The sequence below is a fragment of the Budorcas taxicolor genome, chromosome 18 (assembly GCF_023091745.1).
Source record: "Budorcas taxicolor isolate Tak-1 chromosome 18, Takin1.1, whole genome shotgun sequence".
NCBI lineage: Eukaryota > Metazoa > Chordata > Mammalia > Artiodactyla > Bovidae > Budorcas > Budorcas taxicolor.
Genome location: NC_068927.1, coordinates 14,905,789 through 15,046,879, shown reverse-complemented (window position 1 = coordinate 15,046,879; position 141,091 = coordinate 14,905,789). Strand labels below are relative to the sequence as shown.

Here is a 141,091-nt window from a genome sequence, read left to right as displayed (position 1 = left end):
GGTGCAGAGGGCAAGGGGAGACCCCAGTGACCACGGGAGAATCTCCCCAGATGCCCTCTGTCAGGGAGGGGGCAGGTCCCCAGGAGGGACAGAAGCCCTGCTTCAGCAGCACCGGGGACTCTGGGAGGGACTCCAAGGCCCTGGGCTCAGCGAGGCTTCTGAGATGTGGGAGCAGGGTGGCTGCAGAGCCAGGGCGCCTTTGCCTAGCTGTGCCCAGGGTGGGGGCGCTGACCACACGAATGTCCTGGTGCCATGGTTGCCTGTATGAAGAGCATGTGGCAATGGCAGGGGTTCCTGACCCCCACATGATCTTGGGGGTCTAAGGGGGGCATCCTGTGCACTGTAGGCTGTCGAGTAGCATGTGGTCTCCACCTCCCAGGTGCCACAGCACTGCCCCCAACAGGTGTTGATAGTCAAAACTGCCACCTGCCGTTGCCCTGCATCCTGAGGGTGCCTGCCAGGACACCCCTAGCTCTCCTCCCCTGCTCTGCCCAGCGGCCCTCCTGTCCAGTCCTGCCTGGTCTGGTCCTGCAGCTCTGGCGTCCAGTGCCACACCCACATTGCCCCAGCCCTCGGGCTTCTCCGCTGTGGCCTCTTTGGAGGCTGGCTGCCCTCGGCCTGGGCTCTGCCGCCCTCCTTGAGGTTGGGCTGCAGGGAAGGGGCTCCCCAGGAGTGGAAACTACTCCCCACCACCACCCGACGTGAATACATATTCCTGGGCCAGGTGAGCTCATATGGGTCCTCTTGGAGGTCTCCCGAGGGGCTCCCAGGAGCTGTTCTGGTGTCCCGAGCACAGAAGTCTCCCTCTCAGTAGTCAGAGTTTCCCAGGAAGGTGGGGAGAGAGGCTGCTGCCTCCAGCTCGAGGAGCCAGGGACCCTGACTCCCTTCCTTCCCTCCAAAGTGAACCACGGGCGGTCGTCAAGGAAAGCATGACTCATCACACGTGCTAAGGTTGTGGGGGGTGCCCCTCCAGACAGTGGGTGTAGGGAGGGATTTGCAGGAGGGAGAGAGAATGGGCTAAGCCTGGAAAACAGCATCAGGAAGGGAGGGTCACAACTGAGGGCCAGGTGGGGTCACTGGGTGGAAAAGTCACAGGAGGGGACAAGGGGGAGGGGAGGAGACTCTGGCCAATGGGCAGAGGCAGCCCAGGGGGTCAGAGACCTCCTCCGGGAAGGGGAGGGAGGAGGACTCAGTTGGGTTGTATATTGAGGGGGTCAGATACCAAGGTGGGGGAAGCTGGCTGAGCTGACTAAGCAGACTTCTTGCTGTAATCAGCCCCTGAGCGCATGCCCAAGGATGAGGCCTTGTTGAAAATGTGCTCGGAGGAACTTGCCTAGGGTCTGGTCAGGGGACAGCCTCTGTCTCCGAGTGGTGGGCATTCGTTACACTCTGCTGTCGTCACTACACGGGAGGATGTGAGACTCTGGGGAGGCCGGGTCACCTGCCCCAGGTCCCCATCGCCGGAGCAGGCAGGTGGATGAGGCCAGCAAGGCCACGCGGGGCCCCAATGTGAACCATGAGGCGTCGGCGTCCGGTGAGGAGGGACGAGGGGGCAGGTTTCTCTTTCTGCCCTGCAACCCCCATCAGGCCCAAGGATGTGGAATACAGAGGACAACTCCTGGTGGAGGCCCCTTACTCCACATCTCCTGGGGCTTTTCTGGAGTCAGAGTGGGGATGAGGCTTTTCTCACCTGTGGCTGAAGCTGCTGTTCTCCCTTCAGTTCCCCACAGGCAGGGGCTTGCTAGAGCAGGCAGTGCCCATGGAGGGTGGCCTAGGGGTCACCCTCCAAGATGAGGGCCAGCAAGGGCAGGAGCCAGGACCGCCCAAGGCAAGGGCACCCTGGGATGTCTGCAGAGGGTGGGGGAGTGGGAGCGGGGTCTGGAGGGGCAGAGAGAGGCACCAGCACCCATATTCTCAGGCCCAGACAACAGACTGGATTGCGACACCAGGGGCCAGGGAGGCCAGGAAGAGGGCCGCAGGAGGCACACTCCCCCGCAGGAGAGGGTGCAGGGTGGGGGAGTCCTGCTGGGTTCTGGATCGGGCTCCTGTTAATAGTCCCCAGCAACAGACTTCAAAAGGACTCACCTTGGGCTAAGACAAGGCCGGGACAAGCAGAGACTGCAGACCTGTGCCCGAGAGGAGGGGTCAAGTCCTGGCCCACAGGCCCCAGGGCCTTGCTGGCACCTTCCCTACACCTCCTCTGCCCTCTCCTGGCACCCAGGCCTGCCTCTGCTGGCATCTTCCCCTGGCTCCTTGTTTGGCTAAGCTCCCTGGCGGCCAAAACAGGCCAGGATGAGGGAGGGGCCCTGTGATGAATGAGTGATGGACACAGTGGAGGAGTGGTGGCGACACTGGTGGAGACATTTCCCACTTCCTTCTGTGGGTGGTGAGGCCTCCACTTGGGGCTGCCATGTACAGCGCCACAGTTCGTGCACTGCACAAAGGCACCCTGGCCTGCACTTCGTGCGCCCTGGCCTGCACAAAGGCACCCTGGCCTGCACAAAGGCACCCTGGCCAGCAGAGGACGGGGTATCCATCAGAGAGGCCATCCATGAGCCAAGTGTCCCTGTGGTGTTGTCCCTGCCCTAAGCATTTCCCCGGTGGGGAAGACTTCATGTTCTCACCAAGCCACTTATTTGCTCTAGCTATCGGCGTGGAGCAAATTGTTCACACAAATTCCTGTGCCCGACGTATGCTGAGGCCAAACCTACTGAAACGTTGGAGTTTAAAGCAGAGAAAGGTTTATGGCGGAGCCAAGCAAAGAGACAGGTGGCTTGGACCTTAAAAAGCCCCAGATTCTCTGAAGGGTTTTTGGCAAAGCATTTTTCAAAGCCAGGAGGCAGGTTGCAGGGTCTGTGGTCAGCTTGTGCACAATTCTCTGATTGGCTGGTGGTGAGGTAATTAGGGTAGTATCACAGAAGTTAACATTATCAGTCCTTAGGCTCCAGGAGTGCTCATGGTCATCAGGTAGTTACATCTTTGTAACCGTTTGGTGGGGGGTTTTCATGTCTGCAAAACAACTCTGGAAATGTGCATCAGATATTGTTATCTATTCAACAGGTACTTCAGAGAGGAGCTAAAGCAGAGGATAAAGGGGAAGGCCTCTCCCCGGAGGGCCCCTGCTTGGTTACAAAATCAGCCCTAAGGTTAACAGCTTAAAACAATTTGTTATGAGGGCTCCTGGCTCCCGGCAGTTGGGCTCAGCAGGCGCTTCTTGCCTAGGCTCTCACATAGCTGCAATCGCGGCCAGGTAGACCTGGAGTCTAGAATCATCTCCTGCTTCTTGGTCCTGGGCTGGTGTGGCTGGAGTTTCGGGGGCTGGGCGGACATCTTTCTCTCCATGCAGCATTTCCATGGGGCTTCCCAGACCCTGAGGGTCTCCCTGTGGTCAGAAGACTTACAGGGAAATTCTGGGGTCCAGGAGTGACTGTCCCAGGACAGGAAATGGAAGCTACCAACCTCCTATGGTCTGGTCACCACAGGCACCAAATCACTTCCTCCAGGTTCCCTGGAAAACTTGTTGTCCCAGTTCCAAGGCCACTGAGCAGGAAGAACTCTCTCTTACTCAGAAGAGGTTGGCCTTTTTGTCCTATTCAGGCCTTTGACAGATTAGATGAGGCCTACCCACACTACAGAAGGCAATCTGCATACTCAGTCCACAAATTTACATGTTACTTTCATCCAAAGACATCCTTAGAGAAATACTTAGAATTGTGTTGGAACACAAAGCTGTGGCCCAGTCAAGCTGACATAAATAAGATTAATCCTCGAACTTTTGCTGCTTCTTCCAGCTTCACCCTGGTGGGCTTAGATGGTAAAGAATCTGTCTGCAATGCAGGACACCCAGGTTCGATCCCTGGGTTGGGAAGATCCCCTTGAGAAGGGCATGGCAACCCACTCCAGTATTCTTGCCTGGAGAATCCCAGGGACAGAGGAGCTTGGCAGGCTACAGTCCACGGGGCTACGAAGAGTCAGGCACAGTTGAGCAACTAACACTTGCAGTTTCTTCAAGCTCCTGGGGCTCCTGGTGTTTCCTGGCTTATGCTGTATCACTCCAACACCTGCTTCTGCGCTCACATGGTCCCTGGAAGAGTCAGCATCTGTGCGTCTCAAATCTGCCTCTTTTGCCTCTTTAAGGATACAAATTAATTAGATCTGCAAAGACCCTGTTTTCCAATAAGGTCACATTCCCAGGTCTCCGGGGTCAGGACTTGGACATTTTTTTTGGGGGGGGGACACTTATCTGCCTCATGCTGGGTGAGGGTGGGCCCTAAAGCCAGTGACTGGCGACTCTGTGTGAAGACATGGAGACACAGAGAGGAGAAAGCCACGTGAGGCTGGACAGAGGTTGGAAAGGTGCAGTTAGAAGCCCAGACGCCAAGGCCTGCTGGCCACCAGAAGCTGGAGGGTTAAGAAAGGCCCCTCTCCTCGAGGGGAGGCCCCATGTCTGACCTCTGCTTCCGTTGTCGCCTCTCCTCCTCTGACCCTGACCTCCCATCTCCCTGATAAAGATCCACGTGATGAGATCGGGACCCTCAGATGATCCGGGGCCGTGTCTCACCTCAAGGGCCTCACTTTATCCCACCTGCAGAGCTTCTTTTGCCACGTGAGGCCGCACATCCACAGGTCCCCCTGGGGCAGGTCGTGGTCACCCTACCCACCTCCCCAGACTCCTGCTGCTCCGCAGTGGCCAGAGTGCCCTTTCTCTAGGTGCCAGGCCCCTTTGTGTCACAGCCCGGCATACTGCCCTGGTGCTTAGAACAGAGTCCAAACCCCTCCTCATGTCCACTGCCCTGTGGGAAGCTGCCCTGCCTCTCCCCCAGCCCCCTCTCAGGGCACAGTGTGTCTGACACCAGGTCACCCCAGCAGGGCCCCTCCGGCCTCTGCCCCTCAGGAGACCCCATCCTGCCTACCGGGCTGGCCTGTTTACTTCATTCACACACTTCTCATTGCCCCAGGTTACCTGTGGGTCCGTGCACCTGTTCCTGTCCGTCCCCCTCTGAGGACCAGCTGTGAGTTCTGTGAACACCTCGGCCTCTGAGTGCCCGGAGCCCGCGGACCACGCTCGCCAAATGTTGTAAAGTGTCGAGGGATTCCAGCAGAGGCCGCCCAGCTCAAGCCGGCCCGTCGCCGGTCTTGGCACAATGTGCCGTCCGGTCCTTGGCCAGTTATTCAGACATACAAAGGGCTCTTGGCCTCGGCTGGGGACAACAGAAGGGGCAGTGTTGGCGCCGGGGCCCCAGGTCTCAGCCCCTGGAGTTTCATTCTGCCGCTTCAGCAGAAGCCATTCCCGCCAACTCTCACCAACGACCCAGGGAGGGAGGCGCCTGCTTCTCCCTTGTCCCCCCCGAACCCTGTGCCATCTGGGAATCTTGCTCCTCTGACCTCCACTCCCAGATCCCAACTTGGCCTTGGCTACCGGCAGCGGACGATAGTATTTATTGGTGGAGTGCCACGGCCTGGCTCAGCTCTGTGACTGTGAGACAAATAACACCCACGTCTTGGCAGCAGAGTGTGGCCCGTTCCTCCTGGGTGGGAGAGCCCTGGGGAGCCAGAGGGTGTGATGCTTGCAGACCAGTGGCAGCCAAGCCCAGGGAGCAGCCACGGCCAGGTCCCAGCACATTCGCTGTGCCTGCCCCGAGGCCCAGGGCCCTTCACACAGTCTGGCGCGCTTGTTAATTACAGCGAGGTAAAAGATTATCTCTGGAGAAAGCACTGTTGCAGGATTTTTGCTTACGGCTGAAGAGATGCGCTCACCAGCCAACAGATGGAAGGCCAGTGAGGCGAGTCTTCTCTAGGTTCTGCAGAGAAATGGAAAACAACGTGGAGATCTGGAGACCCCAAGGTGCCCAGCAAAGGGGCCAAGAGCAAGCCTCCACGGGAGAGGGTCCAAGGTGCCTGTAACGATCACATGTAGCCTCTGAGAGGCTGGGGGCTGCTGTGGGGGTCTGCCATCAGAAGCCCCTCACCCACACTCCCCACTCACAGTGAGCAAGTGACATGTTTCACACAGTGTATTTCTGCCTCCTCATTAAGCCTCCTTTATGGCGCAAGGTGGACATTTGAAACTGACCCGTGACTGCCTCGTTCCACCAGGGACCACGGCCTCGGATGCTCGGGGCATGACCCGCTCCCCTCTCCTGGCCTCGTTTGTTGAAACTTGCAGGATCCTATGTGCTAATTCCCAAAGAATGGAACAGCCAGAGGGACCCAAGAATGCTGGGCTCTCGTTCCAGTGGATTAACGGCCCATTCAACCCGACCGGACAAGTCTGAGAGGCTGCTTCTTTCCAGCTTCACGCCCCTGCTGGTCTTGGTTCCTCTTGCCTCCCAGGCCTGAGTCCCAGGTTGGAATCAAGGAAAGTGCCGAATGCAAACATGTGGGCCGTGCAGGACAGGAGGAGAGAGCGCGAGCAGCGCCTGACACCGCACTCTGGTCCACAGATCCATTCGGCTTTTAGAAATGAAGCTGAGGAACCATAGCTCCTCAGGGCTGATGGAGACAAGTGAGGGGGAGGGGAGGGTGTGGATGAGAGGGGGTTGTTCCACTTACCGTGTGTGTGTGTGTGTGTGTGTGTGTGTGTGTGTTTCGTGTTACAAGCACATGAGGCCAACAGCAAGAGGGCGTCTGTGAAACAGGATAAGCCTTTGTACCAGGCCTCCTGCTAAAAGCTCATGAACATGAAATTCACATAAGAAGCAACAGAAAAGTGTCAAGGTCAAATTCCATACACAAGTTACTGCAAGAAAAACAAGAACAGACAGCAGAGTGACACTCCTTACAGAGGAGGAACGAGAAGACTCAGAAGGAGGCATCTGTAAGGAGATAAACCCGAAACTCGCCGTCTCAAGATGAGCTATAAAGTTTCACACAATGATACGAGGCCTGAGAAAAACACCATTGTAAGTCAGTTTTTACAACTCACAAATGAGAGACTCAAGAAAAGAATTTAAAACAGGAAAGAAACTTCCTTGACAGGCAGTACAGTGGACAGGACTCCTTGCTTCCGAGGCAGGGGCCAAGGTTCTACCCCTGGTTGGAAAATGAAGATGCTGCATGGCCAAAAGAAAAAAGAAAATAAAAAATCATTTCCTACGTGAGGACTAAGTTACAAGGAATCCAAGAGTAAATAAACACAATAAATAATGCTCTAAGAGAAGTGGAAGGTAAAGAGAAGTTTTTTAAAACTGAAAAGGAAACAAAGATTGTGGGACAAATTAATTAAGGGACATTCTAAATTTGTCATCCCAGGGGTCCTTGAGACCCCTAGTGAGCTCCTGGAGGAAATGAGGTCGCTCAAGCCGCAGAGGCTGGCTTTTTAGAATATACATATATTTTCCAGATTCTTTGCCCTTGTATGTTATTACCGAATACTGAGTACAAAACTCCCCGTGCTATAGAGCAGGTCCCTGTTAGTTGTCTATTCTAGCTATGGTAGTGTGTTCACTTTTGCTCTGCATTCCCAGTGCAGGGGGCCTGGAGTTGATCCCTGAGCAGAGAACTAAGATCCCACGTGCTGCAAATGCAGCCAAAGAAAAGAAGGCTAGCCTCCATTTTTTAAGCAGTTAGAGGTTCCCGGAGGCCCCATTCAGCCTGCCCCCGGGGAACTCTGGGCCCCACAGCCCTGCACCTATCACCATCAGGAGCCCACACGGGCGTGTCACTGCCACCCAGGCCATTTACCACCAGGTTTGGGGGTAATTTCTGCTTCACTGCCATGTGGTAGGAGAGGGTTTGTTGGGTCTCACTGTCCTGAGTAGATGAAGTGAGAGTGGGGTAACCACAGGAAACCGGGAGAAGGGACGGTGCCTGAGCCAGGGGACAGCTGAGCAGGAGCTGGCAGCTGCCACAGGTGTCACTGTGCCCCCGACCTCTGCCGGGTTCGAAATCTTCCCCGGGTGAAGACCCTGCAGCCTGGGGCTTGGGACCCCAGGTCCTGGCTGCAGACTCAGCAGCTGTTTGTGCTGTGTCCGGAGGTTCCCGGATTTACAAAGTAAAGCCAGGGGTATTCTTCGGGGCCAGCATGGGGGAAGGGAAATGGAAAGATGACTGCGGGGGCAGCTGTGCGGAATGAACTGTCTGGGGCCTGGGGAGGAGCAGGGAGGAGAGGGACAGCCGTGGGCACGGAGCTCACGGGTGGAGCCTCTGCCCCCAGGTGGGCACAGGACACAGCCCCTCAGCCTCATCACCTCCCCAAGCCCCACCCTCCCAGGTGTGCAGGGGCCTCTCTCGGCTTTCCCACCCCAATACTGGTCAGAGGGCACCGCAGAAAGACTGGGAAGGAGACAGTCCAGTCTGTCCAAGTTTGAGCCACCCAAGAGGCTCCGAGCCAGGGACTCAGCGACGCGGCCCCGCGAGTCATTGTGGCTTCCACCGCGGTCACTGATTCAGAAAAGCAGCGCTCCTGTCATCCCTGGCTTTGGCCTCGTTTCACAATCACAATGAAGTCGGGATTGAATGGATACCGTCGCTAACATTCTGGTGCCCTGCGGCTGGTGGCCCCCGAGTGAGCGGGGGAGACAAGTCACTTTGGTGCCTGGTGGAGATGTTTTGATTACTGCATCCCTTACCCCGGGGGTTGTTCTGATACCCTGGCCAAGGCATCGAGGTTACCCAGAGACTCAGCCTGAGCAAAACTTACAGATTCCCTCCCGTTTTCTAGAGTACAGACCTGTCTTGCTGCATGCAAGTGAGTCTCAAATGACGCCCTGTGTCAGCGCTCCAGCTGTGGGATTCAGGGGAGACTCTGCAGGGGTGGGCAGGGTAGAAAGGGTCAGAGTCACAGGAGTGACCTCCAAGCATCAGGACTCTCAGAAAAGCTTTAATCCCTAATGCCACCCAAGACTCGAGACTATTCCCGTTCTGGAAAACTCTGCATCTTTGCATCTCTGGGAGCTGAGAGGAGGCCAAGGGGACCCCAGAGGGATGGATGGAGGAAGGCCAGTGTGGGGACTGCTGGGAGCAGGCAAAGCAAGGTCCAGCTCTCTATCTGGAGCCCTGAGGCATTTCAGAGACAACCTGGACTTTCACTCAAGGGCGTGTTTTCTCCCCAGAGCAGCAGTGGTGGGATCTGGCGGTGGGGGGGCAGGGGGCAGGGGTGTGTGCGGTGCACACCTGATGGGCGCGGGGTGCTTTACAGACCACATCCTGAGATGCGAGTGGCCTCTAAATGCAGCATCACGACCTGCGTGAGATCCTGAGCGGGACCAGGCATTCACGGGGAAGCCAGCTGGATCCAAACAGCGTCTGTAGTTGAGTTGACGGTCACGTATCTGTGTCCCCGTGTTGGTTTCTCCATTTCTACCGATTTACCGATGTCCTGGAAGATGAACATACAAAAACTCAGAACTATCTTTGCAACAATTTTGTAAATCTAAAAGTATTTCAAAAGAAAAAAAAAGTGTATCTGATTAAAAAAAAAAAGGAGGCCAAAGGTGAAAGCAATAGGTGTGGGAGGGGAGAGCACAGGTGCAGGGCGGAGGGCAGGAGGGCAGGAGGCAGGGCCGGGAGCCCATTTTAGACCTCGTGGGTAGAGCTGCATGGGTTTGAGCCCCAGACGCAGAGAGGCGTGTCAGCTCTTGTTCTCCACACTTTAATGGCGGAGATGAAGGTTAACATTTTAAGAAGGAGCAGTTGGCCTCCATCCAGCCCCGGCTGGGCTCTCCTCACCTGGTGGGCAGCAGGGAGGACTGTCCTGGTGCCTATCTGTCTTCAGAACAGTTGAGCAAACAATCATTTACAGGTTTCCATGGACGCCTGAGGACACTGGGCAGCTGACGCTAGGGATCACAAACAATTCTTTCCACCATCTTTCCACTCCCCTGGGGCCCCAGGGCTCGGGCCGGGCCTTCCCCTGTGTCCTATATGTGTGAAGGCCGGCAGGCCCTTCTGACCTCAGTTCACCCTGTAAAATGACCCCAAAGCCGGCATGGAAGTCCCTCTTAAAAACACATCTTCTGGGAATTCCAGGCAGTCCAATGGTTAGGACCCTGAGCTGCCAAAGCTGATGCTGGGGCCTAGGTTTGACCCCTGGTCCAGGAACTAAGATCCCACAAGTCACACAGTGCAGTCAAAAAAACCTACATTTCTCCTAACACATCGGGGAGGTGAAAGTGAGTTCTGAAAAGACACTTTTCCCAGCCACCTCCAGTCCAGCCCCTCCTGTCTGATCCCTCTTGGCAGTCTGCCTGGGGACCGGCCACCTTCAGTGTGACAGCCACGGGGACACAGTTCCAGCCACGGAAGGCTGCGGGTGCTTCTGTTTCTGATGCCAGGAGATTTCCAGCAGGCTCTTCCCTGATGCCATGCGGGGATCATGCAAGGCCATTGTCACGTGGCCGGAGGCCGTCAGTGGGGAAGGGCTGACCTCTGGTGGCAGATTCCAGTATTGCATTACTTCATGGCTAATAGAAGGGGAAACAACAGAAACAGTGACAGGCTTTATTTTTCTTGGGCTCCAAAATCACTGCAGTTGGTGACTGCAGCCATGAAATTAAAAGACGCTTGCTCCTTGGAAAAAAAGTTATGGCCAACCTAGACAGCATATTAAAAAGCAGAGACATTACTTTGCCAACAAAGGTCCATCTAGTCAAAGCTATGGTTTTTCCAGTATTCACGTATGGATGTGAGAGTTGGACTATAAAGAAAGCTGAGCACCGAAGAATTGTTGCTTTAACATTGAGTTGGTGTTGGAGAAGACTCTTGAGAGTCCCTTGGACTTCAAGGAGATCCAACCAGTCCATCCTAAAGGAGATCAGTCCTGAATATTCAACGGAAGGACTGATGCTGAAGCTCCAATACTTTGGCCGTCTGATGCGAAGAACTGACTCATTGGAAAAGACCCTGATGCTGGGAAAGATTGAACGTGGGAGGAGAAGGGGGCGACAGAGGATGAGATGGTTGGATGGCATCACTGACTTGCTGGACATGAGTTTGAGTGAACTCCGGGAGTTGGTGATGGACAGGGAAGTCTGGCGTGCTGCAGTCCACAGGGTCGCAGAGTTGGACACGACTGAGAGACTGAACTGAACTGAACTGAACTGAATGCTCCTCCCAGCTTCTATGCTGTCTGTGTGCCCCACGGGAGCCGCAGGCCCTTCCTATCCCCGGGCGCCTTTGCAGGCTGAGGGTGTATGCTGAGGGGTGAGCTCACCCCTCAGGCCCCTTTCACCTGTGGGGACTGTGTCCACAGCACATGTCCAGGGCCTGGCTCCCGGCCCTGGAAGCTGGTGACCCACTGGGACCACGGGGCTGCTCCTCAACCCTAAGGGGGCCCCGTCTGCTCTCACTGGGCCCAGCTCTCTCAGTCTTTGCCCACCTCCTGTCCTTTATCCCCCGGCCCAGGAGGAGGTCTGGTTGTCTCTGGGTCTGTGACGGCCAGGAGGTGCCCAGCCTTGGACCAAAGTGGTCTGGAGCTCAGACAAAACGAGACACCCCTTCTGCTTTCAAGAATATCGTCACCAAGTCGTTATTATTATCCCCAAGAAATGCTGACAGCAGACACTTCGATGCCTCCTCTTGTCAAGGGTCAGAAGTAAGGAGGAGTTGGCCATGGAGAGGATGCCTGCTTCACATCGTACCTGGTAATTTTTTTTTTTTTTCCCCCACACTATGAGGCATGCGAGATCTTAGTTCCCTGACCAGGGATTGAACCTATGTCCCGTGCAGTGGACCGCCAGTGCCTGGTAATTTTTAACGTGGCAAGCCTGGTGACCAGGTTTTCTCTCTTTTTCGCTTGTTCTCTTATTACTATTACTGAACATATACCAATGTGAACACTTCCCTGAGTGCTGTGGGTGGAGCTGACTTCCTTGTGGCGTGCCTGTGGTCCCTGCTCACCGGTGCAGGCTGGGAGAGAAGTTTCCATGTCTTTATCAGGGAACCTCAGAGATACCCCAGGAAGACGAGGTCTCCTGCCAGCCAGGAAGCAGCTGTTATCGAATCGAATGCACAGCAGTTGGTTGGCAAGTGGGTTATAGTGGCACCATGAGCCTTAGTGCCACAGGCTCAAGAGTGCAGGTTCAAGTCTGTGTCCCAGAGACAGTATCCTAAGCCTACCTTCTGGGAGGAGGGCACTGGCTCGCGAGAGCCCACCCACTGTACCCTGGCTTCTTCACAGCATCGCTCCTACAGGTTTGCTTCTCTTTGTGGATGAATGGATTGTACCATTAAATACACTGGGCCCCTTGGTCGCTCAGATGGTAAAGAATCCGCCTGAAAAGCAGGATATGCAGGTTTGATCCCTGGGTTGAGAGGATCCCCTGGAGAAGGAAATGGCAACCCACTCCAGTATTCCTGCCTGGAGAATCCTATGGACCGAGGAGCCTGGCGGGATACAGTCCACAGGGTCCCACGGAGTCAGGCACAACTGAGCGACTTTCGCTTTCTTTTTATGTATTTTCTTTTAAATACATTACTGTAGGGGAACAAAATTTGTCACCCAAAATGTCTCTGGCCTGCAAATCACTTCAAATTGAAGACAATCAAGGCCCTAAAAGCCTCAGGAAGAAACTTTGACCTTTCTCCAACTGCTCAAAGGATTTAGATAGAGGGCTTGTTCCCAGAATAGGACTGTCAGTAAAGATGTCTACGAGAGTATGGTTGGGTGGGGCGGTGGACTTGGCGGGGCTTGCCATCAGAGCCCACTCCATGTCCCACCGTCTCTGCTGGCCCAGCAAACAGTCCAGGTGAATGATCTTCTGCCCCTTCGACGTCCCAAACCACTCCACTCATCATCCTGTTCCGTCTGTAGCTGAAGGTGGTATTTAAGATGAGGGTTTTAGCCATTTTGGTGAGTTGTGCAGTTTTTCTGGATCTCTCCTATGTACACATGTTATTAAACTTTGATTTTTCTCCATTAATCTGATTCATAGACCAGCCAGAAGGAACTGGAAGTTGTGGAGGAAAATGTCTTCCCCAACATTACTTATGTAAAAATATGCAACACCTCCTCACCAGCCTTGGGTGTTAGTGTCCTGGGTCTGGGGCATTCTGATCGGTGTGTGGGGTGTCTCCCAGCTGCTGTAACCTGTGTTTCCCTGATGACATGTGATGCAAAGAATCTGCATTATTTATCAAACCATTAGTTGATGGTGTCATCCTGGGGAGAGGCTATTTGAGAGGCTGGGATGGCAGACATTTCAGTGGGATTCAAGGGCTTAGAGTGGAGTCCCGCTTCGGAGGGAGGGTCCAGGTGGCAGGAACACAGGGGCCTTGCACAGCTTCACAGCAATGCCACTGGCATTCGCTTTGATCAGCCTCCACCTGAAACCATGTTCCTCAGGTTGGGACTTGAACCCATGGGGCTGGGACTCGAACTGTTGCAGGAAGGGGGACCCCTTCTGGAGCTGAAGAGCAGGCCCTTGTCTAACACTGGGAAATGAATTGTCCGAGGAGACCCATGAGCTGACAAAGCAAGAGATTGTTGGGAAGAACGCCCCGGCAGGAAGTAGCAGGGTAAGGGAACCCAGGAGAACTGCTCTGCCACGTGGCTCACAGTCTCAGGTTTTACGGTGATAGGAGTAGTTTCTGGGTTTTCTTTGGCCAATCACTCTGACTCAGGGTCCTTCCTGGTGGTGCACGCATTGCTCAGCCAAGATGGACGCCAGCAAGAAGGATTCTGGGAGATGGCTGGACACATGGCATCTCCTTTTGACTTTTCCTGAACTCTTTTGGTTGGTGGTGGCTAGTAGTCCCTTGGACTGCAAAGAGATCCAACCAGTCCATCCTGAAGGAGATCAGCCCTGGGATTTCTTTGGAAGGAATGATGCTAAAGCTGAAACTCCAATACTTTGGCTACCTCATGCAAAGAGTGGACTCATTGGAAAAGACTCTGATGCTGGGAGGGATTGGGGGCAGGAGGAGAAGGGGACGACAGAGGATGAGATGGCTGGATGGCATCACCGACTCGATGGACATGAGTTTTTTTTTTGGACGTGAGTTTGAGTGAACTCCAGGAGTTGGTGATGGACAGGGAGGCCTGGCATGCTGCAGTTCATGGGGTCGCAAAGAGTCGGGCACGACTGAGTGACTGACTGAACTGAACTGAATTAGTTCTATGTTCCTTACCAGGACCTCTTGTCATAAAATGACTCATGCAAATGGTTATTATGGTGCCTGTCAGGGTGGGAAGTTTCAGTCAGTGTCTCCCCCTAACAGAACCTGGCCAAATCCCACTGTCTTCCGAGATCATTCACCTGGTTTTAAGACTTAATGGCGCTCAGGTTCTTGATGTCTCCTCGGAGAAAGAATTCAGTGAGAGACGAAGTCTTAGGTAAGGAGTGGATTTATTTAGAAAGAAACACATTCCAAGACAAGAGTGTGAGCCATTGTAGACCGGCCTCCAAATATGGTGGTGTTAACTTTTATAAATAGTTTCATAGGCCAGTGAGTGGGAGGATTATTCCAACTATTTTGGAGAAGAGGCAGAGATTCCCATGAATTGGGCCACCACCCACTTTTTGGTCTTTGACAGTCAGCTTTGGAACTGTCACAGGGCCTGTGGGTGTGTCATTTACTGGTGTGTTACAATGAGCATATAATGAGGCTCAAGATCCAGTGGAAGTCAGCTTGTCCACCATCTCGGACCCATTTGGTTCTAATCAGTTTATGTTGTGTCCTCAGACTCAACATTCTTTCATTCTTTCAAAGGTTGCACCTTGCCCCTGCCTTCCTGCTTTACACTCATTTCCCTGAATAATCTACTTGTTTTGTTTTCACACAGCCACAGGGGCTTCTCAGGTGGCTCAGTGGTAAAGAATCCACATGCCAGTTGCAGGAGATGCAGCTTCAATCCGTGGGTCAGGAAGATTCCCTGGAGGAGGTCATGGCAACCCACTCCAGTATTCCTGCTTGGAGAATCCTATGGACAGAGAAGCCTGACAGGCTACGGCCCACAGGGTCTCAAAGAGTCGGACGTGACTGAAGCAACTTGGCACACACACGTATTTTCACTCTCAGCATCAGCAGTGCTTGCAGGGCCCATCGAGGTGGAATTTCCCTCTGCCCACCCCAGGCCTTCCTTCTCAGGCCAGAGCAAAAAGTACTAAGGAAGGAAGGGGGCTGGAGAAAGAAAGGGAAAGAGAGAAGAAAGGGAGGAAAGGAGAGTAAAGGAAAAACAGTCTCCTGCCACTCCAGTTCCGTGGGGATCAAGGTTTTGGCAGTCGCCCACCAGCAGAGCTGGGTGGGGGGCGGCGGGAATCAGGTGGAGAAAAACAGGAAGTGCTCTGTGATGTGGATGCAGGCCTCCCAGACAGCTCAGTTAAATATCTAAGGAAAACCTTCAATGACCCTAGATGCTCACATCTTGTCCTACATAGAAAAGCGCAGTAAAACCATTAACTTGAGGCAGCTGTCCTCTGTGATTAGCCGCAGTCTTTGTGTGCTTGATTACACGTTTTTCCAGTAAAAAAGTTCTTATATGTCTTGGCCCTTCCCTCACCTCTTTGGAGCAGTTCTTCAGAGCCCTGTGAGAGAGAGAGGGGTGTAGTCCTCAGGAAGGTCTCCGAAAAAAGCTTTCTTTTTATTTTTTAAATTATGAAAGTATGATAACACATTTACAGGAGACTTGGGAACTACAGAACAAAGTCATGTGTAGTTCCACTATATATTACAGTTATTTTTTTAAGTAGGTGAATTAAGATTTTTAGTTGGAGTTTGAATATCAAACTCTCAAAATTGATAGAATGAACACACAGAAAAGTAGGATATAGGAGACCTTAAAAGCACTACGAACCAATTCAACAAAATTAAGATTGATGCAATTTTCACAGAACAGCAAGATACAAATTCTATTCAAGTTCCTATAAACTATAGACCAGGAGACACTGGAACATGTCCAGGGACATAAAGCAAGGTGCAAAAATTTCATGGTCTAAAGGTGTTGAAATCATACAGAGCCTTTCTATTATCACTGTGGAATTATGTTAGAAATCAATATCAAAAAATAAGTGAAAATGTTAGGGGAAGCACACTGATTAAACCACCCACCCTGGCCAGGCACCATAGTAACCATTTGCATGAGTTGTCTTATGAGAGGAGATCCTGATGAGGGATACGGAACTAATAAGCCACCACTAACCAGAAGAGTTCAGTAAGGTGAAGTCACTCAGTCGTGTCCGACTCTTTGCGACCCCGTGGACTGTAACCTACTAGGCTTCTTCGTCCATGGGATTCTCCAGGCAAGAATACTGGAGTGGGTTGCCATTTCCTTCTCCAGGGGATCTTCCCGACCCAGGGATCGAACCTGGGTCTCCCGCATTGGAGGCAGATGCTTTAACCTCTGAACCACCAGGGAAGTCTCATGGAAGAGTTCGGGGAAGGTCTAAAGGAGACACTGCATGTCTGTCCACTTCCCAGAATCCCTCTCGCTAGCATCCATCTTGGCTGAGCGATGCGTGCGCCACCAGGAAAGACTCTGAATTAGAATGATTGGCCAAAGACCACCCGGAAACTAATCCTATCACCATAAAACCTGAGATTGCAAGCCACACGGCAGAGCAGTTCTCCTGGGTTCCCTTACCCTACTGCTCTCCACCCGGGTGCCCTTTCCCAATAAAATCTCTTGCTTTGTCAGCACATGTGTCTCCTCGGACAATTCATTTCCGAGTGTTGGACAAGAGCCCAGTTTCTGGACCTGGAAGGGGTCCCCCTTCCTGCAACAAAAATAACTCACATATTTTCAAATGCAATGTGACATTTACCAAGAAATTTTGGATTTAGTTGTTGAAAACCTCAATAAAGTTAAAAGACTAAAAACACAGAGGGTGATTGCAAAGAAGAAAGCATTTATATGAGAAATGATGTCAAGGGTACTTTAAAAACTTCGTTTTTGGCAATAAAACTTAACTGACAACTTTTATGTTGTGTCTTTTACTTTCAGTCAACAGAAGTGAGGAAGAAAAACACACCAAGCATGCAGATGACACCACCTTATGGCAGAGAGTGAAGAAGAACTAGAGCCTCTTGATGAAAGTGAAAGAGGAGAGCGAAAAAGTTGACCTAAAACTCAACATTCAGAAAACTAAGATCATGGTATCCAGTCCCATTACTTCATGGCAAATAGATGGGGAAACATGGAAACAGTGAGAGACTATTTCTTGGGCTCCAAAATCACTGCAGATGGTAACTGCAGCCATGAAATTAAAAGACGCTTGCTCTTGGAAGAAAAGCTATGATCAACCTGGACAGCGTATTAAAAAAGCAGAGACATTACTTTGCCAACAAAGGTCCATCTAGTCAAAGCTATGGTTTTTCCAGTAGTCATGTATGGATGTGAGAGTTGGACTGTAAAGAAAGCTGAGCGCTGAAGAATTGTTGCTTTAACATTGAGTTGGTGTTGGAGAAGACTCTTGAGAGTCCCTTGGACTGCAAGGAGATCCAACCAGTCCATCCTAAAGGAAATCAGTCTTGAATAGTCATTGGAAGGACAGATGCTGAAGCTGAAACTCCAATACTTTGGCCATCTGATGCAAAGAGCCAACCCATTAGAAAAGACCCTGATTCTGGGAAAGAAGGACATGAGTTCGATTAAGCTGTGAGTTGGCGATGGACAGGGAAGCTTGGTGTGCTGCAGTGCATGGGGTTGGAAAGAGTTGGACATGACTGAGCGACTGAACTGAACTGAACCGATGAGATATGAATTGGGGTGAGAGCTCACCCTGGATCCCTTAGAGGGGATGTTAAGGAGCAGAGTTAAAAGTTTGCAATGCGAGGATCAAGCTTGCCATCAAAGCTGCTTCACAAGGTAGGTAGGACGGGCATCTTATTCAAAGGGCCCTACGTCCCATTTACTCACTGGCCCCACATTCCTCTCTAATAGATCTTTCTTGATCTTCATTTTTTTTTCTCTCCCTTGAGTTTTCATTTCAAATGTGTGTGGTTCTTCATCTTTGGGAACGAATGGTCTATATACAGGTCATTACTCTGAAATATTTAACCAACTGAAACATACCCTCACTCTGACCGTGCTGGACAAACGTTCTCTGCATTAAGTTGTACTGTCATTTGGGGAGTTTTCCTCATTCACTGTTTATTCATAATTTATTAACGTTTAACACAGAGAGCAACATTTTTGTCCTGGGGATACAAAGAGGAGTAAGACACAGCCTGAGGAGACTGACATCTAGTGGACGAAAAAGACAGTACACAGATGACTGATGCAATAAGCTCTTAAGTATGCTCATACAGTTCGAGGAAATGCGTTAATGGAAAATCTTTTCTCGGAAATCAGATAACATGAATATTACTCCTGGCACACCTTTGAAATACCAGGCAATATATAATCAATTCTCCTATCCAGTTTCTAAATGCCTCTAACAACATTCCAGCCCTCAGGTAGGTGTTGATGTAGAAGTTGTCTTTGTTGCATTTTACGTATTTTCTGTTAATTGCATCATTCACGAATGTGGCCCCAGATGGGAGGATGCGCCTGCAACTTGGGTTTTTGAGCTTTGTTTCCGCGAAGGGTTTTAGAAAGTGGCCTCCTCCCAGATGGAGAAGGTACTCAGAACAGTTCTTCTGGAGAATTAGGAGGGTTAGTGAATGCCATCTGTTTTCAAAACCTGGCAGCTGAAACTTAAGGGGCTATAGCTATGAACCCTGAGCATAAGTTGTTGACTGTGAGATGGTCAAGCTTGAAAGCTGAGCTGGTTCCTGGGTCAGGGAGGATTAAAGGGCCAGAGACTCAGAATTGTTGTGAGGGTGATATTGTTGTTGCTGACACTAAGTGGTGTCCGACTTTTTGTGACCCCATGGACTGTAGTCCGCCAGGCTCCTTCTGTCCATGGGAATTCCCAGGCAAGAATACTGGAGTGGGTTGGCATTTCCTTCCCCAGGGACTCAGGGATTGAACCCACATCTCCTGCATTGGCAGTGGGATTCTTTACCACTGAACCACCTGGGAAGACCATGTGATGTTATAGGGATTTAAAAACTCAAAACCCACCAATATCGCTATTTGGTCAAGGAGTTTTACCTTTTTAAAAACAAATTTAACCTTAGGAACAGATGTGCAGTTTCACAGACCGCATGTCCTCTAGGCTGGTGCCTCTGAACCCCATGTGGGGGGGAGCTGGCTTCGGGCTGCATCTGGGTAGTTTAGGGGATACAGTGGCTGGTAAACAGATGCACGGCTGCAGGCTCACAGGGCAGCGTGCAAAATCCTCAGCTTCCTCACACCCTGCTTGCTCCCAGACTCGCTGTGACGCTGCAGTTAGCACAGCCACAGGGCTTTGTCTCCTGTTCCACTTCCTGCACTATTGCCTGGCAAAAGCAAGGATGAAGCAGGCCCTGCACTTGAGAGCCAAGCAGCTGAGTGAAACTACAACACGGAGCTTTGCTTTTCTAAATTAATTCATTATTTATGTTTGGCTGTGCTGGATGCTGGGTTTTCATTGCTGCATGCGGGCTCTCTCTAGTTGCAGTGATCAGGGGCTGCCCTCTAGTTGCATCTGTGCAGGCTTCTCATTGTGCTGGTTTCTCTTGCTGCAGAGCATGGGCTCTAGAGTGAGGGCTCAGTAGCCGTGACACACGGGCTTATTGTCCCACAGCATGTAATCTTCCCAGACCAGGGATTGAACCTGTGTCCCCTGCATTGGCAGATGGATTCTTCACTGCTGGACCACCAGGGGAATCCCAGATCTTTGCTTAGTATCAGTCAGCAGGGAATTTCCTCCATGCTAAGCATGCTTGTGAGTGGAAGGAAGACTGTGGGTGACTTTGGGGTTTCCTTCATCATACATGCCTGCATTTTCCAAATTTTAAACTTCAGTGTATATTAATGACACACTGAAAAATACCATTTAAAGGCTGAGCAGTGCTATAGTATGGCAGACTAGGTTATTTGGACCAATCCTCCTATTCAAACTAGAAAATGAGGGATTAACGATGGAAGACTCATCTTCTTAATGGCACTGGAAAGCTAACGAGGAGTCAAGTATCACCAGATGGGAACCTAACCAGGAGTACATATGAAAACATTGGGGTAGAGGCTGGGCTCAGGGATGGGTCTCTTCTGGGCACGAGCAGGCAGTGCCACACTTTACTTCAGTTCAACAAGCTTGAAGTGCAAGGAGTGCTGTTAGTCGCTCAGTGGTTCCGACTCTGCAATCCCAGGGACTGTAGCCCGCCAGGCTCCTCTGTCCATGGAGATTCTCCAGGCAAGAATACTGGAGTGTGTTGCTCTCCTCCAGGGGATCTTCCCAACCCAGGGATCAAACCCAGGTCTCCCACATTGCAGGCAGATTCTTTACCATCTGAACCACCAGGGAAGTTCTGAAGTGCAAGGAGAGCTCAGCAAATCCTCGGGGACAGGGGGGTGGATCTCAGAGAGATACCCTGCAGATGAACAGAGATTCCCTGAGGATCCTGACACAGCAGACAGAAGTAAGCTAGCTCCCCAGAACCCTGGCAACTGGGGATATTACCCCAGTGCCAAGCAAGGTGGGAAGGCAAGGTCCCTGAGACACTGTGACCACATCCCAGCCCTTCCTTGGATTTTCAGCCTCAATTTGCATCACCTGGATTGTCCAAAAGACAATCTGGACTGGATGTCACGAGCTGGCAGTGCCCATGGCTGTCTGGCAGCAGCAAAAGCAATTCCCCTTGGGAGAAAGATGCTCTGGCTGAAGTCTTTCAAAGGTTATTCACAAGCAGTTCTTCAAGACAGAAGCAGCGTCACTGCAGCACAAACCGATTGATATACTTCCTCTAAGGATGAGACACGCTCAAAAATGTCTGCAGGGAACTGAAAGCTGCAAAAGTGATCCAGCAGATTTGAGAAAAATGGAACCTTTGAAAATTACTAATCATAATCAAAACTTATATGGACAAATTAGACAGATTTGATGGGGTTCAGCAAACAATTCATGAACCAGTAGGAGGAATTTTCCAGAAGGACAGATTATCCAGAAGTCCAGCACAGAGGGACAAACAGGGAAAATGGGGGAAATGAAGAGAGGTTAAGAAAGCCAAAGGAAAGGAGAAGGGAGCCCCAGAAGAGAAAGGAGCAACAGCATCTCCTGAAGGGAGGGTGACAGAGAAATCCTGCCACGCGTGGCTTCATAGGGACTGGTCATTTCCAAGCAAGGTGAATAAAAAGAAATAAACAAGCATATCTTAGTGAAACGGCAGGATAATAGAGAGGAAGGTACAATAAAAAGGGTTAGAGAAAAAGAAAATTACTTTCCAGAAGGATCTTTAGAACATCTCCAAATATCTGGAAACAAACTAACACACTTCTAAGCAACCCAAGGGCCAAAGAAGAAATCAAAAAGGGAATTAGGAAGTATCTCGAGCGGAATGAAAATCAAAGCACAAATATTAAATTTTGTAGGATGCAGCTGAAACAGAATTAAAGGGAAATGAAGAGCTCTCAAATCAATGAATTGATTTGCCAATAAATAACAAAGAGATCTCCAAATGTTTGGAAATTAAACACTTGAATCCTAGAAAGGAGAAAATTTTGCTATCACCCATGATGAAGCAGAGAGTCTGGATTTACCCTTTCCCCTCAAATGTCTAGAAAACCAGACAAAACATATGAAACAAAGGTTTTGAAGCCACTCCTTCCCTTCCCTTCTCTCTTCCCCTTCTCCCCCATCCCCTCCTTCTGTCCTTATTCCCAGCTTAATTTCACAAAGCATTTGAGGAATGCCATCAAGCTTGTCTCATTAGAACAAAATCTCCTCGAAGCTGGTGGCTGGGTCTTGTTTTGTATCTCATGTGTCCAGGTACAACGTCGCCAAGTTGTAGTAACCAGTGAATGTTGTTAAATGAAATGATCATCTGTCAGTCCACAACCATTGTGACCCCACTCTGAAGCACACAGAATCTCTTAAATTTTCCTTTTTATTACTCTAAGTTTTTGAAAAATTGTATTTCATTTGATTCAGGAGTTCTGTGCAGTAGGTGGGCAGGTTTAAGATGATCACTTTCCAGGTGGTTAAGTACAGAGATCCACTTCATCTGTAGCACACTTGGAACATCTCTCCTGTTATGCTGATTGTTCCTGGTAAGGATGATTAGAAGTTAGACGCCTTGCTCATCTTTTTTTCTCTTCTGGATTTCAACTTGAAGACAGCAGAGGGCGCCTGACTACATGAAAGGTACGCTCTAAATTTAAGCTTATTCATTAAAGTTTCAAAAATGGGAACTTCACTAAAATAGGACTTTGTATTTCATCTTTCTATTTTTGGATTCTGATCTCATTTTAAATGTTCTCTTCTCCTTCTTTTTTGGTAATGACAGTTTCAACCTCACGTAAATCACCAAGACACTATTAATTCCAAGAACCTTCCAATTTAGCTTCAAGATTCTTTCAGATAATCTAAGTATTAAATCCTGCATCTACCAGATCCTTCAAAATCTTCAGTAGGGAATAGGATCCCCCTTTGGTAGCTCTTAAGAGGTGACCACTATAATGTGTTGCAAACAGATGTGCTGTGACTGAAGGGCCATCTTGCTTCAAGTGCATTGCCCCCAGATTACCCAATTCTCGGAAAAGGATACAAGGATTAGGTATGTTCTTAGACATATTGCACGAGAGGGACTGGAACAATTTCCGAGAGGCAGTATTGAGGCTTTGACCCCGTGTTGCTCACCGTTGAGGGTAATTATGTCTGCAGGCTCAGGGGCCAGGTTCCTGTGAAATTCTGCATTCCCTTCTGACTGACTTCTAGCTGGTTCTTTTCTCTGGCATCTGGAATGTCCTCCCATTCTCCTACCATCAGTGCTGGAGACAGCAGCAGCCTGAATCCTAGTCTACCCCGCCCTCATAGTTCCCCAGTTATATTTTCCTTCCTGAAGACTAGGTTTATGGACAAGGCTTGGAACTGGCTGAAAAAGCATTTCTCCCTGGCTGCTCACTGATTAAATTGATTGGATCTAAGTTGATTTTGCTACCTATCAGGATTCTAGGACTTCTTTGGCAACCCACTCCAGTATTCTTGCCTGGATAATCTCACAAACATCAGAGGTTGGTGGGCAGAGTTGGACACAACTGAAATGACTTAGCACAGCACTCATAATCAACAGAAATTGATAAGAGGCCAGAGAAGAAGGTTTCCTTGCTTGCTCCCAGACAGGGGATGGGCCAGGTGAGCTGGTTTTATACAAGTGAGGGTAGGGTTGATCCAGGAGTGGGAGGGTGGTGGCTTGCTCACTCCCTTAGTGGTGCTAGGATCATGTACAGTAACCATGCTTTTGTTTCTGACTTCTCAGAAGTGGCAGTTGGGGTTTTTGTCTTTTTGTATCTTGCTCATAATTTGCCCCAACTGTGCATGCGTGCATGCAGTTATTTTTAATCCCTTGTAGTTTCTTTGCATTTTGTTTATGGAAGAGGCATTTGTCCAGGTGCGAGCACTGAGGAAAGGGTTCCAGGTCCCAGCTGGTCTTAATTTCTTTAAGGTTGAGTCTTGTGGTTCACTCACAAAGCAGGAAAGATTATTTCCTTGTTTATGCTTTCCCTTTGCTGCGGGTTTACTTGTCCTTATCCTTAATTTGTTCTATTTCCTGATTCAGAGCATGAAATTATGCCTTCTAAGCAATGAGAGGCATTTTCACTCTGCTTTGTCCAAACCTTAGCAGTCCACGTACTATACGTGTTTTTTTCGCATTTATTACGTTTAGTCAAAAGCTAGCGGGCAGTTTTGGTTTTCCAGACTTGGAAACTGACTGCTGTTGGAGAGGGGTCATTAGCCCTGCGCCATGATGGAGAAAACAAGTCCCCTCACACAGTACACTTGAGGGCAGTCACCTAGAAGGCGGATGGGCAGGACTGTTTTTCTTGCTGAGCACAGTATCCTCAGCCCCTAACAGTATCTAGGCGCGTTTTACACCTTCGCTCGGGGCCTGCGAATCCTTTAAGTGCATGACCGTCTCTCCGGGACAGGAAGCCACAACAACCATTTAATTTGCACAAGGGTTCGTGCTACCAAGTAAGCCAACTAAGTCACTGTGCACGGGGCTCAGCATTGTTGAACAAACACGGCGGAGCGACAGGCGCCGCGTACCTGGTACAGCTGAAGGGGGAAGGGAAAGGAGCGCGGCCTCGCTGCTTCTAGGCGGACACCACCCCGAGCCGGAGGTCCCCAGGCCGGTTTGTATAGGCGGACCATGAAGGACGACGGAAGCAGCCATCCCCAGGCGCAGGCCCCACCACCCGCCCAGAAAGGCGCGCGAGGCGAACCGGAAGTGACGCGCTCTCTGCGCGCCCCATACGTATTTCCTGCGCGCCGCGAGCCGCGCGCCGCTAGAATCCCACAGGCGGTTCAGAAGCCTCCCTGGACCCGGCGCGATGGGCAAAAAGGGCAAGAAAGAGAAGAAGGGCCGCGGGGCGGAGAAGACGGCCGCTAAGATGGAGAAGAAAGTGTCCAAGCGCTCGCGGAAGGAGGAGGTGAGCGGGCAAGCTTCTTTCGTCCGGGGTCGCGGGCGTATCCGGGCCCCCACTGTGAGGGGTGCTGGCAGCGGCCGGGCTGAGCCGGAGCACCTCTGCAAGCCTCAGTCCTCGGCTTTAAACGGGGCACGTGACCCTCAGGGCAGCCCTGAGCAGTGAGCATCGGTGGAGTGAGTGGGACTGTGGGTAATTCCATAACGGTTGATGGCGACCAGGGGTCTTTCTCTGTGTCTGTCCCTGTCTCCTTCTGTCTCTCCCTTCCTCTCGCTCCCTCCCTCTTTCTTCTCTTACCCTCTTTGTCTTTCCACATCTTTAGCAGGGTTTGCAGATGGGTCAGTGCTAAACTTAGAGGCGAGCGCTCTGTTCCTAATTCACTGTTGCTCAGGGACTCCCTCGGAGAAGGCAATGGCACCCCACTCCAGTACTCCTGCCTGGAAAATCCCATGGACGGAGGAGCCTGGAAGGCTGCAGTCCATGGGGTCGCTGAGGGTCGGACATGACTGAGCGACTTCACTTTCGCTTTTCACTTTCATGCATTGGAAAAGAAAATGGCAACCCACTCCAGTGTTCTTGCCTGGAGAATCCCAGGGACAGGGGATCCTGGTGGGCTGCCGAATATGGGGTCGGACACGACTGAAGTGACTTAGCAGCAGCAGCAGCAGCAGGAGCAGGGACTCCCTAACCCCGGACAGTTTATAATGGTTAACGAGTGTTTGCTGTCTCCAGGCTTTGTGCTCTCTGGGCTTTCTCACAGCCAGTTGAGTTAGGTAGCTTTGGCATCTCCACCTGACAGTCAGGAAATCAGAAGCTAACAGGTTACGCAGGTCAGCTGTGAGGTGGCTGGGAGCTGAAATTTGACCAGACATCTCACATCCAGAGCTCTTGACCACATACCCTTGTCCCTTTTCTTCCTAAGGCATTCGTGTGTCCATTTCGTCATCTATCAAATAATGAGGTTGGGCTCTTTTCTCTTCTCCATCTCCCGTCATTTTTAAGCTAGGGTGGGGGCAGGTGGCTAAGCCAGTGGTCTTTAGGGACAACTTAAGAGTTCTGCTCTGCACAGAACTCATGTCTCAGATACCTGGTGACATCTGCACACAGGCGGCAGTCACACAGATTGATTCCTTCCCTTCTTCATGGTCCTGCTGAAGCCCCATTTCTTCACCCTGCCTGGGCACCCTGCATCTCCTGGGCTCTGCCTCCTCAGCAGCTCACTCCCCAAAGCCTTGCAGGGAAGGTTTTTAAAGACAGGGTGAGGGAAGGGGCTGTCACAGCATCAGCTCGTGGACATTCTTCTGGTTGGTTGATGGTGAAGTAGTTGGAAATCAACGTCCTTAACCTTCTGATTCCAGCTGGTCTGGAGTCTCCATCCTTGTGGGCAGCATGCGGTTAACTTCTTCCACCTGGTAGGGGTTTCAGTATCTGCAAAACAGCTCAACGGACATAGCTCAGAATATTATCTGTAGGCCTTGGAGAGGAACTAAAAGTCCTGACTTTAAGGCTAAGTTACTTTTATTTTGTCTTGCTTGACTCTTTTCTGCAATTTCCCACTCTTCTGATTAAATTTATTCTTTGGAACTCGAGAAGGCCTGGGACGCTAAAGTTTTTACAGACAAGAGGTAGGCGGGGGACATGGCGGGGGTGTGCGCTGGGGTGGGATGGGGTGGTTCTGTCCCAGGAAGACCCCAAAGACCCCAAAGTCTTGGTTAGAAGACGGCAGGGCCTGTGCTTCTAACGAAGGGGGCGACCAGGCCTGCTCCCAACCAGAGACATCAGGGTCGCTCCTGCTCTCGAGTGACAGGGTGTTCAGTGCTTCCTGCTGATCTCGCCCGGTGTGCATCAGTGCCATGACTGATACTCGCCCCATGACTGACACAGCAGCTCTCCCTCCAGGCCTGCTTGTTGCAACCACGCCTCCCTCCCACCTTGATCCCGTCTTCCCTTCCGCCTTAAGGAAGGTAATGACACTGGACTGGAACCTGAGTTCATCAAGGTTCCAGTAGTCCCTCGTTTACCTGTCCCTTCCTGGAAAGAGCCAGTGGTTCAGTAACTTGTCTTTAGTACCTAAAGGAGTGTCTTTTGCACTTGGGACTTGGAGTCAGCAGGTCAGCTGTTACACAGAAGTAATAGGATGACAGGTGTTTCTGTGGACTCTTGTGAGGGTGCAAATTAGTAGAGTCAGTTGGGTCTTAAATTATCAGTACATTCAAGAATGGCAGATAAAACATAGCAGTTGCACACATAAAGATTTAGCTTGGAAAAATTACCCCCAGCTCTGCAAAGACAGGTCCTCCAGCAGCCATGGTAGTAGTGCTTATAAAGTTTTGGAGTTGAGTCAGATGTTCAGCAGCAGCGGAATGGGTGGAGAAGCCGTGTGGCGCTGCCACCGTGACAGCAAACAGACTTGGGACATCAGGCTGCTCTTTCAGCAGGGTAAAGCAAAGAACCAAGTCGCAAGGGAATATTCAGTGTGATGACATTTACATGGAATTGGAAAACTTGAGACAGTAATGTACAGAGCTTAGGGATACATTAATGGGTAGTGAAAGTATCTAGAGAGATGCCTGAGAGTCAGGAGCCCCCAGTTCCAGACAGCGGCTGCTTCTGGGAGGTGAAGGGGGTACTGTGGGGGAGGGGGGTTGCCGGTGGCTGTTCAAGCCCAGGGCAAGTGATGTTCGGCTGAAAGAAGCCAAGAGGGAGCCTGGGCATCTGGTGAGTGAGGAGGTGGGGTGAGACATGAGGTGGGCGAAGGAGGAAGAATGGCCTGGAAGTATAGGTAGGTGCAGGAAGGATGCCTCACCGACTTTGAGGCCCTGCAGAGTGTGGAAGCTGAGGGAGAGCTGGTGTGAGGTGAAATGGGGAGGAACGATGGGGGACAGATGCCAGGTGTCAGCATGAGCCAGGGGCTAGGATGAGCATTGATGGGCAGGTGGGAGACTTTCCCATGACAGGCGGGTCAGCATCCCTGTGGGCTGGGGGACACTAGTGTAAATGCAGGGACTGGGGGTGGGAAGTCTGAGTTCCAGCACTGCCCAGGCGTGCACAGAAATAGGCACCTTAACCTCTAAGTCTGTAGTTGTAACAGTGGAGATGTTCTTACACAGGTTGGTTGCAGCTGGTAGTTGATGAGCCCCCCGCAGTGTGCAGGCACATGTCAGTAAGCAGACTGACATGTCTGGGTCACTTGGAACTTACATTTTGTTATGTTGGTAGAAGATGGAAACTAAATAAATGAACTTAGAAATGTCAGACCCTGCTCTGTGGACAACAGAGCAGGCTGGTGTGGTGGCCCGGGCCTCGGTTTCAGCGGTGATTGAAGGTGTTGGTGTGAAATTGGGTGGGCTTGTCTGAGAAGCAGGCCTTTGGTGGGTGTGGGGAGTGAGGGTTTGGACTGAGATGGCACGTGCCGTGTGCCGGAAGCTCAGGTGCTGAGTGTTTGTGCCTGTGTCAGGTTCTGTGGCTTTTAAGTGGAAGGAACAAGGCCTAATCCGGTCAGGTCAGGGAGAGCGGACCCAGGCGTTTGGCCATGTGTAACTGCTTGTCTGTCTGCAGGAGGACCTGGAAGCCCTCATAGCCCACTTCCAGACTCTCGATGCCAGAAAGACTCAGGTCGTGGAAACACCCTGCTCGCCGCCTTCCCCACGGTAAGCAAGCTACAGGGTAGCTTCTGATAGTTTTCTGGTAGAAACTGGAAAGCTGCTTGAAACAGGCACCATGTTTTCATAAGTAAGTGGGCACTTGGGCATTTCCATCATTAGAAGCTACTAGGTGAGCTCCTACAAGACAAGACGCTTTTTTCACCTCTGCCTCTGATGAGTGGGAGGGAGGCAGTCCAGCTCTGTTGTCACATTGAAACACGGAGAAGAGGCCCGCCCGCCCTGCTGCTCATCAGGGAGGTTATGTGGGTTTGAAACTCCACCTGGTGACAGTCTGTGTTTGAGGGTTTTTTTTTAAACAATGTTTTATTAGTTTCTGCCACACAGCAAAGTGCCTCAGTTGTACATACATACATTTATGTTGTTGTTTAGTTGCTAAGTCATGTCCAACCCTTTGTGACCCCAGGGACTGTAGCCTGCCAGGCTCCTCTGTTCATGGGATTTCCCAGGCCAGAGCAAGAGTACTAGAGTGGGTTGCCGTTTCCTTCTCCATGTGTCTGAAGTTTTTAAAGGCTCCTCAGACGTACAGAAGTTAAAAAATCACGATGCTTTTCACTGTGCTCATTCATAGCGCTTCTGTGTTCTCATTTGGAAAGCATGACCATCAAACATAAAACTGTAAGCCATTTCAGGTGGGTTTGTAGTTTATGTGAGGAGCTCCAGTGTCTTTTGTAGGATTTCAGACCCAGTGGAAGGAGGAGGAAGGAGCAGGCTGTGGTCTTTCCCTGGCTCCTGATCCCTTCGTTCTTGCCTCCTCAGCTCTTGAATGCCCGCAGTCCTCTGGTTGGATGCAGGACCCAGGGCTCTGTCATTCTCATCCCTGCTCCGGGCAGAGCATGGCCAGGACACAGAGCACCTCGAGCTAGGAGCCTGGGAGGCCAAGTGACCCTGGCGAGGAGATGCATGCCCTTCAGAGATGGGGAAATGCCTAACCTCCCGAGCATCCAGGGCTGCCTTGTTAAGCTGAGAAATGATTTGCTTTATTTCCTTCAGGCCTGAGTGGAGGCCTTTGCCCAGCACATCAGGGAGGTGGTGGAGTGTCCCCTCTGCCTCAGTGGGGTGCAGGGCACGGCCTGAACCCCGTGACCTTGCCCTGCATGTGGTCTTTACCTTTCAGGGTCAGGAGCAGTGTGCTCACTCCTGAGCGGACACCAGGGGCTTTCCCTAGGCTCCCAGAGGTTCCTCCTGTCCTTCAGTTCATAAATTCCCCTGGGAGTCACGCTTTATTTTCATTTTATTTGTCATGTTATCTTTGGGTCAAGCCTAAGGGTCACATGTGGTAGGTGGACATGTTCATCTGAATTGTTGAAGCAGATAAATCCATGAGATCGTGAAGGCTTTACCTGTGCAGAACCCCTGAGAGAGCTCACTTTGAATGTGGGTTGATTTGGTTGGATTTTTTTTGGATGACATTTGCCTTAAAGTATGTTGCCCTAAAAGTCAGGTGTAATGTTCCAGTATAATTTGAAACCTTGGCAGTGCCCTAGGTCACCAGGTCACTGGGCAGCCTCCTGAAGGAAAAGGACAGGTGTTAGAGCTGAGATCTGCTGGGACACAGACCTTTCAGGGGTCACCTCAGTACCGTCTCACTTCCTACCACTCCCTCGAATTACAGGAAAAATCCATGAAAATCACCAAGTTTAAGTGTGTATATCCCGACGTCTTTGCTCAGAGATAATTTAATGGGAGTGTGAGGGTGAGGTGCTCGGTTGTATTGGAGACCAGGGTGCACTATTGTGACTTGAGGGTTTGACTACAGAGTTTCTCAGCCTATAGAATGTCTCTGTGTATAATAAATCCCCAGTTAACAACAACAACAAAAAAACAGTTTTCCCTTTCCCTTTGAGAAGCATCATTTGGCATTGATATGGTAGAGGACACCTCGGGAACACTGCCTCAGAGGCTTATGCACAGAGAATGTTTTCCCTCCCTGTGGCCATACCCTTCAGTGCTTCCTGCTGAGATGTCAGGGTGCACTTAAAATTCCTGCAGAGCTGTTACTCGTCCTCACGTGTGAAATTAAGCAGAAAGGTGTTTGTGTTTTCCACATGGAAGCAGTCTGGGATGTATACTGAAACGCTTGAACAGTGGACCCCTGAAGACAGTTCGATTGTGATGTAGGAGGACGGCTCTGGGAAGAGTGACACAGGAGTAGGCCCGCCGACCCCACCCCTCCTGATGATTTGTAGCCAGATGCTGTGTGAGAGGCCCTGGCCCCTCCTGGGAGGCTAGCCTGGGTGTCAGTGTCCTGAGGGTGAGGCTGCCATTAAGGGCGGTGGCTCAGCGTCCGTCCTCGGCCCGGGCTCCTCTTTCCCAGAAGTTCAGGACAGGCTGGTCCCCGGCGGTGCAGCCTGTGGAGGGAGGGAGATAGGCCCTCAGTTTGGGCGTCACGTGGTTTGATTATTGTGTTGAGCTGCTGCTTGTGTCTCTTGCAGGTTAAATGCCTCCTTCTCTACTCATCCTGACAAAGATGAATTAATCCTTTTCGGAGGTGAATATTTCAATGGCCAAAAAGTAAAGTATATATTTTATTCTTTCCCTTCAAATTTTCATGAGTCTCATTTAGAGGAAAATTCCTTTTAGGCAGTGATGTCAAATACCCATTGGTCCTTTAACTCCCCCTCATGTGTCCTACCTCCACACGGCAGGACAGGCCTGGGGTGTGGTCCTTGACAAGCCACCAGGGTCCTTGCGGGCCCTTGAGGGTCACGGCTCTCCCTGCCTGCATGAGGTGGGCCACGCCCTGCTGTCCTTCCTCACGATAAGTTTCCAGAGGTGTTTGAATAGGCAAAGTGCTGATACATGGTAGAGCAATTGATAACATCATAAAAACTATAAGTTTTATTTTTGAGCAGACAAGATAGCCCTGTGTTTCAGAGCTACAGATGAAATAGTTCCAGAGTCCTGAGTTCAGCTTCCCTGCGGGGCGGTCCAGAGGTGGTCTTTGTCTTTGTGTCACCATCCTGGAGGGTCCAGGGACTGGCCTTAGGAAGCACACTGCCCGGGGAGAGCTAGCGATTGAGCTCTACCTTCTGCTTGCCTTTGCTTGTGTGGAAGCATTGTTCGCGATGTTCCTCTTCCTTCCTGCAGACTTTTCTATATAACGAACTCTATGTCTACAACATCAGGAAGGACAGCTGGACCAAAGTGGAGATTCCCAACCCACCTCCGAGGCGCTGTGCTCACCAGGTACGTGTCTGTGTGATCGTCGGCCTCCTCTCTTCTCACGCTGGGGTCCTGATGCAGGATTCCATGATGGACTTTCGAGCTGGCGACCTCCTCACTCTGCTGTCTCCGCCTGGAACGTGTTTTTCCTATTTTTCGGCTGTGCTGGGTCTTCGTTACTGCGTGTGCTTTTCTCTAGTTGAGAAGAGCAAGGGCTGCTCTCTAGTTGCGGTGCGTTGTTGTTGCGGCGGCCTTTCTCATCACAGAGCAGAGTCCCTAGGGCATGCGGGCTCATTAGTTGTGGCGCACAGCCTCAGTTGCTCCGCGTCACGTGAAGTCTTCCCGGACCAGGAATAGAACCCATGTTCCTTGCATTGGCAGGCGGACTCCCACCCACTGGACCACCAGAGGAGTCCTCTCGTTCATTCTTATAACTATTTGAAACAGTGTTGGGGCTCAAAAGGTAGTTTGAAAGAGTGAAACCTCTCCAGTGTCAGCCTCCCAGGCCATGACTGAAACATTCCTCCACACTGTGGTTCTTCTGATTCAGTGCTCAGAGGTAGCCTCCTGATTTGAAATTGGGTCCGCAAGGGGGACCTGCCTGTCTGAACTGCATCGACATCTCATGCACAGCAAGGCTTGCAGCCATTTGGACTGGTTCATATTTTGGAAGAGAAGCGTGCACTGCTTTTTGATTTAGAACCTAGATCTTAGTAAGCCTGGGTTTTAATTAGTAAATGGCTCTTGATAAGTTCGAGTCCATTCGCCTGAGCCTACTCCAGCTCTGAGAACGTGTTCACCCAGGCCTCCAGGCTAAGCACCGAGTCCTGTCCTGGTCCAGCAAGGAGTACTCTTAAGTGCCCCCGCCCGATGCCCAGCCAGTTCCCAGGCCCCAGGCATGCAGGCTGAGGGGCTTCTTTGGTGTTGTTTTCTTATCTGTTTCAATTAGTTATTAACTGTCCTTGAAGAACGTATCATAAGAGTCTTTGAGATTTTATTTCAGTCATTTGGGCAGGCTCTGATTCATATGCATATCTTGTGAGTACTTTTTGAGTCTGGGACTTAATATTATCCCTGTAGGTAAGGTTGGCTTGCTATTTACTCTGTGAATTTTCCAACAAATCAGGGCTATGGGAAACAGAAAATTGGGGGTGAAGTCTTCTGCCTAGAGGTCATTACAGTTAAAATTCCACTGCATTATATTTTGAGATGTAAAAATTTCCTCATTTTGGACTAGTTTAATGAATGTGATAACAGAAGCCACGTTCTTTATCTTCTCTTTAATCAATCAGGGGCAGAAGGAGTAGAAAGAGAAAGCTTATATGTGCACCCATCATTCTGTCATTTCTCTGAGATCTTAGATTTTTGGGGGGGTGAAGTTTATTTTAGCATGTAATTTGAAAATTTAATGCCATTTTCTAAAATTAATACAGCTGGTGAGAGAAAGGAAAGGGCCACAAGGCCCCTGAAGGTGTGCCCAGCAGCCTCATGGACCTCACTGGTCAGGTCTTGCCTGGTGCTCCCCTCCTGGGACCCTCCCTGGGTAGAATATTCAGATGCTCCTGTTGGGGTGGACTGAGCAGGACTGTTGAGAGTTGAAGGGTGGGGGAGGAGGGGTTTGGGCGCAGCTGAAGTTCTCCTCTTCTTATTCATCTGATGGTTTGTTTTTCCCGAAGCAATAACTCACTTGAAACAAAATGCGTTCTTGCAAACAGTAGAACAAACAGTTCCCTATGGTTTTAAAAAAGTCACCTCTGTTCTCGTCAGCCTTTGTGTGTGCGTGAGCAGTTAAGTAGTCAGTGTTTACAGAATGCCTACTCCTGGGTGATTGGCATTGTGCCCACAGTGCCCAGGGGAGCTGCAGAAGGCATTTCCTTGCAGCTCAGTCACAGCTCTGTCTCGTTCCACCTGAGCAGCAGGGGAGGCTTGTTCACTGGGAACTGAGCATCTTTCACACGAGAGGTGCGCTTCCAGGACTGAGACGCACCAACGAGAAGGGCCCGTTTGCCACTTCTTCTTATGTCCCCTGGGCTCTGCTTTCTTTGGTCCTGGTGGCCTGGCAGGTTGTTAGGACTCGGCTTTCACAAAGCGGGTGCATGTGGCTGACATCACAGTCCAGTCACCGAGTCTGTATGTTGCTTTGGACTCCATTGTGCCTTTTTTTTTTTGGCCTTTGGAGGGAGAGTTGTGACCTTAAGGTTTTCTGGACATGACTTTATTCCATTGAAGACAACAACACAGAAACCCAAATGCCTGGGAAGCGTACAGCCTCAAGTGACACGTAGGAAAGTAGACACTGGTGGGGGAAGCCCCGCCTTGGCCTGGGAGCAGAGCTTTCCTGCTTTGGCCACTGGATGGTGTTTGACCTTTGTTAGGTCCAGGGAACGTTGGCCGTCAGTCCATCTAAACCATTACTTCAAAACCACTGTGAGTATGTATATGTGTGTGTGAATATATGTATGGAAAGGAGTTTATTTTTATTGCTTTATTTTCAAATACATAAATTAATCACTCCAAAGTGGGCCAGGGGGCTCAGTGGTAAAAAATCTGCCTGCAGTGCAGGAAACAAGAGATGTGGGTTCCATCCGTCATCGGGATGAGGAGGAGGAGATGGCAGCCCACTCCTGTATTCTTGCCTGGAGAATCCCATGGACGGAGGAGCCCAGCAGGCTACAGTCGATGGGGTTGCAAAGAGTTGGACACAACTGAGCGCATGCGTGTGGGTGTGTATTTTCTTTGCACTGTTCTTTCCAGTTGATGCATTATTTGTAATGCTATCCCAGGCATTAAATAGCTTCTATAATAAGATATTTCAGGACCACATTGTATCGCATAGCATGACTATACCACCCAAACTTCTTTAAACTCAGAAAAATGTGTTAAGTTTGGGCCTAAGCTAATTTTCATGTCTGGTTTGAAGATTTGAAATAGTTCCTTACAATCATGGTTTTAGAATCACAGGAAGCTGATGTGTCTTCTGATAGGTCAGTGCTGAGAGGATGCACAGAGCTGAGTGGAGATGGCGTGGGGGGCCACATCACCCTGCGTGTGCCACAGGACCCTCCAGTTGGTCCAGGGCAGGGGCAGCATGGTGATGGAGCCACAGTTTTCCAGCATTAAGCTGAGTTAAGCGACTGCCTGTGCTGCGGCAAAAGCCTGGGGTGCTCCGACGGTGCCGAGAGGCGGCGTCCTGGGAACCACTGTCTGACCGCCCAGCGTGTGCTTGTCCATGGAGGTTTGCCAGGGCAGGAGGCATTCACCCAGAATGCTCGGTAGTGCCTGGCATCCAGCTGCCCCAGCCCACTTCTGCCGGGCCACGCTGTGCCTGCTGCCTTGGACACTGCTTCTGAGCCCCCGGCCAGGAGCTACTCAGCCACTTGGTGTGAAGATGTGTCCTGTGGCCTGCTTTGCTGCCAGAGCCCTGGGACTGGTGACACCGAGGCAGGCTGGCTTGCCGTCTGCCCCCTACAGGCCTTCACTGACTAGGCAGCACCCCCACATTTTTGGGGTGCTGGCAGAAGTGATTTCTGTGAAGTCTGTCCCCTCACATGATTCACATAAAAGCAGCCAAGTTGAGACTGTCTCCGCAGCCGTGCCCTCCCTGGGTGGGGGGCGCTCCAGGGAGGAGTTCTCCAGGGAGGGGCTCCATTGGCCACTGGCTTCCAATGACTTTGTAGTTCTGTCGGCCCAGGCAGTCCTGCATGGTCCTGTGTGAGTCCTGGGCCTTCAGAACCAGAGAGGCAGGCCTTTGAGGCTAGGGTGTGGGCATGGAACCGAGTGACCAGGGACAGGTCTCCAGTTAGACTGAAAGCTGTCTGGCTGTGCCCTGACCCATCACCGTTCTCTCAACAGGCTGTGGTGGTGCCCCAGGGTGGTGGGCAGCTGTGGATCTTCGGTGGGGAGTTTGCCTCTCCTGATGGAGAGCAGTTTTACCACTACAAGGACCTCTGGGTGCTGCATTTGGCCACCAAGACCTGGGAGCAAGTCAGGTGAGTGCTGGGTGATGAGCCCAGCCCCTGGGCCCACTCCTGTCTCCTGCCAGCATTTGGAGTTTGTGGCACGTGGCTCTGGGAAGGTACATTTGTGCAGGCCTGATGGTGGTGGTGGCGGCACGTGGTGGGGTGTCCCACAGTGATCTGCCAGGCTGTGTGACGTGTACTGTCTCGTGGCCTTCAGACTTTCCAGGTCTGTGACAGGTGTTAGTTCCAAGGAAACAGGGAGGCACTGGGGATGTACAGTCACTGCCCTTTGCAGGGCTGCCCGTGGCCACAGACTCCAGTCCCAGCTGAGTGTCCCACTCGAGCTGTGTTCTGCTGCTGTTAGCTCAGTGACGCTTGCAAAGCATTTGAAGCCTCCGTCCTGAGTCAGAGGTTGTTCCTGCTAAGCAGGTCTTTACTTCATTGTTGATTGTTACTGAAGGCAGAGAATTCTGTAAGAAACGTGGAGGCTGCACCATGCTAATACAGAGGTGCAGAGACAGCTCGGCCTCTCTGTTCCAGCCTGGGTAGAGTGGTGTGGCAGGGAAGGTGGTAGGTGCTTTATTTTTTGTCTTTTTGTCTGATGGATTTTTTCCCAGGCCTGCCTTCTGGGCCATGGTCTCTGGTTCTCAGTGAGGAGATGAGCAGAGGGGCAGAGCTGTGCTGAGCTCTAGGAAGAGCTCAGTGGCAGGGCGCAGCTATGCGACTGACCAGAGCCCTGGTCCCTGCGGGGTGGACGTCAGGGCATGGAGGCTGTCTCCCTGGCTTCGCGTCTTCCTCTGTCTGCCTCTGCTCCCCTTGTTATGGCGCTGGGCTGCAGCCCCCGCGCCGCCCAGCCCGGCGTGGTCCGTAAGACGGCCAGGACAGCGTGCCTCGTGTGGCCTCTTCTCTTGCTGTTACAGGGTCTGTGAACACCATGGGTGGAGGGGGCAGGTGTCTCGGGGAGGGGTCCTCCTTGAGCCACACTCCAGAAGCCACAGGAGAGGGACTGCCCGAGCATGGCAAGTAGGAAGCCTTCTCGGGGGGGATGACGCCGCCAGGATAGTGGGGAGTCATGGCAGCTGTACAGCGGAGAGTGAGCTTGTGTCCAGAATAGAGACTTTCTGTCGAGCGGTCAGTAGCAAGCTCCTGGATGTGGGACAGCAGGCTCGAGGGCTCCCAGAGCAGGTTGGGGCAGTCCGGTGGGGTGGGCGGAGCAAGCAAGGTCATGCTGGCCAGAGCGTCGGCAACTTCCTGTTGCACGCCTGCCATCGACCCCGTTCACCGTTAGGAACAGACCCTAAAGAAATACTGCTTTTCATTTCATACAGGAAAGCATATACGGAAATAAAGTATATGCAGGAAAAACCAAGATGCAGAGCAACCCGTGCCTGAGTGTATGTGCACACAGGTGCCTGCAGAGGGGGCCAGAGAGAGGTGCAGGCCCATATGTGTGCACACAGACACGCACACACGAGTACCTTTGTATACACACGGTCCAGAAGGGTCTGGATGTTTCCAAGTTTTCTTCTGACTCCTAGATCTTCTGTTTGCACCTGTTCTAGTATCACGCTCCATTTTAATTGCTATATGGTTTTATAGCCAGAAGGTTTTTCTCATTTACTTAAAACATTTTTTTGCCGTGCACTCATTTTCATAAGAGCTTTAAGATCATTTTTCAGGTTCTGTCCTTAACCATTCTAATGGGATTTCGATTGGATTGCAGTTTGTAGATTGCACCTAGGGAGAATTAACACCTTTCTAATCCTCAGGGCCCCCCTCCCATGCCACACCCCAGGAACGTTTCACATACCCACCCTTAGCAGTCTTAGGTGACTGCTGGCAGCTTCTCTGTTATTTTTTCTTACTGACCAAGAAGCAAAGGGAAGGAGCTTCAGCCAGAATGAAGGCTGGTTTTGCTGTTCTTGGGGAATATCGCTGAGCCTGGGGGAATCCACACGGTGTGGGCTCCAGTCCTGGGAAAAGCACAGTAGGAGTTCACTGTGAACTGAGTTTCTCCAGACTCCAGGATTTGGCCCCGCTCTGTAGAAAAGCATTAGAACTCCTAGAAAAGTTTCATTTTCTAGGAAACGTTTTTTACTCTTGTGGGTGTAGTTTGAGGGAAAGAGAGAGTGAGAAAAGTCTACCCAACAGTGAAGGCGCAGAGGCGGGGTTATATCAGCACTGGGGTCTGTAGAACCTTTCTCAGCTTGTGAATTAGGGTTTATGAAGCCGTGCCTTAGTACTGGCGTAGGGGCTGATCCACGGTGCTCTTACTGTATGAAACCTGGACATTTCTCCCAGTTTTTCTTGAGCAATGACACCAGGAAGTTGACAGCTAAGTGGATATTGTGCCCGAGCTCCTCATCTGTCATCTCCACGGGGCCAGCAGCCACTGCCAGACCCAGCACCATCTCCATCTGGAGCTTGATCCTGGACTTCTCTTCATCCACTTTGGCCTCCGTGTCCTCATTGTGGGTCCGCAAGGAAGGGAACCTGCCAGCCTTCTTCAGGCCTGGGCCCCACATTTGTGGGATCTACTTGATCAGGCTCTGAAGGCAAAACCACATCGTACTTCTTGGCCAGCTTCTTATTCCTGTTGAATTCCTTCAGTGCATGGATGTCCATGTGGGGGATACCCACAGCCTTGGCCTTATCACAGTGCTGCTGGTCCCCAGAGCATTTATGGAGAATAGGGGCGGAGAGTGGGCTTAAGCCTGATGGTCCTGAGAAGCATTTGAGGGTCATGGTTCTTTTTGTTGTTGTTTGGGCCACACCACATAGTGTGGGGTCTTAGTTCCCTGACCAGTGTTTGAACCCATGCCCCTGTGTTGGGAGTGCATAGTCTTAATCACTGGACCACCTGGGAAGTCCCTTGGCTTTTAAGCAGGCTTTTCTGCTGGGAGGCAGGGTGATTCCCAGATGTCCGTTTTGTCCTTCCTGTTTGCCCTACCCATGTTTCTGTAGCATGTTTACGAGTAGCCCCTTTGGAGACTTTGCTGTCTCTTCCTTTATGCATGCTATCCATTCTAACAACATTTAATAGACGTCATGACAGTTTGAAAACAAGAGGAAAAGTCCTGGTGTTACTAATGTCAAGGAGACCAGAGCTTAAATGTCAGCACGGCCTCCCGATTTTCGTTGGGCAAGCGTGACCAGCTTTACCAGATGTTTTGAGAGTCCCTGCAGTCTCTGCCATCGGTGGTAGGTGCCTGCACAACTGACCTGATTTTAAGATTCTGTCTACTAATCCTGTTCTTACTTTCATAGCATACAGCCTCTCTCCCTATCCTCAGCTGCATTTCCTCCAGAAAGTAGGGGAGAAGAGTGGGCTGTGTTCTGTGGATGTGCAAAGGCAGGAGTCGACATTGACCCGCCTGCCCTGTCTCCTGTCTTTCCTGGAGGAAGAAATGGCAATCTGCTCCAGTATTCTTGCCTGAGACATTCCATGGACAGCGCTACCTGGCAGGCTATAGCCCATGGGGTCGCAAAGAGTAGGACACTGCTGAGCTGCTGAGCACCTGTCTCTCACAGCACAGACTTCTCTGTGGCAGTTTCTTATTATACGAACACCCCACAAATGGGGGTTTTAGTATTGATCATAATAGTTAAAAGAAGGACACAGCTCTGATAGGCTGCCTGGATTCTAGAAACTGCTGCTAATTATTCTGTGCAACATGATTAAATACTTACTAACTCCCCAAATCTGTGTTTCGAGTGGCGCTTGGAAAAAAGGGGCCAGATTCTGAAGGTACCTGTTTGGTTATGGGGGAGATGCTCTTGCCTGCGGTTTGAGTCTGGCTTCTGGCCATGTCAGAACCAGTCTTGCAGGAAGGTCCCTTCTTTTTCAAAGGATGGGCCGCTAGATCAAGTTACCCATCAGCTCAGCCTGTGTGGCCTTGAATCTCTGGGGTTATGAGAGAAATTTTTCCTCTGCTCGGTAAGTGTCTCAGGAACAGCGTGGTACTATGGCATATCTTTTGTAAAGTGTAAACTTTAAAATAACTCGGGGACGCATTTGCATACTGAGTGCCTAACGCTCTGTTTGTATCCGAAGCCCATGGAGTTACTTGATGTGTGTGCATTTTCTGTAAATGTCACTGCAGCGGCGGCTTGGAAAGGGCCTGGGTGATGCTGAGTGGCAGCGTGCCCTGCCAGAGCGCCGCACCACATGTAACTCGGATGTGCTGAAAGCTCTCCCTCCCACGGCAGGACACATGTATTTTTGTGCCGCTTATAGATCTGGCTGAGTAGGACATGTGAATTTTTGAAGACTCCGTATTTAGGAGTGACGGCAGTTGAAAAGTGCCTGTTGAAGATTGAAATATAAACAGGTTTTTTTGGGTGAGTTTATTTTTCTGATGGGGTATATAGAGCCTTTTTATAGAAGAAAAATTCCCATTTTGGTTACAAAACACAGCGATACTTGGCTACTGCCAGGAAAGTTAATTGAGTCCTCCGTGCCTGGCCCACGGAAGGATGACACTCCCTTCAGATTCTTGGGCGGGAGGCCCTGACCTGGCCACCCTGGGGGTCATCTTGAGGCGGCTTGGCTTGCTGGCACTGTTTCCGTAGGTCACTGGGCCTCTGCAGTCACAGTTACTAGAGCAACACTGGGAGCGTTTGGGCTCTCCTGTGTACCTTTTCTTGAAGTAGAATTGGAAGCGAACATACTAGCTTTTGAATGAAAACCTGTTCCCTAGGTTGTATATTTGTAAAGTGCTATAACAGAAAGTTTCTCAGAAAGGGAGTCTGCTGTGCACCCAGCAAGGTGGTGTTCCTCTCATTCACCTTCTCTGTTGTGCAGGTGACTGTGTGTTGGGGCTCATCACCGTGGCACCCGGCATGGGGGCATGGGGTGGTGGTGCAGCCGCTTGCACCTGTGGCCTGCTCCGAGGACAGTGCTGCTTCCTCTTTGCAGAGAGCACACGCGTGGACCTGTGGTGTCTCGGCCTGGCACAGCTCCTCCTTCTGAACCTTGTCCCGCTGGTGTTTTTATCACAAATTTACATGAGAAAACATGCTTACTCGATTCGTGGGTGATAAAAAGCTAGGAGGGAAAGCAGATAAGTTGGTTGGCAAATGCAGCTTCCAAAATCATCTTTGTGGACCAAATCAAGCAGGATGAAATTGAAGTGGGGCTGAATTTTCCTTGTAGGTTGCATTTGGAAGAACTACCCTTGCTAGAAGGGAAGAAGGATTTAGTAAGTTGAAATCCTTGTCGTCGTCTGCATATGGTGACGCTACCCCAAGGCTGATGCTTAAAGATTGGATTAGCAGGATATAGTTGACAGGGACAGATAGCTTTTGGTTGACTTTCCATGGCTGAGTACATTGGTCAGTTTGAATGACATGTTAAAAGGGATGTTAGTAAACTGGGCGTTAGGAGAGAGAGACTGGGATGCTCAGGCGTTTGAGGAAAGGTGAGAGAAAGGGATTTGTTCTAGATTGGAATAAGGAAGGACCCTGGGGGTCCTCATGGCCACATGTGATGAGTCATTCATCTGAGATTTGCTGGTGGGGAGATGCTGGGTTGGGCAGCTCGAGCTTCTGGTTCATTTTGAGAGTCTCTGCTGTATTTTTTAGGGCCCGTGGTTTGGGGGAAAGCTTTGTAGGAAAAAGTGGAAATTGTAGAGAAGAGCTGGACTGGGGGGCTCAGGTTGTAACCATCCTTTGAAGCCTGGACTTAGTGGTTGGATTGTGTAGGTGGGAGAGCTGGATGGAGACAGCACCAGCGCAGAACAGGGTGAGCAGAGGTAGCCTGGCAGATGGGCCTGGCTTGACCATGCCAGTGCTCTTTAAATGGGGTCACTTGTTTCCTTACTCTTGAGTTTTAAGTGTTGTTTGTGTATCTTGGATAACAGTCCTTTATCAGGTGTGTTTTTTGCAAATATTTTCTTCCAGACTCTGACTTCTAATTCTCTTGATACATCTTTTGCAGAGCACAAGTTTTAAATCTTAATACGGTCCGGCTTGCATGCATGCTCTGTCGTGTCCGACTCTCTGCGACCCCACAGACCATAGTGCACCAGGCTCCTCTGTCCATGGGGTTCTCCAGGCAGTGATACGGAGTGGATTGCCATTTCTTCCTCCGGGGGATCTTCCTTACCCAGGGATTGAACCCATGTCTCCTGCATCTCCTGCACTGGCAGGTGAATTCTTTACTGCTGAGCACCTTGGGAAGCCAGCTTATCTGTCAGTTATTTTACATGTAGGCCTGTGATCCATTTTGAGTATTTTTTGCAAAAGGTTTGCAAAAGGACACGTAAGGCTTGTGTCCAGGTTCATTCTTTTGCATTTAGACGTCCTGTTGATCCAGCACCATTTGTTGAAGAGATCGTCTTTGCTCCATTGTATTGCCTTTGCTCTTTTGTCAAAGATCAGTTGACTGTACTTTTTAAAAGTTGATTAATTAGTTTTTGGCTGTGCTGAGTTCTTTGCCGCACGCAGGCTTTCTCTCATTGCATCGAGCGGGGACCAATTTTCATTGCGTTGCACAGGCTTCTCATTGCAGTGGCTTGTTGCGGGGCACGGGCTCCAGGGCGAGTGCGCTTCAGCAGTTGCTACGCACGGGCTCAGTAGGTGTGGCTCATGGGTTTAGTTGTCGCCCCATGGCATGGTCTTCCCTGAAACCATAGCAGGCTGACTCAGCCACTGGAGCACAGGGAAGTCCTGGTTGACTGTACTTAGGAAATTTATTTCTGGGCTGTCTTTTCTGTTCCCTGACCTACTTGTTCATTCTTTCACCAATACCCAACTGCTTTGCTTACTGTAGCTTTGTAGTGTAGTCTGATGTCAGGAAGTCTGGTTCCTCCAGCTCCGTTTTTCTTTCTTGGGATTGTTTGGGCTATTTGAGGTCTTGTGTGTTTTCATACAATTATAAAAATTTTAGTTCTTTGAAAAATGCCATTGATAATTTGATAGGGATTGCACTGAATCTGTAGATTGCCTTGGATAGTATCCTTTTGTTGACAACATTGATTCTTCCAAAGAACATGGTATATCTTTCCATCTGTTTATGTCGGTTTCAATTCCTCCCCTCCCCCACATCTTCAGTTTCTTTAATCTCTGTCTTATATTCTGAGTACAGATCTCTTGTCTCCTTAGGTAAATTTATTCCTAGGTTATTTTTTTAATTTATTTTTTGATGTAACAAATGAGATTTCTTCATTAATTTCTCTTTCTAATCTTTCACTATAGTATATAGAAATGCAGCAGGTTTCTGTGTATTAATTTTGTATCCTACAGCCTTACCGAATTCACTGATGAGCTCTAGTAGTCTTTTTCTTTTTTTTTTTCATAGTTTTCTGTTAGCATGTTTAGGATTGTCTGTATATAGCTGCATGTCATCTGCAAACAATGACAGATAATTACTTCTTTTCCAATTTGGATTCCTTTTAATTTCTTTTTCTTCTCTGATTACCATGGCTAGGACTTCCAAAACTGTGTTGAATAAAAGTGGCAAGAGTGGACATTCTTATTCTGTACCTGATTTTAGAGGAAAAGCTTTTAGCTTTTCACCATTGAGAATGATGTTAGCTGTGAGCTTGTCATATATGGCCTTTATTATGTTAGGTTCCCTCTGTGCCCACTTTCTGAAGACTTTTAGTCATAAATGGGTGTTTTGTTAAAAGCTTTTTCTGTGTCTATTGAGACGATTATATGGTTTTTATTCATCAGTTTGTTAATGTGGTGTATCACACTGGTTGATTTGCAAATGTTGAAGAATCCTTGCATTCTTGGGATAAATCCCACTTGATTATGGTGTGCGATCCTTTTAATATGTTGTTGTATTTAGTTTGCTAGTATTTTGTTGAGAATTTTTGTGTCTATGTTCATCAGTGATATTGGCCTGTAATTTTCTTCTATTGTATCTTTGTCTAATTTTGGTATTAGAGTGATGGTGGCCCCATAGAATGAGTTTGGAGTGTTTCTTCCTCTGCAGTTTTTTGGAATAGTTTCAGAAGGGTAGGTGTTAACTCTTCTCTAAGTGTTTGGTAAAATTTGTTTGTGAAGCCATCTGGTCCTAGACTGTTGTTTGTTGGAAGATTTTAAGTCGCAGTTCCAATTTCAGTACTTATGATTGGTCCATTCGTATTTTCTGCTTCTTCCTGGTTCAGTCTTGAAAAGTTAGAACCTTTCTAAGAACCTGTCCATTTCTTCTAGGTTGTCTTATTTTATTGGCATGTAGTTGCTTGTAGTAGTCTCTTGTGATTCTTTATATTTTGTGATGTCAGTTGTAACTTCTTTTTCGTTTCTAATTTTATTGGTTTGACCCCTCTCCCGTTTTTTGTTTTTGTTTTTGTTTGGTGAGTCTGGCTAAAGGCTTATCGATTTTGTTTATCTTTTCAAAGAATCAGCTTTTAGTTTCATTAATCTTTTCTGCTGTTTTCCCTTTTATTACATTTGTTTCTGCTCTGTTCTTTGTGATTTTTTTTCCCCTTTTGCTAACTTTGGGTTTTGCTTCTACTTCTTTCTCTAGTTGCTTTCAGTGTAAGGTTAGGTTTATTTGTTCAAGACTTTTCTTGTTTCCTGAGATAAGATTGTATTGCTGTAAACTTCCCTCTTAGAACTGCTTTTGCCATGTCCCATCAGTTTTGGATTGCCATGTTTTTGTTGTCATTTGTTTCTAAGTTTTTTTTTTTTTAAATTTACTCTTTGATTTCTTCAGTGATACATTGGTTGTTTAATAACATTGTTTAGCCTCCACACGTTTGTGCTATTTAAAGTTCTTATGATTGATTTTTGTCTCATAGTGTTATGGTCTGAAAAGATGCTTGATATGATTTCAGGTTTTCTTAAAATTACTGCAACTTGCTTTGTGACCCAGCTTGCGATCTGTCCTGTAGAATGTTCTGTGTGCACTTGAGAGGAATGTGTATTCTGCTGCCCTCAGGTGGGATGTTGTACACATATCACTTAAGCCCATCTACTCTAATGTGTCGTTTAACGCACTGGGGGATTTCCGCAGAAGCTGACCCCTGTGGCTGGCAGTTTGCTCCATTAGTGAGTTTTGTAGGCAGTTGTTTGTTCATTTGGCTGGCTTGGGTCTTAGATGTGGCATGTGACTCTCCCGCTGCGGTGCATGGGCTCAGCAGTTGTGGCACACGGGCTCCAGAGTGCATAGGCCTCGGTAGTTGTGGCACCTGGGCTTAGTTGCTCTGTGGCACGTGGGATCTTCCCAGACCAGGGATCGAACCTGTGTCCCTGCATTGGCAGGTGGATTCCTGTCCACCGGGCCACCAAGGAGTCTCCCTTGTGAGGCTTTGATAAAGCAGTCTGTGTCTATATATTTGCAAGATTGTTTCACGTTGCTGGTGTCTTAATTTCAAGTGCACTTCCAATATCCTACATTTATATTCTCATGATTGCTGAGTTTGGTGTCATATTTGTGTGTGGGTTATTTCCTACCTTTACTGTGTGTTTGCCTTTACTGATGAGCTTTTCTGTTCATAATTTTCTTGTTTCTAGTTAACGGCCTTTTCTGCTTAGAGAAGTTCTTTTAACATTTGTCGTAAAGCTGGTTTGGTGGTGCCAAATCACCTTACCTTAGCTTTTGGATGGCATCTCTGACTCGATGGACATGAGTTTGAGTAAGCTCTGGGAGTTGATGATGGACAGGGAGGCCTGGCGTGCTGCAGTCCATGGGGTCACAAAGAGCTGGATATGGCTGAGCAACTGAACAGAACTTGCTTGTCTGTAAAACTCTTAAAAAAATGTTTGTTTATTGGGCCGCACCAGGTCTTTGTTGCGACATGCGGGTTTGGATGCTTGCTGCCCCTTTCCTCGTGTGTGCTGCCTGTTATTCCCTGGATACGGGGTGTGCGGGTGTTGTGGCCCCTGCACACTCCTGGTATGGGGGGTCAGTGGTCAGTGCCTGCTTGTGGGTCCCCACAGTGGTGGCGGCCACTGGGCCCATGGGACAGTAGAGACAGTAGGGACGGTGCTTGGTGCCTGCTCCCGAGTCTCTCAGCGCTGGCGGCCTGTGAGCTCCTGAGATGGCAGGGACAGTGATTGGCGCCCAGTGCTGCCCACGTGCACTCCCCAGATTGGGGGGCAGCACTTGTCACATGCTCGCGGGTCTCTTGGCGGTGGTAGGGGACTGTGTCCTCCTCGTACAGTGGGGGCAGCGCCTGGTGCCTGCTGATGGATCTTGTGGCGGGGGCAGCCCTTGGGGCCTGCTCGTGGGCGTCTTAGCTGTTGTGATGCCCATGCATGCCTTTGGAGTTCATGTAGGTGTGACCTGTTCCCTGAGAGTATGTGTGCAAGGAAGGAAGCTCTGTGGTGGTCCTGCCCCTCCTTTGTGTGCCCGCAGCAATGGTACCTTGCGTGTGGCGGGCCCAGGCTTCTTCCCAGTGCACCCTCAGTGGCCATAGTCCAGCCTATTCAGGCTGTTTCTGTGCAGCTAAGCCCGATCCTCCCCCTGGATCTGACCTCTGATGCCCAGGCGTCAAGTATGAGGCCCCTGCGCACACCTGTGGACAAGTGTCTGAGGCTGGGGAGCGCAGAGTGGCGGTCCCCACTGTCCGTGCAGGTCACGCTGTTGTGCCTTCTGCTCACTGGGTCCTGTGGTCTTCTCTGAGGCTCCAAAGCCCCTCCTACGTCCAGGTCAGCCTCCCTGCCGGTGAGGGGCCTGCCCCGGGTGCGGAGCCTCTCCCCCTCCTCAGCTCCTTCGTGGGTGTGGGCCCCCTTTCACATCTGTTCAGTTTGCTCGCTTTTTTCTTTTCTCCTGCCTGGTGACGTGGAGGTTTTTTTGCGCTTGTGGGAGTCTGAGGTCTTCTGCCTGGTATTTAGTAGATGTTCTGTTTGAGTCGTTCCACTCGTAGACGTGCTTTGATGTCTTTGTGGGAGCTCACGAGCTCCACGTCCTCCTCCTCTGCTTGCCAAGTGCCTATTTTTTGTGTGTTTTCAATTTTAGATCACCAGGTGGTCCTTCAGGCCGGAGTGGACATCGGATGGTGGCCTGGAAGAGACAGTTAATCCTTTTTGGTGGCTTCCATGAGAGTACAAGGTCAGTACCAACAGGAAGGTCCTCTTTCCTGGTGCAGTAAGGAGGGGGCTCTCTGGGAAGAGCCGCTTAGAACGCACGTGCGGGACACTGCCCATCCCTTCAAACAAGGGCTGACGGCATGGGCACGTTGCTTGGGCAGTCGCGCAGGAGGGCCCTGAGCTTGGTTTACTGCTCTGCTGTCCCTCTTGTGGAATTCTTCATCATTGTTAAAATGACTGTTTATGAAGTGTTTCAAGAGTACAGAAGAAATTTAAAGTTTTCAGAGAGATAATCTGTGTGGTCACCATTTGTATCAAACAAGTCCGTTTGACCTTGAGAACGCAATTACAGTTTTTATTTATCCCACGTGCAGAACAGTTTTTTTGCTAGATATCTGCCATGTGAAATCTGAGAAAACAGTGGAATGTGATGAAGTCTTCTAAGAACTGAGCCCCCGGCTTCCTTAGTTCGCCTCCTGAAAGCCTTGCTCCCACAGAAGGGTGCATTTGTGTGGTGGGCGCAGGTCAGAGAGCTCACATGTGCTCCGGTCTCGTTCCCAGTGCCTTGCTGTGGGTGGGGCTCCCGGGGCCACAGTGGCCTGCATGTGGGCGCAGGGCCCCAGACCAGGGCGACCCGAGTGCAGTAGGGGCGACAGGAACCGTGTCCCACGGGTGGAGCTGCTTGCTCCTTCCACGTGTCTGTGTGTCCTTCCTGCGGAAGTAGGCCCAGCTCTCATCATGTGACTCTGACCCGAGCCCCTTGCCCATGGCTGCCTGTGACCTGCCTTCAGGGCACCATTCCCCCTGTGTGTGACTTGGGCAGACCCCCCCATTCCCCATTCGTCTCCCTTCTCAAGGCCCCATCTGTGTTTTGCGTGCTTTGCCCCTGAAGTCCCAGGAGCGTGGTGTGAGCAGGGCCACCGTGCCTTTCGGAATGCCTCAGAAAGCACGTGTGTAGGAAAGGTACCTTTAAGTGAAGTTCACGTGTCCATGTTGCCGCCTCTTTGTTTTTGTTCGTGTGTTGCAACAGAGATTACATCTATTACAATGATGTGTATGCCTTCAGCCTGGACACTTTCACATGGAGCAGGCTGTCCCCATCCGGGACTGGGCCCACACCCCGGTCGGGCTGTCAGATGACCGTCACCCCTCAGGGCAGCGTCATCATCTATGGGGGCTACTCAAAGCAGGTAAGACGTGTGGGACGCAGGGGGCTTCTGTCTGCTGTGCTTTCAGTCTTGCCAGCGGTAAGAACCTCAAATAAGACTGCACCTTAGTTTAATGTGAAAGTCTTTTCTGTTGTTTAGATGAGATGTGGACAGGGGTGTGTGCTCTGCTCCTCTGAACACACTGAGGTTCTGTACAGCCTTGCTGCGATCTCATCCATGTGCCACGAGGTGCCCTGCTCTCCTCCTCCCGCTCTGCCCCACCCCTACTAAGCCAGTGGTCAGCCCTCGCTCTGGAAAGGAAAACAGACAGTTCTCTGTAGTTGTGACCTGCCTGGGTCTCATCTAGACGTGAGAGACGTGGGCTGTGGCCAGGGCTGCCTGTTAATCACAGCAGATGCTCCACAGAGCCAAACAGGATGACGAACAGTAAGCCGCATTAGGCTGACCCCACTTTAATCAAGACAGGGTCTCATTCCCCACCGCTGCTCTTCTACAGCTGCACAGACAGCCAGGGGGCGGTCCTAGCACCACGATTCAGAGCCCACTGATGCCAGGCCTTGGCACTGGATGGAATGAGAAGCTGGTCTGTTTGCTTTCATGGGGGTTTACCAGAATTGAGGAAAGATGCAGGTGTGATGGTGTGGTTCGTCTGGCTGGGGACACAGGAGCAGCGCACGGCTCCTCCTGCCTGGGTTACCACCAGCTCTGGGTGTCTGGTTGAGCTGGGCAGCATCCAGGGAGGCAGCCTTTACCAGCAAGCCCTTAACTCATGGAGATCGACCTCTTGGTGGCTTCTGTGTTCCACAAACAGTCCATCTGGGGACCTTAGCCATCATCACCCCCAGTTCTGAAAAATTCCTGCCGTTGTCGGTCCAGCAGAACCAGTGTGAAGTGGTGCTAAAGACTGACCTCTTGTTGCCAAGGTGCTGAGGGCGGCCTCTGGCCAGCGGTTATGCTGGCAGGCGAAGGAAGGCCCCATGTGTCTCACTCTTCTGGACACAGAGCCAAGAGGCAGTCCTGGCAGGTTTATAGCAGTGCGTCCTGGCCTGTCCAGACGGCACCTCCAGCGCACACAATAGGGTTGTTTGTCCACCTGTTGCGAGGCGGCCCAGCGTGCCCTTGACCTCCCTGGTGTCCCCTGTGCTGACCGGGCCTCCTGCTCTGCTGTCAGGCTGCCACTGTGTCTGAGTGCTCAGGCCAGGAGTGGTGTGGGGGCCCTTGGCCCCTCCCCGGCAGCTCTGTCTCCCTCAGCTTGGTGCCCCCGTGCCCCCGCTCCAGTCCTCCCCCAGCGCTGCTGGGAGCCCTTTCTCAGAGTGGCCGGGAGCCCGGTCCGCTGCAGTGCCGCCCTTGGAGTGCCGGAGCGTGCCCCCTGCTGGGACAGGCTCACCGAAGTTGGGAGCCTGGCCAGGGCTGTCTCCTGCTGACAGTTGAAGGGCCTGGCTCTGAGTGTGAGGCTGGGGCAGCAGGAGACTCAGGACACGTGTCCAGAGCTCATGGTCCAGGCAGGAGGCCGTGGGGGTGCGTGCACAGGCTGTCCTGGGCTCTGGAGTCACTGACGGTTGTGCTGTGACAGCTTAGCGCTGTCACACTTGGCACACATCTCTCAGATGTCCGTGTGAGCAGAGGAAGGAATCGTGTGTGAAGTGCACGCCCGAGTCACCACTCTGTGGAGTTAGCATCCGCTCACCCTTGAGAACAGCCGAGACCCCAGGTGGACGCGCCACAGCCCCGGGAGTCATGCCCAGCCCGTGTCCTCCAGTGGGAGGGCTGAGTGTTGTGCCAGCATGCTGCGCGTCACCGGGAAGGACAGCATAGGCCACCACGAGAGAGACCAGCGCCCGGTGACCTCCAGTCACCCCCGTGAGGATCGGGGGTGGAATGGGGGCGTTGCAGACTTCAGGAGGAGCCCTGATGGCTGCGGCATCCTTGCTCCCCAGCCGCTCTGTGGAAGCCATTGACCCGGCGGGCAGAACGCCTGCTTAGGAGGGGCTCTGGCTCACAGGCCACAGGGGCCGTATTTACACGTGATGGTGAGGAAGACCCGCTCCGCTCATTGGTCTAGGAAAGATGGTTGCTGTCAGTGGAGCAATACCATGGATACCCCAGGTGTGGGGGGACGAGGGGAAGGGCTGCGCCGGCTGTGACTGGTTTCTAGTAACCCGCCTGCGGTGCTGACTTCCCCTATGTGCCTCCGTGGGTGAGGCCTCGGTGTGGGCTTAGCTCCCGTGAGTGGGGGGCGTTGGCCTGGAGGGTGGGCCTGGGAGTGGCAGCCACTTCCTGGTCAACCTGCAGGACGGGAGGACTGTCTGTCTTGGGGACTGTGGCACACAGAGGCTGACCGCCTGACTGTGAGGGTCCCCGCGTCGTCCTTGGTGCTAGGACGCTCAGGCCACAGTCCAGTCAGGGAAGGTGGATTGTTTTGTTTTCCAAAAGGAAAGTAACTTTCCCCTTTACAGTAAACACAACATGTACTCATTAGTAAACAAGGCAAGATGAATCGTGCGCTTCGGCTGAGAGAACAAGACCATACTGCCCCGTGACAAGGCCTCGCACCCAGACCTGGGATTCTAGGACTGTCCAGTGAAGTCACAGGGCTCTGTGGGGAAGCGGCCGATTCCAGAACTGGGGCAGGGAGTGTGTGAATGGTGCCAGAGCCCAGGAAACCCAAGAAATCTGCGCCAGTGGGACACATCAGGGGCCTGGGGCCCGTCCTAGAGGGTCCCCAGGGGCAGAGCTGGAGGCGTGTGAGCAGCGGACATCAGGTGGTGTCAGACTAGTCCAGAGGAGACGTGATGGTGCACGGGCGCATGTGATGCCAAGCCAGTGACTGAATGAATTCGTACACGGGGAGGAGAGGCTGGTGCACGGGCGCATGTGACGCCAAGCCTGTGACTGAATGAGTTTGTACACGGGGAGGAGAGGCGGACGCCCTGCACACTGTCCCACCCCAAGGAAGACCTGCCACCCTCCAGGAGGTGGAGCACGACCCCCGGCCCCTGTTAGAGGGGCTACACAGGGGACACTTTTCCCACGAGGACAGCCTGGAAAGTTGGGGTGGGGCAGTGACTGGACCACGGAGAAACCTGGTGAACACCTCAGCCAGGTGGCCCAGGTCCACGTCTGCGATGGCAGTCATGGTGACAGCACGTACCCCTGGTAGGGTGGGATGGAAGGGCGCTTGACCTCTGAGACCCCACCTGGAACCCACAGCCTGTCCAGTCATGAGAACAGTGTCAGCCGGGTCCCAGCGGAGGGCACTCTACAGGACACACAACCAGCACTCCTCAATGTCAGGGTCACCAGAAACAAGCCAGTCTGAGCAGTCTTCATGGCCCAGAAGGCCCAAGGACCCACGACAGCCTGGTGGGCTCTGGGATGGGAGAAGGACGTTGGTGAGAACAGGAGTGTGAGTGAGCCATGGGCTCAAGTGTGGCTCGTTGATGGTGCCACACGCACCACGAAGTCAGGGGATCAACAGGAAGGGGAACAGTGCAGGGCACATGGGAACTCTCTGTGCCAGCTTGCACGGTTTTCTGTACATGTAGAAGTACAGCTCAGGTTTTCTGTAAACGTAGAAATACTCCGAAGTTAAGAGTCTATTAAAAATCGGGAGTTTGAAGGATAAAGACCTGGCAGCGAAAGCTGGTACCCCCAGCAGCTGGAGCCACCAGGAGAGCCAGTCTGCTAGGTCGCCGTCCTGACGCCTGTGCCCTGCGGGGAGGTGCAGTGTGCACACTGGGTGTGCTCTAGAGAGCCAGGTGTCTGACTGGGCCGTGAGCCTGGTGTGAGGCAGGCGGTGCTGCTGAGAGCTCAGCGAAGCTTTCGAGCGGCCGTGCCGGCGTCTGCAGAGTTTCATCCGGTCCTTGGACCACAGCTTGAGTCCTGATATTCGGAGGTGACGGGGATGGAGGGCACGTGGGCTGGAGGTGGAGGGTGGCCGTGTGACGACAGGAGAGGTCCCCGTGCCAGCCTGTCCACCCTGAGCAGAGGGCTCTGTGCGGATGGGCTTGGAGGGAGCCTGTCGTGTTTCAGATTTTGAAGCTGATCTGAGTGAAGGCTCCCGAGTCGCCTCCACAGGACCTGGGACCGCGAGCTTGAGGGGCCGTGCATGGCGTGGTGTGGCACGTGTTCTTCTCATGGCTTCCTGTTCCTTTTGCAGAGAGTCAGGAAAGATGTGGACAGAGGCACCCAGCACTCTGACATGTTCCTGCTGAAGGCTGAGGAGGGGAGAGAAGGTGTGTGCACTGTGCCAGGACAAGCCACGTGGGCGGCTGTGTGTCGGCGGGAGGCGGGCAGAGGGTTTGGGGCTGGTGGGGAGCCCCTGCACGTGCCCCCTCAGGAGGCCAGCGGACACCTCGCGAACGGCTCCCACATGCCCTCTGGGGCACCGAGGATGCAGAGTTAAAACCCTGGTGGTGTCGGTTGGTCCACCGTGCCTGTCGTCTCTCTCTCCTTCCTGCTCAGTGGTAGGACGGAGACTCCCGGAGGCTTATGGTGGGATTGAAGTCACCACTGTTCTTTTTTGTTAGTTGAAGTATAGTTAACATCCAGTGCTGTGTTAGTTTCAGGTACTCAGCAGAGTGATGCAGTTATATCTAAGCATACACGTTGCTTTTCAGACGGTTTTCCTTATAGGCCATAAAATGCTGAACGAGCTCTTGTGTGCCACAGTAGGTCTTTGTTGATTTTACACGCAGTGACGTGTTTCTGTCAATCCCGTACTCCTAATTTCCCCCCACACCTCCCCTTTGGTAACCCTAACTTTGCTCCTGTGTCTGTGGGTCTGCTTCTGTTTTGTGAGTGCACTTGTATCCTTCTTCTTAGGTCCCACACATGGATGGGATCGTGTGGCATTTACCTCACCGAGTGTGATCACCTCTGGGTCCGTGCATGTTGCTGCAGACAGCATTATTGCATTCTTTCTAATGACCGAGCCATATTCCGTTGTGAATATGTATCGCGTCTTCTTCATCCATTTCTTCTGTCAGTAGTCATGTAGGTGTCCTCCCGTTGGTCATTTTTTAAAGCTCAAAAGCTAGTGATTGGTGAGAGAAATCACTGCCTCCTCCCTCACCCTCCTGCCATCCCCTGCACTACATATGAGTCTAAGTTTTATTACTGTTGTAATAGCGCTTTATACTGGCTTTTCTCAAAAAAAAAGAAGGGGGTTGTTGTGGGGGAGGTGGTTGGCTTGCGTGGTGCCAGTGGTGGGCGAGAGGCCTAAGGGGATGGGGCCTGTCTGGCCCTGGGCTGCTCCCTGCCCTGGGAGGGGTGTCTCTGTGGGGCCAGAGGCCTGCTGGGTAGGGCCTGTCCTCCTCCTTGCTGTGACGCTCTTTCCATACAAGGTGTTTCTCGGATGCAGAGGTGATGGGGACCTGGAGCCAAAGAGTAGAGCCCCTTTCACCCGTCAGTGCACCTGCACTTGAAAGGGCTGTGTTCTCGGCAGTGGAGCCCTAGCCCTTTCATAGTTGGGCGAGCACACCCCGCCACCCTCACCCCATGCGAGGCACGCTGACAGCCTTCTCTTATTTAAACACTGAGACGCTGGCTGTCATGAGTGACCTTCTGGCCCGCTGGTGCATGCAGCTGGGGTCGCGCCTCCAGGGGGTGCTTGCTGTGGGTCACTTCATTACAGAAGACATCCCTGTCCTTCTCTAAATGTGCTGGGGAGACTCCCTCACGCACCACGCCCAACCCCCTCTTGAGGGTTATTGGCAGACCCAGTGCCCACCCAGAGGGCAGGACTGCAGTGCTGGCCCGCCCCAGGGCGTGGTGTGCGGGTCCCAGAGCCAGTGGGCCGGCCTCCTCTTCACCCCTGACTTCATAGCTCCGCTGCCCAGTGCCCTAGGCGAGTGTTGGGAGGCTGTGTGGACGGGTGGCTTCTGTGTAGACCAGCCCTTGAGGACGCACAGCCTCCAGGGCGGCTGGTCCAGGAGCCACAGACCACGGCCGCGCCCTCCTGCGGGTCCATGGGTCCCTGCCTCTTCTCCTTGGCAGGCAAGTGGTCGTGGACACGGATTAACCCTTCTGGAGCTAAGCCCACGCCGAGGTCTGGATTCTCGGTGGCTGTGGCCCCAAACCACCAGACGCTGCTCTTCGGAGGGGTGTGTGACGAGGAGGAGGAGGAGAGCCTGGAGGGGGACTTCCTCAACGACCTGCACTTCTACGACCCCGTCAGGAACCGCTGGTTTGCAGGGCAACTGAAGGTAGTGTGGGCCCCCGGCCTGCAACACCTCCCTCACCTCAGGGCCTCCCCTGTCTCTGGGTCTGCTGAGCTCTGTGGAGCCATCGTCACCGTCTTCCCCATCACTGAAGGTGGGGACCAGGTCGCCCCTGCCCTTGCTGCCAGCACAGGCTGGGAGCGCGGCTCGGGCTGCTGTCCCGGGGCTCGGCTCCCTGGGGCTGCGTCAGGTCAGGGGCCTCAGAAACAGGGCCCTAGGGCCAAAAAGGGGGACGGTCCACCCCGTGGGGAAGACTGGCTCCAGACGAAGTGCCCTGGCACCTCTGACGGGGGTCGGACGGCGGGAGCACTGTGCTCTGGCTCGTTCCTCCGAGAGGTCACCCCGGCGAGGGGGTGGCCCGGGGCAAGCCCGGCGGGGGTGGGGTCCTCTAACTCTTGGGCACTTGCCACATCATGCTGCCTGTTCTCCATCCGCAGGGGCCCAAGGCGGAGAAGAGGAGGCACAGGCGGGGCAGAAAGGCAGAGCCCGGGGGTGCCGACAAGCAGGCGGTGAAGGGGCCCGGTGCCCAGGAGCCCCTGGAGGTGGTCAGGGAGGTGGTCTCAGAGGACGGGACCGTGGTCACCATCAAACAGGTGCTCGCCGCCCCAGGAGCAGCGGGACAGCTGGAGTCGGATGACGACGACGGCCCCGAGGAGGCAGCTGTGGCCCCGGTGGAGCCCAGCCCCCGCTCCAATGCCATGCTGGCCGTGAAGCATGGGCGCCTCTACCTCTACGGCGGCATGTTTGAGGCCGGCGACCGCCAGGTGACCCTCAGCGACCTCTACTGCCTGGACCTCCATAAGATGGAGGAGTGGACGGTCTTGGTAGAGATGGACCCAGGTGAGGGGGAGTGCCGTCCACCCCGTGCCCACAGAGAGTGCCTGCAGGCCCGGGGAGGGCGCAGGCTCACCCCAGCACCACTCATGAGCCCCGGACCAGCCCCAGGCAGCATGGACTGGAGGCCTGTTTTCCGCAAGGGGCCCTGTGTGCCCTGAGTGGACCCTCCTCCCCACTGCCCAGTCACACCACAGGCAGGCTGCGTGGACGTGGTCACTGCTCCGTCCTGAGCTGAGGCTGAAGTACCTTCAGATCCACATGTCTGGGGAGAGGCTCGGAGTGGCTGTGAGACCCTCCTGTCTCGGAACACAGCCTCCCCACCCAGCCCTGCTGTGAGATGCAGGGATGAGGTGTTGACCTGGAGCCCCAGACATGCTGGGTGGGCCCCGCGCTCACGTCCCGGTATTTAGACAGAGGGTGGCATCCTCAAGGCAGCCACACTGACACTGGTTCCTCCCTTTGCTTAAAGAATCTCAGGAGTGGCTGGAGGAGACTGACTCGGATGAGGACAGCGAGGAGGCCGAGGGTGCTGAGGGCGGTGGCGAGGAGGACGAGGACGAGGAGGAGGAGGAGGAGAGCGGCGGCGAGGAGGGCGGGGGTGAGTGCCGGGGGGTGAGGGGCACTGGGAGGAGGGGGAGGGGAGCAGTGGGGGCCCTGGGGTGGGGCCAGCTCCCTCTGAGCTCACAGCTCCCCTCCTTTTTTTTTTTTTTGGTAACAAGATTTTAAAGTTTACTAAGTTTTTGTTAAGGCTTACTTTGCTGTGTGGCTTAGATGGTAAAGAATCTGCCTGCAATGCAGGAGACCCGGGTCTGATCGCTGGGTCGGGAAGATTCCCTGGAGAAGGAAATGGCAACCCACCCCAGTATTCTTGCCTGGAGACTCCCATGGACAGAGGAACCTGGTGGGCTACAGTCCACGGGGTCACACAGAGTCGGACACGACCGAGCAACTAATACTTTCTTTCACTTCTTTCACTTTGCTGTGTAGATGTGCCCCCGAGGCAGGCAGCTTGTGTGTGTGTTTCTCACTGTGTGGAGGGTGTGTGAGCACTTGCTGTGAGTGGGGCCTGTGCTCTTTCCTTGTGCAGTCCTCTGTGGACGTGGGGTGCTCACATGCTCACTCGGCAGGACGTAGGCCCCTTCCTCACTGAACACGTTTCTCTCTCCTTCCCCACCAAAGAGGAGCACCCCTCGGTGGCACCTGGCGAGCTGTTTGCAGACTACCTGCCCAGGACGGAGCAGCACTGGCTGAGGTGTGCACGGGACGACATCGGGCCCGGTGCCCCGGAGAGGAGGGTGCTGAGGGCCGCGCAGGCCCTGGCCCAGGCCTTCTACGACAACTCGGCCGGAAGATGGACCGAGGGAGGCGCGGTGCCCTGCGGCTTAAAATAAACTGACCTGGCCCGAGGCTGCTGTCCCTCTTCTGTGCCACACGTCTGGCTGGGCCTCTGGCAGGTTGGGGCCGGACTGAGGGCGAGGGTGAGCCGCGCCCACGGTGCAGCGCCTGGTGGGACGTGGGGCTCACGGCTCAGGAGCAGGAGCAGGAGTCCAGCTCTGCCTGACTGCATGGTCAGCCGTCTCATTCGTGTCTAAAAAGTGCGGCAGCTTTTGACCACTTGCTGTGCAGTTTTCTTGGTTCTTTGGAAAATAAAGTGCCTGTTGGTGGGTGGCCTGATTGCTGTGCTGTCGGGCCTGGCCTGGGGTCTCCTGGTGTGTCTGCCGTGTCAGGCTTGCCTGGGCCCTCCATGGGCCTCCTGCCTGCTCCATGCTGTGCTGACTGGCTGGTGAGCCCACCTCGCCTCCCCACCTTCGGATGGGCTCCACCCCTTTCTCTCACGGGCTCCCCAGGACGGAGAGGGGGCTCCCCAGGGTGAAGGGGGGCTCCGCAGGACAGAGTGCAGGCTCCCCAGGGTGGAGAGGGGGTTCCCCAGGATGGAGTGGGGGCTCCCCAGGGTGGAGAGGGGGTTCCCCAGGGTGGAGAGGGGGTTCCCCAGGGTGGAGTGGGGGCTCCCCTGGGTGGAGGGGGGCTCCCCACGGTGGAGAGGGGGCTCCCCAGGACAGAATGTGGGTGCCCCAGGACAGAGGGGGCACCCCAGGGTGGAGAAGGGGCACCCCAGGGTGGAGAGGGGATCCCCTGGATTGAGCTGCTGCTCTCCTGGATGACATGGGCACTCCTCCTTTGGAAGGAGAGAGGATTCCCCTGGAAGGAGTTGGGGGCTCCCCTGGACAGAACAGGGGCTTCCCTTCAGGGGGCAGGGTCAGTGCACTGTCCTGCTTCCATCGCCCTCGTGGGGTCCTCCTGTTCTGGTCTCCTCTGCCTGGCCTGGCTGGCTGTCCAGCTGCTCCCTTGGGTGGCCAGCACCCTAGTGTGTCAGTGCCCACGCCTGCACACCCCCACTGCGGGGGCACAGTCTGTGTCCCAGAGGCCGTGTTCCCAGGCTCACGCGCATGTGGCATAAGTACAGCTTCGTCTCTGGTTTTACAGAGACAAAGGCAGCTGCGCTTGCTTCCTTTCAGGCTGAGTCAGAGACATGGTTGGTAACGGGCCTGTGGTTTCTCGGTCTTGCTTCTTGCCGAGTTCCTGATGTGGGCAGCTCTGGGCAGAGCAAGACCGACCAGCCTGAGCCTGGCTGCCCGTCACTCCGCCCTTGTCTGGGCTCCTCCTCTTACCAAACTACCTGGTAGAAAACCCGCGTTCCCCCATGAGGCTCGTGACGCTAGGACAGTACGAGCTGGGTGTTGTGAGCTGACCATGTGTGGCCGTGGGCAGAGGGGTCGTGATGTGTGGGAGGCACTGTTGTGTCAGGTTTCCGAGACAAAAGCAGGAAGAGCTGGAGGCGAGCCCTTGGGTGAGCTGAGCGTCACCCAAAGATGGCCTCTGCCCAGGGGGCTGGGGGGACCCGCAGGGTGGGTCCTGCTGCTGGGTCAGGAAAACCCAAACTAAGAAAGGGCGAAAGACAGAAACAGCTCGTTTCACTCTCCCCAGCATTCGTCTGCCTCAACAAGTCTGTCACGTCCCGGGCTTGTTACCTGGTCCTCTCCTCGGGGCTCTCGGGAATGTCCTCTTGGGTTTTTAAGTGGGGTGGCCATATGACTTACTGTCCAAAGTGGGGCTCTAGAAACAAGGGAGCCGTTTGATGAGCAGGCCGGTGCGCTTTGCACACTTTCCGGGGGAGTCGTGGGCTTCATGAAGGTAGGAAAGTGGAGAGTGCCCTTATGCTCCCACAGAGCCCTCACGGAGGGCGTCCAGCAGGGAAGCGGGCCCACGGTTGCGTTCCTGCAGCCACGCTGAGCTATTCTGCGCAGACCCCATCTTCCCCGTCGGTTGTTTGGGTGCAGGTGCGGCTCCCAGCCTGAGGGCAGCCCCGCCCCGCTCTCCACAGCCCAGCCGAGCAGCCCAGGTCTCTTGGTTTCTCTGCCCTGGTTTTCACATCTCGAGCTCGGAAGCAGCTGTCAGGGGACAAGACGCCTCTCGCGAGGCTGCTCTGGGGTTAATTAAAGCCTGCCAGCACTCCTCACCATCGGGGACGCCACTGCACCCGTTCTTCCCTGGCCCATGTATCCACCAGGGACATGCCCGGCAGTGGCGGGCCAGCCAGCCTGGCCCGGAGGGAGCCTGTGGATGTGCTTGTTGGGAAACCCGGGGTGCCAACAGAAGGCCGGCCGGCCAGCCTGCGGGGCAGTCCAGTCTTTGACCACCGTCTGGAAACCGGTTAAAAACTAGCTTGTGGAGCCCATCAGCCCCAGGGTATGATGGTCTTGGCGGAACCCACCTGGGATTCCCCAGGTGCAGGGAGATGGCAGCCGTCGAGGCGGGCGCTGCTCCGCTTTTTAGGGGTGCTGCCGGCAGCTGGACGCGGGATGGGATGCCAGCCTGCCCCCGGTGAGACCCCTGCCTCGAATGATGGGCGTTTGTGCTGCCGCTGTTTTGCACGTGGCTCAGGGTGTTTGCATGTGAATGAATATGTGCCCTGCCTGTGCGGGTACCATCTGTGTCCTGCAGTGCCCAGAATGTAACAGAGGTATCGGACCTTTACCAAGTGTTGCGGACGGAATCACAGGACACACACCCAGCACGGACGACGCGTGGAGCTGCAAGGAGCAGGCATGTTTATTTGGTTCTCTCCAGGGCTGCGGCAACCACGCGGTAGTAAAAAAAAAAAAAAACAAAGATGTACAAAAACATGGAACATCCCTTCAGAAAGTAACAGCAGCAAAAATGTATCTTTTGCAGATCCTCCCTCCCTCTCCTGTGTCCCCCACTCCCCCGAAGAAGACCCCCAAACTCAACCCAGCTGGGAAAAGGATCAGGGGGTGAGTCTGTAACAGGAAAAAAAAAAAAAGAACTGAATTTAACTGGAACATGCTCTAATCTTTAGTTTATTTCTGGTTAAAAATATAGCAATCCAGTGCAGTGTAGTAAAGAAATCTGCTCGAAACGTAGCAGAGAGACAGCTGAACAGAAGCAGAGCAAGCAGAGCCCACGGGCGCCAAGCCCCGGGCCTTCCCAGGCTGAGCGCGGGCCCCACACGCACCCGTGCGCACAGCCCGCCAGGCGGGCACCCAGACGGTCTGGGCCCTTGGTGTTTAGTTTGGACGGTGGACAGCGCTGGCGGCAGACACACCAGAACCTGGTCTTGAGGGGCTGAAACAAGTATGTTGCATATTCTGGAGGTGGATATGTCATGACTGCTTAGGAGCTGTCAAGCCCCCCTGGGTTGCGACCACATTCCTGTCCTGGGACCCGACCAGCCCCCAAGTGTGCGTGAGGCATCTAGGAGGAAAACGCGTGTGCCGGGGCAGTGGAGGCAGGCACAGGACGAGAATGTGGAGACTGCGGCCTCAGAGACGGCCAGAGAGGACCACGTGGCGTGGGGGCCAACCGGGCTGTGGACCTCGGCAGGAGCCTGGACAGGCATCTTGCGCCCGCAGTGCATGAATGCCACGTGCTGGGGCCTGGGCCCAGCGGCAGGCTGTCCCCGCGAGGTCTCACCCTCGTCCCCAACCACAGTGCTACCCCTCTCCTGCCCCCAGGGCCAGTCCCCTGGACACCCACTGCGCAGCAGCCCTGGGGGCCTGGGTCGGTGGGGGAGGGAGAGACGGTGAGAAAAATAAGAACTTGGCTGTAAGACTCGGTGTGGGAAGGTGGCCTCGTGAGGAGGGCCGTGGGGCAGTGCCAGGGGCCGGGGTGTGATGGCTTCACGGGCAGTAGAGAGGGCAGATGCCTGCCCTCGCTCTTGGTGTGCAGCAGAGGTCTGAGACAGAACAAGGCCCAGGGGGATGCCCACGCCTGTCACCTGCTCGTCCAGAACAGGAACGCAGGGTTACTGGACTCCGTGTGTGCGGCCCGTCCCCAGCCGCTGGCCCCCGCCCCTGCCCCCCAAGGCTGGACCACCCGATCCTCCACCCAGGCTGCCCCCTCCACGTCCCAGATGGAGTGTGATGACGACGACGATTTTTTTTTTTTTTTTGCCGCGGACTTGCCGGGATCCCTTTTCTTTCCATGTCAAGCTGGAGGGTCGGCGTGCTGGCCTCCTTCTGCCATGCCACACAGCAAAGTGTTATACAAGCAAGGAACTGTGGCTAAAATCCAAAAAACATTACCCAGAAAAAAAGGCAAACTGTGAGTAATACCCAATCGTGTGGTTCTGTGAAAAGACTCGGAAGTTGTCATTGGGTGTCCAAGCGACGAGCCTTCCCTTTTGTTGTTTGCTTTGAAACGTCTCCTGTTTGTACCCCAACTGTTTTTTCCGAACGTGACAATCTCCTCAGATGAAAAAGTTAATAAACAAAATGGCGACTCCGATGTTTAGCAAGATCACCATGGCAACCAGGATCGGCGCAGAGCCCTGGAACAGAATGAGAAAAGGTGAGGTGAGCCTATGGCCGCTCCCCTACTCCTGAGCCAAACTAGGGGTTCCCAGGGGACTGGGGTGGGGGGACGGACATGGATCGCTGAGGAACCAGTCAGAGGCTCCCACGAGCGTCCAAGTCTGGACTCTGAAGCCCTTCAGGCCTGCACCTCTCCTGCCCCGGGTCTCTGAACACAGTCGCCCCCTGGCCTACGGCGTCGCTGCCTCCAGCTCTGCACAACCAGGCTTCAGAAGCGGCCCCTCCACCCAGGCGTGGCCCCAACCCAGGGAGGGGGGAGCTCTCCCAGTCCTCTCCACTGGCTTGCGGTGTGCAGCCGCCAGGAGCCCCCTGTGCAATCCTGGGACATGAAGCCCACCAGGGCACGCAGACCCCAGCCCTTCCCTCCCTGGACCCTCCATCCTCAACCCTCCGCAGGCCCCCGGGCTGTACAGGGACAAACGGCTGCCCCAGCCACCCCAGGTCTCTGCAGGAAGCCCTTCCATGGAAGGGTTTGGCAGTGGTGGTGCTCCCGTAAGTAGCTTTGTCTTAAAGCACCCAAGATGTGCTTTAAGAGGTTTTAAAGCAGGAGCACGGTTCAGGGGACTCAGTATAAAGCCCTTCCTGCATCTCCCACCCTGCCCATTGCTCGGCTTTCTAAACTAACTGCGTGCATGTGCACACACCACGCGCATTTCTGGAAGAGAGCTGGGCGCTCGGTCTGCGAGGACGGCCTGGGTTCAGAGAGGGCGGGCATGTCTCAGGACAGCCCTCCACCCGGACACAGGCTCACACTGGCTGCTGGGGGCTGAGCACACTGCGAGGGTCCCTGAGGGCGGGTCACACGGGGCGTCTGTCAGCCACTGGGCCGTGGTTGGAGAAGTTTCATGGGTCCTGCCTGCCGCCATGCAGTGGAGGAAGCAGGGAGTGTCTGCCTCCAGGTGGGAGCCAGGGGTGGGGGGAACAAGGGACCTGGGGAGGTCCCTCCGGGGTGCAAGAGCCCCAGCGTTCAGTCTTGCCCAGGCCTCTGTCCTCTCCTCCAAACCGCCGGCCCTCCGCGGGGGGCGTGCAGGAGACAACGTGGACCTCACAGCTGAGCAGGAAGCGCCCCACCCCCCCACAGGGCCTGAGGAACCTGGGTCACACCCCGCCCGCATATCTGACCCCAGGGGCCTGAGGCACTGTGTCCATCTCACCCACGTGGGAGCGGACATGCCTGTGTCTCGCCTGCTCTGTCTGGCCTCTGGGTTTCTCTCCAGGACACAGAACTTTCCTTAAAGGACAGCAGGGGGAAAGGTCCGAGAGAGCTGGAGGAAGGTTTGGGGTGGGGAGGCGTTCCAGGCTGCCCATTTCTTTTGGGGGAGCTTTCAGAACCACCCAGGCGCTTTTGCTGGAAAGATGCCCCAGGGGAGTAACCCTCGCGTGGACCTGTCAGAGGCAGTTTGGGAATTCCCGTAGGTGGGCTTTCAGCGGGGGAGGGTCCTGAGAGCTGGATGGGCGGGGTCGGGCTCTCGCCGCCCACCCTCCATCCCCGACCCCACCCCGGTCGGCTGGTGCCCACTCACCGTGCTGGCCTTGAGCTCGTCCCCGTTCTCATCGTCAGACTCCAGCGCCACGGGCGAGGACCTCTGGGGCGGGGAGAAGGTCAAGTCCCAGCGCAGCAGCCGCGGCTCTGCGCGGTCCCCCAGCCTCAGGCTCTCCAGCCTCTGCACTGCGGGCTCCGCGCAGGGGGCTGGCCTGGCGTGCTCCTTGTTCTGGGACTTGGACCGCAGTCTCTGGGCCCCGAAGGCCCGGTCCTCCGGGCGGTGGTCCTCCCCGGGGCCCCGGCAGGCGCCCCCCTTGCTGTAGCGTCTTTTCGGAGGGTGCACGTCTTGTGTGTACGAGTCCATCCTCAGCAGGGGCTTCATCTCCATCTCGTAGTTGCTCAGTTTCTCCTCGTCCAGCTCCAGCAGCTTGGGGCCCCCGGGGCCGGGGTTGCCGGCCCGGTGGTGGGAAGTCCAGGAGAAAGTGGTGGGGGACTCCGTCCGCCGCTCCCGGGGCTTGGGGTTGCCGGACTGCTTGTGGCCCGCGCCCCGGGTGCGGAAGTCATCCGCCGGCTGGCCGCTGCGGAGGACGCCGCTGCGGACGCCGCGGGAGGCCCCGGCCTTCTCCTCGGCCCAGCTGTTGCGGGTGTAGTCCCCTCCCCTGCCCTCCAGCAGCATCTGGATGTCCCCGCCCCGCTCCTCGTCCACCGAGACCTGCCGGGAGAAGTGGGCCACCTTGTTCCTCGCGGCGGGGGCCGGGGGTGGGGTGGCCGTGGGGCTGGCGGGGAAGCTCTGCAGGGGGCTGTCGTCGGGGGTCAGGTCCGAGGGGGTGGTGCCCTTGCGGTACAGCTCGGGGCTCTCCTGCTGCGGGGGCGTCCCCGTGGAGGTCACCTCGATGTCGTCGCTCGAAAGCTGATGCTTCGGCCGCTGGTACTCGAGCCCTGCGACGGGTTGGAGACAGATGTGGGTGGGCAGGTTACTTGGGGGTTCTGTGCTCAGGCCCAGGGGGGGACCAGGATTGGGCCAGGCGGCATTCACTGCCTGCCAGTGGGTGAGGGGCAGAGAAAGTGGGAGGACAGTGTTCTCAAAGTCCCGAGGAGACCCCCATCCCCATCTGTGGCCACTATTGAGGGTGACCGGATCAGGATGATGGGGTGGCCCCCAGCTGCAGAGGTGACCCGAGGCCCGATGTGTTCCTGCTGAGGACAGAACGTCTTGTGCTGGGTGACCTTCCACAAGGCAGGACGTGGAGCTTAAGTGACAGTCCCACTGCCCCTGCCCCCATCCTGGGTCCTGGGGTTCTCCAGGCCGCTGCAAAGGCAGGGCTGAGAGCAGAGCTCCAGAGGGTGGTCCCGGGACGGATCCAACCCCAGCACCTCAAGAGCCTTCCAGTCGCTCTGGGAAGCGTGCATCCAGAGGCATGATCCTGAGCTGCGTGAGGAGGGTGGGGGCTGGGCTGCCAGGACCTCGGCCTTGGCAGACCCTCGGACCAGTCACCCCCTGCTCTCGAGGAGGGAGGAGGGTCTTGGGTCTGGCTGACTCAAGGGGCTTCTAACTCCTTTCATCCGTTCCCCGCTCCAAGAGCACAGGTGGGCACCCCCTGAGTGTCTCTGAGCTTCAATGCCCAGCTCGGACACCAGCTCGGTCATGTGTGGCTGCTGATGTTTAAATGTGGACTAAAGAGCAGGCCAGGGGCTGCAGTGGCCACAGTTCCTGCGTGGAGGGCAGCCACCTGGTTGGGCAGAGCAGGGACAGAGTTTTAGAACAGCCCTGGGGGGCGTGGAGCACACCGGAGTCTTAGGGGTGAAGCAGGCAGGAGGGATGCAATGGGCTGGCGGGGGGCTCTGGGTCACAGCCCGTGGGAGGCATCCAGGGACCCTGGCTGAGCAGACTCACCGTTTTCCCGGTGCTGGAAGGAAGGGGAGAACTCTTTGGCAGTGATCCGGGCGATGCGCGCCTCCTCCTGGGCCTTCTGGGCCGCGGTGAGGGCTGCCTCCGCCTTGGCCCGGGAGTGAGAAGTCCTGGGCGGGGGAGATGGGAGGGCGGTGAGGGCCCGGGATGGGTCAGGACAGGGTGCCCGACACCTCGCTCACCCACACGGTCCCACCAGGGCCTCGGTGCCCTTCAGCCGCTGCAGGCACGGGGCAGGCCACACTCGAGAGTGGAACCTGGCCAGGGACAGGCCCAGTCCTGCCTGAGGAGTGTCCCTCCTCCCCGGGTCCTGGCCACAGACTAGACCCCTGGCTGACTCATCTCAGCCTCCAGGGGTGGGCCGGTGCTCAGTGTGGCCCTGACTAGAGACGGGGGTTCTGGGGGTGGCTATTCCCTGATGGACAGGGAAGCCTGGCGTGCTGCACTCCACAGGGTCGCAAAGAGCCGGACATGACTGAGCGACTGAACTGAACGGATGCCACTGCCACCAGTGCGCAGAGTGGGCTGTGCTCCAGGTGGCCGGCCTGGAGCAGGAAGGGGTGGGGCCCGCCAGCCTGGCACAGAGAGGGTGCCAGGGCCCAAGGAGTGTGGCCTGCCTGCACACCAGCTCTGACCTACCCCAGGCGACCGCTTAGCCTCCGTCCCACCCTGTGTGAAGGGCCCTTGTTCAACCCAGCTGAGCCAAGGGCTGCGCGGCTCCTGTTCCCAGGACACAGGCCAGGATGGGTGTGTTGGCCCCTGGCCCCCAGCCCAGCATTTCTTCCCCCAGACCCTATCCCGGCCACCACAGTGCCTCCACAGGCTGGTGCCTCCAACCCTGTGGATGTGGAGGAGACACATCCGGGGGGTCTGAGAAAACCTCCCCAAGTGGGTGGGAGCCATGGTCTCCAGGCGCTGAGAGAAGGCGAAGCCCGACTCCCCTTAGCACTCAGGGTGATGGTTCTCTGCAGTCACTCGGATTTGGTGATGGCACCGCCCTTGTGTGAGGGCACAGGCCCAGCGTGGGGACCTCACACCCCAGGGTGGACACGGGAGCCACGACTCCAAACGAGCTTGATGTACGGCCCAGAAACTTCCAGCAGGACAGCCTCCAGCCCAACGCTCAGACCTGTCCCTCCCCAGCTGAGTCCAGCTGAGACACGCAGGGGGCAGGGCTGGGTCACCCAGATGGAGGGTCTCACCTGCCTCTGGGTTCCACTTGTTCCTGCCTCCTGTCCTGGCTCCAGGGGCCTGCTTCCCAACCGCCAGTCCCCCGAGATGATTGCAGTCTGACCCCCCCAGGGGCCTCCTCCCTTCCCTGGAGCGCTCTAAACAGCCTGGCCATACACCCCTCAGCGCCCATGGGACCCGCTCCATGGGCTCCACCAGGAGACCCCTCACTCCTTGCAAGCCACAGGTTTCTGCTTTTTTTTTTAAGAATGCCCCTGTGCTAACCAGGACAACTTTACAAGAAGAGAACAGGGTGTGATGTACCCAGAGAGTGTGTATGTCATCGCATGAGCAGGAGTGCAGGACCCAGAGCCGCCGCCTCCAGGCCCCTCACCCACCAGCCTGCTGCCTCACCTGGGAGTGGCCACTAAGGCGGAACTAACCGTAGAAGCGCAGTGCCAAGGAAATTCTTCCCTTCACACGGTTTCTGAACAACGGGGAAAGACAGCGCCTCTCAGTGTGGCAGCTGCCCGGGCCCCTCGGCGTGGAAGCAGAGAAGCAGCGCCCCACGGATGATCCCTCGGGGAACCCGTGCTTGTCATCATGACAGACGAGGGGCAGGAAGCCCGGGGGGGCGGCAAGCCAGTAACGCAGCACCAGTTACGAACACGGAGCTCATCGGTTGTCATCAGTTGATAAGCCGTGGCTGCAGCCCAAGGGCTCCCACGGGGCGTCCCCCACCTGCACCCCTGAAGGCACAGGGCGTGTCTGCAGCCCTCGGGGGCTGTGCCATCCGCGCTGATGGGGGCACGGCTGGCTGAGGCCCGTGTTCACTTTCAGAACCGGCAGGGTCACGTCAGACCCAGCGAGGGTCACTGTGAGGCCCTGGCCGCCCAGGCCCATCTCGGGCCAGGGCCCTGGGAACAGAGCAGGAAGAACCGAGGCAGGGTTTCCGGCTGCGGGGGTCCCGCCTCCCCGTCCTTCTCTGTCTGTCTGCTGCATGGGACCCGGTGAGCGACTCCTACACGGACACCCTGACCTGGAGACCCGGGCACTCTGAAATCGTGTTCGAAGTGCCCCACCTGCTTCTTCCTTACCCCCAGCAGGGGCCCACGGTTTTTGTCTCACCCTGTGAGGCCCCACAGCCCCACACGCGCTGGACTGGACACGGCCCTTCCCGGGCCAACGGTGTGATCTGGTTCCTGCAAGGCGGCTCCCGCAGCTGAGAGGGTTGTGGTCGGGGCAGGACACCAGCTCCCTTGGAACCTGCCCGCGGGCCGGGGCTCGGCTTAGCTGATGCTGTGGCTTCTCCAGAATGTGCCAGGGGCTTTTCTAGTAACACTTTATTGAGCTATAACTCAGAGTGTGTATATATATTATATATATAATAATGTATATATATAAAGTGAAGTCGCTCAGTCGTGTCCGACTCTTTGTGACCCCAGGGACTGTAGCCTACCAGGCTCCTCCCTCCATGGGATTCTCCAGGCAAGAGTACTGAAGTGGGTTGCCATTTCCTTCTCCAGGGGATCTTCCCGACCCAGGGATCGAACCCGGGTCTCCAGCATTCCAGGCAGACGCTTTAACCTCTGAGTCACCAGGGAAGTCCAAATAATAGTGTGTATATACATAAAACAGTGTGTGAATATATTTATCAGTGTGTATTCATATATAATAGCATGTGTGTGTGTGTATATATAATAAGTAGTGCAGTGGTAAAGAGTCTGCCTGCCAATGCAGGAGACGCAAGAGATGAGGTTCAGTCCCTGGGTTGAGAAGACCCCCTAGAGGAGGAAATGCAACCCACTGCAGTATTCTTGTCTGGAGACTCCCATGGACGGAGGAGCTGGTGGGCTGCAGTCCATGGGGTCACAAAGAGTCAGACACAACTAAGCACACATCCACACACACGTGTATATAATAATGTGTCTATATATAGTGTGTGTCTATATAATCACTGCAGAAGGCGATGGCACCCCACTCCAGTACTCTTGCCTGGAAAATCCCATGGACGGAGGAGCCTGGTGGGCTGCAGTCCATGGGGTCATGAAGAGTCAGACAGGACTGAGCAACTTCCCTTTCACTTTTCACTTTCATTCACTGGAGACAGAAATGGCAACCCACTCCAGTGTTCTTGCCTGGAGAATCCCAGGGACAGGGGAGCCTGGTGGGCTGCCATCTACGGCGTCACACTGAGTCGGACACGACTGAAGTGACTTAGCAGCAGTGTATACACATTAGTGTGTGTATATTATATGTTAGTGTATTATTTAATAGTGTGTGTATATATATAATTGTGTCTAAAAACTAGCATGTGTATCTGTAATAGAGTGTCTATAATAATGTGTGAATATGAATGATTGTGTGTTTGTCTATAATAGTGTGTGTGTGTATAAATATAATAGTATATGTATATATATATAAGGGCTTCCCTGGTGGCTCAGTGGTAAAGGATCCGCCTGCCAATGCAGGAGACGTGGGTTCAGTCTCTCTGGTGGTAAAAGCCCCTGGAGAAGGAAATGCAACCTACTCCAGTATTCTTGCCTGGAAACTCCCATGCTTAGCGGAGCCTGGCTGGCTACAACCCTTGGGGTCACAAAAGAGTCGGACATGACTTAGTGACTAAACAACAGTATGTATATAACAGTGTGTGTCTGTATAATATATGCACGTGTGTATGTATGTGTGTATCTGTATGTGTCTGTAACAGTGTGTGTGTATATATAATACTGTGTATCTATAATCCCATGTATATGTATACACACACACACACACAATGGTGTATAAAAATGTGTGTATATATGAAATAGGGCGCATATGTAATTGTATAGAATAGTGTGTCTCTATAATAGTTTGTGTATATATGTGTTTATAATAGTGTGCATGTCTATAATACTGTGCCTATATAATAGTGTGTCTATAAAATTGTATCTATATAATAATGTCAGTATATATAAGAGTTATCCATATAATAGTGTTTGTATCTATATAATAGCATGTGTATATATAATAGTGTGTATACCTTATCTAAAATAGATAGCCAATGGGAATTTGCTGTATGGCTCAGGAAACTAAAACAGGGGCTCTGTATCAACCCAGAGGGGTGGGATGGGGAGGAAGATGGGAGGGAGGTTCAAGAGGGAGGGGATATACATATACCTATGGCTGATTGATGCTGAGGTTTGACAGAAAACAATAAAAATCTGTAAGGCAATTATCCTTCAATTAAAAAATAAATTTAAAAAATAGTGTATATATGTGTGTATATATACGTGGATATATATTATATACACAACTATTATATACACACACACTATTATATATAAAATACTGTGTATCTGTGTAATAGTGTGTTGTATATAATCTGTATGTAACAGTGTGCGTGTATAATAGTGACTGTATATACATAATACACACAGAGATAACTCGCCCGTCCGAGGAGTGCAATTCGGTGGTTTATATAACATATATGTAACAGTGTGTGTGTATAATAGTGACTGTACATACATAATACACACAGGGATAACTCGCCCGCCCGAGGAGTGCAATTCGGTGGTTTATATAACATATATGTAACAGTGTGTGTGTATAATAGTGACTGTACATACATAATACACACAGAGATAACTCGCCCGTCCGAGGAGTGCAATTCGGTGGCTTTAGCCCATCTATGGAGCTGCAGTACCACCACTGCAGTCAGTCTTAGAATCTTCTACTCACCCCCAAAGACCCCGCTCCCTCCATCAGTCAGCCCCGTCTCCCCCAGAGCCTCCCACCAGCCCTCGGTGGTCAGCAGGGTTGCCCGCTGTGGACACTTCATGCATGCTTGAGTTGACCGAGGGAGATGCACGTCACAACGGGCGCCACCTGGGAAGTCGCGGGGCAGGGCCGTCCAGCATGTCCACAGGCCACGCAGCCACCACCCCTGTCCAGTGCCGGGACCTTCGCACCACCCCCAAACAGCCCCCTCCCCAGGGCAGTCACTCCCACCTGCACCCCAGCCCAGCACCAGGGGTCTGAGCCTCAGTTCAGCCCCTCCCATCGCTGCGTGGAGACGGGGACCCCCTCCCGGGTGGAGTGGCGGGGCGAGTCCCGGGGCTGCTCCTGGGGTCTGAGGGGAGCGCACCGCCACCCTGTGCTGTCCCTACTCCCGGGGACCCGGGGTCGTCACCTGGCTAACCAATGTCCCCCAAGCTGGTGACGTCCACCCTGAGCCTCCTGAAGGCCCTCAGACGTGACGTCGGGACAGGCCTGGCCCCCAGCATGAGCGTGCTCCTGTCACAGACAATGGAACCCTGAGAAGGAAATGTGTGCGGGTCATGAGCCGAGCGGGGGACGCGCCTCAAGCAAGGAGGCTGCAGGACAGGAGGTCCAGGAGGCTGAGGGTGGGGACAGGGCTCGAGTGTCTCCAGGTGCGCCTGTCATCGGAGCGGGTGACCCGAAGCCCTAAGAGTGCCAGGGACAAGGTAGGTGATTGAATTGTTAATCCCACTGGGGGTTGGAAGCAAAGAAAAAAGTGTGGGAGACCCTGTATGTTCACGTGACTCCAGAAAGCAGGTTTGCTTAACCCCAAAACCATGCAATAGGAGGAGACACACCCCAAAACAGTGGCAGCACCGTTGTACTACAACCACTGCAGTCAGTCTTAGAATCTCCTACCCACCCCTGAAGACCCCGCTCCCTCTATCAGTCACCCCCATCTCTCCCAGAGCCTCCCCACCAGCCTGCAGTGGTCAGCAGGGTTGCCCGGGGCAACGGTGGCGGCACGAGCTCTGCACCCTGCCCTGGGGGTTCAGGCAGTTACTGCTTCCTAGGACGTGTTCATTACAAACAAAGGTATAGGAAAAGGTAACATGGTGCTGAAATCTGGGATGATTTCCCATTTTTAGCCTATGTTACCACCTTTCCGCTCATTTCCAATGCCCCACAACAGTCCTGGATTGATCATGCAGGGACAAGAAGACTCCCCTGCCCAACCTGGAGGAGAAGTTGATGATGGAAGCCTGACGTCTACTCAAGAATGAGGAAGAAGGTGGTCTTTTTCTCCTCCCCACTTTTCCTTTGATTATAGAATTGCAGCCTACCTTCTCCCCCACCCACCTGTAAGCCTCCTATTCTAATAAGTCGCTTCTTATCTATGGCGTTGTATGCCTCTGCGCATGTGCCAAGTTGCTTCAGTCGTGGCTGATCCTTTGTGAGCCCATGGACGGTAGCCCACCAGGCTCCTCTGTCCATGGGGATTCTCCAGGCAAGAACCCTGGAGTGGGTTGCCAGGCCCTCCTCCAGGGGATCTTCTTGATCCAGGGATGGAACCTGAATCTCCTATGTCTCCTGCATTGTCAGAGGGGTTCTTTACCACTAGTGCCCCCTGGGAAGCCCTATCTATGAATTTCAGTTCAGTTCAGTCGCTCAGTCGTGTCCGACTCTTTGTGACCCCATGAATCGCAGCATGCCAGGCCTCCCTGTCCATCACCAACTCCCGGAGTTCACTCAGATTCACGTCCATCGAGTCAATGATGCCATCCAGCCATCTCATCCTCAGTCGTCCCCTTCTCCTCCTGCCCCCAATCCCTCCCAGCATCACAGTCTTTTTCAATGAGTCAAATCTTTGCATGAGGTGGCCAAAGTACTGGAGTTTCAGCTTTAGCATCATTCCTTCCAAAGACATCCCAGGGCTGATCTCCTTCAGAATGGACTGGTTGGATCTCCTTGCAGTCTAAGGGACTCTCAAGAGTCTTCTCCAACATCACAGTTCAAAAGCATCAATTCTTTGGCACTCAGCCTTCTTCACAGTCCAACTCTCACATCCATACATGACCACAGGAAAAACCATAGCCTTGATTAGATGGACCTTTGTTGGCAAAGTAATGTCTCTGCTTTTGAATATGCTATCTAGGTTGGTCATAACTTTTCTTCCAATGAGTAAGTGTCTTTTAATTTCATGGCTGCAGTCACCATCTGCAGTGATTTTGGAGCCCCAAAAAATTAAGTCTGACACTGTTTCCACTGTTTCCCCATCTATTTCCCATGAAGTGATGGGACCAGATGCCATGATCTTCGTTTTCTGAATGTTGAGCTTTAAGCCAACTTTTTCACTCTCCTCTTTCACTTTCATCAAGAGGCTTTTTAGTTCCTCTTCACTTTCTGCCATAAGGGTGGTGTCATCTGCAAATCTGAGGTTACTGAGATTTCTCCCAGCAATCTTGATTCCAGCTTGTGTTTCTTCCAGTCCAGCGTTTCTCATGATGTACTCTGCATAGAAGTTAAATAAGCAGGGTGACAATATACAGCCATGACGTACTCCTTTTCCTATTTGGAACCAGTCTGTTGTTCCATGTCCAGTTCTAACTGTTGCTACCTGACCTGCATACAGATTTCTCAAGAGGCAGGTCAGGTGGTCTGGTATTTCGATCTCTCTCAGTATTTTCCAGTTTATTGTGATCCACACAGTCAAAGGCTTTGGCATAGTCAATAAAGCAGAAATAGATGTTTTTCTGGAACTCTCTTGCTTTTTCCATGATCCAGCGGATGTTGGCAATTTGATCTCTGGTTCCTCTGCCTTTTCTAAAACCAGCTTGAACATCAGGAAGTTCACAGTTCACGTATTGCTGAAGCCTGGCTTGGAGAATTTTGAGCATTACTTTACTAGCATGCTGAGCAGGCTGATGCATGAACTGATAGTGGGGTATTTTAGGGTCAGGAAGAAGGAAGGACGTGGGGTGAGCACAGAGAGGGTGCTGGAGGGCCCGGGCCGTGGAAGGACTCTGAGCTCCCTGGGGCCCAAGGTAGGCTTGAAACAGCATTGATCCCATTCAGGGGGTTTGCCGGACAGAATCAAAGCCTTGGCTCAGGAGAGAGGTGGCCAGCCTGGGCTCTGGGCCTGCAGGAAGCTTCTTGGCTTCCAGGCTTCCTCAGGGCAGGATGGGGAGCCACACAGGCTGAGCCCAGCACTAAATGTGGAAGGCTGGAATGACCCAGAGACCAGCACTGTGGGCCTGGAGGGGACAGTGTGTGTCCGTGAAGGTTTGGTGACTCCGAGTCAACATCCCTCCCCAACCCCCCCAGGGAGTATCCCCTGACGCCCACTAACGGCAGGTCCCCACACTCACTGACAAATGCCGATGCGGGAGCCCAGACCCCTCCACCCCTCCCCAGGGATGGGGTGGCAGGCACAGGACCGAGGGGGCGGGTGGGCAGGGCAGGCCCCTGGGCAGTGGCAAGGCCAGATTGCGGGCCACGGGGGGATGTGGAACCGAGGAGGGTTTGTGCACCGTGAACTAGTGGGGTTGCTGGTTCGTCATTAGAGGAATGATGTGAACCTTACTATATCAGCTCCAACTTTGAAGAGCTCAGTGCAAATCCCCCCAAAGGTCAGGCCAACAGGCGTCACCTAGCGCATCTCTGCACACACATCCTGTGTAAACACGCGTGTGCCATCCCTCTGTCCCAAGGGAGATGTGGCTCAGACACGACAGCAGTTCTGGGGACGGACTCATCCAAGAGGCTGATGGAGGCCCAGCTTTCATCAGGCCCAGCGTGATGGGCTGTTTCCATGTTTATTCTGAGCCCGTGGAACTAAGAACAAGCACCTCCTGCCCACCCTCCTGGGAGGCCTGGCTGGATGGCAGAAGCTGGGTCCCCGTCCTCAGATGGCCACCGTGGCCTGGCCTCAAAGCCAGCGTGGTGGGTGTGGCTGAGCCCCGACCCCCATATCCAGTCCCCCTCATGGTGTATTTGGTGAACACCCCCTCGACCGGAGGCTCCCAGAGAGGAGGTCCCGCTGTTCCCACCTGCTCGGGAGCACACACACACACACACACACACTGAGAGGGAGGGATGGGAGACATCCCAGAGGGGCCACGGTCTGGTTCCTGCAGCTTTGCTTAGTAAAAACACACGGACATTAATCCCCCAACATCATACGTATATTTACACATATACGTTCACACATATATAAAAAGAACGCGCTGCGGCAACCCTAAAATAAAATTAAATCAAGCAACTGCATTTAATAGAGAAGAAACCTCCCAAGGCATCGCGAAGGTTCCCCGGAAGTGAGACATGCAGGGCTCTTGGCTGGCAGTGAGGTGACCTGCCCTCTGGGGACGCTGAGCAGGGGTCCGGCCAGTGCCGTGAGCCGGCTGGGGAGTCCCGGGTCCCCACCCCCTGGCAGCTCCACCTGGTGTCCTGCACCTCTGCCCCCTGCACCCCAGCTCCCAGAGAGGAGGGCCGGGCATTCCCGCCAACCAGGGAGACATCACCTCCCAGACACAGGGCTGCATAAGACAAGGCCACAGGTGCATCAGACGGATGGACACATGGGTGGGGCGTGCAGTGACCTGCCTGTGTCCCCCAAGCTCTGTCCATCTGGGAACTGGGAATGTCACCTTATTTGAGGGGGGGTGTGATAAAACCCCAAATGGCCAAGCCCCTCCAAGTGTCTGACTCAGCAGGTCTGGGTGGGCCTGGGAACCTGAACTTGTCTGGAGTCAGCCCTCTGCCCCCGGCTGACACCGCAGTGAACCGGTTCGTGTTCCCACACCCCAGACTGAGGCGTGCCCACCCCCCAGGGCTGCCCTGGGCCCCCCAGCTCACTGTTTGCTCAGGAGGAGGTGTGTGGTCCCACTCACAGCTGCCAGCTCCCATCCCCAAGTCCAGGCTTGACTTTCTCATGCCCGGATTCAATTCAGCACGTGTTGAGCACCTGCTGTGTATGTGTGGGGATGGTCAGGGGTCCTCTACACACTGTCGTGGGCCCTGTTGACCCTGGCAGCCAGCTGGTTTCCATGCCCATGATGACCCTGAGGTCAGTGTGTGGGTTACTCCTCACTGACCAGTCAGGAGACTGAGGCACAGGGATCTGGGCGCGCTCTGGGGCCCAGGGCTGGGACAGGTACACACACTTCTCCAGCCAGTGAAGGACCGCCTTTCAGAGGTGGAGACGTGCCATGAGCACATTCAGGGGGAAGGCGCCAAGTGGAAGCCAGGTGTTAGCCCCACCCACTCCACTCCTTCTCCTGATGGCCTTCTTGAGGGCCCCCAGGAGCCTCTGGAGCCTACCCACACGTGATTCCAGCCGGGATGGCCGAGCTGAGCATGAGGCCCTCGGTGCCAAGGGCTCTTTCACGGGCCCAGAGGTGTTCTTGGGCCCAAGGAAGAAGGATCGCGGCCCTGCCCTCGCTGCCCAAGGCCGTGACCAAGCTCCACGTTCATCTCTCATCCCCACGGCCCCTGCACTCTGGCCTTACACTGTCCTCCCAGCAGGTCTCTCTGCAGACGGCATCTGACCTTGTCACTACCACCTCCCACCTCTGGTTTTATAACAGTTTAACTGAGCTCGATCCATGTTCCTCCATGACTGCCTTCACGGGCTGTCTTCTCCATGCATGGGATCCCCTCCCCCGACCTCTGTGAGGGCACTGTCCTTGGACTCAGACCACACCTATCTAGGACGACTACGTCTCCAGACCCTCACTCTGGTTGATTTGCTTCCCCAGAGAGGGCTACGCTGGGTCTCCAGGGTGTCTGCAGGTGGAGGTGACTTCTCAGGGGTACCACTCAGTCCACCCTGCTGGGCGGGATGCCAGGCTGGGGACAGGGGGCGGAGGAAGGGGAAGTGCTCCACTGTCCCTCCAGCCCCAGCCCTGCCGGCACCCCCTGCCCCACCCCAGGCCACAGGATCTCTTCTTTCTAACTGTTGTGAGCAAGGCCGCCCCCTGCCTGCAGGAGGGCAGAGCCAGACCTGTATCTGTCCCCACCTGCACGCGGCCTGAGGCGTGCGGGCATCTCTAAGGGCAGAATCCAGGGCTTAGTTCCCTTGAAGAGAGGCTGGCAGGCAAGCCAGAGTCGAGGGGAGAAAGAAGGGGAGACAGAGGCGCACAAGCCTTCCTTTCACAGGCAGGGCCAGTGCAGTAACCCTTTGCCTTCGCATCGTTAGGTCCTTGCCTAAGGGCTTCCAGCCGAAGAGCAGTGCATCCCTATAGATGGAAATGTGCAAGGCTGTGTGCACGCCAGTGAGAGCGCAGTGCCAGGCATGGACGCTCCTCCAGGACGACCGGGCTAAAGGCAAGTGGCTGAGCCCTGAGCCCCGAGTGGGCAGACACAGCAGAGAGGGCCCCCGCACTGCGTCACCAGGAGACAGGGTGGAGCAGTCAGGCCCCTGAGCAGCTGGGCTTCGTCTCCTTCTGACACTTCAAGCTAACGGTAAGGCAGAAGGGAGGAGCTGGGCCCTGTTTGAGTAAAAGTAAGGATATTTCTGGGCTGCTCATCTTAACGATATTTCACCCACATACTTCTCATTCTCAGGGTCAAGGAGATCTCCCAGACTACACATGTATGGAGATCAGAGGAGGGAGGGGTGTCAGACCATAATATGTCCCGCCAACCTCCCGAAACCCTTGTGCTGGAATCCATCTTCGGTAAAAGATGCACGTATCTGGGAGGGCCCTGGGTCAGATCGAATATGGACATGAAGCCAAACAATGCAAGATGACTGGCCAGAGAATGCCTGGAAACTGCCCGCCGTGTGAGCATTTAAACCATCCCCAAAGTGCAAGACTCCCTGAGCCTGCCCACATATCCTTCTGCACATTTTACTTCTAATAAACATCCTACCTGTTTCACAAACTTTCCTTCTCTTTGCTGAACGTTTTCTTTAAAGAAGAGAAGATCTGGAGACCCACTTCTAGCCGCCAGTCTCTGGTGGCCTAGTGGCTAGGATTCGGTGTGCTCACCTCCGGGGCCTGGGTTCAATTCCCCGTCAGGGAACTCAGATTCCACTTCAAGCCGCCACAAGCTGTGGCCACCCTCCCTTCAGCCCCACGGCCCCCTGAGGTCGGCAAAGCCCCCATCTCACAGACAAGACGACTTGGGGCCCCAGGGGTGGAGAGGCTTGCTCGAGGTCCGGAGGGGTGGTGCAGAGCCCAGGGTGCGTGGGATAGCTCAGGGGAGGGCCAGACTCCTGACCCCTCTGGACAGAAGCCGCATCCAGGGCCTCGTGTGGCCCCGTCAGCTCCTCGCTGGCTCCCACTTAGGACTGCCCTCATGTCATTTTTCCCCGTCCACACCTTTGGATCACAGAGGAGAGCAGAGACGGGGCAGAAAACGGAGAACGGAGGCTTTTTCACTAGGAGTGGCGCCGACCAGAGCCTGCTGCCTGATGGGGACTCCGACGATGCCAGCCAGGAGCCAGGCTGTGGCGAGCACCGTTGGGGGGGCATCAAATCCCCACATGACCCAGTTCACAGGGGAGAGAACCGAGGCAAAGGACACCCAGCATGGCTGGGTGGCTCTCAGCCCCCACAGCCAGGTGTGTTACAGAGAATACTCGTATGTTGTAGGCATTGAGAACACGTGTATGCTGACTTGTGTCCTCCCAAATACACAGGCTGAAGCTCTAACCCGGGCACCCTCGAGTCTTTACTGAGGTCATCGAGTTAAAATGAGGTCACTTGGGTGGCTCTGATCCAGTTTAAACCCTTAAATCCTGATGACCGGTTTAAGAAGAGAGACCAGCACACATACAAAGAGGGAAGGTCACGTGAGGACGCAGGGAGGAGGGAGGGTCTACACGCCAGGGAGAGAGGCCCCCAAAACCAGCCTGCCCAGACCTCGATGTCAGACGTCCAGCCTCCAGGACTGGGAAGGAATAAACCTGTCATCTGAGCCCCGTCCACTGCCTCAGTCCATCCACACAAGTAAGGCAGGGGACCGGCAGGATCTTCAAAGAGGATTCAAGTCAAAACAGGACAGTAGCTGGGACTTCCTTGCTGCTGCAGTGGTTAAGACTCCATGCTTCCAATACGGGGGCCCTGGGTTCAATTCCTGGTTGGGGAACTAGGTCCCGCATGCCGCAACTAAAGACACTGGACATTTACCACTCAGTGCAGCCAAAAGCAAAAGCAAACAGACAAAAAACAAGCCAGAATAAAACAAGTCCCTTATTGCAGCTATTTTAATGGCATTTTCTATTGAAGCCAGGAAATTGGTAAGGGTCTGTACTGCCTGAATCCCACCTGAGGCCCTGAAAAGGGTATTTCATCTGGTCAGACCCAGTTAGAACGTCTAAGATGAGCAGCCCAGAAAACCAGGGAACATTCTGGATCAAACCGTGACAGCTGGCCTCTCTTCCTCCTGCCATATTTCCCCACTTCCCCCTCCACCTCTTTTTTTCTATTAAAAAAACCTTCAAAGGAAGAGAAAAGAGAACTCAAAGTAATGAAGGAACCGCTGTCCAGCGCACTGGCAGGTCCAGCGAGGCTGACTCACAAAGCACAGAGCAGACGGGGGTCAAGATGCCGCACAGAGGGACGTCTGGCCCCAGCGCTGAGACAAGAGGGGCGGGGGAGGCCCTGAGGTCACGAGTCTGACACTGAGACCCCACCTGGCGAGCAGCCTTGGGGTCTGTGGCAGATCCTGGGGCTGCAGTAACAAGTGACCACCAACTGGGGGCTTAAAAGAGAAACCTATTCTCCCTCAGCTCCAGAGGCCCGAAGTCCACACCCCCAAAGCCCTGGGAGAAGCTGTTCCAGGCCTCCCTCCCAGTTCCTGCAGGGCTGGTGGTCCCCGGCAGTCCTTGTCGTGGGGCTGCACTGGTCTCTGCCTCCATCCTCCTGTGGCCTCTTCCCGTGTCTGTGTCTCTCCTTGTCTGCCTCTTACAAAGACACTCATTGGATTTGGGCCACCCTAAGCCAGAATGATCCCATGTCAAGATCTTTAATTACATCTACAAAAACCCTTCTTCCAAATAAGGGTATGGTCTAAGGTTCCAGCTGGACAAGTCTTCTGGGGTCCACCATCTAGCCTACTGCAAGGTATTGCTGTCACTGTTCAGTCATGTCCGACTCTGTGATACCAGGGGCTGCAGCACGCCAGGTTTCCCTGTCCGTCACTATCTCCTGGAGTTTGTTCAAACTCATGTCCATCCAGTTGGTGATGCCATCCAACCATCTCATCCTCTGTCACCTCCTTCTCCTCCTGTCTTCAGTCTTTCCCAGCATTAGGGTCTTCTCTAGTGAGTTGGCTCTTCACATCATGTGGCCGAATTATTGCAACTTCAGCTTCAGCATCAGTCCTTCCAATGAATATTCAGGGTTGATTTCCTTTAGGATTGACTAGTTGGATTGCCTTGCTGTCCAAGAGATCCTTAAGAGTCTTCTCTGACACTACAATTTGAAAGCATCAATTATTCGACACTCTGCCTCCTTTATAGTCCAACTCTCACATCCATACATGACTACTGGAGAAACCACAGCTCTGACTATACAGACCTTTGTCAGCAAAGTAATGGCTCTGCTTTTTAATTTGCTATCTAGGTTTGTCAAAGCTTTTCTTCCAAGGAGCGTCTTTTAATTTTGTGGCTGCAGTCACCGTCCGACAGATGAGTATAGTCCTATAGTCACTATAGGGTATTAATTCTCCACTTCTCTGGAACCTTTGATCTCAGGCCAAAATAACTCCCAGAAAGTGACCCCACCCTCCACTTGCCCCTCTGAGAGCAACCCAGGTTTCCCAGGACCCCCCTCAACTCCCAAGAAGGTGTGACGGGGGTGAGTGTTGGCATCCAGGCTCCATCCACCTCCTTCTCCATCTGGGGCACATTATGCCTCTCTGGGTCTCAATGGAAAAAGGTACAGTAACAAGGATCCTGTGGGATCTCAGCAAAGGTCCCTGAGACAAGGCATAGATGGCACACAGCTCAGCTTTCCTTATTAGTGGGTATTTCATAGACAAGAATTGCACTGTGGTGTAATTTATGTATCATAATTATGACAGAATAATTTCTCCTATTTAATGGTGCAGTTCAGTGATATTCAGGCTACTTAGAGTCCTGTAACTGTCACCATAACCAGATTTTACATTTTCAGCGCCACTAAGAAATCTCATCCCCATTAGCCCTCACGCCCGTTCCTGGGCTCACGGCAGCAGCCAGTCTGCTGTTCTGTTGTTGTTTTGATGGAAGTATTTCTCTGGGGAGGAATTAAGGGCCAGCGCTGGCAGGGGAAGGGCGGCTGTGTTTGAACTAGGTGCAGCTAAGGGGCTGGGAGGCCGGGGGCAGGGCCTCGCTGCAGCCCCCTTCCTGCTCTCCACGGTGCCTGGCCGCTTCTGAACTTCCTTTGTTTTGGACAGTTCCTTTCTCAGGACTGTCCTTTCACCAGGACTTCCTGGTGGCTCAGATAGTAAAGCGTCTCCCTACAATGCGGGAGACCTGGGTTCGCTCCCTGGGTCGGGAAGATTCCCTGGAGAAGGAAATGGCAACCCACTCCAGTACTCTTGCCTGGAAAATCTCATGGATGGAGGAGCTTGGTGCAGGTTACTGTCCATGGGGTTGTAAAGAGTCGGGCACGACTGAGCGACTTCACTTCACTTTCTCAGTTAGAATATACAACAAACTCTGTGGATGGCAGAAACCAACACAATACTGTAAAGCAATTATCCTCCACTTAAAAATAAATAAATAAATAAAATACACCAAAATCTAGAAAACCACCCTCCTGGATGGAAAGAGGTAACGGCAGAGAGGAGGGTATAAAACAACCCAGAAGCAGACACGCTCTCCGTCACCGCCAGACACGCCCTGGGAGAGCAGAGCTCGCTCGTCCCCTTGCTCCAAGTGGGCTGACCGCCACACACTGGACATGTGGGGGCACCAGGGACCCTGAGCACAGGGGCAGGACCTGCCCTGAGGGAGTGGACGGCCTGATGGGGAGGCTGGTTTGGACACGACCACGGAGCAGTGTGCACTGGCCATACTCTGGAGCGGACACGGGCCTCCCGAAGCCTGAGAGGAAGGAGCTGGCCAGGTAAACAGTCTTGGGATGAAGTCGCAGCGAGGGCCAAGGCCCGGGGCAGGGGAGCAAGCGGTGTGCTGGGGAAGCTGGGGAGGCCGATGTGGGTGTCTGCCGCACAGTGGGGCAGTGGGACCAACCCGGAAGATGAAGGTTTAAAACCTTCCAGTGCCAGGCTATTACGGCTGGATGCTCTCTCTTTAAAAAAAAAAAACACAATACACACACATACACACACACACACACAATACACACACACACAATACACACACACACACGTGTGTATATATAGAAATGTGAGTTTTTAAAAAAAAGTTTAAATAAAAACTGTGGAGAATGAGTGTGAATTCCCCTTCCACCCTCCCCATCTACTCAGCGCCACAGTGCTCAGTAGACAACGGCTCTGTTGTGTCTGACTCTTTGCGACCCCATGGACTGCAGCCCACCAGACTCCTCTGTCCATGAGATTCTTCAGGCAAGAATACTGGAGTGGGTAGCCATTCCCTTCTTCAGGGGATCTTCCCGACCCAGGGATGGAACTCGAGTCTCCTGCGTTACAGGCGGATTCTTTAGTGCCTGAGCCACCAGGGAAGCCCCCAGCCCCACAGGAACCACTGTTAACTCTGGCCAACGCCCTTCCAGCTCTCTTTCTACATAAAGGGATGCCTTGCTTCTACAAAGTTCACTTGATGCCACTTTGTTTTTAGGAAAAACCTACGTTCATCCCTGTTTTCCATCATTCATATGAGAAGAGAAGAAAACTGAAAACAGAGTTCAGGGCTGGCTGTGGGGCGAGAGGGGCCAGGCCCCTTCCCCGGGAGCCACAGCCAGAGTCTCGGCATCAGCCGCCGGCACCGTGACCTCCGTCGGCATCTGCGGGGTTCTCTTAAAAACCATAATTTGATTAATTTACTTTGGCTGTGCTGGGTCTTTGTCTGCTGCACGGGCTCTTCTCTGGTTGCAGCGAGCAGGGGCCCCTCTCGAGCTGGGGTGGGAGGGCTTCCCCTGCCGCACAGCACGCAGGCTCTAGCGCACGCGGGCTTCAGTAGCCGTGGCTCACGGGCTTAGCTGCTCCGCGGCAGGTGGGATCTTCCCGGAGCAGGGGTCAATCCCGCGTCTCCTGGACTGGCAGGCAGACTCTCTACCCCTGAGCCGCCCCGGAAGCCCCTGTGCTTTGCCTGGACTTTCTTGTGCATCTGAGAGCCGGATGTGTCCCGAGGTTCTTGTAGTTCAGTCGCTCAGTCGTGTCCACCTCTTTGTGACCCCGCAGACTGAAGTCCTACTTCTTTGCTTCACACCATTCCAGTTCAGGAGAGAGTTCACAGATGTGCTCTGCTTTCGGAGAGCGGGGGAAACCCGCACGCACAGACACGCTCATTTGAATACAACTGGGGTCACACTCCACGCACTATTTCCTGAGACTTGCTTTTGCCTGTCACATGTCGCACACATTTTGACGAATGAGTTCCCCATGGTTTTCCACACCGTTTCTGAAGCCTGTACAGGCTCCCACACTAGGAAGTCTGGACACTGGCATCAGCCCCGCCCTCGACCTGGTTCTGCCTCTCGCCTCTTCCATTGTTTTCGCCTTCCACTGTGTCTTGGACATTGTTCCACACCAGCAAACGCAGGCCTTTCTTGTTCTCTTTCGTGGTCCTCGTGCCAAACACACCGGGCCTGCCCCACTGACAGATGGGTAGGCTGCTCTCTACTCTTTTTTTTTTTTTAACAAATCAAGGGCCAGTGACATCCTTGTGCCTTTGGTATTGACACACAAATCCACCTCTAGGACACATTTCCAGAAGTTGGCTGTCCGTTTCCGGCATCTCCAATTCAGTGGGACACTTTTTTTTTTTCCTTCCCAAGCTGACAGGTGAAACAATATTATACCCTTGTAGTTTGAATCTGCACTTTGGTTATTAACAGTGAAGGTGAGTTTGTTGTTCATTTCAGGATCATTCATAAAGATATGTCGAGGCTGCCAGCACCATCCCCTCTCCCCATTTCACAGGTGAGAACACCAAGGCCTCTGCAGGTAGGGCCCTGCTGGTACTGCTGGCGCGTTGACAAGCCCACCTATGGTCTGAGCTGGGCAAGCCCAGAGAGAAGGGCCATGATCAAGGGGGTGGGGGTGGGGGTGGAGGTGGGGGAGGCACACCCTAGTTGCCATGGCAACCCACAAGCTCTCCCGCTCATTAGAAACACAAGTCTCTTGAAGAGTTGATTTTCCACCACCATCTCTCCCTCCTTCCTGCCACCTCCCTCCAGGCTGCAGTCTATGTTTAGAGCGAGCACCCCCCTTCTCCTCCCTCACCCCGCACCCCAAGCCCCCGCACACCAGGAATAGCAGGCGAGCTGCCGCCCCGTGAGTAGCCTATATACCCACCCAGCGAGGGGAAGACGGCTGATGCCAGCACTACGTTCCAGCGGGCAGGCCGCATCTGCCAGGGGTTGTCTGTGCGCCCAGACAGGGTGGGGGCCAGGGAGGGGGCTGGGCAGGGGGTGGAACAGAGGGAAGGGGACCGGGGTTAAGGCCCCATGGAATCCACAGTCACTTAAAACCCAGTTTAAAAAAAAATTTTTTTTTTTTTTAAATTTTAAAAAAAATTAAAAAAAAAATTTTTTTTTTTTAAACCAGTTTAAAAGGAAGCAGGTCCCTGCCCTCTTTGGTTTGCCTACTTACTCCCTGAAACTTGGAATAACTCAGTTGTGTTCAGTTTCACAAGGCACCAGATTGTCCACGACATCTGGACGGGGCCCAGGACTCTGGCCCCCACGGTTCTCCAAGAGCCCTGAGGTGGCCCGCCCTGTCCCCCGCCAAATTTCTGTGACCCGGCTCAGCTCAGCGTGGCCTTTGTGCCCAGCCCGACATCCCCAGTCCCACGGAGCAGCAAGCAGTAGTGGGACATGGGCCCCTCACCAACAACGCTGGCCACATTGTGGGACTGGAAGGGGAGGCGGGGCCAGGAGAGGTCAGGGGGCAAGTGGCCACAAACTTGCCCCTGGGATAAAAGAAAAGACCTACACGCTGTCCCATCGAACTGCACTGAGTCAACACAGACGCCAAGGGTGAGGTATGTCAAGATGGTGATGCCAGGCATCAGGGCCCTTTGGGTCAGGGGACCTGGATGACCACACTACCTACAGCCCACCCAGTGCCCTGCTTATCCCACGGCCCCCTCTGTGATGGCAACACTGCCTCCTGACTCCAGGAGGGCCAGGACCCGATCACACTGGCCCTGGGATCTCTGACGAAGGTGACTTCTGTGGGGAAGTCCTTCCTGCACCCCCCACCCTTTCCCCTTGGCACTCCGGGCCCAGATCCTGTTCCTGCCTCAGCGTGGATGATCCGTAAGCAGCATCTTCCTTCTTCCTTCCAAGTACCAAGGACAGCGGCAGGGGGCAGACCTGCCCCACCAGGCATCTGGGGACTGGACAGATGGTGGATGGATGGTACAGGAGAGTGATTCTCCAGGCACACTGGCTCCCCAACCCTGCCCCATTCCAGTCCCTTGAGAACGGCTGTGCCCATCTCCGGCGTCCGTCTGGGGCACAGAGGTATCTCAGGAGACACTCTCCTGATGAATGAGCGGATGGAAAAGAGGGTGGAACGGCGTGGCCAGCAGGTGGATGGCACCGTGGATGAGGGATGGGCCTTCGTCCAGAGTCTACCCACGGTTCCAGCACCTGGCCGTTCACACAGCAGAACCCATGGGCACTGCTGGCTGGTTGATAAACAAAACCAGGCCAGTGGGCCAGCCCTGCACTGAGAACCTGGGGGTGTTACCTGTGGGCTCCCTCCTCCAGGCCTCAGTTCCAGAAGGAGTGGAGAAAAAGGCTGCTCAGAGGTGCTGCCAACTTTCTGCCAGGTCCCTGTACCTGGGCCCCCGTGGGTGCAGCAATCACCCACCCGTGCCCATTCAGAACCCCCCCTCGTGACCCCATCACTACCTTTGCTCCTGCAGAGTGACAGCAAGTTTGATCAGGGCTTCAGGCTTGTAGGAACTGGCTGCCAGTGGTGGGATGGGCCTCACTCAGTCCCTGACTTTCTGTAGGAAGTCCCCACAGTTCGGGGAGGGCTGAACTACGCTGGTGAAAGAGTCAGTTGCTCAGTCGTGTCCAAATCTTTATGACTGCATGGACTGTAACCCGCCAAGCTCCTCTGTCCATGGGATTCTCCAGGCAAGAATGCTGGAGTGGGTAGCCATTCCCTTCTCCAAGGGATCTTCCTTACCCAGGGATCAAACCCAGGTCTCCTGCACTGCAGGCGGATTCTTAACCGTCTGAGCCACCAGAGAGCCGTGCTGGAGGCAGAGCTAAGGGAACAGTTCCCACAGCCTCCGGGACACGAGGCTGGGCTCCACATGTAGCTGGACTCTTGCGTGTGATGCTGGCCCCCCATTTCCTCCGCTGTTTGCTCTTTGTCCTCCCTCCGACTGCTCCAGGTCCTCTGCCTGCAGTGGCACTTCCTCCAGGAAGTCCTCCAGGTCTCCACCAGCTTCTCTGAGCCCCAGAGCCCCTAAACGTAAGCTCCTCAGCCAGAGTGAGCACACGAAGGCCCCTGCAGAGCCGGGAACAGGGTCGTGCCCTGGATCAGCTGCTGGTCTTGCCATGAACGTCATTAAACCTCCTCCCTCTGCGCCATCCAGCCTGCGCCCCTCCCCTGGGCTGGTGGCTCTCAGGCATCTGGCCTACCGGTCCCAGCAACCCGACGCCCCAAACTTTCCATGCAGCATCCATCCCAGTGGCTGGTGTGAGGATCACCCCGCTTTACAGAGGAGGACGCTGTGGCCCAGGGGAGGTTGATAAGCTGCCTTGGGTGACAGACGGGGCAGGGGGTAAGATCCTGCCTGCTGAGCTCAGGTGCCCGCTCCTCCCACTCTGATGAAGCTCCAGTCTGGGCACAGGCTGCTGTCTAACAGTAACCAGTCTCTCCTTTTTTTTTCTTTTCAGCATCTCCCAAGTCAGGTGTGGGTGGAACAAGACACCTGTTCTGGGCTCGGAGCCCCACCCTGCCGGTGAGCATCCTGGATTGGGAATCTACTCACTGACCTGACATTTCCTGCAGGTGTGCAGGGGGGACCAGGGGCTTTCAGCCAACTCCACCCAGGAGGACCCAGGGCGGACCCCGACCCTGGACTGCAGACATCCCTCGTCCCATGGGACATGAGACAGGAGATGCCAGCAGCACCTCAAGGCTCTGTGCGCCCAGCTGGAGAAGCTGGGGGAGATTTAAGCTGGGGGAGATTTCGTAACTAATCGTCAGTTCTCTGAAGGCAGAGCTGCGCAGGCTTAAGCTCGTGGGACCTCACAGAGGATTAATGAGATGTTTGTAAAAAGTCTGGAGCTCCCCGGAGGCCAGATCCCGGTAAGTGCTAGGAGCAGGCAGGAGGAACCCCGCCCAGCGAGGTGGCCCGAGGGGGTGGGGGCTGGAGGCCTGGTCCCAGGGGAGGAAGGGGAGGGGGTGGCACTGGCGTCTAGCTCTTTAGGTGGTAATTTGAGTGCACAAGGGGCTCAGCACTGGCCACAAAAGATCTCTTCAGAGATTGAGCCCCAGTCACTGCCAGGAAGGGAAGGACAAGATCCTGCCCCCTCCATCGGGTCTTCCGACTCTCCCTGGATACTGGGCAGGGCCAGCCTGACAGGCCACTCTTCGTGAAATGAAACCCCCCGGCCCTCAAACAACAGACAGGGAGACGTTGTCACCTCCTCTATGAAATTAAGTGGGATGAAGGCTCAGCTGTGCTCACCAGCTCCCCACCCAAGTCCCACCAGTGGGGCCCGGATTTGAGATGGACCAGAAAGGGTGTGAGTAGATACCTCACCTCCAAACACCTGTAGAAGGGGTGGGGCTCGATGGGACCCCAAATCCTGGTGTCCACATCAGAGAATGCAGCATGGTGCTGGAGTAAGGCTGCCCCCAAGTGCCAGGTCAGCCCCGGCCAAGGCCCAGCTCTCATGCGTTCAGGCAGCAAACATGGGGAGTCTGGGTGGAGACCAGGAGGACTTCCTGGAAGAAGTGCCACTGCAGGCAGATGACCTGGAGCAGTCAGAGGGAGGACAAGGAACAAACATTGGAGGAAATGGGGGGCCAGCATGCTCCGCTCACCAGTGCACAGCCAAAGAAAAGAAACACCCAAAGCAGGGCGGACAGAGCCTAACACTCCACTCGTCGGCCAGTACCCGTGGAGCCAGAGGGTAGTGTGGCGCTTGCAGACAGAGTCAGAGGCCCCTCTTAGGGCAGGGCACTGCCACTCACAGCCCACCAGCCAAATCCAGCTGATGCCTGGAGCTGAGAGTGGGTTTTGCGTTTTCAATGATTTTAGGAAAAATGACTTCCTCGCTTGCTCCTTGGAAGAAAAGCTATGAGAAACCTAGACAGCATATTAACAAGCAGAGATGTTACTTTGTCGACAAAGACCCATACAGTCAAAGCTATGGTTTTTCCAGTGGTCATGTATGGATGTGACAGTTGGACCATAAAGAAGGCTGAACACCAAGAAATTGATGCTTTTGAACTGTGGTGTTGGAGAAGACTCTTGAGAGTCCCTTGGACTGCATGAAGATCCAACCAGTCCATCCTAAAGGAAATCAGTCCTAAATATTCATTGGAAGGACTAATGCTGAAGCTGACTCTCCAATACTTCGGCCACCTGATGCGAAGAGCTGACTCATTAGAAAAGACCCTGATGCTGGGAAAGATTGAGGGCGGGAGAAGAAGGGGACGACAGAGGATGAGATGGTTGGATGGCATCACTGCCTCAATGGACATGGGTTTGAACAAACTCTGGAAGATGGTGAAAGATGGAAGCCTGGCACACTGCAGTCCATGGGGTCGAAAAGAGTCAGACAGGGCTGAACAACCAAACAACAACAGCAAATGGTGGTCCAGTGCTAACACTCCAAGCTCCCAGTGGAGGAGGCCCGGGTTCAATCCCTGGTCAGGAAACCAGATTCCACATGCCGAAACCCAAACCCAGTGCAGCCAAATAAATAAGATAAAGATAAATATTTTTTTTAAAGAATTTAAAAAAAGAGATGATTCTATGACAGGGAGCTCAGGGCCACCAAAACCTAAAATATTTACTGTCTCATCCTTTACAGAAAAGCGTGTTGACACTGATGGAGGGGAACTTTGCAGGCCAAGGACTCACACCACTCTAGCTCCAAGGCCCTGAGATGGAGGTGCCTGGCTCAGGAGCCAAGCTGTCACCACGCAGGACCAGGACTGGGTTCTCCATGCAGGTGTGGGGGTAGTGGTTCAGGGGCTGCCTGGGGTCAGGGCCGACCGTTAGTCCTAACCTCAAAGCCGAGGATGGAGCCACGATGACCCAGCTGCCAACTGGGGATGGAACATTCTGGACAAGAGACAAAGTGCTTTGTCTGAACAGCCTCAGGAAATGGAGGAGTGTGGATGTGGTCGCCGGGGTGAGCTGGGCTGGGCGGGACGCGGAGGAAACCGGACTCAGGCAGGCAGGTGCAGTAGGGGACAGTTTCAGAGGCTGGTGAGTGGACCAGCCTGTGTCCCGTCCCCTCTGCCCCCAGCTTGGAGCCACACAGGAAGGCGTGGTGAGTGCTTAGTCTCAGGGGCTCACAGGAGACCGTTCCCACAGTGGTCAGGGATCAGCCTACAGTCATTATCATGGACACAACCTCACAGCAAGGCCCAAGCTCAAGGCGCAGGGAGGAAGGGGGTCTCTACCCCGACCAGCAGGTGGGAGAGACCACAGCCCTTGCCAGCCCTGACCTGGCTTCTTGGGCCAGCCCCTGAGGTGAGACAGGAGGTTCCAGGCAGGCCCAGGGTCCAGGGAAGGGTTCCCCGAGCACTCCCTGGGGAAGAAGGGTCTAGTCTGACCACTCACAGTGAGCCCCTTACCTCCTACTGAAGACAGTGCCTGTCGGCACCTGCCCCTTGTGGGTATAGACCCCAAAGAACTGAAAACAGGGTCTCAAAAGGATATCTGCACACCCATATTCACTCCAGGATTATTCACAACAGCCAAAACGTGGAAGTGACCCACATGTCCATCAACAGACTCGTGGATAAACAAAATGTGGTCCATCCACACAGCGGAGTATCATTCAGCCTCAGAAAGGAGGATCCTGACACACATCACCACGCGGATGTACCTTGACCTTAGGCTCAGTAAAATAAGCCGCATGCAAGACACTGTACAACGCCACTTTCGTGAGGTTCCAAGAACCACCAGGCTCACAGAGAGAAGAAGGGCTGTGGCTGGGAGCTGCGGAGGGGGCCGGGGCTGGAGAGGGGATTGGGAAGCGGCTGGGGAAGGACTGGGGATCCAACTCTTGTCTCTTTCATCTCCTGCATTGGCAGGTGGATTCTTCACCACTATCACTACCAGGAAGCCCATACTTAACGGTGGTGCTACTGGTCAAGAATCCGCCTGCCAGTGCAGGAGATGCAAGAGACGCGGGTGCGATCCCTGGGTCAGGAAGATCCCCTAGAGCAGGAAATGGCAACCCACTCCATTGTTCTTGCCTGGGAAATCCCATGGACAGAGCAGCCCGGCGGACTACAGTCCATGGGCTCACAGAGAGTCGGACACGACTAAGTGACCTAAGCACAGGATGTTATGTGTGTTTTACAAACATTTTTTACATTAAAAAAAAAATGCTGCAGGCACCAAGGGCCAGAGAGGGTGAGCAGCTCACTCTGGAGAGGTTCACGTCCACAAGTGGGAGCCCCAGTCTGCTCCCACAGCCCCTCCTGGGGTTCCTCCCACCCCCCGCCCAAACCCAGGACAGACGGTCTGGATCACTGACAGGGCCCTTCCATTGAGCCCAGACTTGGCCTCAGAATCCTTCTCAACCCAGAGCCCAAGGGCAGCTTCTGCCCATCAGACAAGGTTGGGGGTGGTGCTCACCCCAGGGCCTCACAACTCATGCAGCCCAGCGCCAGGCCCCAGATGCAGGGCAGGCCATTTCAGGCCTTGGCTGGGCCCCCTGGCTGGCCAGATGCCTCTGCCAAAGCCAGTGATGACCGAGGTCACGGCCACGGTGGCACCCTGCCTGTGATCGCGCCCTTGTTCAGCTACTTCACGCAATTACTGGGCCTGTCAAGTCTCCTGCTGGGCAGACAGCTAACAAGGGCACATTCAGTCGGAAAGGGCAGGAGCTGGGCTGGGGGGCGGGGGGGGGCAGACGCCGCACTCCAGGCCGGCAGCCAGCCAGGCTCCCAGCTGCCCGCCCACCAGGCTGGGGTTCAGACTCCCATAGACTCTGCCAGCAGCCGCCCAGCAGCTTGTGCAGCTTCCCCACAGCGGGAAACGGGGAGCACAGCCCTGCAGTACCCCACCTCCCTGCCACCAGTGCCCATATTTGGGGTCAAGGGCAAGCCCCTCTTCTCACTGTCCTCCCTGTGCCCAGGGTCTGTGTCAGAACCCACACTGGAGAGACAGGGCAGAGGGAGACACAGAGATGGAACCCCTGTCCCAATGCTTTTGGGAAAAAGGCAAACGGCAAACAGAGAACTCTCCACCCAGATGTCACGTTTGAGGTTCAAATCATGGTCCCGCTGTTGAATTGCTGTGACCCCCAGGAGGGCACTTTCACTCACTCTTGCTCATTCGTGAAGTATTTGCTGAGTATCCCCTCAGTGCCAGGTTCTCACCTGGCCCTGGAGATGCCAGTCAACAAACAGGCAGCGCCCAGCACCCAAAGAGCAAGAGTCTGGGGCAGGTGGGGTGGAGAAAGCCAGGTCCCACCTCCCTAGTGTGGGCAACACAGGGCGCACCGCAGGGCCTGAATTCTGGGGCTCAGGGAAGGCTGCACAGAAGAGTGGACGCTAGGTCCTCAAGAATGACCGCCCTGTGACCAGGTGTGGCTGGGACAGCTGCTGCCCACCCAGGAACCACTGGCCCCACTCCTGCACAGCAGCGCATGGCTGCCCAGAATAAGGACTACATTACCCAGCCTCCCTTGAAGCTGGGTGGCCATGTGACTCTGTTCTGGCCAATGGGGTGTGAGCTCAGTGTGCTGTGAACCTTGGAGGGGACAGTGTGGATGTTCCATGCAAGACATAAGCACCTCCTTTGCACCGTTATGAGCTTCTTATTGTGGCAAACTATATGGAGTTAACCCTTCTGGAGCGTGCAATTCAGCAGCAGGGGTGACATCCACAGTGTCGTGTGACCATCAGCACGATCTATTTCAAACCCATTTCCAGTGCCCCAAACAGAATCCCAGGACCGGTACCAGGGACTCTCTGCCCTCCCCTGCACAGCCCTGGGAACCTCTGCTCTTCTTTCTCCTCTTCTAGGTATTTCACTTGAATGGAGTCAGACGGGACTTGTCCTTTTGTGTCTGGCTTCTGTCACTCAGCACCACGTCCCCGGGGTTCATCCATGTTACAGCCTGTATCAGACCTTAAAACCGATGTTATTTTAGGTCTTCTCAATCTGCCTCCTTCTTAACACACCAGGTGCTGTGGACTGAGTTTTGTACCCCCTGAATTTTTGTGTGAAGCCCTACCACTGCAATGTGACTGTATTTGGCGACAGCACTTATAGGAGGTCCTTATGGATAATGAGGTCATAAAGCTGGGGTTCCCATCCAGCAGGACTGGTGTCCTCATTAGAAGGGGAAGAGAGCTCTCCGCACACACAGAGGACACGCCACGCGAGGACACAGAGATGGTGCTGCCCGCCCCCAGGGAGAGCGGCCAGAGCCGGCCCCACGGGCACCCTGACCTCAGACTCTGCAGACTCCAGACCTGGGGGAGACCACGTCTTGTGTAAGGCCTGTGTCTGCGAGATTTTGTCACACGTCTAAGACACCAGGGAAGGAGCAGGACAAGGATGCCAGGAGTGGGTTAGGGTGAGGAAGGTGCTGTTTCCTCAGTTGTGAAGCAGGCACACAGGCTCCTGTGCTGCCCCGAGGGCCAATGAAGATGGGACACAGAGGCCCCAGTGTGACCAGTGGCATCCCGCTCGTCTGACCCGCTCGGGGAGGCCAGTTCACGGTCGGGGCACTGACGAGTTAGCTCTGGGGGCTGCTGGCAACCCTGGAGAGACCTACTCATCCAAGCCCCACTGTCATGGCCTCGCCTTTGGCGGCCCCACTCAGGTCAGCTTGCAGAGGGTGGCCGGGCAGTGGCGAAAGGCAACCATGCGGGGCCGTGACGCCAGTGGAGCAGCCGAGACTCCAGGTGCGCTCGGGCCCTGTGCTGTGTGCACTTGCCTCCCGCCTCATTCAACCCCGACTCCCCAGGAGGCGGGCCGGGCAGGGGCACGGATGGAGACAGGTGCTCGCTTCTCCACGTACTGGTAGGCACGCCGGCTGATGCTGTGCTGATGGGCAGTAAGTATTCTGACTGCCACTCCTGGGAATAGTCATAATTGTTGAGGGCAAAAGAGGAAATGAAAATCAAAACCAAAACAGAAAATGATCCTGTCCTACAGACAGAGAAACCAGCTCAGCAAGGAGAGGCAGCGTTGCCAAGGTGGCCACTGGCCTGGGGCCAGCTCTGCACCTCGTGTGCAGGATCCGGTGCTCACGGGGGTTGGCGGGCGGGGCTGTTGTGGATGGAGGTCCCCACCTCTTGCCGAATACACACCAGCAAGGCTTTGAAGCAGGAAGACCAGGGCTGGAGACATGAGCCACAGCTCTTTCTAGCCCAAGCGCCACCCCTTGACCCCCGAGGGAAATGGTGGCACACAGCCCTTGTCCACGGTGGACCACGGGAGCCCGCATAGCCACGCCCTTCGGGTGCTTGGCAACAAACAGCAGCTTGTCTGCAGTGACAATGTTTTCCTGGAGCCAAACCAGGGCAGGGATTTATTTTGAGTCCCTGTTGGGAGGGGCCAGGTGACCAGTGCATGTGTGCGGTCACTCTCCCACAAAAAGACGGTGGACTGGTGACCGGAACCTGAAGGACAGTGTCGTGGGCAGTGAGAGGACCTGAGTCTGGCAGGAGAATCCTTCTGATTCCTGAGTTAGTGTTTAGGTAGCCTCTTGTGAGTTCCCACCGCCCTGAAGATCCCAAGGTGGAAATATAATTCCTGAGGGCTTCCTGGAGGCAGGGACATGCTGAGCATTCTACAGGTGTCCTCCTGGTCCACCCCAACTGCCCCCAAGAGTGGGTCTATCACCACGCCTGACATACTGAGAGGGAAACCAAGGCTCAGTGAAGGCTCACGTGAGGTCAGCCCACCACAGCTGGCCTGACCCTACAGCCCCCAACCCTTACTACTCAGACATGCTTCTCTTTATTAGAGAGGCCCCCTCCTTCCCTTGCTCACTCCTGTACCTACTCGGTGCTGAGAAGGAAATAGTCCTAACTTCAGGGAACTCACAACCCAACAAACAGACAAAAACTCCTGCACCGCCAGACAGACGCCAACACAGAGGGGAAGAGAAAGTGCTTTGCGATCACAGAAAGGGAGCAGCTGATCCCTGCCTCAATCAGGGATGAGTTCGGAAAGGTATATCTGAACTGGGTCTTGAGGGGTGCACGGGAGTTGGCTGGTGGAGCTGAGGCATTCAGAGCACAGGGAACAATGTGTGCAAAGAAGAGGTGGTAGGGCGGGTGTGTGGGACAGAGGGCCAGAACACAAGGGCAGCCGTCCAGCTGGGGATCTGGACTTTATCCTGAGGCCTGGAAGCACTGGCACAGAGAACAGCAGACTGACCCTACGGCTGCAGATGCGCCCGTCTGTCTACTGCAGAGAAGTACGCAGTCTCTCACCAGCCCCCCACCGGTGGGCGGCAGCACTGAGACCTGAGACGCACAGCTGGAACTCTACTGCTTACACCGCCCCTCCCCAAGCCCAGAAGCCCAGGACAGGGCTAGGAGCTCAAGGGAGAGAAGCCAGAGAAGCCAAGGTGGGATGGGAGAGCGACCGGCAGCCGCCAGCACTCCTGACACGGCAAGGTCCTGGAAGCCCGGTGGCAGCTGAGGTTCGGGGAGGGGCCAGGGTCCTGGGCAGCCTCAGTCTCTTCCCCGAGGGACCCCAGCTGGGGAGGGCTCTGCGGTAACCCCTCCGGAAGATGAGCTCACCGGGGCCTCGGGGCTGGAGGGACCGGGTCTCCCTGGCGACAGCTAGAGGCGAGTCAGTTCTGTCCCCAGCAGGGCCCTACTGCTCCCCAGGACAGCACTGTGGCTGAGGGCTCTGAGTCAGGCGGCATAGCCCTGCTGGGGAAGGGGTCCCTCCCTTGGTGCCCGCCAAACCCAGCCCAGAGCCCCGGGGAGGCGCACCCTAGAGCACGGGGCAGCTCTGCCTCCCGGGGCGGGTGCCTCCAACCAACACACAGAGCCCACAGGGGAGAGACACGAACATTCACTAAAACCCAAGCTGCCAACAGATCTCCCAAGAAGATGCCCAGATGGCCAAGAAGCACAAGGAAAGATGCTCAAAATGTCCATTGAAACCACAAGGAGGGACTTCCCTGGTGGTCCGGTGGCTAAGACTCCACGCTCCCAATTGCAAGGGGCCGGGGTTCGATCCCTGGTCAGGGACCTAGATCCCACGTGCTGCACCTGAAGATCCTGCATGGCACAACTAAGGTCTGGCAGAGTCAAATAAAGTAAATAAATATTAAAAAAAACAACCATGCAAGGCAATCCACTCCACACCCACAGGGGTGGCTAGAATCAGAGACGCACGGGAACAAGTCAGGGAGGATGCCGAGACGCGGGATCCAGTGCTGACGGGGAAGTCAGAGGAGCAGGCCGTGGGAGACAGCAGGCAGCACCTCTGACCGTTAAGCCCGGAATCGCCATTCGGCCCAGCAATTCCTCTCCCAGGTGCCCACCCAAGAGAACTGGACAGCACCCGAAGATTCCTACACGAATGTTCACAGCGGCACTATCCGGACCAGACAGGAGCAGAGACCACCCAGCTGCTTCTCAGCTGGGGAGGGGATTGACAACGCGAGACCCACGCGCACGGCAGGCTGTCACTCGGGTGGAGAGGGATGAAGCTCAGATGCAGGCTGCAGCGGGGCTGAACACTGACAGCAAGACCACACTGTGCCGAATGGAGACGCCAGACAAGCCACAGCACGTATTGCGCGACTCCACTTACACGGAGTGTTCTGAGCAGGCAAACAGGAAGAATTTAGATCTGTGGCTGCCAGGTGCTGGAGGAGGCTGCTGAGGGGTACAGGTTTCTTTTGGGGTGGTGGAAATGTTCTGAAAGCAGCAAGGACAGCTGCACCACTCTGAACACTCCAGAGATCACTGTGTCTTGCACTTTAAAGAGTGGCTTGATGGTATGTGAAAGTGTCTTCATGAGGCACCACTAACCTTCCACATGGACGGGAGAACATGACCTGAGAGTGTTCCCTTCTGGAGCTGGACAGAGGTTTGCTTGCCCAGCGCCCCCCATCAGGGACCTTCCCTCCTCCACTGCACTCCTGATGGGGTGTCAGGATGTCCGTCCTCTGACCACACCCCTCACATCTCAGGTGGGCACATGACCCAGCCTGGCCAATCAGCAAATTCCATCGTCAAGGGCAATTAGCAGGCGGGTGACTCCTGCAGAGCCAAGCTGAGCCTTTCCAGACCATCACTATACGGGCCCCGGGAGAAAACCATCTCGCCTTCCCGCCAGGACCGAGAGCTCTAAGGAGTATGTGAACGCAGACCCGGTGGTCTTTCCCACCGCATGCAGAGAACCTGGAGAGTGGAATTAACACGCAGAGGAAAGCAGAACCAAGAAAGGGAGGTAATGACAGAGCTCTGGCATTATCTGAATCCCTGGATCCAGCTGTGCCCGACGCCAACCCAGCGACTGGGAGCCAACACAATGCCTCTCTGCTTGAGCTGCTTTGAATGATGATGCTACTGCTTACAAGAGTCCTGATTAATGGAGCCAAGTCACATTCTACATAGACTTTAGGTTTAGAGAAAACTTCAAGTGGTCACAATGACTCTTCAAGATCCCCCAAGTATATACACTGAGCAGCTCTACTGCGCAGAACATACAGGTCTTTAAACAGCAGACACCAGTAAGATGAGGTGCTTACACACCGGATGTTCTGTTCTTCCCAGCTTCTGTTTCTCCTTCCTGCCTTGTTGCTGTTAAGGCTGAATCCATAACTTTTTTTGGCCTGGGTCATGCAGCATGTGGGATCTTAGTTCCCCAAGCAGGGATCAAACCTGGGTCTCCTTGCAGTGGAAGCATGAGGTCTTAACCACTGGACCACCAGGGGATTTCCAAATCTGTAACTTCAGTGCTCACATGGTTTATGACTCCTTCGGATACCAGACAGGCTGGGAGAAAATGACCCCTCCACCCTGGCAGAACCCATAAGTGGGTCTTTCGAGAGGCAGAGGGGAGCCCGGGGCAGAGTCTGGGGTGGCAGCGGGGGTAGGTGGGGGTGCTGTTGGCAGACAAAGCCTGAAGCTCATATTGGAGCAGAGGCTGGGCATTGTGAGAACAGGGTGGTCAGCAAGCAGTGACCGAGGAAACCCCTTCTATCTCCCCAAGCCATCTGCAAGCTGCACCCCTCAAACACACACCCCTTAGATGAGGATAAGGCAGCTTCTCATGGAAGACATTCAAGGTTAGAAAAAGCACGGGAAAGCTAAAGTGGTCCCTCAGAGCTTGGGACATGAAGACCCAGAGCACGTAAGACCCTGAGACCCAAAGACACTTTGTAGGGAAGCAGGGAGCTCCCCAGGAGAGTAGTAAGTTTTGTTCCAAGCCCTCCGGAGGCCAGCCTGACTCCAAGGCAGGAGCTGTGATCACAGGAGTTGAAGTGAGGCAGTGGGAGAAGGCATTCACGTCCGCAGGAGCCGTGGCAGTGGGGCAGCCGTGCAGAGTGCAGACCCCAAGTTCACATCCATTGGGAGCCTCAGAGTGGGGCCTTCTTTGGAACAGGGTCTTTGCAGATATAATAAGGTGACACTGGATGGTGGTGGCCCTAAATCCAATGACATGTCCTTATAAGAAGGAAGGACAGACACCGGCAGAAGTTGGAGGGATGTGGCCACCCCACAAGGATGCCTGGACACCCAGGAGCTGGAAGAGACAGGAAGGACCGCCCCCACCACCCCTCTAGAGAATCCAGAGGGATGGTGATGCTGCCCACAGCCTGACGTTGGACTTCTGGCTCCAGAACTGTGAGAGAACATTCCCATTGTTTAAGCCCACCCCATTTGTGGCACTTTGATATGGCAGCCCCAGGACACTCACACAAAGGATCAGGAATGTTCCCCCAGAGGACTAATGGTCTAGTGTGAGCCTTTTATCCAAGACCACCCACAAGGGCCGTAGCAGTCAGCGATGCCAAACAACGCTTTTCAACATGTCACCGGGAATGAGTGACATGTCACCGGGAAAGACAGGACACCAGCTGTCTTCCCCGTGACGTGTTAGAGCAGGCAAGAGGGGTGAGGAGGTGTAGGGGAGACTCCCCTGCCCTTGACCCCTTTACCCCTGGGCAGCCACAGAGCCTCAGTCTCCTCACCCGAGTGCCTGCCTCCCTAGATGTGGAAAAGGAGGTGATTTAAAATAATCATTATTCTTGCTTATGCATCCAGGTGTCCCCAACTGTCCCTCTCCCCCACCCCCAGGGATGGGGGCGCCCAGGGCATGTTGTCACGGCAATGGCAGAAGTATAAGGAGGGTGAGCAGAAACTGCGAGCCTCCCAGGGCCTCAGCCTGGGATGGGGCCCTCCATCACTCCAGGCCGGTCTCACAGACCAGGCAAAGCCCATGGCCGAGGCTCCAGGGGGCGAACCACAGTCACAGGGCCAAGGGCGTGGGGGTGACGAGCAAACATGTAACCTACACACATGCCTGCCTGTTCCAGGCTGCATTGAAGCAAACTTCGATTTGATGAAACTCCTCAATTTAAACTCAAATTAAACTTGGATCTGACGAGTGTGGATATGGTCGTGTCCACATCTAGGGAGGCAGGCACTCGGGTGAGGAGACTGAGGCTCCGTGGCTGCCCAGGGGTAAAGGGGTCAAGGGCAGGGGAGTCTCCCCTACACCCCCTCACCCCTCTTGCCTGCTCTAACATGTCATGAGGAAGACAGCTGGTGTCCTGTCTTTCCCGGTGACATGTCACTCTCCACAACAACCCTACTGGGCACATCACCTCTTCAACCCATTTCATAGGGTAGAAATTGGAGATGCAGGGAGTTTATGTCCCTTGCCTGAGGCCACAGACCTGCTAACAGCAGATCATTTTACTATTTCCCTCAACAACAGGAAAGAAACAGGCGCGGGTGGTAACAGAAGGGCTTGGGTTTAGATTAGGATGAAAAATCCCTGCGCCACCAAGTCTGGGGACAGGTCACCAAGGCCACGTGGGAGGCCCATCCTCCAGGGTTGTGGAAAAGCCCACAGCTTCTCTGTGAAGGGGTGAGTCCAACAGCCCCCCAGCCCAGAACCCTGGGCCAGGGATCTCCTGGACACAGCCAACACAGGGCCCAGGTCACCCCAGGCGCCTTCTGATGCCAGGTGGGAAAGCTGCCCGTGGGTGAGTCAGAGCTCCGCGCGTCTGTCTGACAAGTGGCCCAGAGCAAAGCAGGCAGCGATCCTAATCCCATCTGACAGCCTGAATCCCCGACCCCACACGCGAGGACCGGAGGTGACAGAGGTGTGGGCACAGCCTGGCACCCCAAGCCGACACCCTCCAGCCCCAGGAAGCGGCTCACAGACGCGACACGCAGGCCCAAGGCCAAGTGCTCCTGGGTCTTTGGGGTGAAGCCAGGTCTGGGGACTCCGCGGCCTCGCACCCCCAGGGGCCCTCAGGCCGGCCCCTGACCCAGGTATTTCCAGGACCTGGCACCCCATTCCCCGGCCTCTTCTGCTCCTTCTTTTTTTTTAACGTTGGGAGGCCAGAGCCGGAACAGATGGCTGTCGCCCACCAGAAGGCCTCTCCTGGCATGTGGCCGGCCCTCCCCCGGAGGCAGGAAGCCGCACGTACTCTTCACCGAGAGTCCATCTCCGCAGGGCCTGGAAGCACGGCTGCAGAGCAGGTCTCCTGCCGGGGGCGGGAAGGGGCCGGGCCTGCCCCCTCTAGAAGGGGGACACCAGGTGACACAGCCCACCCAGTGCCAGAGCTGGGGGCGCATGGGCTTCCTATGGAGCTGCAGCAGCCCAGAACAGCACACATTCATTATCCTACGGTTCCGGAGGTCAGAAGTCCAGAACGAATCTGTCTTATCGGCTGAACTGGGGCCGGTTCCCGATGGAGGCTCCAGGGAGATCCATCTCCTCCCTTCCAGCGTCTGGAGGCACCAGCACCCCCTGGCTTGTGGCCACGTCATCCTGACCTCCACTTGCAACATCACTTACTCTGCCCTCTCGCCTCCCTCCAACAAGGACACTTGTGATGACACTGGGCCCCCACCCAGGCAATCCTGAGCAGCGCCGAATGTAATCTCATCCGCCAAGTCCCTTTTCCCTAGGAAGGTCACACATCCACAGGTTCCAGGGATTACCAGGATGTAGACTTCTTAGTGGGGACAGGGGGCTGTCACTGGCTGACTGCAGGGAGAAACCCCTCAACGACAGAGCAGTCACTCAAGGCCGCCCCACCGCCTCCTCCTGCAGCCCTCCCTCCCAGCCAAGGGAAGGTGATGGAGCCTGGCACCAGGATGAGGCAGCACGTTGCACACGTCCCTCAGCCACGCACACTTGCTCTAGGAGTCGCGGTGGGAAAGACCTGTGCCAGCAGCGGAGCCAGGCAGACAAGCAGTCTTAGCTGCCTTGTAAGACTGCAGGATGGGATGCAGACTTGGGCCAGGCTTCCCAGGCGGCACTAATGGTAAAGGACTGCCTGCCAATGCAGGAGACACAAGAGACGAGGGGTCGATCCCTGGGTCGGGAAGATCCCCTGGGGGAGGGCGTGGCAACCCACTCCAGTATTCTTGCCTGGAGATTCCCATGGACAGAGGAGCCTGGTGAGCTACAGTCCCTGGGGTTGCAAAGAGTCAGACACGACTGAAGCGACCTAGCACACACCTAACGGCTGGACAGTGGTGGTGCACCCATAACATAGAATATGACACAGGCACCAGGGCAAAAACCTGACACGGAAAGAGGTCTTTGACATAAGTGAGGGGAAAAGGGAACCAAGCCACAGAACAAGTCGACAGGACGACTCCTTCACCGTGACCCAGAATCCTGTAGGTGTGACATGGTTATCTGCACACACGTTGAAAAAACTGTGATTTCCTCTAAGGAGACGGACAGCCCACGGTGGGACATGCCTACTCGATGCTGTCTGCCTTATTGTGTGAGAGCTCCATTACTCAGTGTGTCCAGCTCTTTACAACCCCCGGGACTGTAGCCCGCCAGGTTCCTCTGTCCATGGGATTCTCCCAGGAAGAACACTGGAGTGGGTTGCTATTTCCTTCTCCAGGGGATCTTCCCGACCCTGGGATTGAACTGGCAGGCAGATTCTTTACCACTAGCGCCACCTGGGAAGCCATCTCCCTTATTGCTTTAGTATTTTTACAGGGATGTATTACATTTTAACAAGGAATGATATGAACATATTTTAATCCCATAATAAACCACAACCCCCACCCTGATTTCAGGTCCTTAAATATTTTGTTTTCTTTAAGAGGGAAAGATGCCCCAGTGAGACAGCCCTAGGCAGTCTCCCCTGCAGATAATGCGCCCTCCCTGTCTTGACCCACATGGGGCTCATGCACTGTCCCCCTGTCCCCCGGGCTCTGGGGACGACCTGCTGAAGACACATAACTGACAGGGGCAGAGAAGCCACAGCACGGCTTCCCTGGTGGCTCAGTGGTAAAGAATTCACCTGCGGAAGCAGGAGACATGGGTTCCATCCCTGGTCCAGGAAGATCACACATGTCGTGGAGCCTGTCAGCCACAACTACTGAGCCTGCGACCTAGAGCCCGGGAGCCTCTACTGAAGCCCGTACGCCCTAGAACCTGCGCTCTGCAACAAGAGAAGCCACCGCAATGAAAAGCCTGCACACTGCAGCTAGAGAGAAGCCCGCACAGCAACAAAAAAGGAGAGAGAGAGAAGCCACAGCAGAAGGCTTAAAGCAAACAGGTCTCCCCGAGGCCCAGACAGATGCCAGCCCAGGATCGACATAAAAAGGCGACTGGGGACGTAGACGCCTGTCCCTGAGCAGACCTCACCGAGGTTTCATGCGTGACGCCCTCCTGTCCAGGGGCAGGGCTGGATTTCAAGAGCACTTCATGGAAGGCAGCCAGCACCCCTCTATTCACAGAGCCCCCAATCTGGGCCCAGGTCTGAAGGGGCTGAGAGCAGGCACAGGGCAGCAGGCAGCGCGGAGATGTGAGCTCTAGTCCTGCCTAGGCCACTGCCTGGCTCTGAGACTGGCTCCACCCTGCCAGCACCGGGGCCTGACTCAGCCAGGCTGCCCTCAGAGCCCGCTTTCCCACCTCGCTGGCGGGGACCACTCCCGTCCTTCAGAAGGGCCGGCCGGCCTGGCGCGAGGATGTGGTGTGCAGCCCCCATGGGTGCAAGAAGGAGGAATGGCTGCCCCCTGCCAGGAACTTGTCATCTTCCACCTAAACGTCAGGTCAAGGTCCCTCCTAGCTCCACCTGCCCACGACTCTGCTCACTCAGCAAAGCATCAGGAGACAGGTATCAGCTGATAGGCAGCACGCACGCCTGTGGTCACAGCCCTGCCGACCACCACGACCACTGGCAGCCTTGGCGCACCTCCTGCCCCCACACCCCTGCCCCGCGGGGACCCCGCAGCCCGGAACCGCGAGGCCGCCCCGCCCACACCTCCTCCCCTCTCACCCCTGAGCGCAGCAGTCACTCCCAGGAAGCAGAGCTGGCTCCACGCTCCAGGCTGTGGGTTTAGCGCCAGAGGGCAGCCTGGCCAAGAAGAGGCAGCGGGGACAGGAGCGACTGTTCCACACCCAGCCCCTCCCTCTCTGGTCCCCGCAGGGTCTCGGGTGAGGACAGCGAGCTGTCACATTCACCAGACTCAGGCTCTGGTGTAACCCCTGCCATCCAGGACCTTGGGGGAAAGTTGCCTCTCCTCCCCGCGTGGAGCCAGCTGACCCGCCAGGCCCCACAGCGCCCCTGGATCAGGACTGACCACGTCTACAGGAGGTCCGGCCAGAGACAGACCAAACCTGCGGGAACTTGCAGTTCTATCCCGTGGGCTTTGCCGAGGACGCTGCCCTGCTGGTTCGCGGTGGGTCCACCTCTCGCCCTGGAGTCTGCGGGCACCCAGGAGCAAGAAGGGACCCGTGATCCTCCCGGGATGAACAATGTGGCTGTGGCTCCTGGGGAACCTGGCCCAGCTCCACGGTGGCCACGGCCTTGCCTCCAGGTCTCAGAACCGAAGGAGGTGGCCAGGCCCCTGACAATGAGAAGGGGTGGGGCTGAGCATTTTCATTCATTCATTCATTCAGAACTAGCTTCATTCATTCATCCAGAACCAGCTTCTGTGCAGACAAGACACTGTTGAGAAGTTCCCAGGGTAGGCCAGCAGGGCCTCTGAGCCCGCCTATCTCTGCAGACTGACCAGCCTGGCACACCTTTCCCTCAGCCCGGGCTCCACGTTACCTGATTGGGCAGGAAGCTCCTCCACCTCCCACCTCGGCCGCAGGCATATCTGCTCCCTGCCCTGGGGGCCCAGCCAGCACCAGCATCCCGGGGCTCCCCAGGAATACAGGTTCTCAAGCCCCGCCAGGATCTGCTGAGGCATCTGCATTTTACACACATCCTGAGGAGGCTGGGGCAGGGCTGTAGAGCCCAGGCGGCACCCCTGTCGAGGAGCTTGGCATCTCTGGGCGGGCTGCCTGTGTATCCCTGGTGATGCCAGCCTGCACGACGGGCAGCGATGATGGGGACCAACCTGCAGACCCAGCGCTCAGGAGGAACCCCAGCTTCCCATCTCAGCCATGTGGCCCGGCCCTGGCCCTAAAAGCCAGGGTGGGTGCAGTTCACCCTGAAACAGAGGGAACAGGACCCCGTCTGGGACCCCAAGCTCCGTGCCGTCCCCCTTCCCAGGAAGGCCCGTGGCGTCCTCACGGCAGCCGCCCTCCAGGAGGTCCTCACACTGGGAGAGAGAACACACACACACACACACACACAGAACCGTTTCTGGCTGGCTCGGCTCAGCGACTGCGCCCTCCTAGGCCCGAGGACGCGGCTCGCTGACGCCAGGCCCGGCTCCTGGCTGTGACAGTGACTGCAGCCCGCCGGGGCCAGCCACTCCGCGGCCCCACGCGGCTGCCTCGGCTGCTTTCACGCTCCGGTGGAGGGCGGGCCTCGGGGCTCCAGGGTGTCCACTGGCTTCACTCTCCAGGATGGCAGCCTCTGGCTTCTCTCTTTTTTTTAAAATCTAAGCCCATTGAGAAAACGCAGGCAAGTGCAGCTCCTGCCGCAGCCTGGAATGGAGGCTCGTCCTCACTGTGTCTGGGGACCGAGGACACTGTCCCCTCCCACCTCTGATGGTGGCCCAGGGCACTATGAGGCCGCCAGGCTGAGACCACATCAGGGTGTGCATTCACACCCACCTCCCTGCAAGGCCGGGGTGCGAGGCGAGGGGCCAACCTGGTTCAGGGGTCACCTGGGAGGGTAGCCAGGTCCCACACTCGCTGAGGGCACTGCATGCTGCTCCATGCCATCTGTCCACAAGGACCCGGCCCAGAGAGGGTGAGTGCCCTCCCCAGGCTGCTCAGCAGTGGTAGGCCAGGCTGGATGTTCAGCGAGCCAGCACGCAATTCACAGAGCCACCCTCAGGCCTTTGCAGCAGCTGCATGGGAGCCCAGGTAGGGGTCCTCAGGGAGCTGGCTCTGAGCTCCACCCACACCACCACATCCATGTACTCCTTCTTAGAGACCAGCACCCCCCAGGTTCTGGGAGTGTGTCAGAAAACTGCCCTGCATCCCATGTCCCCAATTCCAAGAGGTTCACCTGAGTGACAGACTTTCAAAGAAAATCAGAACTTCCCTGGTGGTCCAGAGGCTAAGACCCCACACTTCCAATGCAGGGGGCCCGGGTTCAATCCCTGGTCAGGGAACTAGATCCCACATGCCACGACTAAGAGTTCGCACACCACAACTAAAGATCCTGCAGCCGCAACAAAGATTGAGGATCCCGTTACTACAACCAAGACTCGGCGCAGCCAAATAAATAAATACTAGCAAAAATAAAATAGCCGATTCCGGGGCATACTGTCCATGAAATCTTTGTGCTTCTTGCCTCACACGCCTCTAAATTTCTGATGACACTGACCCCCTGCCCTGTAAAGTGCCTCGTATCCACTGAGGTCAACAAGACAAACAACCACAAATGGTAAAAAATAGATGAACTATTGGAAGGAAAGAAAAATGCCCAACACCAGCGGGGTCTCTGTGTGATGCATGCGACCTGCCCTTAGGCTGCTCCCTGCCTTTCATGTTCCACCATTCAGTTTTTCTATGTGGAGCGAGGGTTATACATTCATAAAGGAAAAAATAACCAGGGAACCAAATTTGATTGTACAATACCAGAGGAGCAGTAATAAACGCTGCTCCTATTTATCGTTGAACACTTCTGGGGGAACTGGAAGGGGTGAACAGAGCAGGGCTGGACCCCGACATTCAGGCAGTAATTCCTTTTTCCCCTTGGCTTCTTGGAATGGGTTTCGTTCCCCTCTAAGATCTTGGATATAAGCGGCAGATATCGTGCCAACAAACCACAGCCACCTTTTTTTGTTCTTCCAGTATGGGTGGAAGGTCACTGAAAATCAGAACCAAATCGGCTAAAATAAAGTTTTATTAGCGATGAGGTTGGGAAGGCCTGAGCCGTAACTGAGCTGGGTGTCTCCCTGGAATAACCCCAGCCTGCCTTGGCCGGGAATTCAGAATCATCCAGAAAGACTCAGTGTCTGTCCTCCTGGACACCTCCTGTCCAGGCAGCCTGAGGCATCTAAAGTGCCCCAGACTCCTGTCCTAGGCCCCATGACCCTCGGGGCTGACCCCAGGGCCCTACCCTGACCCAGAAAAGTACACAGATGGCCGGAAGCTCTCGACACACTCAAGTCAGGAATGGTACCCTGAGAAACCAGGAGCGTGGCCACCCGGGGGCCCTGGTTTTCAACTGGGTGGCTTCCTTCAACCTGGGGCTGGCACTTCCTGCTGTCCGTGTCTCCCGCAGCAGCAGCGCGGGGCAGACCCAGGCTCACACACTTTCATCTGTGCTTCCTGGGGGGACCCAGGGACCCCTTCTACCAGTTCTGAAGTTCCCACCCCTGCACCAATACAAAGCCACCTCAATAGCCAACACTGCGCCCACCTACAGTCAACTCTGGACCCTGCTTAGGGTCTGGAGGCTGCTGAACCCACACAGTGAGCTCCGAGTCCCACTGAGAACAGCTGATGGCCGACAGCACCAAGTTGCAAGTGACTCCTGGGCCAGCGCCCACAGCCCAGCCCTGTTCACTTGGTGCCATCTCCAGGGCCTGTGGAGAATCTGCCTCAGGCTGGGGTGGCTGGGACAGCTACCCCCTGCGTCCCACATCCCTGCAGCACCGGGGACTCCATGCCCGCCTGGGAATGCAGCCGTGGGGGCACACACCTTCCTCTCAGCCAGCAGCTGTGCTATGCATCCTACTAAGAGAATGGCCAACATCGTTCTCCATCAAACACCAGCATATAAAACAAGGAAGAGAGGGGAAGGGAGGTTTGCTCCATTTGAGGGGAGCCTGTAAGACCCAGAGCCTCCTCAGACCAACCATCTCCTTGCACCACCTCTGAGAAACACCAGGCTTCCACCGGGCATAGTTTGAGAAACACACGCTTAGGCGTCGAACCAGGCAGCCCAACCAACCAGACCAGGTCCGGCCGCCCAGAACCGCCCCGCGCCCCACCCCCTATCGCGCCGCCCCTCACCCTCCTACCTGGAGGCCGCGATCTCCGCCTTCTGCTTGGCGATGGTGGCCGCCCGCTCGGCCGCCTCCACGGCCCGGTCCACCTTCTCGCGGATCTTGCTGGCGCGCAGCGGGATGAGGTTCTTGCGCTTGCCGCTCACGAGGATGTTCTGCTTGTACTTGCCCTCCTCCTTCGTGCCGTCCGGGAAGGTCATGCAGCCGTAGCCGTGCCGCCGGTTGCCTGCCCACTCGCCCTCGTACTTGAGCCCATCCGAGCGCTGGCTCACGCCGAAGCCCGAGCGCTTGTCGCTCTTCCACTCGCCCACGTAGGTCTCGGTGGTGGTGGCGTCGATGTCGTCCTCGATGGCCGACAGCTCGGCCTCGCCCTCGCCCAGGCTGATGGTGGAGTGGATGTCGCTGGCCGTGGAGCTGACCGAGCTCATGCCGGCCTCGCTGCGGAAGGAGCTCTGCTTGCTGCGCTGGCTGGCCAGGCTGCTCTTGGACTCCGACTTGCGCAGCTTCAGCCCGCTCAGCAGCGAGCGCCGGAACAGCCCTTTCTTCTTGCTCTTGAGGATCTCGGAGTCGCTGTGCGCCACCAGCACGAAGCCCCCACGGGACACGGCGGGGCTGCCGGCCACGGCGGGGGAGGCGTCGGGGTGAAGCGCCGCGCCATTGGTGTGCTCGCTGCGCAGGGAGTTGATGGAGGTCCTCAGGGGCGAGCGGATGACCGCCGCCATGCCGTAGGGGACACTCTGCCGCACGCCGTAGCCCTGGCGCATGCCGCCGACCCACTGGCCCTGGTAGGTCCCTGCGGAGACAAAGGAGAGGGTGAGGCTCGCGGGCGGGAGGGGTGAGGCGGCCTCCACGGTTCGCCCCGTTCTGGGGCAACTCGGCCAGGTTTACAGCGAGGCAGTCAGCCCCCAGGTGGTTTGACGATTGCTATCACGGGTGGTCATTTCTTTGTGTGCTGTCTAAAGTATACCATTCTCTTTTTAAATTTATTTTTAAAATTTATTTATTTTTTATTAAAGGATAATTGCTTTACAGAATTTTGCTGTTTTCTGTCAAAACGCAACATGAATCACCCATAGGTATACATATATCCCCTCTTTTGAAACTCCCTCTCATCTCCCTCCCCATCCTACTCCTCTAGGTTGATACAGAGCCCCGTTTGAATTTCCTGAGCCTAACAGCAACTTCCCCATTGGCTATCTATTTTACATATGGTAGTGTAAGTTTCCTTGTTACTCCCCGGTGGTCATTTTTAAAGACCCATCCCTCCTGTTTCTTGAAGCTGAATTCTGCTCCCTTAGGGTTTGGGGAGGGGGAGAGAGGAGTTGGATGCAGTCAGGAGTGAACAGCAGAGCTCCTCAGGCACATGGGCACAAGGGTGTGGGAGAGATGAAGAAGCACACCCCAGGTGAGCGGCTCCACACTGGCCTCGTGGGGCTCATGAGTGACAGATATAAGCACACAGAGCCAGGCTACAGACTGGGTACTGACGAGACTGGGAGGTAGTGAGTTCTCCATTGCTGGAGGCATCCAAGAAGAGTTGGGAAGACCGGACCTGATGTCTCCAAAAGAATCCAAAGTGGAGACGTAGGCACTCGTACCTGCAGGAGCCCAGCAGCATGACTCACAAAAGCCAGAGAAAATGTGGTCCATCCAACAATGAAACATTGTTCATGCAGCCTCAAGAGGAAGGCCATCCTGCCATTTGCCACAACATGGATGAACCCTGAGGACACCATGTTCGGTGAAATAAACATGTCACAAGGGACACTCGCTATTTGATTCCTCTCACAGGAGATATCCAGGAGTCAAACCAGACAGCCTGAAAGTAGATGGTGGGGCCGGGGCTGGGGCAGGGAACGGGCAATTACTGCTTATTGGGTACAGAGTTACTGTTTGGGGGGACGGTAGTCCTGAAAGCAGGCAGAGGTGATGGCTGTGTGACACTGTAAGAGTGATTGACACCACTGAACTGTGCACTTAGAAATGGTTCAAGTGGTGAGTTTTATGTTATCTATATATCTTACCACACTCAAGCTAAAACATCACAGCACTGGGCTCATATTCTTGCTCTGCTTATTGGCTGTGACTCTTTTACAGGCCGGGTCTCCATTTTATGCAAATTAAATGACATTCCTCACACAGCAGGGCGGGGCGCTCCACCGTCTTCCGTCCTCCCACCCCCCCAATACCAACAGCTTTTCCTCCCTCGGGCCACAGCTGCCCTTGCTGGAACAGAGAGCCAGGACTTGCACCCTGGGTTGTGAGAGGGACGCTGGACTAGCCTTTCGGTCCTGGATGGCTCCTCCCCTCCTGGGTGGGTGGCTGTGGGAAGCTGGCCCTTTAAGGCCAGACCCTTCCGCCACACAGCGGCCTTCCTGTGGCCAGTTCAAGCTGGGAGCCAGCAGCTGTTGCAGGGATCTCTGGCTCCCAGCTTCCTGCCACTTCCACTTGTGGGTTGAGGACAGATAAAACACAGGACCCCGAGTTAAATCTGAATTCCACATGGACAAGTAATTTTTAGAGAGTGTTACATGGGACATAGGCTAGAAACGATCAGACTGATGATCTGAAATTCAGGGTTAACTAAATGTCCCATGTGTTTATTTGCTGAATCCAACTGCCCCCGCTGGGGTCTCCCAAGATGTCACCCCAGGTTTCTCTGGCAGGCCCCCACAAAGCTGAGGATGCCCTTGCATGAAGAGACTCAGCCCACCTCCCCACCAACACCCCTGCACCCCCTCAAGGCAGGCTGAGCATATAGCTGAGGACACATGGGGGCTCCACACCCAGCCTTGTGGAGGTCGTGGGTATGGGGGTAGAGGGAGGAGTTAGAGGGGGGCAGACATGGAATCGAGTTCCCAGCTCCACTCTCTATGCGTTTGTGACCTTGGGAATGTCTGCTTTAAGTTCCCATGCCTCAGTTTCCTCACCTGTAAAACAGCGAAGGTGGCTGTGTGGATTAAATGTGGTAATCCACGTAAAGTGCGGAAAGGTTGTTAACGCTCAGTAATCAGCAACTATTGTCCATCACCATCATTAAAACCTTAGGGGTATGTAAAACTGAATCCCTTAGCTGTACACTTGAAACTGTCACAACACTGTAAATCAACTATACTCCAATATAAAACAGAAAGTTTACAAAATGAAAGAAAATTTGGTTAAGGAAGAAACCCTTAGGGATAAACAGCACTTTACCTGGCAGGTGAGGAAACTGAGGCTCAAAGAGCGACAGGATTCAACCCCAGGGTTCGCATCCTCCCCTTGCCAGGGCTCTGCACACAGTGAGGTCCTGCCTACCCTCGTCCAGAGGGCACCAGGCTGGAAGCCACACCTGGCATCCTGTGAGGTGTGGGCCACTTCCATCCCTGAGAAAATGATTGCCCACACCCCCTCCCTCAGATAAAAGGGTAATAACAGAGAGGCGTCGGGAAGTGGGCCTCCCTGTGCCGATCTTGGAGTCTGAACGACGTCCCCACAGGCTGGAGGGCATTGTTCCACCTTCCAGATGTGGACGCGGAGTCCATCGCATACACGGAGGCAAAGGCAAGCTGCAGCTTGCTCTGAGCATCGGCGCAGGCAAAGCAAGGGTCCCAGGTGGGGGTTCGAGCCTCCCTCCCACTCTGAGCTCCCGGGTCCTGCTGCCCTGGCCTTCCACAGGCCACGCAGCCCTGCAGAGGCGTCTCTTTTCACATCAGCGAAAAAGCTGCTCGGCATACTCTGCCTGAATTCCATGATTCCAGAGGTCCCTGGACAGGTGAGCTGAGGCTGGAGAGGGTCAGAGATGTGTGCAGAAGGTGTGCCCAGACAGGAGCGAATGCTGAAGAGAAGGCTCCGCACAGCCAGCCTCTGCTTTAAAATACACAGCCTCAACGGACAGTCCAGGGAGATAGCACGTTGGTGGTCGCCAGGGGCTGGGGGAGGGAGGACGAGAATGACGGCTATCGGGGTCAGGGTTTCCTTTTGGGGTGATCAAGACGGTCTGGAATTAGATGGTAATAACTGGTAGCAGAAAAATGAACAGAAGCAGTGAGAAATGGGCTTCCCAGGTTGTGCTAGGGGTAAAAAACCCTCCTGCCAATGCAGGAGACGTAAGAGACGTTGGTTCGATCCCTGGGTTGGGAAGATCCCCTGGAGGAGGACATGGCAACTCACTCCAGTATTCTGGCCTAGAGAATCCCATGGACAGAGGAGGCTGGCAGGCTACCGTCCACGGGGTCGCAGAATTAGACACGACTGAAGCAACTTTGCATGCACAGTGAGAAACATATCAAGACAGAAGATGAAATGGTCATATTCTAGGTGATTTAAGCAGAATGAGGGCGTCGGGGCTTTGAAACAAATGCCTGTGGTTGCTGGGGCCCTGCTGGGCCAGCCTGCCCAGCGGTGCTGGAGCCTGGGGCTTGGGCACCGGGACTCAGGAGCCCCGAGTTCAGAGCTGGGGCTTTCTACTTACCCCAGACCTGGGGTCCTCACTCCACCTCTCAGATCTCCCAATTCATCTGTGACATGGGGGTGATGACCATAACCATCCTCTAGACACATGGAGCCGTGGGTGTGGCCTCCTGCACACGGTGTGACGCGGGCGGTTGAGCCTTTCTTGCGCAGGGCGTGCAGTTTTATTGTATTTGCACTTTTGATTTCTGAATTTACAGCTGATATCAGTAAGAAAAATGAATTTTGATATTACAGAAATACACTCCTGATCAGCTCTGCTGTGACCTGCTGGGATAGCTGGGCCCAGCTTTGGGGCTGGTCCAGATCAGGAGAAAGAAGACAGGCCTTCAGCCAGGAGCCAGCTTCTCCCAAAGTGGGGGCTCTGGGCTGGCCCCCGCTGGGCCAGGTCCTTTCTTCCCCTCCCATCTCCCTTTCTTGTTTGGGGCCAGTAGAGGACAGGTTGAAATCAAACCCCTGGTTCCCCATGGCTGTTTCATTGAATCTGGTTGGTTCTTAAAAGAGACTAAGTCCACCGTTTTGTTTTATATGCCAAGCAGCTTGCATGTGGACAGAAGCCAGCCCAGTGCAGAGAGAAGACCGCGTGTGGCCCCGCAGGGGCGCCCTTGCGATGCTGCGGGGTCAGTCTGGGTGGCGCAGACCCCAGGGCAGGGGCAACTTCCTGTCTGCACTCTGTACCTCGACCCGGGGCCCCGCAAGCCCTGTGTCTGCCCCTCACAGGGAGACACCCAAATGCAGATCAATCATCCAGGGGGCACCTGGGGTTGGGGGGGGCAGGTAACCTCAGGGGGGTAGGGTGGCACGCAGGTGACCCACTCAGGGACTCTGCACATTGCAATGAAGATGAGGGATGACCCCCGTCACCCAGAACTCAGAACTAGAGCTCAGTGGACCTCAGGTAAGGAAACAAACCTCCCAAACGTGGCCTGTGAGATGCCAACTGGAGCTACCCAGGCCTGCAGAGAAGAGCCAGTGAGGTATGAACACCAGCAGGTCTCAGGCTTGCGGGGCTGTCCAATATCCCTGAGCTCCTGGCCACAGCCCCTGCATTCCTGACGAGCCTTCCGGGAAGGCCAACACTGTGCTCAGGGACCCACTCAAGGGCCACTGTGACCGTCGCTCAGGGCACACCATGGACACTGGTGCTGTCTGGTTCTGGACACCACCGGGTCCAAATTACAAAGTTGGCTCTGCTCCACGGCGCTCAGCCAGCGGAGATCCAGGCCTCACCCCTGCCGCCAGCCTCTTGGGTGCTGTGCACAGTCTGCTCTTGCTGACTTATTCAGGTCTCCCCAGAGCCCTAGCGTCTCTCACACACTTTGATCTTCTTACTGTGGAAACCCCTCCCCAGTCTCATCCACTGAAGTCCTTCCAATGCGTTCATCACAGACACAACATGTTCAACTGTCAATGTTGTGTTAGTTTCAAGGACCAGTCTGGGGACAAGACAGGTCAGTCCAGCCAGATGCTGCGTCCTCCAAGAGCAAGCCCTGGGTGGGACAGGGGCTGTTCTTCCTGGGAAGGGCATGGAGACCACAGCAGACAGGGTGGGGGTGGTGGGGGTGCTCAGGCCCCACCCTGGAAGGATGCTCACCCATGGCACCTGACAGTGAGGGGGCAGGAAAGAGCCTCACCTAGGGTAAAACTGGAGAGAATCATGGGAAATGCAGGGTGTGGACACCAAATGGTAAATCCTCATAGAGATGAGATGCTGCACCTTCAAAATGAGAATCAAATGCAATTTTCAAAAAAAGGAAAAGAAAATCAGAGAAAAAGAGTTCCTGGAAATTGAAAGTGGAATGGCCAAAATAAAAATTTTGATGTGAGTTGGATGATAAAGCCAAGGAAATGTTTCAGAAACTAGAACAAAAAGAGGTAGGCAAAGTAGTGAGAGGTAGAAGAAATTTAGAGCCATCCATGAGTCATGTGGAAGGCTTCAGATCTATATACTAGGAGCTCCAGAAAGCAAGGAAGGAAACTTACCAAAGATGCAAAATGGGAAAGTGCCCCAGAACTGAAGGATGTGAGCGTCCAGGCTGAAAGGGCTCAAGACACCCTGCACGACCAAGCAGAGAGGCACAGCCCAAGCCCAGTGAAACTTCAGAACCTCGGTGAGCAAAGCAAGACCCCAAGCGCTTCCAGAGAAGAAAAAGAGACTTCACGCGAAGGGCTGAGAGCACGGCATGAGACCCTTCTGCAGCAACACCGAGACCAAGACTTTGGCGGGAATTTCTCTCACTCAAATTTGGATCAAAAATGATTTTCAATCTAAAACTACATATACAACCAACTGACCAAGTAATTAAGCCACAACAACTATCTTCCATGCATCCTTTCTCAGGAAGCTACTGCAGGATGTACTCCACCAAGACGAGGAAGCAAACCACAGAAGAGGGAGGACACGGGGGAGCCAGCAAACATGAGGGGAAACGATTCTATATATGTGCACAAAAATACCACGGGTTTGAGGGTCCAATTATACTGATTTTTCTTCCAAAGGTAAAAGCTACAGTGGTTGAATCCCCAGATGCAGAACTGCAGATACTGTGGAACTGCATACACTGAGGCTGACTATCAATTATACGTAGATTTTCAAATTCGTGGAGGGTCGGAGCCCCTTATCCTGACACTGTCCAAGGGTCAATTGTACATAACTTATAGCAAGCAATGAGAGAAAATATACAAATATGAAATGCGTGTATACTGTATATATGTAGAGAATTTGGTGTATTTATTCAGGCAAAAAGCTGTATGGAGTAGCATTTTACTGAGCATTTGGAAGGTGGGGAAAGAAATGACCAGCATAGTGGTGAGCATTCCTGCCTGTCATGTGGGAGACAGGGGATCGATTCCCTGACAGGGGAACCAGAGCTTCCCTGGTAGCTCAGCTGGTAAAGAATCCGTCTGTAATACAGCAGACCCCGGTTCGATTCCTGGGTCAGGAAGATCCCTTGGAAAAGAGATAGGCTACCCATTCCAGTATTCTTGAGTTTCCCTAGTGGCTTAGGTGGTAAAGAATCTAACTGCAGTGTGGGAGACCTGGGTTCAATCCCTGGGTTGGGAAGATCCGCTGGAGAAGGGAATGGCTACCCACTCCAATATTCTGGCCTGGAGAATTCCAAGGACAGAGGAGCCTGGCGGGCTACAGTCAATGGGGTCTCAAAGAATTGGACACAACTGAGCGACTTTCATTTCATACATTTGAAAAATGAGGCAGTTACCAACTTTTGCTGCACAGGAGAAGTACTTGAGTGTATACAGAATCAATGCATTGCTGGCCCCAGTAATAAGTAATGCTTAATAGTCTTGTAATAATGACAACTCACAACGAATTTAACAGAAGAATTGTAACCATGCTGAAACAGTTAAAGAAGGGACGAGGAAGGTGGTTCTAAAAGACTGAGAACCTTTTGTTTAAGTCTGCCTCAGTTGCACACATACATATACATAGGCTGTGCTGGTTCTTTGTTGCTGCGCGTAGACTTTCTCTAGTTGTGGTGTGTGGCTTCTGATTGTGGGGCTTCTCTTGTTGCAGAGCATGGGCTCTAGGGCAAGTAGACTTCAGCAGTTGCAGGACACAGGCTCAGCAGTTGTGGCTCGCGGACCTCTCTGCCCCTAGGCACGTGGAATCTTAGTTCCTGGATCAGGGATAGAACCTATGTCCCCGGCATTGGCAGGTGGATTCTTAACCACTGGACCACCAGGCAAGTCCCAAGACTAAGAATCTTCACCTAAGACTCCCATGCTGAGTCTGAGGAAGCCAGTGCGTGCGTGTTCAGTCGCTCAGTTGTGTCTGATTTCTTTGCGACCTAATGGACTGTAGCCCTTAGGAAGTCAGAACCTAACAGCTAAAAGAGACGATGAGCCAAGGAAGCAGTCAGCACACAGATGCAGAAACTCGGAGGTGGGTCTCTGAAGACACGACTGCAGGAGTTTAAAGCCGTAGTTCTGGGGAGCGGTAGGGGTTGGGATCCCGCTGATTTTGTTCTAAGCGCTATTCTTTGTAGCACCCACTGACATCTTAAACTATGGGCACATCAGCGTGACAAAGATTAAATTTGTCAAGGGGGATGAGACTTTCACGAGAAAATTCTCACAATAGTGGTCTTATGCCTGTTTCCCAAGCTGTAGAAACTAAGCCTCGGGATTTGTGTCTCGTGGGGGCCCAAAGGTGAACCTGGATGTTGAGCTAAGGCCCTGCTCCTCACAGAGGCCGCTGACCTGGAGGATGCCCAGCCCTAGTATTTAGCAGGTGGGTAGAGGAAGTCAGAGAGGAAGCCCAGGTGGCAGGTCGGTGGAGGTCTTGGAGGGATGGAGGGGACAAAACTCCCTGAGAAGGCATCAGATATGTCAGATGAGAGGCAGGAAAGGTCAGTGACCTCAGAGGGCATGAGCATCGGGTGCAGGTGACGGCCATTCCCACACTGAGAACAGGACACCAGCCAGGAAGCCACCCCAAGGCTGGGAGGGGCTGGGAGCAAAAGCAGAGCCTGTGGAGACCAGCAATTATGGGCCCTCGTGCTGCCCAGAGGGGAGGGCCTTGGACCAGGGAGCCACCCAGGTAGGCCCACCTCCACAGTGGGGGGCAGGGTCCCCAAAGGCTGGGGGAGGACCAGGCTAAGAGCCAGCCTCCGAAAGAATTCTAGGTCGTGCCCACCCGACTGACTTCACACCAGCATTGCTCCTTCCGCACCACTCATCTTTAACTGTCTCTTTATCCACTCATCCTGGGAAGGTTAAGTTCAGTTTTTTTTTTTTTTTAAGATGAATAAATGCTCTATTTATCTGTTACCAGATATTTCTTACAGATTAAAATAGAAAAAGCTTAAAAAAAGATTAAAACGTCAAGAGGGTATGAGAGAGGATGAATGGCGTCACTGACTTGATGGACATGAGTTTGAGCAAGCTCCGGGGGTTGGTGATGGACAGGGAGGCCTGGTGTGCTGCAGTGCAGGGGGTTGCAAAAAGTCAGACACAACTGAGCGACTGAACTGAACTATAAAGTCTACAGAAAAGCGAGTGCAAGTACAGACACACAGTGTGGCGCATGTATTACAGCCAGTGAGCCAATACTGACACATCTCACCCCTGGCGTGGCCCGTCCCTGGATTCTGGATAAATGCAACAAGCATCCGCCATTACCGGGACATGCAGAGTGTCTCCTTGCCCTAAAAGCCCTCTGCACTCAGCCTGCTCACCCTCCCTCCCCCAGCGCCTGGCCACCACTCAGTTTATACCGTCTCCACAGTGCTGCCTTTCCAGAAAGTCGTGGGGTTGGACTCAGTATGAAGCCTTTTCAGACTGGCTTCTTTCACGTTGCAACACACACTTCAGACCTCTGCGCCTTTTGTGGGCCTGAACCATACTGTGTCCTCCACTCCAACTCAAGAGTACCTTTGTTGCTTAAGTTTTGGTGATTACAAATAAATGGAAGGTCTTTTCCACATCAGAAAAACAAAGAGATGGGTCTAACCTCAGATGAACGAACGCTGTTAAGTGAAGTGAAAGTCGGCTCAGTCGTGTCCGACTCTTTGTGACCCCATGGACCATACAGTCCATGGAATTCTCCAGACCAGAATACTGGAGCGGGTAGCCTTCCCTTCTCCAGGGGATCTTCCCACCCCAGGGATCGAACCCAGGTCTCCCACATTGCAGGGGGCTTCTTCACAGCTGAGCCCTGTCAAGTCAGGGTTCTACTGAACTTCCCTGCACTGGCTGCCTTCTCAGCTGGAGGCACCAAGAAAACACTCCAGGGCACTCGGGTCGGGAACCACAGCCATAGCGTTCGGGGACACCATCCGCTGACATCTGCTGAGCTCTCACCATCTACGGAGGGCCAGGACCTGCCGTCACAGCAGGGAGCTCAGAGTGGTGGGGTGACTTGTCCGAGGCCACGCAGCAGGCAGGGGTGAAGATCTGAACCTCCCTCCTCTGCTGTCCCCAGAGCTGGAAGGGGCTGTGGGGATGAGGGGCCGGCCCACCCCCGGCACCGTCAGCTGACGCGTGCACCTCTGGGGCGAGTCTAAGGAGCAGCTGGTCTGTAGACCCCAGTCAGCGGTCCCTTCCCTGAGCTTGGTTCCCTCTGGGCTGCACTCCCTGGGGAGAGCCCCTCTGCTTGCCTGTCAGTCACCCTGACCTCCCTGCAGAGTGCTCACAGCGGGCCCCAGGGAACCGCAAGGGAGACACTGCCCATTTTACAGACAGAAAAACTGAGGCATGATGAGGTTAAGGCTCTTGCCCAGAGTCCTGATGGAAGTGGCTCAGCTTAGGACCCCTGCCACATGTTCTGGGTTCTCAGGCCTGCAACCTTTCTCCACTGCCCAACGGAAAACTCTGAGGGGTCTGCATCGAAGTACACAGCCTCCAGCTCCCACCACACCAGGGCCCCTGGCCCAGCGGTCCTCACTCAGGGTGGCAGGACGACTCACCCCACAGGAGGTCCCTTTAGGATGCAGCTCTGCGCCTGGCACTAAGGGGCTGGCCCCGGGAGGTGGGAGGACCCCGGGCTTCGCTCAGAGGCGGCGGCTGCTGCTTCTGACCCAGTCATGCCAAGTGCAGCCTCCTCTCTAGAGTCAACGTTTTCAAGGCACAGGCTGGGGAGATCCGGGCATCCCTCCCATAGCTTCCAAGCTTCAGCCGTACCTCCTCTCGGGCCTCAGTGAGCAGGGACCACCCCTGCCCACCTCTCCTGCCCCTCCCCCTGGGCCTGAACAGGGGAGACGGGAATAGAAGGCAGGGTTCCCAAGCCCGCCACCCAGGAAGCCTCCTTCTGGGCCCGTGCCTCCCTCTCTGGTCACCCAGGGGATATCGTGATTCACTTGCAGAATCACGGCAGGGCTGGCCTCTTAGAAGTGAGGGGGTTACAGAAGCAATTGTGAGGTGTGGCAGTGTGGGCCACTGGGCAGGAGTGGGAGGAGGAAGCAAGGGAGCCCCCTCCTCGGGGAGGCCCTTCACCAGAGTGGCTGGAAGTCAGGCAGGTCTGAGCACAGGTCCTGGAAGGATGACCCGACCTGAGCCTCTATCTGCAAAATGGGGGTAAAATTATTTCCCCTCGGGCTAAAGAAAGAGGGGAGGAGCGAGGAGCTGGAGCCAGGCCGACACTCAACGCCTCCAGAGCTGCCCTGAGACATCTGACGTGGCTGTGCCTCTGCGTCCCCTTCTGTGGAGGGCGACAGTCCACCCTGGGGACACTCAAGGGGAGAAAGTGGATTTGTACTTGCAAAGCGCCTCACGATGGTGCGTGGCAGGTTCTGCATTAAGTACATCACACCAGAAGCCATGACTGTCTTTCATGTGCCCAGGCAGAGGACTTGGGGGCTGTGAAGGACGGTGGTGGCCGTGGCTGCTCTGGGCTGGGGTCTCTGACAGCGTCCGCAACCCAGGACTTCGATGAAATGCAGATTCTTGGGCTCCCCTGGGCCCCTCAGAGCAGAAACTCTGGGGGTGGGCAGACCACCAGGGCTATAACGCCCTCTGGGTTTCTCAGCACTTGAGATCAAGCACCCAGGTTGTCCTGTTAGAACACCTGCAGGACCTTAAACTAATGACCGATGCCCCATCCACCCAGAGACGCTGATTCAGTGGTCAGAGGCAAGGCCTGAGCAGAGGTGGGTTTTAAAAACGCGAGGGGGACTTCCCTGGTGGTCCAGTGGCTAAAGCTCTGCACTCCCAATGCAGGGGGCCTGGGTTCAATCCCTGGTCAGGGAACTAGATCTCACATGCCGCAGTGAAGATGGAAAATCCTGAGTGCTACGACTGAGACTCAGAGCCGACAAATAAATAAATAACCATTAAAAAAAAAGAAGCAGCAGCTCGCGTGTGATTCTTATTTCAGGACCAATAACCATTTTCTTTGTTACATTTTTTGAGGACCAAGATTTTGCTGAAGAGCTGCCAGAGGTCAAGCTCCCAGCTTCCCCCTGGGCCGCAGCCTCTGTTTCACACTCTCTGGGGAGCCCTGCCGGCTCTTCTCAGGGACAAGTGCTGCACACACACACCAGACACCCCAGGACCATGGCCTGGGCCCAGGCTGCAGGCCGAGCACCGGGGAAGGACGGAGGATTGGGGCTTCGGAGGGATCTGACCCTCCTGATGTGACTTGAGCTCTGAGCCACTGTCACAGGAAATCACCCAAGCCCACCGCCAAAAGCAGGGGCTCCCACACCCCCACCAGCCTGGGCCCTAGTGTGCAGGGCTTTTTCCAAAGCCCTCAAACGTGGAGAACAGGCTCGCTGGTCATGCTCAGTGTGAGAGCCTCCCCAGGGTCCCTCCCTGTCCCCTCCCTGGCTTCCTGTGGCTTGGGGACAGCCCCTCCTCTAAATGACTGGTTATCCCGACATAACCACCAGACACCTTCTGAGTGCCAGGGGCTGAGGGTATAGAGAACAAAGAACTTCATGGACCTGAGATTTAGGGAGACAGATTTAGGGACACTAGGTGAACCGCACCCTGAAGAAAGCTAGAGCAGGGCATCGGGGGTCGGGGGTCGGGGGTCGGGGGAGGAACATGGGTGTGGCCACCTGCAGGGGGCGACACTGAGTGGTCTCCACGCTCGGCACAAGACCGTGTGCTCAAAAAATGATTTTCTCCAAACACAGACTTCACCATGTCCAGGAACAGATTTCCAGGTTTGGGTGAGGGGTGGGGGGCTTCGTAAAGATGTCTCAGCTTCCAGGAAACTCTTTTTAAAAGAAGCTGAAATGTAAAAGGGTTCAGACGCTCTGGAAAGCAGTCTGGCAGTTTCTCTTAAGTGGAGAGGTCCAGCCTGACCCAGTAATTTCATTCCTGGCTTGATACCCAAGAATGAAATGAATAAAACACAAGTTGACACACAAACCTGTACAAGAATGTTCACACAGCAGTACCACGTCAAACAACCCAGAGGTCCATCACTGGACGACTGGATAAACTGAATGTGGTCCTTCCATATGCTGGAATATTACCCAGTCTTAATACCCATGTGGCCTGTAGTCAAGCTTTGACATGGATGGATCTCGAAAACGGTACAGGGAGAGAAAGAAGCCAGACAGCACAGGGTTCCAGCTCCATGAAGTGTCCACGGTGCACAGATCTGCAGAGACAGAGAGCAGATTCCTGGCTGCCGGGGGCTAGGGGATGAGCAGGGGTGATGACAGCTGTGCACAGGGCTTCTTTTTGAGGTGATGAAAATGCTCTAAAATTGACTGGTGATGCCTACACAACTCCAAATATACTAGAGGTCACGCGATTGCACGCCTTAAGTGGGGGAACTGTGTGTTGTATGAACTGTAGTTCAAACTATAAAAAACAGAGCCTTGGTCTGCAGAGGCCCTGCAGTTTGAGCAGGGTGGGCCCTGGCGGGGAGCTGGCCCCGCCCTTCCTCTGCCTTGGGGAGGGGCCTGGGGGTCTCTGCACGTCCCCCTCACCCCCACTGACAGGCATCACAGCTCCCCTGACCACCCCAGTGGGGACATGACCACTTCCAGTCAAGGTCAGGAAAAAACCCTCTCATTACTGGGTTCCATGGGGGCCCCCACAGACGAAGACTCCCAGAAAGCCTGCTCTGCAGCCCAAGGGGGCCCCACAACCTAGGAATATTTCCAAGCTGTGCCCTGAACTCCCACAGAACACCCCCAAACCCAGAGGCCCTGGCAGCAGGTAGGGTGGAGAAGGCTCCGGTCAGGACTCCCCTCAGGAGGTGGGCTCTCTGACTTCAGGCCATACATCTGCTCCCGAGGTGGGGGCGTGCTGGGGCAGGGACCCCCACCCCAGGATCGGTGGGCTCCCAGGGGGAGGGACGAATTGGGGCTTGCGGGGGAAGAAATTGTATCCTTATTTCACTGGCAGCAAACTGTGGTGGTGGTCGCCAAACCCAGGACGCTGTCACCCCCGGAAACGGCACATCCAGTGAGGGTAGCTGCAAACACCCTGGAAGAGCGTTACACCCAGGCCTGCTGGCCAGAGAGCTGAAAACACGGCTCACACGCCCACTCTGCCGGACACTGGAGTAGCCAGCCGGGGAGGGCCTAGGCCCGGGACACGCAGCACCACTGCCCTGAACCCACCCCGTGGACCCCAAGGGCAGAGGGAGGGGCAGGAGCAGCCCACACAGTGTCCACCGGCCAGCAGACCCCCCCACCTCCACTGCCCCTCCGACTCAACGCCCAAGGGGCCCGGGGACCTTCCGGAGAGGCAAGGGTGCTGGGAGGACTCAGGAGCCCCCAGCGCTGCCCTCTGCAGCCTGACTGGCACACGCTCAGAATCACCCCCAATGACCCTCAGGCAGCTTGCTGGGCAGGGGTCCAGGCCTGGGGTTCTCCTACAGGATGGCCCAGGGAGCGGCTCCGGGCAGAAGGAGGGGGTGTCCCCAGGTTGGGGAGTTCGGATCCACAGTGGGGTGAGGCGGCCCTGAGTTTTCACCCCAGGACTTTGGACCAAACTGACAGCAGCTCAAGTGGGACATGGCGTGGGGTGCTTGGGGGATGGGGACCCAATTCTACCGAGGACCCCTCACTGTCCAGAGAAGGGGGCGCAGGGCTGAACACTGAGGCAGGGGTGCCTGCCTGGAGCACGGAAGCAGCCTGGCTGCTGGCAGTGAGACAGGCCACCCACCCCCCATCACCCCGGCCCTGCTCAGGCTGCTCTGGGCTTCAGGACAGCCGGCCTCAGGGGACAGCTGCTGGGGCTTTATGGAAAGGTGTGTGGGAGGGGCTGGGCACTGGGCTTCTGAACAAGGGGGACTGAGCAATAACACGTGTGCCCTTGGCGGGGCAGAAGGGCTCATTCTCTCTCGCTGCCCCCACGGCCCACCCCCAACTCCTCGGCTCTTCCTCCCCAGGCCTGCCTCTCTGCCCTCCATCTCTCTCTGCCCTCCCTGTCTCTCCTTCCTTCTGTCTCTCTCCCCTGCTCTCCTCCCTTGCTCTCTCCTGTCTCTCCACTAACACAGTCAGTAACAAGGCAGCCTCCAGCCCCGAGAAAACCCTGACTTCTGCTGTATTTCTGCCGCATTCTCTTGGGGACTCATAATTCATTTCTTCCACATTTGGGCCCGGCCCCCTGCACACAGCCACTGAGGCCCCCACGCAGCGTGCGCGGGTCCCCAGTCTGTCTGGGCAGCGCGGGATGCTGGGAGAATCCGGCTCGGCTGTGGACTGGGACCTTGGGCCCCAGCGGGTTACCTCCTGGCTCATTTCTCCTGACCATCGGGTTGATTTTGTGCAGACAGAAGGGTCCCCACGCACCGGGCAGGGGGTCTGGCCCCCAGGCATGGCCCGTTGTGCCCGGCCAGACACAGCCACGCTGGTCCCCCACCCCTCACCCGTACTTCCCGGGGCTGCCTTGTTCTCTCTGCCTCTGGGGGTGATTAAACATCTCTTCCTTGTGCACCTCTGACACCTGCCTCTCTCCTGAAACTCTCAAGTCTCTGGAAAAGTGCTGCACTAGAAGGTGTTCCCAGATGCCCAGACATCTGCTGGTCCTGTCCAGGATTCGCTGACACAGGTCCCCAGCCTGTGCAAACACACACCCCGCCCTGGGGCTCTCGGACCCCTCTCTCCCCAAGGCCTAGCTCATTGCCCAGCACAGTCAGTGCTCAGTAAATACCTGCGTGGGTCCCCACTTTCCCACAGACACCACTGCCGTTCTCGCTTGGCTGGTAACACGGAGCCTAAATGCAACCCATCACAGCCACCTCACTGAGAAGTAGACAGGACCGCCTGGCCCCTTAGCTGGTGCGCTGAGGTCCCAATGTTTACTGAGCCCCTGCTGTGTGCCTGGCACTGTGCTAGGTATTCGGGCAAAGAGAAAGGCACCCACAATGTATTTCAAGGAATCTGTCACCCAAGGGGGCGGCAGCATGCCAGTGGGCACCCTGGGGGTGGCTAAGAGTCAGGTGGTTCAGTTTAAGTCACTGTGGTATCTACAATACATTAAAAATAGATTTAGAACCGAATAATATAAAGACAAATAACCCCATCTTAAAGCGGGCAAGGATCTGGACAGACATTTCTCTGAAGTCTCACAAATGGCCAAGAAGCACATGAAAAGATGTTCAACATCACTGGTTATTAGGGAAACACAAATCAAAATCACAGTGAGACACCACTTCACACCCACCAGGATGGCCATAATCAAAAAGACAGATATAACAGGTGTTCGAGAGGATGTGGAGGGATTGGAACCCTCAGAGCCCTACTGACAGGATTGCAAAACCATGCAGCTGCTTTGGAAGAGTCCCGCAGCTCCTCAAAAGGTGAAACACGGTTACCATCAGACCTCACAGTTCCACTTGTGAGTATTTACCCAAGAGAATGGAAAACATTTCCACATGAAACTGTGTCCACAAATGTTCACAGCAGCAATATTCACAACAGTCCAAGGGTGGAACCAGTACAAATGTCCATTGACGGATGGATGGATAAACAAACCGAGGTCTATCCATATAGACTGCTATTCAGTCTTCAAAAGGAAAGAAGGGGCTTCCCTGGTGGCTCAGTGGTAAAGAATCCACTTGCCAATGGAGGAGACACGAGTTTAATCCCTGATCCCACATGCTGTGCAGCTGAGCCCGTACTTTAGAGCCCAGGAGCTGCAACTACTTTAGCCCGTGGGCTGCAACTACCGAAGCCGGCATGCCCAGAGCCCATGCTCTGCAACAAGAGCAGCCGTCCCAGTGAGAAGCCCGTGGAGCAGAACTAGAGCATGGCCCCTACTCACCACAGCTAGAGGAAAGCCCACGCAGCAGGGAAGACCCAGCACAGCCAAACATAAATTAAAAAAATTTTTAAACCAAAAAAAGGAATGAACTTCTGATACATGGCATGCGGATGGACCCGGGTGCTGAGTGAAATAAGCCAAACCCAGAAGACCACATGCAGAGCGTAGGATTCCATCCACATGAAACGTCCGGAACAAGGCAGGTCCACAGACAGCAGAATAGGGCTTGTCAAGGGCTGGGGGGTGGGGGGCAATGGGGAGTCACTGCTTAATGCAGAACAGGGTTTCTTTTGTGGGCGATAAAAATGTTCTAAAATTAGGCGGTGAGGACAGCTGCGCAACCTTGTGAACATTCTAAAGAGCACCGAATTATGCACTTTAAAAAAGTGGGTTCTATGTAAATTATATCTCAATAAACACAATACGATTTGTCTTCTCTCAGGGCACAGGCGTGACCTGGGACCACTTATGATATAATACGATAAGTGGGGAGGATGTGAAGCACAGAATGGGGGCTACCATCCACCCTTGGGGTTTGTGAAGGGTCCACAACAGCAGCAATAGCAGCTTATTCATGGAGCATCTGTGGGTACCAGGTGCGAGCGCGGAAATCTTCGCCTGAGCTCATGGACCTTCAGGAAGGCCCGCGCGGGCTTTAACCGATGGCCTGCGCTCTGAACTCAGCCCTGTGCTCTGTGATTCCGTGGCTTCCGGAATCCAGCTCTCCCTCATGACTTGGGCAGGTCACTCTATGCTCTGTCCCTGCTTTCCTGGTCTGTAAATGGGCACACTATGTGGGGTGATCAGAAGACCTCATGGAGGAAAGTGGCGCCCATGTGGACGGGACAAGCGAGGACCGAGTCCCTGGCCTGCCTCTGTCCTGCTGCCCCCTCGGTCTGTCTTCAACCCCAACCCTCCTCCTCCTCCTCCAATTCTGAGGCCTAAGGCCCCTCTAGGAAGATGCCTCCCCTGACTTTCAGCATCACCTCCCACAGGACGATGTCCCCTGAGACCCGACTCACAACCCTCACCATTCCCTGTCCTCCCCTGACCCACATCCACTCCTCCCCAGGGTCCCCTCCACCCCCAGTCCCCGGGCACTGTCTGTCTGCACTCCACCCCCCAGCTCTGCCCACCTCCAAATTCTCAGGCCTCTGGTTCTCCCCTGCACACTGTCTCGACCCAGACTCAGGCCATCATCCCCTCCCTCTTGGACACCTGCACCCCTCCCAGGGCCCCCCAGCTTCCTCTCTAGCCCCCCTTTTCCTTTCCCGCCCAGCAGCCAGAGTGATCATCTAAACACAGCCACACAACTGCCGCACGGCCCAGCAAGCGCACACCTGGGCATTTATCCCAGAGAAAGGACGGCTTAGGTTCGCACAAAGCCTCTGCGTGGAAGAGTGCAGCGGCGGTATTCATGGCAGGCCCCCGAGGGAACACCCCAGACGCCCCTCAATGGGGACAGGGCGCCTCTCCATTCACGGAGGAGCACAGTGGGCAGCGAAAGGAACCAACTGTTGGCAGGAGCAATGGCCTGGATGGTCTCCAGGGAACCACAGCAAGCGACAAAGGCTCCCAAAGGCTCCCAAAGGCTACATCTGTAGAATATTCTTGAAATGAGAAACGACAGAAATTTAGAGCAGGTCTGTGGTCGCAGAGGCTGAGGAGACCAGTGCGGCGGGATGGGGAGGGATGGATGTGGCCCTAAAGGAGGACAGAGGGTCCAGGTGGCGACGAGATGTTCTGTCTGAGACAGTACCCACGCTGGCATTCAGACTATAATACCGTACGAGAGTTTTGCAAAATGTTACCCCTTGGGGCATGTGGTGGAGGGTTCAGGGGATGTCCTGTATCATTCTCACAAGTGCGTGTGAATCTACAATTATCTGGAAAGAAAACACTTAATTACGAAAGCACAAACACCAGATCGCATGCTGCCCTGCTTAAATCGTTCAGAGCCCTTCCCTGGCCTCTGGATAAAATCCAGCATCCTTCCCGCAGCCCGGAAGCTGAGCTCGGACACCGCTGGGCTCTGCCTCCCTCTGCTGCAGACCGAGCCCTGCCTCTGGGCTCTGCACGTGCTGTCCTCCCCGCCCGCACCTTCTCTCCACGGGGCTGCGCTCTCACATCTCCAGCTCCCTGCTAAGGGGTCATTCATTCACTGTCCAACCCCAAGTCCCCCTGCAGCAGGCCCTGTGACTGGACCGGGGGTCACAGCCAGGAACTCGACAGACAGGCCTCTGCCCTTTTGGAGTTTCCAGTCCAAGGAGAAGATGCCACGGGAGCCAGTGCACAAGCACAGGCACACACGGGGGGCCCAGGGGCACCGAGGGGCCAGTGGAGGGGCGGGGGCGCCACACCTGCCAAGCCACAGACCACCCTCACTGTCCTCACCAACATGCATTTCGAGCGATGCTTTTTATCTCAGAGCGACCCACGAGCAGCCGGGTCTCCAAACTCACCAGTAACAACCCAATGGTTGGGGGTAGGGCCTCGAAATGCACACACATTGGCTGCACATCCCCAGGTAGGCAGTGGGGCCCCAGCTCATGCCCCCTGGCTTTTCTCCTACAACCAGTCTCCGAGAAAGCCTGTGTGGTTTGTGACAGTGGTCAGCCACGTAGGATCTCACCTGGCACTCCTGGCAGGGCCCCCTCAAGCCCCCTTAGTCCCTGAAACCCTCCCATTGGAAACCCCTCCAGGACTTCCCACAGTGCAGGTGCCACCTGGCCCACATGCAAACACCTCCTGTCCCCATTAGCCGTCCTCAGCCCTGATGCAAAGACCTGCTGGGGTGGGGGGACAGGTCTTCCCAGCATGGTCCTCATGACCTCCCGCATCAAGCAGCCCCACTGCAGGCCCCCAGGCTCTCCTTTGGGAGCCCATCCAGGCGGCCCCGGTCAGACCACAAGTAGTTCAGTCCCTGTTTCAGCATTTCCCATCTCCCCTACCTCCCTGAACCTCAGGCCCACCCCCATCTGTAAAATGGAGGGGTCATGCTTATCTCACAAGGGGACCACAGGGAAGAAGCCTGGGCAGGGACTTTCCTGGTGGCTCAGCGGTTAAGAATCCGCACTTCCAACACAGGGTTCAATCCCTGGTAGGGGAACTAAAATCCTACATGCTAACGGGCAGCTAAGCTTGTGTGCTCCAACTACTGAGCACGCACTGCAATGAAGAACCCACACGCGGCAGGGAAGACCCAGCATAGCCAAAATTTTTTAAAAAGGAAGAAGAAGGCCGGGTCACTCCCAGCTCAAAAAGCTAGACACTCACCAGGCATGGGAGTGAGGGTAGCTGACAGAGGGTAGCTGCGGGGAGCACGATGGGAGGAAGGTCAGGGCGCCAGAGGCTGGCTGCAAGCGTGGGCCCTGGAGGCTTCCGGGAGAAGCCTCGGGCTGTGGGCCTCTGGAGTGGAGCATCCTGAGAAGGGAAGAGGGACGGAGGGGCAGGGGAGGCCCACTGCCCACTCCTGCCCTATGCCTCGGACTCAGACCTGTAGGAGTCCGCAGTTCCTCTGTCCACTTCCCACTGGCTGTGAAATCTCGGCATGTACGGACACCCATGGAGAATGGTGGGGTTCTCATCTGGGGTCTACGGAGAAGCCTTGGGGAGTCTGCAACCCCCAGAGGTGCCCACAAAATGTCACAGGACTTGCCTGCCCCTGGGAGAGGGCCAGAGTTCTCGGGGCCTGGGAGAACCCAAGTGTTTACAAATGTGGACAAAGGCCCACTGGAGGCCCAGGCTCAAAAGATGGTGTCACCCTCTCCAGCCTCTGCTTCACAGTGAGACATGGGCTCCTCTGGCCCCAGCTTCCTCAGCTGTAAGGAAGGGGATGAACTGATGGCTCCACTGGGGAACACCATTGCTTGGGACTGTGGGTGGCTCTGGGCCAGCTGAGCCCAACGTCCAACAGTCATGCAACCTCCTAAAGCCTCGGAACCTGCACACTTCACCTTCTCATCCCCTAAATGAGACCCCATGCCTCACCCCAAGGACTTCCCTGGTGCTCAGTGGTAAAGAATCCACCTGCAATACAGGAGATGCGGGTTTGATCCCTGGGTTGGGAAGATCCCCTGGAGAAGGAAATAGCAGTATTCCTGACTGAGGGAATCCCATGGATAGAGGAGCCTGGCGGGCTACATGGGGTTGAAAAAAATTGGACATGACTGAAGCGCCTGAGCATGCACACCTCACCTCAAACCACTGATTTAAGGACTACAATTGATGCTTGCAAACTGGGGGGCTAGAGAAGACTGCTGAGGGTCCCTTGGACTGCAAGGAGATCAAATAAGTCAATCCTAAAGGAAATCAACCCCAAATACTCATTGGAAGGAATGATGCTGAAGGTGAAGCTCCAATATTTGGCCACCTGATGTGAACAGCCAACTCACTGGAAAAGACCCTGATGCTGGGAAAGACTGAGAGTAGGACAAGGGGGTGACAGAGGGTGAGATGGTTGGATGGCATCACCAACTCAATTGACATGAGTTTGAGCAAACTCTGGGAGATAGTGAAGGACAGGGAAGCCTGGTGTGCTGCAGTCCATGGGGCTGCAAAGAGTCGGACATGAGTTAGGGACTGAACAAGAACAAAGGACTAAAAGCAATAACACCTGTGGTGAGTGCACAGCTCAGTCCTTGGAACCAAGTGGATGTTAAGACAGTGAGTATCCTTCCGGAGGAACCTCCTGGCTTCAGGATTCCAGTTAACACGTATTCGCATTGGAGCTCTTTCAAACCAAAACTGGTATGACGTTGCAGTGGGTTGAAAAATGTCCCCTCAAAGAGATGTCCAAGTCCTAAACCCTGATACCTAGGAATGTGCCCTCATTTAAACACCTTTATTTTTGGCTGGGCCAGGTGGCATGTGGGATATCAGTTCCCCAACTAGGGCTCAAACCCATGCCCTCTGCAGTGGAAGCATGGAGTCTTAGCCACTGGACCGTCAGAGAGGTCTCTTGTGTGCTCTTATTTAGAAAAAGGGTCTCTGCAGATGCAGCGAACTTAAAGTCCTTGAGATGAGATCACCCTGGATTTTGGCTGAGCCTTAAATCTAATGAGAGGCATCCTTTCAAGAAACAAAGGGGAGACACAGAGAAGGAGGCCGCTGGCGACGGGGCAGAAGTGAAACATCGCTCACCCTCATGGATGTGGTGCTGGGGAAATGCTAGTCTGTTTCATTTTCGTGAGCCATGTGACCCAGAGTTTAAAACACTCTGCCCAGAGCGGTGACTCTCAGCCCTGCCTCCTCTGTCACACACCCAAGCCGGATGCTACCGTCCGAGATCCTGGCTGGAGAGGTGCCGCATGGAGCCCAGACATGTCCCTCCCTCAAACCATCCCAGTGATCCCAACATGTGGCTGAGGCTGCTCTGCATGCAAGGCCATTGACCAAACTACACATAAGAATCACCCGGGCAGCTTGAAAAAGGACTCAAACACCCAGGCCACACCCAGATCACCCCGTCAGCATCTCTGGGTGGGGCCAGGTACCAAGTATTTTTCATAGTGCCCAGATGACTCTGCATGCAGTCAAGGAAGGAACTTGAATGGAGCTGCCCACATGTGAACCCCCTGGGCATCTTGCAAGCACGAGGATTCAGACCCTGCAGGTCTACGGGAGGCCCTGCATTTCTAACAGTCTCCCTGGACACCATCCTTGGTGGAGCTACTGTGTGGCTGGGGATGAAAAGGGCTGCCTAGCACTGTGGTTCTAGAGGTGGGGTCCTTGGGCCAGTAGCATCAGCATCAATTGAAACTTGTAAGAAATGTAAATTCCCGGGGGTACCTCTCAGACCCAGGAGGTCAGCAATCTATGTTAACACACCTCCCAGGTGACTCACACACGATCAGGCAGAGGACACACTGGCCTCGGGTAACAGACAGTAGCAGGCCAGCACCAGCAGCAAGACTAACCCTTGATTCAACTGGAGGTCTCCAAAAGCACCAGGGAGCCCTCTCTGTGTCCGAATCAATAACGCTGACATTCCTGGGAATTCGTGAGATGACACGTATGGAAAAAATTGCTATGGTAGCTCAAATGGTAAAGAATCTGCCTGCAATGCAGGAGATCCAAGTTTGATCCTTGGGTCGGAAAGATCCCCTGGAGAAGGGAATGGCTGCCCACTCCAGTAATCTTGCCTAGAGAATCCCAAGGACAGAGGAGCCTGGTGGGCTACAGGCCATGGGATCACAAAGAGTCGGACACGACTGAAGTGAATAACACTTTCATCATGGAGATGAGAAAACCAATGCTGAGGACAAGCCTCCTTTAAGGCCAGCAGCTTCAGTCCTGGTGTAATGACCACACTACCCCCCGTCATCCAGACTCGGCTCAGGTGCCCCTCCAAGGATGCCTCCGGGGCTCACTTAAGGACAGACATGGCTCTCCCTTCCCTTCACAGAGCCCTCACCTATGGCATTTCCTTTTGAGATGCCCGAAGTCTGGCATGAGAAACTCCTAATTATTTTACACATTACAGTTTTGTACCCAGACTACATATTCTTCTGTAAAAGTCATGTCATGCTGTTTCTTGTGTTTTAGATTTTGCTTATTTCTTTTCCAACAGCCTACATTACTGCAAACTATGTACTGTATCCATAGTGCTATGGACTATGCTTGTGTCCCCCCAGAACCGTGCAGGCTTTGGGAGTGATGAGGTCATGAGGATGGGGCCCACCACGGTGGGATTGGTGCCCTTACGAAGGAGACCCCACAGAACTCCTCTGTCCTCCCCCCATGTGAGGACACAGAGAAGCTGGTGGTCTGCAACCCAGAAGGTCCTCACCAAACACTGAATCTGCCAGCGCCCTGATCTGGGACTTCTCAGCCTCCAGAAGCATGAGGAATGGAGGAATGAATGCTGTTGTTTATAGCCTCCCCATCCCCCACCTGGTCTATGGTTTTCTGCTGCAGCAGCCCAAAGGGACAGAGACACAGAGTCAGGCGCAGCAGATACTGCCAGGTGGACCCAGAAAATGAGGTTTCAGTTTTTACGCTGTGAGCATAGTAGGAACTTGGTAAATGCTGCTCAATTACTGAACGAATCAAGCTGAGGAAAAGGGACCGTTAGAAAGTGGACAGATGAAAGGGTACTTATTTTTCTGCTTGTGTTTCCTAGCACTTAAAAAAATTACTTATTTGGCTGCATTGGGCCTCAGTTGCAGCACACAGGCTCTCTGTTGTGGCACGCAGCCTTCTTCGGTTGTGGCACACGGGCTCCAGAGTGCGTGAGCTCAGTTGCAGCACATGGGTTTCGTTGCCCCATGGCACATGGGATCTTATTTCTCCAACCAGGGTCCAGGCTTTCCTGGACCACCAGGAAAGCCCCTTGCTTAGCACTTTACAATGAATGCTGCTCATTAGACAGTGTTCCAACAATGCCTCCTGGCCATGACTGCCTCACAGCATTAGAACATCTTCTCTATTATTCACTGTATTCAACACCATCCATCTTACTCACGTAAAATGCTGACAGGTCTATGAGCAGCTGATAACAAAACAAAACCAATCAGGGAATTTTAACAGCGATGCTTTAGAGGGTTTTTAAACTTCCCTTTAACTGTCTACATCCAGTTCTAAGTTCTTACAACAGGATGGATGTGTGAAATCATGACAGTGAATGAAATTACCAAATACTGCTTCATTTGCCCATGGATTCATCCCACACATTTACTGAGTGACCACTGTATGTGGGCACTACTTCACTGGCGGGACACACAGCCCTTCCTGCACAACTCTTACGCTCCACACTGGTGCTGTACAAGACGACTTTCTGTGATGACAGAAATGTTCTGTCTCTGCACTGTCCAAGGTGGTGGCCTCAAGTCACAAGCAGCATTTGAGCGTGTGGAATGCAGCTAGCATGGCAGAGGCACTGAGTTTCTAAATTTCATTTAATTGCAATTAATTCAAATTTAAATTCAAATGGCCACATGCAGATTGGGCAGAATTGGTTCAGATGACTAATCCATTGATGCTGATTTAAACAGAACGGAGGCACGACCATCTTTCATTGTCTGCAACAGACAAAATCCTCCCTTTGCTGCCGTGTGTGCACTTCCTGGTGTGCACATTTTCTCTTTATGGGGCTGTGCCACGTGGCATGTGGGGTCTTAGTTCCCTGAGCAGCGATTGAACCCACACTCTCTGCAGTGGAAGCTCAGTCTTAACCACTGGAAGACCAGGGAAGTCCCTGGTGTGCACTTGTAACCCTTGTACACCCCATGGGAACTGAACACACACAACCCAAGGCAGAAGTAAACCTCAGGTTTTATTTGCATGAGTTCTACCAAAGGACCCCATTCCAGCCTGCCCACCCTAGCTGGGAAATGCCCCCTTGGCTCACAAGAAGACACCAAGACACTGAGAAGGCATTCAACCGGCCAGTAGACAAGGTCTTAGTGGACGAAGTGCCCAGAGGGAATCGGAGCAAGGCCATCTCTCAGCAGCTCAGGCAGAACAGGGGAGCGCTCTCCATGGTGCTGAACGGGCCGCTCCCGTCTCCGGAACAACGGGCGAGCTGGCCCCTTGCGCTAGTCCACAGAGCCTGTTTGGCAAAGCCAGGACGCCACAGAGCACCACTTTCATCAACCACGTGCCCTTTCCCAAGCCAGGAAACTACAAACTGGGGAGCAGTTGATCCAAGAGGGGGCGAATCGCTGCAGAAAATTCAAACATCACCTGTCCTTCCAGGGCTCAAAAATCTAATATCGTGCTGACATTGAAGGACCTGAGGAGTGTTTTATACAGACTTATCAGCTCAGGGTTGATAGCTAGCTGTCTTTAGAGCTGTGGAGGCCTGGCGGAAGATGAGAAAGAGAAAGTCTTGAGGAAAAATGGCAGACGCTCCTGGCCCTGCCCTCATGCCACCATCACCCTTTTCCCGGGGGCTTCCTCTCTCCACAGGCATCCTCAGAACATGGACCCACAGTTCCCTGTCCTTGGGTTCGCTGCATGAACTGTTACTGTCAGCGAGGGCTACTCACTAGCTACCGTGGCGGATGGCTATTTTCAGAGGGTGCTGATCCTCACCAGCTCAGTTAGGCTTCCTAATATAAAGCCCGTCAAATTGCTCCAGGGCTGTGCTGGGTGAGGGGACTTTTCAGTAGCACTCCTCTCTCAGCTATTAGTGGCAACAAAGAACTAGTTATTTGCTTTCCCTTCTCCTTTCACCTCACGGAGCCTTTTCCTTCCCCAAAGGGGCTGAAAGACTCTCTGAAGACGCACTTTCATCTCCAACTCCCTTTCGTTTCTGAAATGAGTTCCTACCGGCGCAATTTCCCTGTCCATGGACCTGCCTTCTCCTAAATTAAGCACTTGGATTAAAAAAAAAGTTCACTTTTCACATATTCCAAGCACCGATGGTCATTTATTTTGATAGAGGGTTTCTCCCACTTAAAGGGGGGGGGTACTGACTGCCTAAATGTGTATTTAAAGTGGAAACAAAGCCGCAGACCCGTATATGTACCCGAGCTCTGCTATGTGGCTGGCACCCTCTCTTTACGGGGAGAGCCACTTCTCGGAAGGAGTGGAGGTGGGGGGACCTGGAGTACCTGGCAAGCGAACAGAGCTGGAGGGCGCACGTGGCTGTGTTTTGGGGGGCAGGGTGGAGACCGTCTCTGGGTGACGTGTACTGTGTGCACGCACGCAGGCGCAGGGGGGGTCTGAATTTTGACTGTGGGCGTGTGTGATTCGTGTGGGCCGAGGGATCTGGGCCAGTGAACGGAATCTGTATGTGAGGGGGAGCGGCCGGGTGTGTGCAATGACTCACATCTTTCAGGCTGTGGGAGGGTTTTATTTGCGGGGGGTAACTTTTGGTCTGAGGGATCCTGTGCACATGGCACCCGACAGGAAATATTTACCTGTGCAGCAAAGCAGGGGTCCATCAGGCGGAGAAGAGAGCCCGGGCGGGGTGTCTGGCCGTGTGCACCTGACTGCAACTCCTCTGCTGCACCCAGAGGAGAAGGAGGGTGTGGAGGGAGAGGAAGAACAAGGATGGGGCTTTGCACAAGGGAGTTCAGAGAGAGGTGTTCCACACAGAAGCAAGAGCTTGGGAACTGCAGCCCTGAGTGTGATTCCAGGTGCCGCCCAGTGCGCAGCAGTCAAGTCACCTGGCTCCTCTGAGCCTCTGCTTCCCAAAGTGGGAAATGGGAGGAAGGAGAAAACCAAGCCTGGAAATGAACTGGGACTGAGTGCTGTAGTCATGCAGACACTCGCCACATGCCCGGCACACAGTAAGTGTTGAGCATGGCCATTTATTAACATTTTCATGATCATTATCATCATGTCTGGCTTTTGGTTCTAATAACGATCATTGGAAGTGACATTCATTGCATGTGAACTCTAATAATGAAACGGTGCTAAATAATAATGAATGCTTACTCTATTCCTGGCACTGCCATGTATACCACCTCAATTAAGCCCTACCTACTTCACAGTCATTGCTATCAGCCCTCTGTATGGCTTCAGAAACAGAAGCTCAGAGATGTTAAGTAGCTCACCCCAAGGTCACAGAAAAGAGCAAATGCACAACCGGGATTCAAGTCCAATGGGTGTCGACCCCACAGCATGTGCTCCTGCCACCCTTGTGCCCTCAGGCCTCACCATCTCTACAGGGTCACCCGACAGACAGTGGAAGCCACTCAGCTCGGTTGAGTGAGCAATGCCGGCCTTGCGCCTGGGGGAGGATGAACCTGGAGGAGGAGGAGTTGGCAGAAGTGTCCCCAGTTGAAATGGATTCCATACCAATTCCAGCTAAATGTAGAATACATTTGCCGTTGGTGCATTATTCATGAAAATCACCGTTTCCCCAAGTCAGCACTGGGAACTGGGCGGCTGCCCGCCCCACATCCCCATCCCCGTGTGCAGAGGAAAGCAGGGTTGGAGGCAGGACCATGAGCTCGTTAAGGCTCTGCTGGCCCTCTCTAAGCATGACCCACGCGGCCTACCAGTTGACTTGGGAGCAGGCGTGGAGACCACCGCACAGTTCTGGTGGATTATGAAACATCACGTCAACTCTGCTCGCCCCGCGCACTGCTTGAGGGCAAACATTCTCAACAGCCACCCCCTTCCTAGTGAGGGGTGGGGACCAGGTTCCAGTAGCCCCAGATGTCTGGCCTGATTATTCCAGGCCACAAAGGTCAGTTCGACTTTCTGTGCTGCCTTGTCGCCAACCGAAAGGCAGCAAGTGGGCCTGGGACCCTGCATCCTTGTGCCCGCCTCAGCTGGCACACAGGTGATGGGATGTGAGTGAGGAAAGGGGGGGTCCAGGGTCCCAGCCTGGACAGACTGGGGGTTCAAACCCTCGCCTCTGCCACCAAAGGTTGGGGGCTCGGTACTGTCCCATGGGCTCGATAGGTGGTGGACATGACTCCCTCCCCTGCAACCTGTGAGACTCAAGCAAGATGATGTGGAGGAAAGCGTTTTAGGGGGTGGACACAGCGGAGCTGGTTGGTAGCCGATGGAGACCCAAGGATGTCCACCCAATGACAGCAGCGCTTCTCACAACAACATAGCCTATTCTACACTTGTGGCCCCCACAGGATGGGATCCTCTCCTCCCAGTGAAACCACCACCCTTCCCTCTAGAATGAAAGCTCCGCGAGGGCAGAGATTTCCATGCAGCAGGGTCCCAAGCACCTGCTCACAGTAGGCACTTGGGAGGTGTCTGATGAACAGAGGCTTGACTTCCATGGGCCACTGAAGATCTCTGGGGAAGGGGGGCCGACCAGGGTGCTGGACCTCCCCAGCAGACACCCTGCCGAGTCCCACGGGGGACCAGCCCAGCCCCTCTCCTCCCAGGCTTCAGTCTCCAGGCACAGACACAGCTGGCAGAAGCTCCAGAGGGATGGATCTGCAGAGCAGCCAGACCAGAGCCACGGGTGACGGCTGCTCTGGGCTCCCAAAGTGCCCAGCTGGGAGCGCCAGGCTGCTCGGCCGCCCACCTCAGCCACCCACATCTGCTGCCTGGGCCTTGCCGTGCCTGCACACACACACACACACACACACACACACACACGCCCACGGCCTAGAACCCAAGAAGGGCTGTCTGTTCGGCCTGGCCCAGGCACCCCAGGGTCAAGGAAGCTCTCCAACCCACTCCAGGAAAACAACAGCACAGAAGAGGCCGCCTGGGACGGGGCGCCATGGCTTTGACAGGCAGGAGCGTTATATAATTAACTGCCCCCCACGCCTCCTCCCCTCGCAGGAATAACGAACCCTGCCTCTCAGTTGCATAAGCCAAAATAATAATTACTCTCCAGCCCTCTGATACTCCTGGATGTGGCCAGGGAGCAGGTGTTTAGCACGAGCCTCAGGAGCCTCAGAGAGCAAGCCGGGGACCGCACGTGCGTTTGTGACTCTTGTGCCCAGCAGAAGCACACAAGTCCCCTCCAGTTCCCACTCCTTTCCCAGGCATCCAAGCCTGAAAAATGAGCCAGCCACCAAGAGGGAGCCACTCATCAGGATGAGCTCCCAGATGGGGGAAGGGGCCTCTGGGGAGCAGGCTTGCTTGGGGTCTGGCTTCCAGGAACAGAAGTGCCTCACACCTCTCAGATGCCCTGAGGAGTGGACACTGGAGTGTCTGGGACAGCCAGGGCTCCCTGAACAGAAACCATCTTAGAGCCGCGCAGGGCGGGCAGCACGCTGGCTTCCGGCGCCGGCTCAGCCGGGAATGTGGCGGCATCTTGGAATGAAGGCACGGAGCATCCCTAAACTAACGGTGAAAATGATTCAGCCACTGAAAGGCGAGATTCCTGGGCTCGCGCTAAACAGATGGGCCTCCCTCCCTCCCGCCCGCCAGCAGCCTGCTCCAACAGCGCTAGCCCCGCGTCCAACCACCTAGAAGTTTATTGCCTTGTTGTGATGGTTTGGGTTCGCGTCCCCCGCCTCTAGCTCTCCCAGCCGCTCTCTCTCGATTGGCTTGGGTTGATCAGGACTAAGAGAGGCCCGGAGGCACCGCAGGAAAAACAAGCAGCAGAGCAGGGGCCTGACTCCCAGAGGCCGACACCCAGGGAGCTGGGCCAGCAGGGGGGCCGGGGGGAGGGCTCTCCCAGCCCCCCTGCGCCCTTGCTGGGTCCCAGAGGAGGCCGCGGGCCCAGCCTGGCCTTTTCGGCCTGCTCTTGGACGATGCACTAACACCCGGCTCAGCTCTGAGGCTCCTGGGCCTGGCACTGCTCCCAGAAAGCCCCCAACACCCTTCCGCTGGCACAGGGGCGCTGTCCCCCACCAGGCAGTGAGGCAACCTGTAGCCAAGGCCGCTGTGGCCTCCAGGGAGCCCCAGGAAATGCCCCAGGTGCCCACGGCCCTCTGGAGGGAAAAGCTCGACTTTCCCAGAGATAAAACAGAAGAAGCGAGAGAAGAAGGTCCCTCCTCCGCCAGCCCCCGCGCGCCAGGCGCACCTACCTCCATCGGAGTAGGTCTCCGTGCCGTAGCCGTCCTGCAGCCCGTTGCTCCAGGTCCCTTCGTACTTGGCCCCGTTGCCCGTGCACTCCCGCACCCCGTAGCGCCCCTTAAATCCGTGCGTCCACTCGCCCTTGTACACCCACTTCCCCTTGCTCTCCAGGCCGATGCCGTGGCGCTTGCCCTGCGCCCAAGTGCCCTGGTACGTGTTGCCGCTGGGCCAGGTGTAGACGCCCAGTACCTCGAAGCCGTGGCTCCACGAGCCGGTGTATTCGCCTTGGCCCTTGGGGCCGGTGCAGACGCCATGGCCGTGCGCCTTGCCGTCCTCCCAGCCTCCACAGTAGGACCCTCCATCGTCAAAATTAAACCTGCCCCCACTGGACATGCATGTAACTCGGTTTGCAAATCCCGCAAACGGTGAAAAAAAAAAAAAAAGGCGATCAACAAACCGGAGTCTTGGTTGGCTGGCTGGCTGGTTTTGTTTTGCTTTTTTTTTTTCTTTTTTAAGGAAGAATGGAGAAAGCAAAAAACACAGCGAACAGATCCCGGGCGGCGGACGGCCGCGGCGTCGGCTTCGGAGGAATTCAAGTCAATTGGGGGCGATTATTCATTTTCGAGCTGCGCCGCGGAGCCTGACCAGCGTCTCGCGCTCCCGCTGGAGACAGGACCGGAGGGGAGGAGGGCGGGGGAGGGGAGGGGAGGGGGAGGGAGGGGGCAGGAGCAAGAGCGGCTGGTGCGAACGGCTCCACCTCAGCGGCAAGTGCCCCTCGGAGGCGAGCCCGCCGGGCTGGCCGCGCAGGCCAGGCGGGGACGGCGGCGCTCAGGCCCGGGGCGCAGTCCCCCACCTGCGGCTGCCGCGCTGCGGGCGCCCGAGGGCGGCGGCGGGGCCCGCGGGCGGCGGCGGCACGGGCGGCGGCGCGGGCGGCTGCACCATATTGGGGGCCGCGGGCCGGGCCGGGCCGGGCGGCGGCGGCAGCAGCAATGCGGCGGGCCGGGCGGCGGCGGCGGCGGCGGCGGCGGCGGCGGCGGCGGCGGCGGCGGCGGCGGCGGCGGCGGCGGCGGCGGCGGCGGCGGCGGCGGCGGCGGCGGCGGCGGCGGCGGCGGCGGCGGCGGCGGCGTGCGCTCTGGGCCCGGCTCGCGCGCGCGGGCCGGCGCGGCGCGCGCCTGCACTCCGCGCCCCGCCCGCGCGCGCGCCCCCGCACCCCGCCGCCCGCGCGCCCCCGCCCGGCCGCCCGGACCCCCGCCCCCGGCGCGCCCGCGGCCTGGAGAGGGGAGCTGGCCCGCCTGGCTGAGGGCGCGTGGCGCAGGCGGGGACCCGGGGCGCCCCGCCCGCCCGGCGTCACCTCTTCCTCCGATCGGCCTGGAAATAGGGGTCCAGCCGCGGCGCCCCAGACGCCCCCCCTCCCCCCATCTTTCCCGGGACTTGGGTTTAAAGGGACAGGAACTGCGTAACGGGAAGGCGCCCAGCACCCAGGGCGCTCGCTGCCCCCTCCCGGGAGCCACGAGTTGAAGCCGGGCGCCGTAGGCCTTGGGCAGGCCAGGGGCGCCCCGCATGTTTCGGCTCGCCCACCGCGCGCCTCGCCCCTCGCGCCCGACTCCTGCCTGGGACGCCTGGCCCTGACTAGACTGGAGAGGCTCTCGGCAGACCACAGGTGGTTTTCTCTATGACAAATGATCCTTCCTTTTTCCTTACAGGCGATTTGGGTCCACATGTGGGGGAAAGGGGATGCTCGCCTTAGAAAACTGGTATTTGGCCATTGGCCCCTCCCCATAAATTAAGAGAAAGTCCAGCTACGCAGAGACCTTAAAGTAAAGACACCCAACTTCCGTTCCTCCCCTGCACCCCGGCCAACAGGTAGCCCCCTTCCATCCCGTGAGCCGTTGCGCTTTGGGGGAACAAAGTGGAATCGCCTCTCAGGCGTAATTAGGTCTCTCTCAACACACACTCCCACCCCCCACCCCCAAGAGATGGTGTCTGATTCCTGGATCCGGGTATCCTGGGACCAATTTCAAGTGCATTTCCTGGACCATAAATCCGCAGGCAGGAGCCCGAGTTCCCAGCTCTCCGGAACGTGTTGGGCAACTGGCAGCAGCCAAGTGCTGCGCGGCGAAATTGCACAGGGTCGCCGCTGGTTGCAGTGGGGGATGGGGGGTGGGGGTTACTCAGAGGAGCAGACTTTGCAGCTGAGGTTTAGGCAGGCCAGGAGAGCTGCACTTCCGGGGGCAGCGTGGGGGGACGGGGTTACACCTCCAGCCAGCAGTGTTCCTACCTTTGGCTCTCAAAAGAAAACCAGCCCCTCCTCCTCCTAGAATTCAAGTTCAGTTTCTTTTCTCCCTGGGATAACCAAAGCCCCCTCTCTGAAGAGCCATCAGCCTGCAGGGCTGTACCCTCTTCACCACCCCTCATCAGAGGGACAATTAGGGAGTTTTCAGTTTTGCTTTGTGACTTGGAGTTACTGGGATTCGGTGCACCTTCTAGGTGGCGCCTCCCTGTGCCCTCTGGGAGGTTTTCCTAGCTGCCCAGGGTGGAGTTTTTGAGCCTAGCCTGTCTTAGACTTAATGGAAGTAGCCGATCGGCCCTCCAGAACACCTGGAGCAAGTGCCCTGGGTTTCTGGTTCTCTGTTCCTCAGCTGAAATTCAGCGTTATCAGGCTTAGGTCTGCTTTTATTGTATTTTGTCTCTCTAAAGTAAAGTAAAGTAAAGTCACTCAGTCGTGTCCAACTCTGCGACCCCATGGACTGTAGCCTACAACACTCCTTCGTCCATGGGATTTTCCAGGCAATAGTACTGGAGTGGGTTGCCATTTGTCTCTCTAAATGGATATGAAATAGCATCTCAGAGCTGTTCCGCGTAAATGAAAGATTAAATGTTGTGAAGGGCTATAGACTTTCCTCACAATTCAGATTGAAATCCTGCCTCCAGGGACTGGCAGCTGTGTGGCTCTGGGCAGTCCCTTAAAGTCTCTGAGCTCATTTTTCTCATCTGTAAAATGGGCACAATAACAGTTTCCATCAGAGCACTGTGAGGATTTATCTGAACTGAGTGCCCAGCACCTCGTAGGTGCTCAAGACATGGGATGTGATGTTACTAGAAGGCCAACCCCCAGCAAAGGTCATGGCTTTCTACATGGGACACCCAGCCTTCAGCCTGCTCCCCTTAACATAGCTGACATAAAATTGCCATTTCTCTTGGACACTGCACTTTCTTTCTTCTATTTTATTTCCAAGCTGTCTTTTGCTGATTCAGCGGCCCTTCCTCACACAAGCAGTGGATTGCAACTGAGATCTCATTGGGAAATGGTGATTGGTTCCAAGTAACTACTGGCCAGCACCTTCTGCCTCTAGCTAATTGCCTCAGGCAATTCTAGTACACACCCCCAGGACCCCTCCCTCCTCTCCAGGTTTGGTCAGATTAGCTCCAGCGGTTTCAGACTCTCTTTCCTGAAATGCAGATATTAGAGGCATTCATTTTGTGCAATTTGGAAATCATTCTCCCATAAAGTAGGGCTGACGGTATTGATTTCATTTTGGAGGAAACTCTCTAAGGTTATAAACGTAGTACCACCCAGCAATTTCAAAACACAGACCAGGGAGAAAAAACAAAAAGCCAGACCCCCATGTGGAATTTCACGACTCTGTTCCCCAGGCTCTGGGGTGAACAGCTCACAGTAGTGACCTCAGGGCACTCCTCAGGTGACCTGGGCTTACCCACTCAGCTTCCACGAAGGCCAGCTTGGAGGAGACTTTGGTGATCCAGTGGCTAGGATGCCATACTCCCAATGCAGGGGACCCAGGTTCCATCCCTGGTCAGAGAACTAGATCCCACATGCTGCAGCTAGAGAAAGATCTCCCATACTCCGACTAAGACCCAACACAGCCAAATAAATAAATACTAAATTTAAAAAAAAACAAAAACAAAAAAACACCAGCTTGGAGCTCTCTCTGTGAAGTGCCTGGCCAAGGGAAAAATAATGACTGAGCAGGATTCCAGCCCAAGCTGTCCAGTTTTCCAGCCTCCAGGAGTGAGAGCCCCCATTTCCCTGCCCACTCCCTCTTCCTGTGACCAAGAAGTTTTCTGATTTTGGCTTCAGAAAGGCTTCTTGGCTTCCCTATCTAAAGAACGGCCCCATTTCACCTCCATAGAAGCCTGTGTGTTTCCTTCAGAGAACTGAGCTTCAGTCTACAGTTTATGGTTCATCTTCATGAATCACAGCTGATGGTGACTGCAGCCACGAAATTAAGATGTTTGCTCCCTGGAAGAAAAGCTATGACCAATCTAGACAGCATATTAAAAAGCAGAGACATCACTTTGCCAACAAAGGTCTGTGTAGTCAAAGCTATGGTTTTTCCAGTAGTCATGTATGGATGTGAGAGTTGGACCATAAAGAAGGCTGAGCACCAAAGAATTGATGTTTTCAAACTGTGGTGCTGGAGAAGACTCTTGAGAGTCCCTTGACAGCAAGGAGATCAAACCCGTCAATCCTCGAGGAAATCAACCCTGAATATTCATTGGAAGGACTGATGCTGAAGCTGAAACTCCAATACATTGGACACCTAATGTGAAGAATTGACTCATTGGAAAAGATCTTGATGCTGGAAAGATTGAAGGCAGGAGGAGAAGTGGGTGACAGAGGATGAGCTGATTGGATGGCATCATCTACTCAATGGACATAAGTCTGAGCAAACTCTGGGAGATAGTGAAGGACAGGGAAGACTGGCGTGCTGCAGTCCATGGGGTTGCAAAGTGTCGGACATGACTGAGTAACTGAACAGAAACTTCACGGATGTGCCTGTGTTTACCCGACACTGTGAGATGCCTGCATCAGGAGCTCCCTTCCTTCCTGCTCTCTTAGAACGTAATGCGGATACTTCTCTTGCCAGGAGGTGGGCTGGCTGGTGAGTGTAGCAGAGGGGGCGCAATGTGATTTTGAAGGTTACAGCGTAAAGGCAGCTTCTGCTTCATGCTCTTGAGATCCTGGAGAGCTTGGACCCCACTCGCTATGATGTCAGGAAACCCAAGCAACGCCGGGAGAGAAACAGAGCCTCCAGCAGTCAGCCCAGCTGGACTCCTGGCGCACAGCGGGTCCCAGGTGACAGCTCTGTAAGCATACCATTTTGAAAGTAGGTCTGCCAGCTCCTGACTAGCCACTGCAGCAAATGCCACGTGGATCAAGACCCCACCCACAGGGCTTTCTTCACCATGCCTTGTTATAATTCCACATAATAATATTTTATCATATCTATATGATGATCTATATTTCCTCTATCTCACATGGATAAAGAATACGGTGTATATATGTATACATACAATGAAATATTACTTAGCCATAAAAATGAATGAGATAATGCCATTTGCAGCAACCATGGATGGACCTAGAGATTTTCATACTTCTTCTTTTCTTTTTGAGGTATAACTGACATACATTTTACCAGTTTCAGGTGTACAGCATAATGATTTGATATTTGTATATACTGCAAAATGACCACCACAATAAGTCTAATTAAAATGAACATCCATCACCACACAGAGTTATAGAATTTTTTTTTCGTGATGACAACATTAAGGTTTACAGTCTTAGCAGCTTTCAAATATGCAGTCAGTGTTGTTAACTAGAGGCCAGGCGATGGCACCCCACTCCAGTACTCTTGCCTGGAAAATCCCATGGATGGAGGAGCCTGGTAGGCGGCAGTCCATGGGGTCGCTGAGAGTCCGATACGACTGAGCGACTTCACTTTCGCTTTTCACTTTCATGCATTGGAGAAGGAAATGGCAACCCACTCCAGTGTTCTTGCCTGGAGAATCCCAGGGACAGGGGAGCCTGGTGGGCTGCCGTGTATGGGGTCGCACAGAGTCGGACACGACTGAAGTGACTTAGCAGCAACAGCATGCTGTGCATGACACCCCCCTGACTTACTTGTTTTATACATGGAAGTCTGTACCTTTTGACCTGCTTCACCCTTTCCGCCCACCCACCTCCCCTGCAACATTCAATCCAATCTGTTCCCTGTATCTGTGAGCTTCTTTCCCCCTTTTTAAAAAAAGATTCCACACATAGTTGCAATGAAATATTTGTCTTTCTCTGTCTGACTTAATTCACTTAGC

The 141,091-nt window shown here is 54.6% G+C and overlaps 2 protein-coding genes across 2 annotated transcripts; one reads left to right on the top strand and one right to left on the bottom strand.

Annotated features, from left to right (window-relative positions):
• The first annotated feature begins 24,229 nt into the window (after window positions 1-24,229).
• On the top strand, window positions 24,230-56,044 carry KLHDC4 (kelch domain containing 4). The gene is made up of 12 exons (XM_052656001.1): window positions 24,230-24,391; window positions 27,944-28,035; window positions 30,483-30,561; window positions 31,138-31,236; window positions 35,065-35,201; window positions 46,087-46,179; window positions 47,188-47,347; window positions 51,486-51,561; window positions 53,324-53,532; window positions 53,985-54,387; window positions 54,854-54,982; window positions 55,564-56,044. Exons 1-12 carry the CDS (start codon window positions 24,293-24,295, stop codon window positions 55,773-55,775), a joined length of 1,788 nt encoding a protein of 595 aa, XP_052511961.1. The 5' UTR covers window positions 24,230-24,292; the 3' UTR covers window positions 55,776-56,044.
• Window positions 56,045-59,828: 3,784 nt separating this feature from the next.
• JPH3 (junctophilin 3) lies at window positions 59,829-135,558 on the bottom strand. The gene is made up of 5 exons (XM_052655315.1): window positions 134,992-135,558; window positions 104,456-105,233; window positions 63,653-63,777; window positions 61,799-62,697; window positions 59,829-60,232 (listed from the first exon to the last, which is right to left on the bottom strand). The coding sequence occupies exons 1-5, from the start codon at window positions 135,371-135,373 to the stop codon at window positions 60,152-60,154; spliced, it is 2,265 nt and encodes a 754-aa protein (XP_052511275.1). The 5' UTR covers window positions 135,374-135,558; the 3' UTR covers window positions 59,829-60,151.
• Between the last annotated feature and the right edge of the window lie 5,533 nt (window positions 135,559-141,091).

Coding starts and splice junctions, on each gene's coding strand:
- KLHDC4 (XM_052656001.1), top strand. CDS start 24,293: ATGGGCAAAAAGGGCAAGAAAGAGAAGAAGGGCCGCGGGGCGGAGAAG. Junction 24,392..27,943: donor AGCGCTCGCGGAAGGAGGAG/GTGAGCGGGCAA, acceptor GTCTGTCTGCAG/GAGGACCTGGAAGCCCTCAT. Junction 47,348..51,485: donor ATGGGGGCTACTCAAAGCAG/GTAAGACGTGTG, acceptor TTCCTTTTGCAG/AGAGTCAGGAAAGATGTGGA.
- JPH3 (XM_052655315.1), bottom strand. CDS start 135,373: ATGTCCAGTGGGGGCAGGTTTAATTTTGACGATGGAGGGTCCTACTGT. Junction 63,778..104,455: donor GCGGAGATCGCGGCCTCCAG/GTAGGAGGGTGA, acceptor TCCCCCGCCCAG/GACTTCTCACTCCCGGGCCA. Junction 60,233..61,798: donor ACGAGCTCAAGGCCAGCACG/GTGAGTGGGCAC, acceptor ATTCTGTTCCAG/GGCTCTGCGCCGATCCTGGT.